The sequence below is a fragment of the Coenobita brevimanus genome, chromosome 32 (assembly GCF_032717465.1).
Source record: "Coenobita brevimanus isolate Jiangsu-jjx chromosome 32, ASM3271746v2, whole genome shotgun sequence".
NCBI classification, from domain to species: domain Eukaryota; kingdom Metazoa; phylum Arthropoda; class Malacostraca; order Decapoda; family Coenobitidae; genus Coenobita; species Coenobita brevimanus.
This window is the reverse complement of record NC_136985.1, coordinates 3,301,861-3,446,039: the sequence shown is the minus strand read 5'-3', so window position 1 is coordinate 3,446,039 and position 144,179 is coordinate 3,301,861. Positions and strand designations below refer to the sequence as shown.

At 44.9% G+C, this 144,179-nt stretch overlaps 1 long non-coding RNA gene, 1 other non-coding gene and 1 pseudogene across 2 annotated transcripts; 1 reads left to right on the top strand and 2 right to left on the bottom strand.

Moving 5' to 3' along the window:
* Positions 1-39,437: 39,437 nt before the first annotated feature.
* LOC145395611 (uncharacterized) lies at positions 39,438-127,603 on the bottom strand. Its single transcript, XR_013896642.1, has 3 exons — positions 127,477-127,603; positions 94,738-94,838; positions 39,438-39,607 (listed from the first exon to the last, which is right to left on the bottom strand). It is a non-coding gene; the product is annotated as an uncharacterized LOC145395611 (long non-coding RNA).
* LOC145395680 (5S ribosomal RNA) lies at positions 42,683-42,801 on the top strand. Its single transcript, XR_013896654.1, has one exon. It is a non-coding gene; the product is annotated as a 5S ribosomal RNA (ribosomal RNA).
* Positions 47,425-47,549, bottom strand: LOC145395692 (5S ribosomal RNA; annotated as a pseudogene).
* Positions 127,604-144,179: the final 16,576 nt, after the last annotated feature.

Sequence of the window (144,179 nt, the reverse complement as noted above, 5' to 3'; positions counted from 1 at the left end):
GCCAAGTTAAAGTGAAAGGCGTGTATGTTTGTGTAGGAGGAACAAGAGACAAGGAGGTATTCTGTAGCCTGTTTTCTTTGTGCTTCCTACAAGACACAATAATAGTTATGACGGGGCATTGATGACAAGTTTTTGAGTCAGCACACACTTACGGCCTCTCATTATACAAGGTGGTCCATATATTACGCCACCCAGTTCTTGTGTGTTGCGGGCACGGCTCAGTGAACATTACCAGTCTCTAACCTGCATCGTTTTCTACTTCCCACAACCCTCTTCAGGCTTAGCTTTATAATATAGGCTTCAATTTAGCTCCATTGATTGCATGGTGGAGAATTCCCATAACCTTTTTTATGCTTAGCTGTATATCATTGTATTATATAATCTTTTATGTACACTGATCACACAGCTGATTAGTAATTTGGTGAAGCAATCATAATGTCTTAGCTCATCACAAAAGCCGTCCCCACAACACACAAGACTGCAGAGCGCAATATACTTATCTATATTAAGTCAAAGCCAAAGTTGAAAAGGTAAGGAAACAAGACAGAAAATTTAAATTTTCATTATTAATACTTCAGTATAGAATACATTAATAGAGACAGCAATATAAAATATGCATTCAAAAGTAGCATTTGCCCACAGAAGATCCTGGAGGGGAGCGACCCGACTTGCAAGGCAGATCACACCACCACCACCACCACCACCAGGCATCTCAGAGTAGGGGAAGACACCACACCACGGCCAGGCTTCTCACGGCAGGGGAGACCAAACTTCAGCAGGGTATGACCAGTGTGGCAAGGAAGCAGCGTCAAGGCAGCAGACTCCAGCACGACCTGTGGACCAGATGTGTATTAGTTCAAATCAGTGTTAGCTTTAGTTATTTAATCTTACATTGCAGAAACTTCATCTTGGCACTATTCCTTGTAGCACCTTTTTCTTAAGATTATTTCTACGTATGTTATTAGTGTATCTTAATGTGTAATATGCAAAACAGGCAAGAAAGAGGTGCTAGGGAGTCTCAGACAATGGGAATATGTACCTTATATCCACACTAAACCAAATGAATAAGTCTAACATTTAGGGACCCAAGGCTAGAAGAGCTTAGTTATAGTAATGTATTTTATATCAGGAAAGAGGTAAATTATGCTAATTTTCACTCAGTTCACGTTTCTGAAGCCTATGTGAGCCTCAGTTGTTAGGTACAGGTCTGAGTCTATTAATTACTTAGTGAAAAAGTGAGCCATAATTTAACATGTAATTAAGTCATTACATTCAGATGTACTAGTAATTGTAACCAATAAAATTTATGTTACGAGTTTTGAGTATGTTATTGACCCCCATGTACGACAAAATGGTGTCTTTGAATACCTGACTTTCTGGATTTATCGAAAAAAGGTCAGATTGGCTAGATTTTACGAAAACACGGAAAGTTTTAGATTTATCAGTAATAATCAAAAGGACTAACTGTACTTAAGTCAAGACAAAGTTGGACTGATAGAATATACGGGGCACAACTGTTGGGTCTCGGAAAAATAAAACACCCCAAAATAAATCCTGGGACACTGTATAATACCGTAAGAACACTACCTGCCTCGATAGAGAGGAGCCAGACCAGAGTGACAGGCCAAGTAATCTGGTCTTCGTAAGACAAAGAACTAAGCTGCCAGGCCAGCTGTTTCACTGTCATAACCTCTGAACCGACATGTCATCGCCACCTTTACCCACCCACACACACACACACACACACACACAGCTGCATCGTTAGCTATGGTCGACACTGCTTCGGATATCATGTGTCGTATGATGATGATGATGAGGGGAGACCCAAATATTTTTTGTTACCCCTAAAATTTCCGATCTAACCGTTTTCTATGATTAATAAAGGGGGTAACTAGGGTAAACTTATTGTTTTTAAAAGCCTCTCATCAGGTTCCTACGCTACTGAGGGTGCAATGAATGTTACTCTGTGGTGTATTCCATTTATTAGATTGCAATAAAATCAATTACACACTCGTAGACTTCGTTTTAATCACCCCTTGTTGCTGTTGCTCCTACTGTTCTTGTGGTAGTAGGTTGGTCTGTACGTGATCCCAGTGGACTGTAGGCTGACTTTTCCCTTTCCTGAAGTCCACCGTCCTCCTGTAGGGAGATAGGGGGCGTTTAGGGGTGGTTATGTGACCTGGCAGCTGCACCGCCTGTTGTGGTGTGCTGGGGTGTGTTGTGATGCATGTATTGTGTGTGTGGTGATATGGTGTGCTGTGCTGGGACAAAAACTACCCATCAAATAAACATAAATAGTAAAAAATACGACAATTATTGATCAAACCTGCCGTTGTACGTCTGGCAAACCAATCTTTCAGGCACTTGATCGTACAGCATACATAACGCAAAAACTTTACCAAATTATCAAAATCCCTCTGAAAACATTAATTTATCGCTAGTGTATTACCTTATAGTGGAAAATCTGGTGGAATTACAAGCAAATTAAGGAGAATAGACTGGAAAATCCTCCGAGTTGGGGTCAGAGTGGAGTCGGGGCGAGTGTGGCCGCGAGAAAGACATCAGTTGCAGCCAGACCTCCGTGGTGTGAGGTCTGGCGTGCTGCTCTACTCTGCCAAATTCACTGGCTCAATCTGTTTCGCTGTGTCTCTGTCTCTATCTCAATCGCTGTCTATCTCCATATCTATCTCTGTCTCTCATACACGCACACAAACACAGTTTTACACCATACCATCGTCATTTACACCATTGACATAATTATATACTGTATCATTCTTTAACATATGCACCTCCCAACCTCTCTCTCTCTCTCTCTCTCTCTCTCTCTCTCTCTCTCCCACACACACACACACACACACACACACAGCACAAAAACAACATACACTATACCTCCATCCGTTGAGTGAGATGGTATGCATGACGAGAACAAGGCCCTCCAAACAGGCTACTTCTCCCCCACTGGATGTGTTCCTAGAGCGCATACCTCCCTGGGTGATGAGAGTGGTGGTGTTGCTGGTTGTGTTGTGGTTCAGGCCCTGGTGCTGTTGGGGATAAAGATCATGTTGTGAAATTCCATCGACACAGTATAAACATAACACATCTATACCATGACTTCACACACACACACACACACACACACACACACACAACCCCCACACACTCACCAAGCACCCACAAACACCCTCACTGTAAGACCACTTTCACTCACTCTACTTAATAAAATAACCTGATGTTGACTAGAGTAGGAGCTGTCCCGACCATGACAGGGTTAATGGTACCAGTATTAACACTATCAGGCTCCTAGAAAATAGTCTAAGTTAGTTAGATATTTTATACAAGCATTCCTATTGTGATGGGCCTTCTTTCCTTTATTCTAAGACAGTACTATCTCCCTGAAAATGTTTCAAACTAATCTATATATTAAAATCACACCTTATGACAGTACCGGAAGAAATATGCTCTAGAAGTATGCTCTAGAAGTATGCCCTAGAAATATGCTCTTATGGCCTGCTTTTATACAGAGTTAGGAATGGAGATCAAGAGAGTAAAACAGTACCAAGATAACGATCCAAATATGAGGCTTCGAAGAATAAGGTGAAACGAAGCTTATTAACTTTATCTGTTTAACTTAGTACCAGTAATTTTGTAGGGCATATTCAACGGCAAATAATATAGAAAGAAGAATCATGAGTTTGGGAATTAACATACGTATGGAAAAGTGTACAAGATGGAGTTCGACTCGTAACACTGGTTTCAAGGCAAATATATGATCCCATTATTTAACCTAGGATATGATTTGCACGAGATCTAAGTCAGCTGTATTAATTCTACGAAAAAATATAGGAATATAGCACTAGAAGTAGTAATAATAGCATAAACTGACCTTAAAATGGCGGAAAACAAGCGGTGGTGGTGGGGAGGCGGGTGTGGTTCTGGTGGCGATGCGGTGAACTAACCAAGCTGATGACGTTATGGCGGCGACCACTGCCTCTCATTTGAACCCCAGACGCCCTACAGGACGGATCTCCTGGCTCCACCTGCCAAGCTGATGACTTTGGCGATTTTTCCTCTCCATTTCAGGTCTGTTAAGGGAATTTAAAACTGTATTATTTCAAGCGTGACTTATTTTCCAAGTTTTTGGTGGCTTTCGGCGGAAAAGAAGCTCTAATTTAATTTATTTTTTTAAAGAAATAGCCAAATATTTTTAAGAATTTTACCGGTCTTTGCGATATGTCTGCCAGTGAGGTAAAGGAAGCCGACAGACTGTATTTTCAACTTAGTGAAATATCAATGCTGCCAACACCAAGACTGTCCTCATTACTGCCTGCTGTCTACCTAATTCATTTTTAGTATACATAGTTTTACAGTAATAATTTTTCCTACTCTGCCACAAACAGTAAGACTGGCAATAGGCCACGTATGTTGGTGCCTGATCGTGACTAAATCCTCCAGTTAACCCCAGTGAACCGATGACGAATTATCCGATTTTATTCCTCGCATCTGAGGATATTTTACCTCAATTTTACGAGTTAGACATTTTTTCGAACTGGAGGGGTTGGACACAGCCTTCATTAACACTTAAACTGAGACATCCCTTAAGCTGATAGTTTACTGGACTGGAAGGGTTTATTAAAGAGTCAATTTCTGCCACTGATATGCTTCCCTTTAAGACAGTGTATTTTGCCTATTATTCCCGCTATTTCCAAACTCTTTAAATCAGCTTAGAGAATTTGGTCTAATGGGGTCTGATACAGCCTTAACCCCTTCATTATTACAAGTCCTATGTTCAATTAAATCGTCTGAAGCCAGCATGCTCCAAACAAAAAAGATTGTCATAGAACTGAAGAGGTTAAAACTGATTTCGGATTTTTTGTCGTTTATTACTGTCGGGGTATTTTCACTTTTTTTTCTTTCACTTGGGGTAGGATTTACCCCTGTTTCGAATGATTTAGATTAATTTCCACCACAAGTGATGCCTAACCCCTATTGGGGGTTGAAGTCAAATACGAAATAAAATCCTTGAAATCGACCGAGATAAGGTTTTCTTTTCATTTTTTTTCACTAGGGGCAGAATTTACCCATATTTCGAATGGTTTTGAGGCTAATTCTCGCCTATTTCTTTCTTTATTAAATTAACCTAACCTGACCTAACGTAATCAAACTTAACCCCTAACCTAAGACACATTCGTGAAGGATATGTCATAGAGAAGACCCCCTCCCTCTTCTAATTTGAGGAGTTTGTCATAGGAAAGGCTGGAATACCCGACGGGCATGACTGTAATAATTGGCAATAATACCCTGATTTTTGGGTCGTTTTTATATCAGTTCTCTCATTAATCTGGTCCACAATATCGCTCTTTTACTTCCTTTGTCACCAAGCTCAGTGGCAGAAATAGAAAATGCTATGGCTAAATAAGTCTTAGTATGATAAATGACATATTCGTATTTCGCCTCAATCTTCGTCTCCACAAATTAGCTAAACTCTGCATAATTTCCCAGGCTCTACTTCGCTCGCTGGCACGATGTTCAGCGGCAGTGAGGAGTGAATGTCAAGCAAGAATTAACACCTTCACTACGAGAGATGCATGTATGAACCATGAAGTTACCCGTCCTGCAGCCCACCATCCTTTTGGTACTATCAGTGCCACCACGTGGTGTCCCTCTCCTGCACCAAAATGGATGGATGGAGGCTGCTTTTAATCCCTTCTGTTGGACACCCTACTTGATCTGAAGAAATCCGTCAGAGGCAGCCAGAATACAATTATACAGGCGTCATCGTACTGAAGGATCAACACAGCAGCTTCAGCAACAGGTATATGCAATAATTTTGTAAATTGCTATTATATTTTCTTATAATTTTGTGATAATCGTTGTTGCAAGTGATCATTTATAATTATATGAACAAACGAGTAAACTCTTGAATGCACTACTTAATCCTTTACATGCACTTATTAATAATCTCTTGTAATAATATGCCCTAACCTTTTATACTTATATGGTTTAATCTTTTTCCCCACAGGTTGCCTCGCTGGTGTGTAGTGATGGTAGGGTGGAGGGCAGGCTGCGGTGGGGGTGGGGGGTAGCCAGGAGCAGGGAGGGTCATGGGGCAAGCTTAGGTGGGTTAGGCAGCAGAGTTATGGTCATCTAGGTTGGCTTTATAGGCTAGGTGAAGTTAGGAGTGAGGTCTTAGGTTATCTGTTTAGCTTACTTGGTTGGTGTTGGTTGTATGGTTGTCCGGCCGGTCATGTATGTGGTTGTCGACGTTGTTGAGACACGACAGGTTGTCGGAGCGGCGATACATAACACCGAAGGAGCGACAGCATCTGCAGCAGCATCGTCGTCGTCGTGGTCGTCGTCAGCAGCAGCAGCAACTTCAGCAACAAGACAGGTAACTGGATATTCCTGAAACATAATTGAAATTAGCCAAAGGTAACACATACCAAAATATTTTCAATAATGACTGAATATCTGGAGAATAAAGACCTGGACACCTAATATACATGTCAGATATGGTGCATTCCTCAACAAGTGTGGCTTTACTGGGCTAGTTATAAGACAGCACTTAAAGCAGATTAGGTTTTGATAATTAAGTGGTTCTGTTATGACAGGCGAGCACAGAGGAGCGGAGATGCAGCGTGGACCACCCAGCTTCCCTGGACCTGATGTGCTGAGCGATCAAGGACAGATGAGGGGGCGAGGACCGACAAGGAAGCAAGAGGGTGGACGAGGACGCGAGAGGACGGATGAGGGTGGGCGAGAACACGAGAGGACGGATGAGGGTGGGCGAGAACGCGAGAGGACGGATGAGGGTGGGCGAGAACGCGAGAGGACGGATGAGGGTGGGCGAGAACGCGAGGACGAAGAGGGAAGCAAGGACGAAACCAAGCCCAGGCATTACTTCAACAGGATGCTGGTAAGTAAGCTGTTGGCAACCCTTTCATTTTTGGTCCTATTCTCGTCAGCTCAGCAGTTTATAGAGTTTACCCTAACCTGACATTCAGACTCAGTATGGTCGGTTGATGGCTAAGTGTGCCCAAACCGGAGATTCTGTTTTATAATCAATACTCATTCCTGTTTTTTAACTTAGAATTTGTTGGAGGGACACAAGTCAAGAGTAACAGCAGTGGAAATGAGTTGTTTAAAAGGAGCCTGTGGAGTCACATGGAGAGACAGGCTGACAAATGAGGAAGTGAAGGAGCGTTGTGGTGTGGATGCGGATGTGATAGGAAACGTTAGGAGGAACACACTGAGGTGGCTTGGCCATGTGGAGAGGATGGAGGGTGAGAGACTGACGAGGATAATGTATGTGAGTGAAGTGGAGGGGGGGGGGAGGGAGAGGAGAGCCAGGGATGAGATGGAGGGATGGAGTGGAGAGGTATATGAGAGAGGGAGGTGAGTTGGGAGCAGGGCAGTGAAATGGCGGGGGACAGGGCGACGTGGAGGCGATATGTTTGTGGCCACCCCGTACGGGATTGAGGCGTCTGGCAATAGACAAATAGATAGAATTTGATGCAACCAGGACATACAGATCAAGTTGCGGGAGTGGCCCAGTTCTGTCGGGTGAAAACAGACTATACTAACTCTACTTACCATGTTACTTTTAGATAAGGAACATTATATTCTGATAAATTACCTAGGCATGCTATGTATATATATAAGACAAAGTATAGGGAACTGTTAAGGTGCAATGATCATGCAAAATCGTTAAGAGGCATAAAAAACTCTAAGCTCACGAGAACGTCCCTGTATGCTGTCACTGAAATATACTGAAATAATACAAATGATAGAGAATTATAACTGATAATTGTTGCTGTCACCATGTTAATCTTCCACAGTGATGCTGACGACGACCTACGACGTCGGAGAAAGGGGGGACCTCGGCGACGGGGGATGTGTGTCGGCGTGGTGGCTTGTGTCGGTGTGGTGGCTTGTGTCGGTGTGGTGGCTTGTGTCGGTGTGGTGGTTTGTGTCGGCGTGGTGGCTTGTGTCGGTGTGGTGGCTTGTGTCGGCATAGTGGCTTGTGTCGGCGTGGTGGCTTGTGTCGGCGTGGTGGGGTCGTTGTTTCGGAGTGAGACTTATGGCCTCGTCGTCAGGTCGTTGTGTCGGCGTCGGCGTAGGACTTGCAGCGTGTGGGAAACTTCGGCAAATACGTCGACAGCAGCTGCAGTGGTAAGAAATCACATTGTATTCAGTCTTGAGCTTCAGTTTAATAAGACTGCTTGTTTATACTTTCAACTTGAGGTACCAAACACTAGGCAAACCAGGGCGAAAATTAGTGAAGAAAAAAATACGAGCAACTACCATAAATTAGCATAAATTCACTTTTATAGAGACAAGTTTTCAAAAGTTATGTTTGCAAATGCGTAAGCTAAAGATCACATGTACAATCTTTGCATAAAACTAAGGACATTGCATAAAAACATAAAGGCACTCCCATGAAGTAATGACTTATTTTACAGAAATAAAGTAACTTACGGGAAGAAATGATGTGGCAATGTTAATGTCCCACAGGGACGGAGGCGGCGCACCTACGACGTCGGAGTGGGCGTGGTCTATGGCGTGTGCGTAAGCTTCGTATGCTGCAATGGTATGATTTGATGTTCTTTACTAAATTAACTTCTGACCTGGGAATATCTTAAAATATCTGCATGTGTAACTAAAACATCCATGTGCATGCAGACACCTTAAGAGAACTGCTGCTGAGAGTACGTTCATCTTGCAGGGGGTGAGGAGCTGCCGAGACAGAGCTGTGATGTCGCCAGAATTAGACGAGAGCGGGAGATGAAGGGTCAGCGTGGGGAACTGTGTAAGCTGTAAATGGTAAGATGTGTTTTAGTGTTATCTGACTCTAGTTACATGTCTTTGTCAGTTAAATATCTGCACGACAGTGAAAATAAACAGACATGTAGAAAAAATAACTTGGATGTCTGTTACAAATACGATCATCTTTCAGGCGGATGTTGAGGATCGGTGCCGGAGTACAGACCTGAGACGCTGGCGGCAGGTGCACTGGTGGTGGAAGTGCTGGAGTATGTGGAAGTGTCACCAGGACGTTGTCATGGCCTATCAGAGCCTGTGGGGGCGTCGTCGGGGCCTGTGGAATCTGTGGTACTGCTGGCAGCTGCAATGATGAACATGTTTGTTGACAGAGGTAATCTTGTTGGCATAATGGACTTGGTGCCTCTTCCCAAGTGATTTACTTGTCACTTTAATACTTTTATGTGCAAAATAGATATACTTACAGCATAAATGAAGTTGTTAGTGTCATTAAGTTCTTTGCAACAATAACCTTAAGGTATCATTAATGTCATAAGAGGTGTTAATGAAAGACCAACAAGATTACCGCTCAGATTCCATGTCCAGTCATAGATGGCGAATAATTATGGGAAAAAATAGTTTATGTAGTAGATGAAATAACTCTGAAAGAGCTATTCGGACTAGATCTGTCTATTTACCGACACTGGTATTACAGGGAGGGACGTGTGAGCAGAAGTGCACTTACCGAGGTGGCCAGAACAGCAAAGAAGGTACTACGAGAGGAAGCCAGAGGACGAGATGAGGAAAGAATACAAGAAATCATGCCTATGACACAAGAGGTCAGAGATAAAATGAGAGGATAACTGAACCGGGATGCCAGAGCAGTGTTGGCATTTCATCATGCCAGGTACAGTTTAGTTATGGCTTTTGGTACAGGTATGGCATATGATTGATTATACTGTTTAATATAACGATTATACCGTTGCATACGTTGATCAGCAATTTAGTTTCGTCTCCAAAATGCTTACATGTCTCGGCCTTGAAATTTTTCTGAGTTAAATAAGAAATAGTTTCAGTACAGTTATTAAAGAACTGGAAGTCCTCGCCATAAAGAGCATTTTCAACGTTCTTGGTCGTTAAATTGCAGTTATTTAGGAAGATTTTGCTTCAGTCAAATTTCTACTGCTACCTTTAAACTAAATTGCTAGTTTCTTGAATTTGTAGTTTTTAATGTATTAGAAAAATGTTGGAATCCAGCTGACATAATGAATGGCTGCATCTGACATGCTTATTTTATGGAGACGATACATTAATTTTGGTTTGGCTCAAAATTGAATCCCCGTCTTGACTGATAAGTTGTAGCATAATTAACACAGAACTTTGTGCCAATTACGAAAAAGTGCTATGGATGTGTAACACCGTAGTACTTTCGTAGTCTGTCTGTGAGCTACGTAATATGGCCGCAAAAAAAAAAAAAAAAAAATTCTCCCAAATTGACGAATGAACTGTGGAAATAAATAAGATACCTACTTGGCAGGTGGAGTGAAGGCTGGGATGCTGGAGAGAAGCCGATGGTGGAGGGACACTGGTGATGCTGACCGTGGGAAAGACTATGCTGCCCGGGACCGTGCGAGGGATGATGCTGAACGTGACCGTGGGAGGGACCTCAACAAAGAACCTCTTCTGAAGGGAAGATTAGGTAAGTACTTCGCAAAACACCACGTACGATGAGACAGTATAACAAGGGCAAAATATCTAGTACAGTAAGTGACAAAGCCAAAATAATGTAAACATATTTGACGATAAAATAAATATGGATATTTTCAACAAAGAGACAGTCAGAAATAACGAATACACTGTTGTAAGTCCTACTAATTTTATATGGCATTTACAGGAGGGAAATCATCCAGCTTGTACCACCTCAACATAATGCTCGGTGCCATTGATACCTCGTCTTGAATTTACCCCTGCGAGGATGCGCTGCCCACCCAGAAGTATCCTCATCTTCCTTATCTGGTAATGTACGAGGACTTGGAACCTCACAATATTTTAGTTGACTTTACACCAATCAGTCGTTAGTCAGGATATAGTAAATTTAGTTCGACTCGGTTTACCTCCAAACACTCGGCCTTCAGTTAATAATATCTAGGCTTTGGTCACCCCTTAGTCGTCGTCAGTTCTGTCATGGGGTCGTATCATTTTAAAAGAGCACCAAGGTGTTGACATGATCCATTTTATTTACTTCTTGAAATTTAATGAATCCCTGGCTTTTCTGTATCATAGCTGACTACATTATATTGTGGAATGCAGGCTGATCACTTAAAATAAAGGTGTTTCATAAATAAGTGTACATCATTATGGACTTGCTTACACATTTGTGCTTTTTTTTAATAAATCAAATCGTTTGCCTCTCCTGTCAGTTGGTTAGCTAAGTCCTACCTCATCACTGGCCCTTTATAAATTAAAGTCGACGTCCCGTCCTTCGTATTTACTCAACCATTTTCATGCTTTGTTAGACCCCCAGTCAAACACTCACAGGCCCAGTCACTGATTTCGCCTCTTGGTACCTTTAACCAACTGACTCACTGATCAGCAGTTGTCTCAGTTAGTCAGTCTACATTCTAGTCGATCACATTCACTCTAGTCAGTCCACACACTTTATCACTCCACCCATATGATTCAGCCCAAATCCCTCACTACAAACCCATACTGATTCACTCCACATCCTCCAGTACTCGAAATCCTTACTGTCTGTCAGCATACAGCTTTAATCAGTCCACAACCCTACTGACCGTCAGTCCACAGCCCTACTGACCCAGTCAGTCCACAGCCCCACTGACCCAGTCAGTCCACAGCCCCGCTGACCCAGTCAGTCCACAGCCCCGCTGACCCAGTCAGTCCACAGCCCCGCTGACCCAGTCAGTCCACAGCCCCGCTGACCCAGTCAGTCCACAGCCCCGCTGACCCAGTCAGTCCACAGCCCCGCTGACCCAGTCAGTCCACAGCCCCGCTGACCCAGTCAGTCCACAGCCCCGCTGACCCAGTCAGTCCACAGCCCCGCTGACCCAGTCAGTCCACAGCCCTACTGACCCGTGTGTCCACACCCTATGTTAGTCCTCATCATCAGTCAGTCATTGGTAGTAGGTCAGTTCAATCAATAAACACGCCAGTGACTCACACCCACAATCAGTCAGTCGTCCTACACCCATGGACAGTCCCCACCTTCAAAAACTCAGGTAGTCCACACCCACTATCACCACAAACCCTTACTGATTCAGTCCACAGCCTCCATCACTACATATCTTTACTGATTCAGTCCACAGCCTCCATCACTACATATCTTTACTGATTCAGTCCACAGCCTCCATCACAACATATCTTTACTGATTAACTTCACAGCCTCCGTCACTACATACCTTTACTGATTCAGTCCACAGACACTATCACCACAAACCCTTACTGATTCACTCCTCAACCTGCATCACTACATGCCTTTACTGATTCAGTCCACAGCCTGCATCACTACATGCTTTTACTGATTCAGTCCACAGCCTGCATCACTACATACCTTTACTGATTCAGTCCACAGCCTTGTAAAACCCTATCAGTCCACAGCCTAGTAAGCCCATCAGCCCACAGCCTTGTAAACTCCTGTCAGTCCACAGCCTTGTAAACCCCTGTCAGTCCACAGCCTTGTAAACTCCTGTCAGTCCACAGCCTTGTAAACCCCGTCAGTCCAGTCTTATGATCCATCAGTCCAACCCCTTAGCCAATCAGACTCCCCAATTATATTTCACTGTCAGATCGTCAGTCTATGCCCAGTGTCAATCAGTCCACACCCTGTCACTCAGTCCACACCCTGTCACTCAGTCCACACCCTGTCACTCAGTCCACACCCTGTCAATCAGTCCACACCATCAATCAGTCCACACCCTGTCACTCAGTCCACACCCTGTCGCAGTCCACACCCTGTCGCAGTCCACACACCGTCACTCAGTCCACACCCTGTCGCAGTCCACACCCTGTCGCAGTCCACACCTTGTCACTCATTTCATACCCAGCCACAGTCCACACCCTGTCAGTCCACACCCTGTCAGTCCACACCCCGTCAGTCCACACCCTGTTGCAGTCCACACCCTGTTGCAGTCCACACCCTGTCGCAGTCCACACCTTGTCACTCAGTCCACACCTTGTCACTCAGTCCACACCTTGTCACTCAGTCCACACCATGTCACTCAGTTCATACCGTCACAGTCCACACCATAGCAACATCAGTCAGGCAGCATCAGTCAGGCAGCACCAGTCAGGCAGCACCAGTCAGGCAGCACCAGTCAGGCAGCATCAGTCAGGCAGCATCAGTCAGGCTACATCAGTCAGGCTACATCAGTCAGGCTACATCAGTCAGTCTACATCAGTCAGTCTACATCAGTCAGTCCACATCAGTCAGCATCACCAGTCAACATTAGTCATTTTAATCCTTCAGTCAGCCAATCCAGTCAGTCCACAGTCCAATCCAGTTAGTCCACAGTCCAGTCTACTTAGTCCATATTGCTGTCTACTCAGTCCACAGTCCAGTCTACTCAGTCCACAGTCCAGTCTACTCAGTCCACAGTCCAATCCACTCTGTCCACAGTCCAGTCGAGTCAGTCCACAGTCCAGTCGAGTCAGTCCACAGTCCAATCGAGTCAGTCCACAGCCACAGTCTAGTCCAGTCCACATTCACAGTCCAGCTAGCCAGTCGGTTCACAGTTCAGTCCAGTGAGTCCACACCCACAGTCCCTTCCAGCCCACACCCTCAGTCCAGTCCAGCTAGTCAGTCCAGTCCAGCCAGTCAGTCCACACCCACATTCCGGTCTAGTCCAGTCCAGTGCAGTCAGTCCACACCCCCAATCCAGTCCAGTCAGTCATTTCAAACCCCCAGTCCAGTCCAGTCCAGTCAGTCCACACCCCCAGTCCAGTCCAGCCCAGCCAGTCAGTCAGTCCACATCTCTAGTCCAGTCCAGTCAGTCCACATCTCTAGTCCAGTCCAGTCAGTCCACACCCCCAGTCCAGTCCAGTCAGTCCACACCCCCAGTCCAGTCCAGCCCAGCCAGTCAGTCAGTCCACATCTCTAGTCCAGTCCAGTCAGTCCACACCCCCAGTCCAGTCCAGTCCAGTCCAGTCAGTCAGTCCACACCCCTAGTCCAGTCCAGTCAGTCCACACCCCCAGTCCAGTCCAGTAAGTCAGTCCACATCCACAGTCCACTCCAATTCAGTCTGCATAATCCACACCCACAAGTCAGTCCAGTTCAGTCCACATTCTCAGTCCACTCCCGTCCAGTTCAGTTAATCCAGACCCATCGTCCAGTCGCTGAGTTAATCAGTTAATCCACACCCTCATTCCATACAGTCAGTCCACACCCAAAGTCAGTCAGTCCACACATTTAGCTGATTCAGATAGTCCACATCCTCAGCCTCCATCTGCTGTCGGTATTCGTTTTACCAGTTAGTCAGTCAGTACCTTTGTCAGTACAGGCCTAGTACTTGTATACATTAACTGACTGTCACTATATTTACTGATTCAGTTGGTCCAGTTAAGCTTTACGCCCACGGAGAGACAACTCCGTGAAATGTTTGATTATTTAAACCATGTATTGAATTGTTATTTTCAGCTTCCTACTCTCCACCTGCCACCTACCACCTGCCACCTGCCACCCACCCACCTGCCACCTGCCACCCACCCACCTGCCACCTGCCACCCACCCACCTGCCACCTGCCACCCACCCACCTGCCACCCACCTGCCACCTGCCACCCACCTGCCACCTGCCACCCACCTGCCACCTGCCACCCACCTGCCACCTGCCACCCACCTGCCACCTTCCACCTCCCATCCACCTGCAACCTCCCACCACCCACCTGCCAGCTACCAGCCACTCACCTTCCACCCACCTCCCACCCACCTCCCACCTACCACCAGCCTGACTACCACCAGCCTGACTACCACCAACTCTTCCACCAACTCTTCCACCATCCACCTGCCACTCACCACCCACCTGCCACTCACCACCTGCCACTCACCACCACCCACCTGCCACCACCACCTACCACCCACCTGCCACCTGCCACCACCACCTACCACCCACCTGCCACCTGCCACCACCACCTACCACCCACCTGCCACCACCACCTACCACCCACCTGCCACCTGCCACCACCACCTACCATCCACCTGCCACCCACCTGCCACCTGCCACCACCACCTACCATCCACCTGCCACCACCACGTACAGCCCACCTGCCACCACCACCTACAGCCCATCTGCCACCACCACCTACAGCCCACCTGCCACCTGCCACCCATCACCCACCTGCCACCCATCACCCACCTGCCACCCATCACCCACCTGCCACCCATCACCCACCTGACACCCATCACCCACCTGACACCCATCACCCACCTGACACCCATCACCCACCACGCACCACCCACCTACCACCCACCTACCACCACCTGCAACCTGCCACTCACCACAACCTACCACCTACCACCCACCTGCCACCTGCCACCACCACCTACAGCCCACCTGCCACTACCCACCACCCACCTACCACTACCTGCCACTCACCACCACCTGCAACCTGCCACTCACCACCACCTACAACCTGCCACTCACCACCACCTACAACCTGCCACTCACCACCACGCACCACCACCTACCACGCACCACCACCTACCACGCACCACCACCTACCACGCACCACCACCTACCACCCACCACCACCTACCACGCACCACCACCTACCACCCACCACCACCACCTACCACCCACCACCACCTACCTGCCACCCACCACCACCTACCTGCCACCCACCACCACCTACCTGCCACCCACCACCACCTACCTGCCACCCACCACCACCTACCTGCCACCCACCACCACCTACCTGCCACCCACCACCACGTACCTGCCACCCACCACCACCTACCACCCACCACCACGTACCTGCCACCCACCACCACGTACCTGCCACCCACCACCACGTACCTGCCACTTACCACCACGTACCTGCCACCTACCACCACGTACCTGCCACCTACCACCACGTACCTGCCACCTACCACCCACCACCACGTACCTGCCACCTGCCACTCACCACCACGCACCACCACCTGCCACCCACCTGCCACCCACCTGCCACCCACCTGCCACCCACCACCCACCCACCCACTAACTACCACCCACCCACTACCTACCTACCACCCACCCACCCACTACCTACCTACCTACCACCCACCCACTACCTACCTACCTACCACCCACCCACTACCTACCTACCTACCACCCACCCACTACCTACCTACCTACCACCCACCCACTACCTACCTACCTACCACCCACCCACTACCTACCTACCTACCTACCACCCACCCACTACCTACCTACCTACCTACCACCCACCCACTACCTACCTACCTACCTACCACCCACCCACTACCTACCTACCTACCTACCACCCACCCACTACCTACCTACCTACCTACCACCCACCCACTACCTACCTACCACCCACCCACTACCTACCTACCTACCTACCACCCACTACCTACCTACCTACCACCCACCCACCCACTACCTACCTACCTACCACCCACCCACTACCTCCCTACCTCCCACCCACCCCCTACCTCCCACCCACTTACCACCACCCACCCACTACCTACCACCCACCCACTACCTACCACCCACCCACTACCTACCACCCACCCACTACCTACCACCCACCCACTACCTACCACCCACCCACTACCTACCTACCTACCACCCACCCACCCACTACCTACCTACCTACCTACCACCCACCCACTACCTACCTACCACCCACCCACCCACTACCTACCTACCTACCACCCACCCACCCACTACCTACCACCACCCACCCACCCACTACCTACCACCACCCACCCACCCACTACCTACCACCACCCACCCACCCACTACCTACCTACCTACCAACCACCCACTACCTACCTACCAACCACCCACAACCAACCACCCACCCACTACCTACCCACCCACTACCTACCTACCTACCACCCACCCACTACCTACCTACCTACCACCCACCCACTACCTACCTACCTACCACCCACCCACTACCTACCTACCTACCTACCACCCACTACCTACCTACCTACCACCCACCCACTACCTACCTACCACCCACCCACTACCTACCTGCCACCCAACCGCCACCCACCCATTAACTACCTACCACCCACCCACTACCTACCTGCCACCCACCCGCCACCCACCCACTACCTACCACCCACCCACTACCTACCACCCACCCACTACCTACCACCCACCCACTACCTACCACCCACCCACTACCTACCATCCACCCACTACCTACCACCCACCCACTACCTACCACCCACCCACTACCTACCACCCACCCACTACCTACCACCCACCCACTACCTACCACCCACCCACTACCTACCACCCACCCACTACCTACCACCCACCCACTACCTACCACCCACCTGCCACCCACTACCTACCACCCACCCACTACCTACCACCCACCCACTACCTACCACCCACCTGCCACCCACTACCTACCACCCACCCACTACCTACCACCTACCCGCCACCCACCCACTACCTACCACCTACCCGCCACCCACCCACTACCTACCACCTACCCGCCACCCACCCACTACCTACCACCTACCCGCCACCCACCCACTACCTACCACCCACCCACTACCTACCACCCACCTGCCACCCACCCACTACCTACCACCCACCCACTACCTACCACCCACCCACCCACTGCCACCCACCCACTACCTACCACCCACCTGCCACCCACCCACTACCTACCACCCACCTGCCACCCACCCACTACCTACCACCCACCTGCCACCCACCCACTACCTACCACCCACCCACTACCTACCACCCACCCACTACCTACCACCCACCCACTACCTACCACCCACCCACTACCTACCACCCACCCACTACCTACCACCCACCCACAACCAACCACCCACCCACAACCAACCACCAATCTGCCACCCACCCTCCACCCACCCACTACCTACCACCCACCCACTACCTACCACCCACCTGCCACCCACCCGCCACCCACCCACTACCTACCACCCACCCACTACCTACCACCCACCCACTACCTACCACCCACCTGCCACCCACTACCTACCACCCACCTGCCACCCACTACCTACCACCCACCTGCCACCCACTACCCACCTGCCACCTACCACCCACCACCTACCACCCACCACCTACCTGCCACCCACCACCTACCTGCCACCCACCACCTACCTGCCACCCACCACCTACCTGCCACCCACCACCTACCTGCCACCCACCACCCACTACCTACCTGCCACCCACCACCCACTACCTACCTGCCACCCACCACCCACTACCTACCTGCCACACACCACCCACTACCTACCTGCCACCCACCACCCACTACCTACCTGCCACCCACCACCCACTACCTACCTGCCACCCACCACCCACTACCTACCTGCCACCCACCACCCACTACCTACCTGCCACCCACCACCCACTACCTACCTGCCACCCACCACCCACTACCTACCTGCCACCCACCACCCACTACCTACCTGCCACCCACCACCCACTACCTACCTGCCACCCACCACCCACTACCTACCTGCCACCCACCACCCACTACCTACCTGCCACCCACCACCCACTACCTACCTGCCACCCACCACCCACTACCTACCTGCCACCCACCACCCACTACCTACCTGCCACCCACCACCCACTACCTACCTGCCACCCACCACCCACTACCTACCTGCCACCCACCACCCACTACCTACCTGCCATCCACCACCCACTACCTACCTGCCATCCACCACCCACTACCTACCTGCCATCCACCACCCACTACCTACCTGCCATCCACCACCCACCACCCACAACCTGCCATCCACCACCCACCACCCACAACCTGCCATCCACCACCCACCACCCACCTGCCATCCACCACCCACAACCTGCCACCACCCACCACCCACAAACTGCCACCACCCACCACCCACAACCTGCCACCACCCACCACCCACAACCCACTACCACCCACCCACCCACCACCCACAACCTGCCACCACCCACCACCCACAACCTGCCACCACCCACCACCAACAACCTGCCACCACCCACAACCTGCCACCACCCACAACCTGCCACCACCCACAACCTGCCACCACCCACTACCACCCACAACCTGCCACCACCCACAACCTGCCACCACCCACCCGCCACCCACCCGCCACCCACCTGCCACCCACCCGCCACCCACCCACCTGCCACCCACCCACCTGCCACCCACCTGCCACCCACCCACCCGCCACCCACCCACCTGCCACCCACCCACCTGCCACCCACCCACCTGCCACCCACTACCACCCACCCACCTGCCACCCACCTGCCACCGACCCCCCTGCCACCCCCCCACCTGCCACCCACTACCACCCACCCACCCGCCACCCACCCACCCGCCACCCACCTGCCACCCACTACCACCCACCCACCCGCCACCCACCCACCTGCCACCCACCCACCTGCCACCCACCCGCCACCCACCTGCCACCCACTACCACCCACCCACCTGCCACCCACTACCACCCACCCACCTGCCACCCACTACCACCCACCCACCTGCCACCCACTACCACCCACCCACTACCACCCACCCACCTGCCGCCTGCCACCCACCTGCCGCCTGCCACCCACCTGCCGCCTGCCACCCACCTGCCGCCTGCCACCCACCTGCCGCCTGCCACCCACCTGCCACTACCCAACCACCTGCCACTACCCAACCACCTGCCACTACCCAACCACCTGCCACTATCCAACCACCTGCCACTATCCAACCACCTGCCACTATCCAACCACCCACATGTAACTTAACCACCACCCACCTGCCACCCACCTGCCACCCACCTGCCACCACCCATCTGCCACCTGCCACCCACCTGCCACCACCCATCTGCCACCTGCCACCACCCGCCTGCCACCACCCACCTGCCACCACCCACCTGCCACCACCCACCTGCCACCACCCAACTACACATGTAACTTAACCACCTGCCACATGCCAACTACCACCCACCTGCCACCTGCCACCTACCACCCACCTGCCACCTACCACCCACCTGCCACCTACCACCCACCTGCCACCTACCACCCACCTGCCACCTACCACCCACCTGCCACCTACCACCTACCACCTACCTGCCACCTACCACCTACCTGCCACCTACCACCTACCTGCCACCTGTCGTTCACTTGTCGCCCACCTGCCGCCCACCTGCCACCCATCTGCCGCCCACCTGCCACCCACCTGCCACCCACCTGCCACCTGCCACCCACCTGCCACCTGCCACCCACTTGCCACCTGCCACCCACTTGCAACTTAACACCTGCCACCAGCCACCCACCTGCCACCAACCACCCACCTGCCACTCACGTGCCACTTTACACTTGCCACCCTCATGCCACCTGCCACTCACGTGCCACTTTACACCTGCCACCCTCATGCCACCTGCCACTTTACACCTGCCACCCTCATGCCACCTGCCACCCTCATGCCACCTGCCACCCTCATGCCACCTGCCACCCTCATGCCACCTGCCACTCACGTGCCACTTTACACCTGCCACCCTCATGCCACCTGCCACTTTACACCTGCCACCCTTATGCCACCTGCCACTTAACACCTGCCACCCTCATGCCACCTGCCACTTAACACCTGCCACCCTCATGCCACCTGACACTTTACACCTGCCACCCTCACGACACCTGACACTTTACACCTGCCACCCTCATGCCACCTGCCACCCTCATGCCACCTGCCACCCACCTACAACCCGCCACCCACCACCTGCCACCCACCTACCCACCAGAGCCTTCCTGATCGCTGACAACTCTACTGATGAAGCCAGCTCAAAATAAAACCACCTTTTGTTTAATAAAATCTGGAAATCTATTATCATACCTCAATTACCTCTGTATTTATACCTGAATACTATTTGATGTGGGGTTGGTGTGGATGTTGTGGGGTTGGGATGGTTATATAAGGTAGGGTTGGTTGAAAGGGCTTTCTACTGAAGGAAGAATTGGATGTTGTGGAGAGTTGGGATGGATATCGTGGGGTTGGGATGGATATCGTGGGGTTGGGATGGGTTGAATATCGTGGGGTTGGATTGGGTTAGCTTGGGTGGGGTTGGATGTCGTGGGTTGGATGTCGTGGGTTGGATGTCGTGGGTTGGATGTCGTGGGTTGGATGTCGTGGGTTGGATGTCGTGGGTTGGGTTAGCTTGGGTTGGGTTGGATGTCGTGGGTTTGGCCTGGGTTGGGTGTCGTGGGGTTGGGTTGGGATGGATATCGTGGGGTTGGGTTGGGTTGGATGTCGTGGGGTTGGGTTGGGATGGATATCGTGGGGTTGGGTTGGGTTGGATGTCGTGGGGTTGGGTTGGGTTGGATGTCGTGGGGTTGGGTTGGGATGGATATCGTGGGGTTGGGCTGGGTTGGATGTCGTGGGGTTGGGTTGGGTTGGATGTCGTGGGGTTGGGTTGGGCTGGGTTGGATGTCGTGGGGTTGATTTGGGTTGGGTTCGATGTCGTGGGGTTGGGTTGGGTTGAATATCGTGGGGATGGGTTGGGTTGAATATCGTGGGGATGGGATGGACTGGATTGGATACAGTGGATGGGTTGGACTGTGTATTATTGAGTACTGGAATGGATATGCTCCATGCCCTATTCCCCTTCTCCCTCTTTCGTCTAGCTGCTGGCTCCTTCCCTACTCCACCACCCCTTGCACCTCCCTCTCCTTTTCCCCATCCTCCCTCCCCTCCCTCTCCTTTTCCCCATCCTCCCTCCCCTCCCCTCCCCTCCCCTCACCCCACCCCACCCCACCCCAACCCTCACCTCATGCACTCCCCCCAACCCTCACCTCACCCACTCCCCCCTCACCCCACCACCCCCCTCACCCCACCACCCCCCTCACCCCACCCCAACCCTCACCTCACCCACTCCCCCCTCACCCCACCCCAACCCTCACCTCATGCACTCCCCCCAACCCTCACCTCACCCACTCCCCCCTCACCCCACCACCCCCCTCACCCCACCACCCCCCTCACCCCACCACCCCCCTCACCCCACCACCCCCCTCACCTCACCCCAACCCTCACCTCACCCACTCCCCCCTCACCCCACCCCAACCCTCACCTCACCCACTCCCCCCTCACCCCACCCCAACCCTCACCTCACCCACTCCCCCCTCACCCCACCCCAACCCTCACCTCACCCACTCCCCCCTCACCCCACCCCAACCCTCACCTCACCCACTCCCCCCTCACCCCACCCCAACCCTCACCTCACCCCACCACAACCCTCCTCACCCCACCCCAACCCTCACCTCACCCCACCCCAACCCTCACCTCACCCCACCCACTCCCCCCTCACCCCACCACCCCCCTCACCCCACCACACCCCTCACCCACTCCCCCCTCACCCACTCCCCCCTCACCCACTCCCCCCTCACCCCACCACCTCCCCCACCCCTCAAACCCCCTCACCCCATCACTCCTCCCTCTCACCCCACCACCCTCTCACCCCACCCCCCTCTCACCCCACCCCACCCACCCTCACCACACCCCAGGGCCCTCTCTAGGACTATTATAACTGATTCTTTTCTTTTACTCTGAACATTTCCCACAGTTTTAATACTTTCTTCTTGAATATTAAACCCCAGTTGGCTTCAGTACAGGTGGAGGAACCAGACACTGATGAAAACATTATAACTAAAAACAAACTCTGTACCTGTGCAGTGTGATCTCCTCAGACTTTCTCCCGCAGGTGTGGTCGCGTGGGAAGACAGCAGCCAGACCGACATTCCAGAGGCCATATTTCTCGCCACTCCATCCACATCTCCACTCCTCGCCTGTCTTAGCCACTCCATCGACGACACCACCACTACTCGCCTCTTCGCCATTCGGCCGATCAGAATTCGCCACCCTGCCCAGAGAGATGCCCATTTAAGTCCTGGATTATAAGACTTTGAAGAACTTTGGCCAGATTATATATGACATGGGTACAATAAAACTGGACCTCCACACACTGCCTCTCTTCGCCTTTCACCTGATGAGAAACCTGTCCAGGCCAGAAAGATCCTTGGTCTTGGAGGAAACACTGCATCGGATAAATGACACTTGGAAATAATGAACCTACTAATTAGGACTACGGTTGCTGACGCTTTTTATCCTATAGAGGAAAACACCTTGTAAAGATTGCCGGAATAAAGGACTGGGCTGGTGGTGTTAAATACCTACTTAGGCTGACAACAAACAACAATATGTATGAACTGGAGAGTTAGGATCCAGAGACAAAGCTTAATTCCACTGATGTTTTACTTTGAAAATTTAATCTGAATAAGACACTTAACCATGTACAAATACTGTAACTGACCAGCTTATCTATACACATGCAGTAAATAATAGTAATTTTATTCAAGCCATTAGAGGAGATCCAGATACTTTACCTATTATCCCTGGACCTTACCTACCATATGGTTACTAAATAGGGGTGAATAGGACCAAAGGATAGTGAACCAGTACCCAGTGAGTCACATCTCCCTTCATTACCTACCGGTATGCCATTCAAGCCTTCATATATATAACTTAGCATTACCTATGGCAGTCAAGCCTTCATACTTTTAACTAAGCACTACCTATGGCATTCAAGCCTTCATATTAACTTACCATCACCTATGGCATTCAAGCCTTCATACTTTTAACTAAGTACTACCTATGGCATTCAAGCCTTCATACTTAGCACTACCTATGGCCCCAAGCATTCATATTAACTTAGCACTACTTATTGTATTCAAGCCATCATATTAACTTAGCACTACCTATGGCATTCAAGCCTTCATACTTTAACTTGGCTGCTTTGAGAACTGATAGTCTTTAGATATGGCTTAATGAACTCTGATAAAGGTGCAGTATACCTACTTCAGTACCTCATTTGGACTTTGACGAAGGGGTAAACCTGACTGCACAATAGACTTAGAACTTTCACTGACAGGATGGCAAGAAGGCTTTGATAACAGCACTAGTGAAGGGATACATAGGAGTATCTGGATCTACTCTGAAATAGGACATGGGTAAAGAACACCATTACCTACACCGGATACAATAGCTGGTCAGACTTGCATGCAGTGTGTCTGCAGTACACTCATTGCAGGTTTCCTTATCAAGATACCTTAAGTACACATGGGAAAAAACCTGAATGGAGAACACTAAGGTAAGAAGTACTATGAAAACTACCAACCAGCGAGATGACCTGGAGGGCCAGTGTACAGGAGCTTCAGCACCAGAGTATATATAAAACAGTCTGGCAGTAACATGAATAAACTGCAGGCACCAGAGGAAATAACTCTGGAGGATTATAAACAGCCGAAATAAGGCTATTACTGCTAGTCAAGGCAGTGCTAATTGCACTAAGTAATGAAGCTAGCCAGTCTTGTACAAATACTGTAGTTACCCATCAATAAACCATAGCTGACCAAAGGACTGGTTTTGCTGTACCTGGGGGAGGGGGTCTGCACAAAGTCCGAAATAAGGGTTTTGCATCCGTAGATTTTACATAATAGCCCTAAACTATTCTAAATTGAAATAGGGTTTTTACATCCGTAGAGTTTTTACACAACTGTCAAATTCTAAGTTGAAGTAAGGGTTTTTCATCCGTAGATTTTATACCAAACTCCATAAAAATATTCTAAGTTGAGATAGGGGTTTTACATCCGTAGAGTTTTTAGTTGAAACAGGGGGGGGTTTACATCCGTAGAGTTTTTTAAGCTTTAGTAGTAGTTTTACCCCCCCTCTTTTGGTCACAGTTTCTAAGTTGAAGTAGGGCTTTTATATCCTTAGACTTTATACCCACTTCTCTGGTGGGTATAAAGTCTAAGTCCGAAGTAAGGGTTTTGGTGCCCTTTAGACTTATACCAGATCCAGTCACTCGAAAAATCCTAAGTCCAAATTGGAGTGCTTTTTGGACTTAGGATTTTTCGAGATGGTGGAACTGGTATAAACTCCAAGTTGAATTGTGGGTTTTTATACCCAAGAGTTTATACCAGCAAGTTAACTTGTGCTGGAGTCTACTGTGTACTCTGTTCCATGTCTTTGGCAACTAGAGTATAGCATTGTATGCATTCTTTGCATACTTTACTTTTTCTATGATATTGTATTTTAGTCATTTGTAATATCATAAAGGGCAAAGTAAAGTTGATATACAGCTGATTCTTTTATTATCTTTAGTGTTTTACAGGAGTTTACAATTACAATACATTTACAAAGTATACAAGTAGCAATGGCAGCAGCTGTTAGGTTACTCTGGCAGAAGATTTTATATATCAAAGTATCTCAAAGTATATCACAAAAGCATTGGACTAAAGCAAATGTTTCAAGTATTATCAAAGTATATCAGTTAAATACGGGCAAGATACCTTTACCAATTAATATTATGTAGTAGGTCCTATGTCTATCTCCAACTCGCTCCCTCGCTCCTACTCGCCCCTCTACCCTCTCTCCATCACGCTCACTCTAGAACGACAGAAAAAGAAAAAGCGCATAAAAAAGTAAAGGTGGGGAAGAGAAAGAAGCACTAAAGCAGACAGACTCTAACAGACAGACACACTATCCCAGCACGTTCGGCTGCGCTGAGGACAGGCAGACAGGACAGACGGAGAGGAAGATAGAAGTGGAAGGAAGTCCCCCCTTTCCCGCCTCCCCCCACCCCACCTCCCTCCCCAGACCCACCTACCTGCCACACCCAGCCTAGTATGCTGGGAACTACACAAACACACACACACACACGCAAAAAAAAAAAAAAAAAAACGCACACACAATCACACCCTAAAGGAAAATACAAAGAAAAATACAACCTGTCACCTGTCCTGTCCTGCGTTCTGATCTCCCTGCAGGCTCTCTGGTCTCCCCTGGTCTCTCGGTCGGCCTCCCCTGGTCTCTTGGCCGTCTCGTCTCTCCCTCGCAGCCGTCTCTGCAACGCCTGGGGAAATACAGGAACATCAAAGGTGCCTAAGGAATGCAATGCCTACCAGAGTAACGCTATACAGGTGCCGCCACAGCTGCTGCTACCCTCCCTACCACATCATCTATAAGAACAAGCTACAACACACACTGCACCAGTTCCTCTGCAGGGCTTGCCATGTTCTCGAGCAGCTATCTCGTCGTCTACAGCTGCCATTTCTTCCGTAGTTGCCATCCCTTCTTCTGAGGTTGCCATGTTTTCTGAGGTTGTCATGTCGTCTTCTGAGGTTGCCATGTCATCTTCTGAGGTTGCAACCTTGTCTTCTGGGGCTGCAGCTTCGCCTTCTCCTTCGCCTGTAGTTGCCATCTCGCTGGCCAGGGTTGACATCTCGTCCTCCGGCGTTTCCATCGTATTCTGTGGAGCAAATATCAAGTAGGCCAAAGTACGCACTATATGCTACTGTTGAGCCTATGTCCCGTATTCTGCGTGACATAGGAAGCTTCGTAGCGCATTTCCCTAAGAGATTTATTTTCCACAACACCAACATTATATTCCAAACTTACGTCAATGTCTTCTAACCCCAACTTGTCATCCAATTCCTTCCCATTCCACACATCCTTCTTTAAGTTCTTCACAGCCATACTGTACCATCACCACACCCACACTACCACCACCACCACCACAACACTCCACCACAACCACAACAACAACACTCCATCACAACCACACTCCATCATCATACAACCACCAGCATAACTATCACCACTACCACAACCACGTACTACCACCACCATCACAACCACACACCACCACCACCAACACAACCACCACCACCACCATCACAACCACCACCACCACCACCACCATCACAACCACGCACCACCACCACCAACACAACCACCACCACCACCATCACAACCACCACCACCACCACCATCACAACCACCACCACCACCACCATCACAACCACCACCACCATCTCAACCACCACACAGCTATCAGTGCTCTCGTGCAAAATTTGTCTGCGTGAGAGAGAGAGAGAGAGAGAGAGAGAGAGCAAGAGAGAGATTTGTGCGTGTGTGTGTGTGTGTTTTTCTATTTGTGTGTGTCTCTATTCCTGTATGTGTGTGTGTGTGTGTGTGTTTCTATTCGTGTGTGTGTGTGTGTGTGTGTGTGTGTGTGTGTGTGTGTGTGTGTGTGTGTGTGTTTCTATTTGTGTATGTGTGTGTGTGTGTGTGTGTGTGTGTGTGTGTGTGTGTGTGTGTGTGTGTGTGTGTGTGTGAAAATCACTATTTTAAACAATAAACAAAATGCATGACTAAGTGTACGATGTGAGAAAAGCTCAGAAAAAAATATTTCAGATTTCAAAAAAGTTTAAAAATGGTTCAAATACCTTTTACTAGTGAAGAAAGCTATTATTTCCCACTCCTGTCGTCTGTCGTGTCGGTGTAAATATCCTTTGCTTGCCTGGCCGTGTAAATATCCTCTGCCTGCTTGGTCGTGCGAAAATCCTCTTCTTTCTTCGTGTCAATGGAAAAATTCAACCTGAGAGGTGGAGAGCAGAGGTGTGAGGGTAGGGGAGGTTTGACTGGTAGCAGGGAGATGGGAGGGGGGGTAGAGGGAAGAGGTGAGGGGGTAGAGGGAAGAGGGGAGGAGGGTAGAGGGAAGAGGGGAGGGGGGTTGAGGGAAGAGGTGAGGGGGTAGGGAAGAGGTGAGGGGGGTAGAGGGAAGAGGTGAGGGGGGTAGAGGGAAGAGGTGAGGGGGTAGAGGGAAATGGTGAGGGGGTAGAAGGAAGAGGTGAAGGGGTAGTGAAGAGGTGAGGGGGTAGGGAAGAGGTGAGGGGGGTAGAGGGAAGAGGTGAGGGGGGTAGAGGGAAGAGGTGAGGGGGTAGAGGGAAGAGGTGAGGGGGTAAATGGAAGACGTAACGGGGTAGGGAAAAGGTAAGGGGGTAGGGAAAAAGGGAGGGGGGTTGAGGGAAGAGGGAAGGGGGGTTGAGGGAAGAGGGAAGGGGGGTAGAGGGAAGAGGGAAGGGGGGTAGAGGGAAGAGGGAAGGGGGGTAGAGGAAAGAGGTGAGGGGGTAGAGGGAAAAGGTAAGGGTGTAGGGAAGAGGTGAGGAGGTAGAGGGAAGAGGTGAGGGGGTAGGGAAGAGGGGAGGGGATAGAGGGAAGAGGGGAGGGGGTAGAGGGGAGGGGGTAGAGGGAAGAGGGGAGGGAGTAGGGAAGAGGGGAGGGGGTAGGGAAGAGGGGAGGGGGTAGGGAAGAGGTGAGGGGGTAGGGAAGGGGGGAGGGGGATAGAGGGAAGAGGTGAGGGGGTAGAGGGAAGAGGTGAGGGGGTAGAGGGAAGAGGGGAGGTGGGTAGAGGGAAGAGGTGAGGAGGGTTGAAGGAAGAGGTGAGGGGGTAGGGAAGGGGGGAGGGGGGTAGAGGGAAGAGGTGAGGGGGTAGGGAAGAGGTGAGGGAGTAGAGAAGAAGTGAGGTGGTAGAGGGGGTAGGGAAGAGGTGAGGGAGTAGAGAAGAGGGGACGGGGGTTGAAGGAAGAGGTGAGGGGATAAGGAAGAGGTGAGGGGATAGGGAAGATGTGAGGGGGTAGGGAAGGGGTACTGGAGTAGAGGCCATAGAGAAGGTGGGAGTTTAGAGATGGTGTGTACAATTAGCCACTGCTACGACACCAAAACACAAAAATCTTCCTCTGGAAATATATCAGTGTGGTTGTTTGTAAATGTTGGCAAATTCAACAATGGTATTTAACATATTTTCCATCGGCTGTTTAATTAGCAAGGAGTGTTTGGGACTTTTCATAAACCTCAGGGCACCTTTGAAATAAACATCTATTAACCAGGATTATTGTATCTCTCTTGCCGGACGGGTGTGTGAATAATGAACTCATTTCTTAGTAGGGATTGTCACCGAAAATATAGTTTCTTTAGACCCAAGAGCACCAGCATTGTCAACAGCTCGTGTCATAGTGGAATTGCTGTACCGTGTAAATATGTAGTTATAATAGGTCCACATCCACGTCATCCAATAGAGTACACGCATTATTTCTTTTAACTAATTTGCTCGGGGGGAGGGGGTACAATCTTCACCCCCCTCCCCCGGTAGTTCACACAACGCACGACGTCAGAACGCATGCCCTGATCAAGGAAGGGTGTAAATCACTATCTTTATGCAAATATGTGAACGGTAGTCAGGAGAGCCAACCTGAAAGCCATTATGGTCAAAGCCCCATCCTGTCACCGACCATGACTACCAAAATTTCAGTCAGTTATCGAGAAGATGAATAAATCGGATAATGTCGGGACAAATGGTCATGTTAGTGCTAACCTATTCAGCCAGGGAACGTCGTTCATTTTATTCTTGCAACAGCCTGATGATTTTATTCAGCTTAGGGTACACTTTTCAAACTGAAGGAGTCAGATACAGTACAAGTAAAATCTTTAGTACAGGAGGCTGCTCGTAAGGTGAATAAAATGGCTTGATAAGAATAAAAATAAGAATGATATCACTCTGGTTCAGGGGAATAAACGAATCTCTGCCTAACCAAGGTTTACGTAGTCAACACATTTCGCACAGAAATGACAATGATTAGATGGATGTGATGTGCCTCCTTGAATGCGAGGCCTGGGAGTGTGTATGTGGGGGGGGGGGTAGGTTTACTATTGACGAATTAAGAGGAGGGATGGGACAAAAGTGTATTGTTGTGATGAGGAGGGATTGATTGAGATGGTTAGGACATGTGGAGAGGATGGAGGATGACAACTGGGTGAGGAGAGAGCGATGTGAAAGTTGGAGGCAGGGCTGCGAGAGGCAGACTGGAAAAGGCCTGCGACGAGGTCATAGTGTGTGACTTCAGGGATAAGGGAGTGAATAGGGAGGCTGCAAAAGATTGTGCAGTGTGGAGAGCCGCCATTATGTGACCAAGGCCGGCGAGGCATGCAAGCATGTTAGATCCTTTATAAAAGATACGATACGAACGATTCGATACAGGTGAGGTTCAGGGATCACCATTTTATATAATTTATCTCCTGCCACTTTTGCCTTCCATCTCTACAGTATCCCCGGCCATCCTATCGCGTTGACGAATAGGGGAATTTGGAGGAGGAACACGAACAACAACAGTCTACCCTCCTCCTCCCTGCCTGACTTACCTCATGCCCCGCCCCCCCCCCGCTCTATCTTACCTCATGCATCCCCCCCCCTTCTCTCTCTCTCTCTCTCTCTCTCTTTCCTATCCGTCTGTATCTCCACACTCCGACACGTCATCTAAATATGACCCACCACCTGTTTAGCGTGTGTGTGCGTGTGTGTGTGTGTGTGTGTGTGTGTGTGTGTGTGTGTGTGTGTGTGTGTGTGTGTGTGTGTGTGTGTGTGTGTGTGTGTGTGTGTGTGTGTGTGTGTGTGTGCGTGCGCGCGCGTGTGTGCATTAAAATATCCGAGCATCACTGAGTCCATTCATCAGTGTGTGTGTGTGTGTGTGTGTGTGTGTGTGTGTGTGTGTGTGTGTGTGTGTGTGTGTGTGTGTGTGTGTGTGTGTGTGTGTGTGTGTGTGTGTGTGTATCAGTATGTGCGTGAAGCTGTGTGTGTGCATCATTGTGTGCGTGTATCTGTGCTCGTATCTGAGTGTGCGTGTATCAGTGCCTGTGTGTATCAGTGCCTGTGTGTATCAGTGCCTGTGTGTATCAGTGTGTGCATATATTAGTGTACGTGCATGCTCTGATCAGTGCTTGTATCAGTGTTTGCATGAATGAATACGTGCATGCATTAGTGTGTGCCTGCTCCGTGTGCGCGTGTATAGTGCGTACATGCCGCAGCGTGTGCGTACATCGGTGTGTGTGTGCATCAGTGTGTACGTGCTAAGTGTGTACGTAGTCAAATTGTGTGTGTTCAGAGTGTACTTAGTCAAATTATGCGTTTTCAGTGTGTAAGTGTTCAGTGTGTGCATGTTTATTGTGTGTGTGTGTGTGTGTGTGTGTGTGTGTGTGTGTGTGTGTGTGTGTGTGTGTGTGTGTGTGTGTTCAGTGCGCGCGTATTCAGTGTGTGCGTATTCAATGTGTACGTGGTAGTGTGCGTTCTCAGTGTGTGCGTACTTGTGTGCGTGCTCTGTGTGCGTATTTACTGTGCGAATACCAGTGTGTAACTCAAACTGTACGCATGTTTTTTAGAGTGAAAGTATGAAAAAATTAAATGATGATGATGATGACTGAGGCGTCTGGCAGTGTATAGTAGCAGTAGATTGATGATGATGATGATGAGGAGGAGGAGGAGGAGGAGGAGGATTTTTTCTAGTTCTTTTTAATCCGGAAACTTTTATGTTATCAAGGAGGATTCTGTACTCTACTCCTTTCACCTTAACTTGGCCCAAATTTTCGTCCATTTGCAGCTTTTCACGTGTCTCAGTTGTGTCTTTGAAACAGCACTTTTTCGTGACTAGCATAATATTCTATTGTTACAACTCAGCATTCGAGATAGAGAGATTGCAATTAGGCCAAGTTAGAGTAAAATGAGCATAGTGAAGGGGATGGGATGGAGGGATGGAGTAGAGAGGTATACGAGAGAGAGGGTGTAAGACGGGGGAAGGGCAGCGAAATGGCAGTGTACAGAGCGACATAGAGGCGATTTGTTTGTGGCCACCCCTTACGGGTTTAAGGCGTCTGGCTATAGATAACTAGACAATTAGGGCTATAGATATAGGTGACGATACACGACTATTAAAATTACATCAATTTCCCTTATTCTCTACAATTTCTTTGGCCTACAACGCTTCCTGGCTGACCGTAAGACATCCCCGTGTCCTAATTTAGTCACCTTAATGGTACAAACAGCAAAACCCAACACTTGCAGCAAGAGGAGAAGCCTACACACCATCACTACCCCCTAACCAGGAAAACGACGTCTATTGCCCTCATCTGTTGAATCTATTTGACCTATGACACTTCCAGGTTGGTGGCAAGATACCTCTGTGTCCTATCTGAATCATATTAATGGCAAAAACAGCGAAATTTAACCCCAAAACAGTAAAATTTAACACTTACATCAGGAGACGGAGCCAACGCAGCCTCACCCTCTTATCGTCCGAGTACCACTGACTGACCAACGGAATGCCATGCTTGTTCAGCCCAGAAACTTGTGTGAAACTTTACCCAACTACTTTTACAACCACTAGAGGGCACGGAGGCCCTCTCATCTTCAGGGTATCTCTAGTATTTTATTCTAGCTAATACAAGAGGCTATTATGCACCTGTGAGCTATTTATAAGTGTCTAAGAGCGTTAATGCTATAAATATTAACCCTCCAATGATCGTGACAACTCTAGTATTTTTCTTTTATTAGACTCCAGACGATTTTATTCAGCTGGGAATGTGTCTTAGGAGCCTGAGTGCATAAGAGAAAACCGTCGTAGAGGAGGCATCAGGGACCGTAGCAAACAAAGTCAGAAATTATACTTAGATGTTTACCATACTCTATTCACTTTCACTTTGCCTAATATTGCCATCTCCTCACCTTAAATGCTGAGCTGTAAGGATACATTAACACTAGAATATAGAACAATACTCTTTTTTCCCTAAATGGACCTAAAATTACCATCTCTCCATCTTGAATGCTGAGTTGTAACAATAGATGAACACCAAAACATGATGCTGGTCACGAAGAAGTGCTATGTAAAGGATGTAGTGACATACCATTGTCATTTCCTGGCACTGGGCTACGTGAAATGAGTAAAATGACCTACACAAGGATGGAAATCTGGCCCGTGTTAGAGGAAGAACGGTATAGTCACGAAAAGGTGTTATGGAATGGATATTGAACTTCACTTTAACTTGGCCTAAAATTGCCATCTCTCCATCTTGAATGCTGAGCTGTAACAGGAGCCTGGCATTAGAATATGATGCTAGTCACGAAAAAGTGCTATTGAAGATATGTAGAGCCGTGTTATCGTCTCCTTCTGCCTGTAATTATGCTATGAGAAATAAGCAGCAAATATAAGATCTCAGCCATGTTAAGTCTGATAAGCTATACATACAGCTTAATGGAAAGCTCTGATAAAAATTACAGCTATAAACTCATTCTGCAACTCCCTAGCACCTCTTCCTTAGCTATTTATTTTGCTTATTACACCTTCCTCTCCTACTGTGCATAAAATCTGCATAAAAAACGTACAAAAGGATGTTAATCAGCCTTGTCCAAAAATATATCGCTAAGGAAGTCTTTGGTTGACTAGTGGGAGGTGCCTGTGTGTTACCATGGCAACCTCTCACACCACCAGTTACATACACACATTTTCCCACCAGCAAGTTCCATTAGAGAGTTGTGTGTGTGTGTGTGTGTGTGTGTGTGTGTGTGTGTGTGTGTGTGCATCAGTACTGAGGCTGGGCAGTTACAGCTAACTGAAGAACGTGGGCAAGTAGGTAGGCAAGAATAAACGTAAGTAGGTAGGTAAGTAGGTAGATAAGGAGGTAGGCAAAGTAGGTAGGTATTTAGATAGGCAGCTAGGTGGGTAGGCTGATTGGTAGGTAGGTAGACAGAGAAATAGGTGGGTAGGTAAGTAGGTTGGTAGGTAGGTAAGTAGGTTGGTAGGTAGGTAGGCAGGTCGGTAGGTAGGCAAGAATAAAGTTAAGTAGGTAGATAGGTCAGTAGGTAGGTAAGAAGGTAGGAAGGTAGGTAAGAAGATAAATAGGTAGGTAGGCTGGTAGGTAAGTAGATACGAAGGTAGGTAGGTAGGTAGATATGTAGGTAGGACGGTAGGTAGGCCATTAGTATGTATATATGGAGATACCTAATAGACAACAGACAGACAGACGGGATGGATGAAAGGAAGGAGGGAAGGAAGGAAGGAAGGAATGAAGGTAGGAGGGAAGGAAGGAAGGAAGGAAAGAAAGAATGAATGAATGAATGAAGGAAGGAAGGAAGGAAGAAAGGAAGGAAGGAAGGAAGAAAAGAAGGAAGGAAGGAAGGAAGGAAGAAAGGAATGAATGAAGGAAGGAGGGAAGGAGGGAAAGAAGGAAGAAAGGAAGGAAGGAAGGAAGGAAGAAGGAAGGAAGGAAGGAAGGAAGGAAAGAAGGAAGGAAGGAAGGAAGGAAGCAGGAAGTAAGGAGGAAGAGAAAATGACAGGGGGGGAGGAGGGGGGGTGGAGGGAGTGGCTGGGGACGAGAGTCAAGGAGACGGGCTGGGGACGCGCCAGACGAGAGAATATGATACATCAGGCGCGTCCCCAGCCCGTCTCTTCTGGCCTCTCGTCCCCAGCCACTGTGTTTGTCTGTCTTTCCCTGTCTCTGTCTCTTTCTGTCTGTCTGTCTGCCTGTCTCTCAGTCTGTCTCTGTCTCTCTTCCTGTCTCTATGTCTGTCCTATGTCTGCCTCTCTGTCTGCCTCTCTGTCTGTCTGTCTGCCTCTCTGTCTGTCTGTCTGTCTGTCTGTCTGTCTGTCTCTCTCTCTCTCTCTCTCTCTCTCTCTCTCTCTCTCTCTCTCTCTCTCTCTCTCTCTCTCTCTCGTTTTATCTGTCTGTCTCTATGTCTGTCTGTCTGTCTGTCTGTCTGTCTGTCTGTCTCTCTCTCTCTCTCTCTCTCTCTCTCTCTCTCTCTCTCTCTCTCTCTCTCTCTGTTTCCCTCAGTCTCTGTCTCTCTGTCTCTGCCTGTCTGTCTGTCTGTCTGTCTCTCTCGGTCTGTCTGTCTGTCTGTCTGTCTGTCTGTCTGTCTCTGTCTGTCTGTCTGTCTCTCTCTCTCTCTCTCTCTCTCTCTCTCTCTGTCTTTCCATCAGTCTCTGTCTCTCCCTGTCTGTCTGTCTGTCTGTCTGTCTGTCTCTCTCTCTCTCTCTCTCTCTCTCTCTCTCTCTCTCTCTCTCTCTCTCTCTCTCTCTCTCTCTCTCTCTCATCAGTGCCACCACGTGAAGGCGTCAATAGTGTTTGTGGTAAAAGTATACGAACATCCCGCTAAGGTTCAGGAGAAAAGTCTACGGATAAAGCGACCCAAGTTTCACTACCGAAATTTTGCTCCAAGGATTGTGTCGGACTCGGGGAAGGGGGTACTGGGCTGTTTATTAGGTGTATTAGGTGTATGTATGGAGTGTATCTGGCGTGTGTTTGGTGTGTGTGTTTGGGAGGTGTATGGAGTGTATCTGGGTTGTGTTTGGGGGGTATGTTTAGAGTGTCTATGGAGTGTATCTGGGATGTATGGAGTACATCCCATATAACCCTCAAATACACCCCCAAACACCTCAAGCACATCCCAAACACATTGCAAACACATCTGAAACACACCCAAAATACACCCCCAAAACACTCAAAATATACCCCAAACACACCCCAAACACACCCCAAACAGAACCCACACAACCCCCCAAACACACCACAAACAGAACCCACACAATCCACCCAAACACACCCCAAACAGAGCCCAAAAAACACCCCCAAAACACATCCCAAACAAAACCCACAACACACCCAAACACACCAAAAACAGAACCCACATAACCCCCGAATCATACCCCAAACTGAACCCACACAACCCCAGAAACAAACCCCAAACAGAACCCACACAACCCCCAAACACACCAAACAGAACCCACACAACCCGCAAACACACCCCAAAAAGAACCCACACAACCCCCCAAACACACCCCAAACAGAACCCACACAATCTCCCCCCACACAAAATAAACAGAACCCACACAACCCTCCAAAAGACACCCCAAACAGAACCCAAACAACCCCCCCAAACACACCCCAAACAGAACCCACACAACCCCCCAAAAGACACCCCAAACAGAACCCAAACAACCCCCCCAAACACACCCCAAACAGAACCCACACAACCCCCCAAACACACCCCAAACAGAACCCACACAACCCTCCAAACACACCCCAAACTGAGCCCACACAAACCCATAACACAAGCAGGGTCTTCTGTGTCGTACTCCATTGCATGTGACTTTGGAAGCTTCGTGGCGACGTGGCTGTGTGTGGGACGGGGGTGTATTGGCGTGGCTGGGTGTGTGGACATGTGGCTGTGTGTGAGTGCTAGACTGGCTACGTTAGTGTGTGTGTATAGATAGATAGATAGATAGATAGATCTATAGATCGATAGATAGACAGATAGATAGATAGATAGAAAGATATAGATATAGATATGTGTGTGTGTGTGTGTGTGTGTGTGTGTGTGTGTGTGTGTGTGTGTGTGTGTGTGTGTGTTTTCATGAAGCCTATCTTCGTGTATGGATGTATGTATGTATGACTATGTATGTACCGTATGTATATCGCTTTATCTACATATATAAAAACTGATGATTGTCTGAGTACATACGATATGTATGTAAAAATGCCTTCGTTTGATTGTGTACGAGAAATACACTTACGTCAGATTTCGTCGGAGAAATACGTCAGTTTGCGTCGGAATAATAAACTTACGTCAGATTTCGTCGGAAAAATACACTTACGTCAGATTGTGTCGGAAAAACACTCTTACGTCAGATTGCGTCAGAATAATACCTTCGTCAGATTGCGTCGGAAAAATTCCTACGTCAGACTGTGTCGGAAAAATACACTTACGTCAGATTTCGTCGGAGAAATAAGTCAGTTTGCGTCGGAATAATACACTTACGTCAGATTGCGTAGGAAAAATAAACTTTCGTCAGACTGTGTAGAAAAAATAAACTTACGTCAGATTGCCCTATTCCAGTCGGGGACTGCATATTATACTTAAGCTTTTGTGGCTGTTTCTCTTCTCTCTCTCTCTCACTCTCTTTCCCAAAAAATAAAATACGGAATGCAGGATACATCGCCAGAGAACAGGCGTAATGAAGCCTTTCAGTAGAGGTCATGTGGGCAATACGCATGGTGTTAGCTTGGCTGGTGCAGGGAGTCTGTGTTACCATGGCAACCCCCCCACCTCACCACACCATCGCAGACATACACACATTTCCCTTCACTAGGTCCCATAACAGAATTAGTGTGGGTGGGTGGGTGGGTGGGTGGATGTGTTGTGTGTGTGGGTGGGTGGGTGGGTGGATGAGAGGGTGGGTGGATGTGTTGTGTGTGTGGGTGGGTGGGTGGGTGGATGAGAGGGTGGGTGGATGTGTTGTGTGTGTTGGGGGGTGGGGAGATGGGGAATGTATGGATTGATGTGGTTGCCGTGTGTGTGTGTGTGTGTGTGTGTGTGTGTGTGTGTGTGTGTGTGTGTGTGTGTGTGTGTGTGTGTGTGTGTGTGTGTGTGTGTGTGTGTTAGCTCACAACTTGTCAAAGGACCTCGATCATACATAAAAAGATATGCTATTAAAGTTAGGGCACAAATATATTGTAATGTACTATGAAGTCAGCTACTCTCATCAATACGCCACGCTTCTTCCCGCCTCTCCTGCCTCCTTAACCTTCGTCTATCTGTCTTCTATATGCCTGTCTCACTGTCTGCCTGTCCCTCTGTTGTAAGCGACAATTACCTCTCATCCTTCCACAACGTCCTATATTATCATACCATCATGCAGTATACAAATTTTCTCATCTTAACTTGGCCCAGATTTTCCTCATTTTGCCGCTTAATTCACATGGGTCATTGTCAGAAAAGGACAACGCTGCGGCTACCTTTCCACAGCCCTTTCTTATGACTTACATATTCTTGCATTATTCTATTGCTACATCTCAACATTCAGATTGGAGAGATGGAAATTTGGGCCAAGTTAGAGTAAAACGAGTACAGAAGTAGTAAAAGCCAAATGGCATACCTTTTGAAGGTGTAGCGGGAAACAAGGTGAGATCACAGGCAGGAGGACAATGGTGGGAAAATCCAACAAAATCTAACCACCAGCTTATGAAGTGACGCCAACAACACTCGAGCCTCACAATCGGTTCAAACGCCAGACCACTTTATCACTAAACACCTGTGATGTTAGAGTATGGTAACAGAAAATTAAATAATCGTGTAGCCGTGATGTACTGATGCACTCTCTCCACGGAGTCTACCTCTGACCTACTGTTTATTGCATGTTCGCCACAGTGCTTCGAAACTGATAAGTCTCTGTCTCGGACATGATGGGTGACCGAATCTTTATCCTTGTAGCTCTGACCTTTTACTGAATGCTATAAATATCGAATTACTTCATCCTAACCTAATTCAAAGAATAATGATAGAGATGATCTGCTTAAATGACTTCCCCGCGCACCTTTTGTGACGCCACAGACTAAGTTGGGGTGGTCTTTCTGTTCAGAGAAAAGCAGTGAAATGGATGGGTAACTGCGAAAAATTAGTCACTGTCCTCCGACTCTTCCTGTTTGGCTTCCAACAACAACGTTCCCCAGATTGTAAGGGCTTGTTCGGAATGGCTTATTCAAAATCTAAATAAAAAAATAGGATAATCTGCTGATTTTTTCTGATAATCTTGCTAACAGACAGGCAGGCAGACAAAGGCAGACAGATAGGCAGGCAGACAGGGAGACAGACTGATAGACAGATATATAAACCTGGCCAAACACATAGCTTCATCGGGCCTTCTCCGTTGGCTGTAATTGTAGAAAAAACGATTATTTTTTCTGGTCGTTTTTCTCATAACACATTTTGTTTTCAGCCATACTCGTACCAGATCAAGTCAGTTAACAATGATATGCGTATTTGGGGATTAATAAAGCTTTAGTTTCATTTTCTATATGAGAGAAAAAGGCAGTGAAAACATCGATAGTGCCCCCAACAGTCTGATACCACAGCTTTCTCCCGTTCTCCTCTGCCTGGATTTTTTCCCTTTAACCATTTTTTCCCCGAATGGAGAGTTGTGGCAGACTCCTGTATTCCATAAACTAACATTTTATTCATTGTACGTACAGTGTTCTTAAACGTGAGCTGATTTTGTCCTATTGTGCGAAAACATTGCACTTCATTGGCCACGAGCCTTTAGGTAAGGAGATTTTGGAGTGATGTAGGTGCTGGGATCCCTCTGTATCTTGACTGCTTTTGGGCTGGGAATTTATTATTATTATTTTCACCATCATCATCATCATTAGTAGTAGTAGTAGTAGTAGTAGTAGTACAATTATTAGTTTGAGGGATCAGCATTCCAGTTTTAATTGACGAATACAGTGGAATCTTCAGGCTAGCGCTGTCCGGTACAGTTACGGCATCTGGGCAGTGTCTCACTTGATCAATTTCTTTCAATGCAATAGACGACATTTTGAGCATTATTTCAGCTCTCGATATCAATGCAGTTCAGAGCTTTCAAAGGTTTCCAACCAGATTTTCATATAGTAACTTGTCTTAAGGGTACCACTGAGCCTTCATGACTAACACAGATAGTGGAGTACCAACATATCCAGTACTCCAATGTTAGGGAGGCCATGTGGGGTGCTGTTGGTCATGTCTGAGTTCGCTGGCTTTTCTTTGGTTTGTCCTGAAATTCTGGTGTCCTTAGTTAACCCAATATGTACTCAGAGCATTTTCACAGGATCCTTATCTAATTATACTTGTTATTTACGGCTAATATTTCAGCCTGTTAATATCAAAAGAGGGTAATTACACAAGTAAATAGTTATTTATTTGATGACACGCTCGGGTTAGGAGAGAAACTCAGACATAATTGTATTTCACATTTATTTGTATCAACATCTACACATATTAGCTACGGAAAGATAATGCTAGGTCGTTTCGAAGACTGGTGAGTAAAGAGGGACTGGCGGGGATGTGTGGTGGTGTGGGGTGGGATATGGTGACACACTGCAGTAAAAAATCACATAGCTCTCTGTTGGCTGCTCCTGTTACTGATCGCTCGTCATCCCTGCGAATGGATTAATATTAGTTAACCTTCACTGCCACAGATCTTTAGTATGTTAAATAAAATCGTCTTGAGGTATTAAGAATAAAATTTAAAATGTGGTCGAGGAATCATTGGGTTAATAATCGTCCTCCTGGGCCACAGATTTTAAGCCTGGTAGATGGCGCCTCCAGTAGCATAGCACTGAGAACAGAGAAGTGCAAATATCTCGAAAACGGTGCATTTTAGAGCAAAACTGAGCGACGGTGACGGCCATCTAATCAACCTACCCCATTTTTTACTGCTCTATCCCGTGAGCTAGATCTCATCACCATACCTTCACAGGGAAATGGGTAAAAATGGGTCACTTTTTAAATGTGGCATTTTGGAGGAAACCAAAAGAGGTATTTAGCCCAAAGTGAGACGGGTAATAGATGTGGATTTTATCTGAAAATGGTACCTAAGATTTTCCTTGTAAACACTGGGGTTCGATAGGTATAATATATAGAAAAAAAAAAAAAAGAAGCGAGAAATAGTCTACTGGTGATTCATGCCCCGTATCAGACATTTTCTTCCATCTAACCTCGTTTCTTTATGGATTTTAACTCGAAAAAAGAAATAGGAAATTTTGTGATTAAGGCACACCCCTTGTAGGTAAATAGGTAATTAGGTCCATTTGGTGAAAAGGCATTTTAAAGGAAAAAAAATGAGATATTTGTCCCAGAGTGAAACCTTCAATAAATCTGGGTCTGATTTACTACGAATAACCTGGAGTGGGATGGGTAGAATAGGGTGACAAACAACTCCTATCCATGGGTATCACAAGATTTCCTATATCGGTTTTCTAGTGAAAATCCATGAAGAAACGCGGTCAGATGGAGGAAACTGCCTGAAAAGAGGAGTGAAACTCCCGTCGATTTTTTTCTCCCTATTATACCTATCGAACCCCAGTATTTAAAGGAAATATCTTGGATACCATTCTCAAATAAAACCCACATCTATTACCCGTTTCATTTTGGGCAAAATACCTCGTTTGGTTTTCTTTGAAATGCCACATATAAAAAAGTGACCCATTTTTACCCATTTCCCCTTAAAGGTATCGTGATGAGACCCAGCTCAAGGGATAGAGTAGTAAAAAATGGGGTAGATTGATTAAACGGCCGCAGATGTCGCTCAGTTTTGCTATAAAATGCACTGTTGTCGAGATATTTGCACTTTTGTGTTTTCAATGCCAGGCTCGTCATCCTGGGCCACAGATTTTAAGCCTGGTAGATGGTGCCTCCAGTATCTTACTTGCACTACAGCAGCAACCACTGCCTCCCACACTGCCAACCCATTCTTCCTTGTGTGCCAACCTCTTCCCCTACCAGTGTCATCATTCTGCTCTACCAGTGCCAACCTCTTCCTGTGCCAGTGCCAGTGCCAACCTCTTACTGTGGCAGTGCCAGTGCCAACTTCTTCCTGTTCCAGTGCCAGTGCCAATTTCTTCCTGTTCCAGTGCCAGTGCCAACTTCTTCCTGTTCCAATGCCAGTGCCAACCTCTTCCTGTGCCAGTGCCAGTGCCAACCTCTTCCCTGTCCAGTGTCAACTCCATCCTCCTCCATTGCAGCGTGTGTGTGTGTGTGTGTGTGTGTGTGTAGTAACGAAAAACGGATGTAGTTTGCAAGCTGTTGTTTGTCAGTCCTATTCTACCTATCCCACCCCCAGGTTGCACGTAGTAAATGAGACCCCGATCTATTGGACGTTTCACCCTGGGGCATAAATCTTAACCCTGCTGGAGTGGTGGGCTCAGGTGCTGCATGACGTCACTAGACCTTGGGGTAGGGCAGGGTGGGGTACTGTAGGATAGGGTAAGGTAGGGTAGTTTAGGGTAGGGTAGGGTAGGGTATGGCTGGGTAGGGAAGGGTAGGGTAGTGTAGGACAGGGTAGGGTAGGGTAGGGAAGGGTAGGGTATGGTTGGGTAGGGTAGTGTAGGGTAGAGTAGTGTAGGACAGGGTACGGTAGGTTAGGGTAGGGTAGGGTAGGGTATGGCTGGGTAGGGAAGGGTAGGGTAGTGTAGGACAGGGTAGGGTAGGGTAGGGAAGGGTAGGGTATGGTTGGGTAGGGTAGTGTAGGGTAGGGTAGTGTAGGACAGGGTACGGTAGGGTAGGGTAGGTTAGGGTAAGGTAGGGTAGGGTAGGTTAGGGTAAGGTAGGGTAGTGTAGGGTAGGGTAGGGTAGGGTAGGGTAGGGTAGGGTAGGGTAGTGTAGGGTAGGGTAGGGTAGGGTAGGGTAGTGTAGGGTAGGGTAGGGTAGGGTAGTGTAGGGTAGGGTAGGGTAGGGGTAATCAGTAAACGTAGATTGGTTTTGGTCTGGTAGATTTAGGTAAGTTTACAGATAGATAAATTGATAGATAGACGTGAATATTTTAATTATGAACTCTGATACACACAGATCTTTTGGCGTCTCTCTCTCTCTCTCTCTCTCTAGCCAGTCGCCTTAATCCCATAAGTGGTGGCCACAAACAAATCACCTCCATGTAGCCCTGTCCCCGGCCATTTCGCTGCCCTCCCCCCAGCTTACACCCCCTTCTCTCATATGCCTCTCTACTTCACCCCTCCATCTCATCCTCGGTCTTCCCCGTCCTCTCACCTCCACCACCTCACCCACATCACTCTCCTAGTTAATCTCATATTCATTTGGTAAGGTTAATTGGTTTGTGTGTGTGTGTGTGTGTGTGTGTGTGTGTGTGTGTGTGTGTGTGTGTGTGTGTGTGTGTGTGTGTATGTGTGTGTGAGAGAGAGAGAGAGAGAGAGAGAGAGAGAGAAATTATGTATACGTGAGTATAGAGAAGGAGACTGTGTGTATGTGTGGGTGTGTGTGTGTGTGTTTGGGGTGGGGAGTGGGGGGGTGTGGTTTCATGTGGTTGCAGTGTGTGTGTGTGTGTGTGTGTGTGTGTGTGTGTGTGAGTGTCTGCGTGTGTGTGCGTGGGTATGTGGGCGTGCAAATGACAGACCTTGCAATTGCAGCATGTTTATATACATCAATGGGAGTCACAGTGACAAAACGTTCGGACGTATATACACATCAACAGGAGTCAGCAGGTTAACTCAATCATACCATTAACTGGTATACCACGTTGAGTACACCGCTTCCCGTCCGATCAGCGAAGTTAAGCAACGTTGGGTCTGGTTAGTACTTGGATGGGTGACCGCCTGGGAACACCAGATGCTGTTGGCATAACGTTCTCCCTACGTGTCAAGTGGGGTTGGTGGAGGATTAGTGCCCCTCCCTGTAAAACAATTAACTCTAAGCCCTTGGCCACCCTGTTTGGGATACATGGTGTCTGGCAATGGATGAATGAATGAACTGGTATTTCTTTCCTATCCACTGTGTATAAATTTAAGTCTGAGTTTTCCAAAAATGTCACTTTTCTTCTATATCTAAAACTTCTTTCTAACTCATCTTTCATTATTAAATTCACTGGTGAACCAGAATCCAAAAATAATGAAATCTCTTCCTCCTCACATAATGCAAAGACCAAAATGCTTTCATTTCCAAAGAGACTTACTATGTTCACTATTTGTTTATTTGGGTGTTTGGGTGCTCCTCATGAGGCAACACTGGATTAGATGATGAATGAATGAATATATAAATTTAAGTTAAAATTATGTTGCTACGATGTTACTATGTTCCTACAATTATGTTCATTTTTAACAAATACCATCTATTTGTATCAATATTTAACTTTTTGACAAATTAATAAATGGTCATGTAACATACTCCTGTACACTGTGGAGATTGTAATGCAAAGATAGATCGTGAGCACGACAGTTTGGCATAACTGTTATATAGGCACTAATATGTCATAACACAATTTGTAATAGTTATAGACATGTCATGGCACAATATGTAATGTGTTGTGTTCAGAAAAAGAAGAACAATAAGTACCTAGTTCCAAAATCCAGCACATAGCTGGATCATTGGCTACAAGTTGTGTATGGTGGGTGTGCTGGGAGCACAGACGTGGCCTGCTGAAAGTAATGGGTCAATGGAAAGTATATCATATTACAGATGGGGTTACTGAAGTATGGAATGGAATTAGATGTCGGAAAGAAGTCCAACAGAGGTAAGGAAGGGCATGATATTATGGAAGGAAAAATAGTGATTCTCAGAGGAAGTCTGCAATAAGGGGGGGACGTTGGAGGTGAGACAAGAAAGGAAAAGAAATTCATCACAGTAGTTCGTAAAGAAGACAATCAAGGAAAATATGGTATGGAGAGGATGGTATTGCAATGAGAACAGAGGTGAGAGCAGTCACAAGACATCAAATAAGAGTGGGTAAGTCTAGCATGATCAATTATCAGACAAGCTAAAGGAGTCTCCCACCTCCTATTATGGTGGCAAAGGGTCAACCAGGGAGAAATAAATGGTTGAACAACAGAGTTTATTATTAGCTCCATCCTTCTTACCTTCCATCCTCTTCTGTCTTATTTTCCTTCATTATTTCTCCATCCTTCTGCCTACGAGTGACTTTACATTCCCTCTTCTATCTTTCTTTCATTCTTTCCTCTTCCTTCTGCCTGTGGTTGACTCTACATTGAGTGACAAGCCAAATGGTTTCCTGTACACCAGGAAACCATTTACTACACTGGGTGGTAACCATACAACCAAATTTAGGCGCCTGGTGGTTTAGTGGGTAATTATGGCACTCCACTCGGATTGAAGCAGTGCAGGTTTATATCCAAGGGGTTGTTGGGGTTGATTGCTCATGTAATGCCACTCAGGGATGAGTGAGACTGATCACTCTCATCTTAAATGTCAGGACTAACTTGCCTAGCCCCGAAATCCTACGCTCCTCTTGGGGCAACATAGGATTTGATGTTGATGATGAAGATAGATTCCCAACAAGACTGCCACCGGTGTTGAAGGAAGGAAGATAGGGCAGGAAGAAAATCAGACTGGAATGAGGAATGAAAAAGAGGCATCTCTTGCAACAGCCGTGTGAGCCATCTGATCAGCAAGTTCATTGCTCACGCTGCCCACATGTCCTGAGGCCCAAAAGAAATGGACTATTTTACGACGAGAAGAGATACAGAACAACCATTCCAAGATACAAAGGACTAAATGGTGACAAGCAGAAATAAAAGGTGTCAAGAAAGAGAAATGCGAACCCAACACCAGCAGGAGTTTTTGAACCATCAGTGTATATAGGGACTACAGAAGAATGGCAGGAGAGATGGTCGGAGAACTGGGAACGGAGAATGAATAAAGAAGAATTGGACCTGGAATAAGGGAAAATGGAAGGACAAACCTGGGGTCGTGGAAGTAGCCAAGGGGAAAAAGACATGTGCGGAAAGAAAAAACATTATAACAGTAAGGGTGGAGTGCGAGAGGGGAGTACAAGCTCGAACTGCAAAAGATGGCTTGATCCTAGGATGTGAGGAAAATGTGTCTAAGTCAGGACTGGAAGGAAGTAGAGAAGGGGTATTAGGAAAACAAAGCAACTTAGCATAGTTACAAAGAGAAAGCAAAGCATGACAGCAGAAAAGTGAAGGAATTCTTGTTTCAGCACAGTGACTCAACTGGGGAAGATTTAAAAGCGCCAAGAGCCAGACACAAACCGTGATGATGCACAGAATCAAGTTGTTGGAGGAAGGTGTCTGAAGCGGAAGAATAAACTTAGCAACCGTAATCAAGTTTGGAGAGATTGAGAACAATATGGAGGCGAGCGAGAGTGGTTCAATCTGCACCCCATGACACATGAAACAAAGTTTGTAAGAGACAGAGGTGTTGCAAGGCTGAAATTCTGAAGGTGGCATTATGATCCTTCCAAGTAAGACAAAAGTCAAAAAGGACCAAGAAAAGAAGCAGAGGTTTTGTACAGGAGAGGAAAGCCATAGAGAAAACGAGGCAGTTGAGAAATAAGACGAGAGTGAGTAAAAGTAATAGCATGAGACTTAAGAGAAGAGAACCAGAAACCACGTGAAGTAGCCCATTCTGAGGCAGCGGAAAGTGCACGTTGAATAAGAGCACCATGGGCAGAGATATAAGAGTTTGATGCATCCATTGCAAAGTCACCTACATATAAAGAAGAGCAAACACCAACTGGGAGACAAGAAACAATCCCATTAATAGCCAATAAAAAGGGAATAGTGCTATGAACGCTGCCTTGCTGAACACCTTCATATTGTGGGAATGGATCCAAATAAGTGTGCTGAACACAGACCCTGAAGAAATGAGCTGAAAGAAAATTCTTTAACAAAAACAAAATTCTTTAAAAAAAACACCACGGTTACCATCAATACTGCGAGAACTGTGTGTAAAATATGGTAGCGCCAGGTTGTGTCATAAGCTTTCTCAAGGTCAAAGAACACTGCAACAACAGATTGCTGAGTGGCAAAGGCTAAGCAGATTTAAGACTCTAGATTTCGGAGGGGATTTAAGGTACCGCAAGCTTTTCGAAAACCAAACTGTTAAGATGACAAAAGCTGTTTGGATTCTAGAAGCCACATAAGACAGATTTATAACACACTTGAACAGTTTGCAGAGACAACTAGTAAGACCAATGGGGCAATAATATTGAGAAGCATTGTCTAGCTTTCCCAGCTTAAAAAATGGGAGAATGATGGCAGTACGAAAAGAGGGAGTAAAAACACCATCAGTCCGGATACAATTATAAACAGCTAATAATAAAGCCAGGGCCTGGGGGGGGGGGGGAGGTGACGGAGCATATTATAGTCAAGCCGTCAGGACAATTGCAAGTATTCTTACAAAGGCGAAGAGGGTAAGACAATAAATGTCCATGGAGCATGAAAGGTGCATTATACAATGGACAAGACAACAGCCGGAAGACAACAGGCATAAATTCACAAGGGCATGGAATTCAGGCGAGAGATGAGAGCCACTACTAACATTACTAAAATGAAGACCTAAGCCATTAACAACTAGATAAACATCTCCAAATGGAGGACTGGGGAAGGCATGGGAAGATGCATACCAGCTATTTTGAGTATACATTTCCAGACGGAAGCAATGGGCAAAATGGCAGTAAGAATGGAAACGTATAATCTCCAGCTATGGCATTTAGCCCATTTAACAGTCTTACAAAGAAAAGCAAGGGCCTTTTTAAACAATAGAAACGCACTCTGTTCATCCAGGGTGTTGCATTTACGTAGGTATGATTTCCAACGTGTGCATTAAACATGGAGTGCCACAGTACAATCAGAATCCCACCAAGGAACACATTTAGAAGTAAAAGGACGGAACAACTAGGAATCGCAGTCAAAGCTGCAGAACTAAAACACTAAAAAAGGTGAGCATATATAAAACAACAGAAAAAGAATGGGGTACAGAAGGAACCATTAAAGATGTAAAAGACGGCCAATCAGCCTTCAGGAAACACCACTGAGGATGTCTGAGTAAGGGACAATATGAAATACGGGTAAGTTTGATAGGAAAATGATCTCTATCTACAGCATCAGAAAGAACAGACCAATGAAAATCGAAAAAAAAAAAAAAAGGGAACAAAAGGTGATCCAGACCAGAGAAAGTACAAGGTCTAACACTGAAATGCACCAAAGCTCCCGTATTCAATAAAGACAAATCATTACTTAGAACAAAAGGCTCAAAGCAGCGGCCATTAGGATTAGTAACAGCATTCCCCCATAAAGCATGATGGCAGTTAAAATCCCCCAGCAAAAAAACTGCGGTGGGTAACTGGGACAGTAAAAGAGATTTCATTCATTCATTGCCAGACGCCATGTATCCCAAACGGGGTGACCAAGGGCTTCGAGTTAATTGTTTTACAGGGAGGGTCACTTATCCTCCACCAACCCCACTTGACACGTAGGGAGAACGTTATGCCAACAGCATCTGGTGTTCCCAGGCGGTCACCCATCCAAGTTTGTACTAACCAGACCCAACGTTGCTTAACTTCGCTGATCGGACGGGAAGCGGTGTACTCAACGGCAGGAAAATCAATAGGCTGGGAGGAACAGAAATAAACGGAAACCACCATAATTCAACATCCAGGAAAAACACGAATAAAAAGACATGGAACAATGATATGAAGAGATAGATTTTCAAGAGGAACTCTGTAGTGGACCAAGATAGCTGAAACAGGAAGAGACGCAGGAGAAAACAAGAAACAATAGTCAGGTATAGGTACTGGAGGGGAAAACAGAGGGGGTTCTTGTAAACAGACTAAGGAAGGACAGTGAACTGAAAGTAGATAACGAAGGTCATTACGGTGGGTGGTAAAACTTCGAAGGTTCCACTGTAAAACAGACATACTAAGGTTTACAATACCAAATAAAAGTAAAACCAAAGAGACGTAAAAAACCTATGAATGATTACAAAAGATAAAATGATAACAATAATAATATAATAATAACTATATTTGGCCTCAAACACAATACTGTACAATATATTCAGACATACCAACGTAATACATATAACAAGGCTGAGCCCATGAAATGTTTTCATTTTTTTATGGGCTCCTTGATACTACATTTAGGAAATTTAGCAACAGTGTTCTGTATATTATTTAGATTTCACAGAATTACTGAGCCTTACATAGTGGGCATTGATAAGCTAGTCCTGACAGTAAAAAATGTTTGCATTTCCGCTTAAATGTCAAAAGGTTATCAGCTACCTTAATGTCTTCCAGCAACCTATTCCACAGAATACTTCCAGAGTAAGTTATGAATCTTTTACTGAGGTTAGTATTTGTTTTGTGGGGTCTAAGAAGGTATTTATTCCTAGTGTTGTGACTGTGTATATTGTCAGTTTTATAAAAATGTTCATTCTGTACATTACCAAGTTTAAGTGCCTCAATGTAATAAACTTCATGAAGCTTTAAAATGTGTAACTCTTTAAAATGTGTAAAGGAGTTGTGTGATCTAAAAATCCTACTTTGGATATAATTCTGATGGCTTTCTTTTGTAGTAAGAAAATTGGTTGTAAGTTTATTTTTATGGCTGAACTCCATATAGCATTACAATATTGCAAATACGGATAAATCAAACTATTATAGGCTACAGACACAGTAATGCTCCTTTGGGAAGTAGATATTTATTTTGTATATAATGTCGACAGATTTTGATTATTTTCTTTTATGTACTTGATATGTTCTGATCATCAACATAAACTCCTAGAAATTTTGTAGAATTACATCTTTGAATTTTTTCATTACCTAACATAATATTGGTGTCATTTTCAATATATTTGTTACCAGCATATATAATGTAATGTGTCTTATATTAAGAGACAGTATATTTATTAATAACCACTGTCATATTTTCAAGAGTTTGTCATCAATACAATCAGTGAGTATTTTTAAGTTTGAATCTGAACAGTAAATATTTGCATCATCCACAAATAATACAAACTCGAGCAGTGTAGAACCATTTACCATATCATTAATATATATAGAAAACAGTACTGGGCCAAGATTCGAACCTTGTGGTACACCTACTGAATTACCTTCCAAATTTGACTTCACTCTGCTGAATTCCATATATTGTAGACGATTTGACAAATGACTTTCAAACCATTTATATGCAGTATCCTTGACCCCATAAAAGAAGAGTTTATTCATTAAAATTATATGATCAATTGTATCAAATACTTTTCTTAGATCTAGAAACACCCCAATAGTGAACTGACCTCTATCAGCAGACTGGACAACATCTATCTATCTATCTATAGCCCGACGCCCTAATCCCGCAAAGGGTGGCCGCAGACAAAACGCCTCCAAGTCACTCTGTCACCCACCATTTGACTCCCCTCCCCCCAACTCACCCCCCCCTCCCTCATATACCTCTCAACTCCATCCCTCCACCTCATCCTCGGTCTACCCCTCCCTCTCCCTCCCTCCACCTCACCTACATACACCCTCTTAGTCAGTCTTTCATTCTCCATTCTCTCCACATGTCCAAACCACCTCAGTGTATTTCTCCTAATCTTTTCAACCACATCCACATCTACCCCACAACGTTCCTTCACTTCTTCATTCGTCAACCTGTCCCTCCACGTCACTCCACATGCTCCTCTCAAGTAACTCATTTCCACTGCTCTCACTCTTGACTTGTTCCCCTCTTGCAATGTCCACGCCTCGCTTCCATACGTCAGGGTAGGGATCACAATACCATCATGCAGTGACTTCTTAACTTCCATACTCACCTCCCTATTTCTCATCACTGCTTTCAGTGTACCAACAACCTTTCTTCCCTGCTGTACCCTTTCACGTACTTCATCCCCCAAAGTTCCATCCTTACTCATCACACTACCCAAGTACTTGAATGCACTCACATTCTCCATATCCTCACCATCCAACCTCACTGCACACTCTGCGACTTCATTCCTCTCAAACACCATAACTTTACTTTTGTTTATATTAACTTTCAGTTTCCTCCTCCTACACACTGTCCCAAATTCATTCACCAAACCTTGCAACTCCCATTCATCTTCACTCAACAATACTGTATCATCAGCAAACAGCAACACCGGAAGCTTCCAAATCTCACCCTCATTCATTAGGGCCACCCCCACATCCACTGCCCTACCTTGTACCTCCTTTACAACCCCATCCATATATATATTAAACAGCCATGGAGACATTACACACCCCTGTTTCAGTCCCACATTGAGATCAAAGAACTCACTCAGCTCACCATCCACTCGCACCATAACCCTAGCTCCCTCGTACATACTCTTCACAGCACTCAACAATTTCCCCTCCACTCCATATATTCTTAATGCCTTCCACATACCTTGCCTATCTATTCTGTCATAAGCTTTCTCCAAGTCCATGAAGGCAGCATACACTTTCCTTCCCTTCTCTAGATACTCCTCCACTAAACATCTTAGAACAAATATCTGATCTACACACCCTTTTCCCTTCCTAAATCCCCCTTGTTCTTCTCCAACTAGCTCCTCTGTCATATGCCTAACCCTATCAATGAGTATTCTACCATATATTTTACCAGTCACACTAAGAAGGCAAATACCCCTATGGTTACCACATACTTCTCTCTCCCCTTTTCCTTTGTACAGAGGAACAATTATACCTGATTTCCAGTCCTCTGGAACCCTTCCCTCTTCCCAAGCCAATCTACTCAACTTACATATCCACTCCACAACAATCTCACCCCCATACCTAAGCATTTCACCACACACTCCATCAATTCCTGGGGCCTTTCCCAGCTTAATCTTCTTCATCGCTTCCACTACTTCCGACCTACTGATCTCTTCCTCCCTCCTCTCATCTCTTCTTCTCCCAGCCATTCCCCAACCACTTATACTCACACTGCTCTCACTCTCAACATTCAACAAATCCTCAAAGTGCTCCTTCCATCTCCTCAATTTCTCTCTCTTCTCCACCAACAATCTATTATTCCTATCTTTCACTCCCCTACTATTTCCCCTTTCACACTGCCTTACTTTCTTTACCTCCTTCCAAAACAATTTCTTACTCTCCCTCCATTTCACACTCAGATTCCTCCCAAACTCTTCATCCACTTTCTTCTTACTCTCCTTCACCAGTCTCTTAACCTCCCTTCTCCTGCTCACATATACCTCTCTCTTCTCTCTCTCATCTTCTCCCCTACCTCTACTCGCCAACCATTCACCATATGCCTTCTTCTTTTGTTCCACAGCTTGTTTCACCTCATCATTCCACCATGCTGTCCCTTGCACACCCTTGCATCTCCTCCTCACTCCACAAACCGCCTCACACGCTGCGCTTATCTCTTCCGTGAATATCTTACATACTTCTTCCACCCCTTCCATCTGCTCTAGCTCATACCTTCCCAATCTTTCTTCCACTATGCTCTTATACTCTGTCCTTTTCTCACTATCTTGCAATTTCTCCACTCTTCTCACAGGAGCTGCTTCCTCCTGTCTTCCCCTTCGTCTCCTCAACCACTTTCTTTGCAGCTCTACCTTGGCCATCACTAAGTGATGGTCCGAGACTTCGTTCCCCCACCCTCTCCACACCCTTGCATCCAACACTTGTCTTCTCATTCGCTCATCCACACACACGTAGTCTATCATTGCCTTTCATTCAACAAGTTCACCATCCATCCTCCTCATTACTCTCCATGTATACCGGTGGATCATCTTATGACGAAAGTAGGTGTTGGCTATTGCCAACCCCTTACCAGCACAGATGTCCACCAAACCACTACCATTCCCATCTACTTCAGCTGGCACACCCCACTGACCAACCACTCCATCCACTCGTACATTCCCAACTTTGCCATTCATGTCTCCAATCAACAGCACTCTCTCGCTCCTTTCAAACTTGTCCATACATGCTTCTACTCTCGCCCAAAACTCATCTTTTACTCTTGCCACTCGATCCTCTGTTGGAGCATACACACATACAATCGCCCATGCTTGTATACCTACTTTCATCCTCACCCATACAATCCTTGCACCCACTGTTCCATACTCTCTTATATTCTCCTTCCACTTCTTGCTTATCATCAGACATACTCCCTCTCTTGCCCTCTCATTCTCACTGACTCCCGCACATATACCTATACCGTATTCCCATTCTCTCATCCTTTCACCTCCATTTAGTTTCAGTCAATCCACATATATCCACTTTTGCATCCTCAAGCACCTGGACAATCTCTCTCTATTTCACTTCATCATTCACTCCTCTCACATTCCACGTTCCTACCCTCAGAATGTCCTTTGTCCGTTCCTTAGTCGTCAACGTATGGCAAGGCATCCTTTCAAAACCCATACTGCTCATCCATCAAGATGCTAAGTTCTTTCAAGAAGGCTAACAAATGGTCATAAATTAGTCACTCTATAATTTTACCAAATGTAGGTAGGATGGAAATAGGATGATAATTTGAGACCTTGAGAGGATCACCACCTTTGAAGATCTGTAATAATGTTAGCTAATTTTAAACCAGTAGCAAAAATACCCTTTCTTAATTACAGATAAATGAGTTTTGGTCCTAATATATGTAATATTTTATTAGTGATTTTATATGAATTGTCATATCCTGGACTGGTAATTTTTGTCATCAAGTCTTTATTATTTCATTAGTTGAGACGGGTGACAAATTAAAACATTGATATTGGCCTCTTAAATATTGCAAAGGGGAACTAGCACAGGCTGGTAAATCATTTGCTAGGTTTCTTCCTACTGAAGAAAAATATCTATAAATCTGTCTATCTACTGCCAGACGCCTTTATCCCATACAGGGTGGCCACAAACAAATTGCCTCCACGTCGCCCTGTCCCCCGCCATTTCATTTCCTGCTCCCAGCTCACACCCCCCTCCATCATATACCTCTCCACTCCATCCCTCCATCTCATCCTTAGTCTCCACCTCACTCACATACAGTACATTCTCCTGGTCACTCTCTCACTCTCCACATGGCCAAACCACCTCAATGTGTTTCTCCTAACGCTTCCTATCACATCCACACCACAACGCTCCTTCACATCTTCGTCTGTCTGTCTCTCCATGTGACTCCACATGCTCCTCTCAAATAACTCAGGACCACACCTCTCACTCTTGACTTTCATCCCTCCAACAAGGTCCAAGCTTTGCTTCCATAGAGTTGGTATCACAATACTGTCATGCAGTAATTTTTTCACTTCCATGCTCATTTCTCTGTTCATTATCACTGCTTTCAAGGAACCTGCAACCTTTCTTCCCTGCTGCACCCATTCAAGCACTTCACCCTCCAAACTTCGATCCTTACTCATGGGGGAGGCGGTGGCTCAATCGGTAGAGAGGTGGCCTGCATTCCTACCGGACCCAGGTTCAAATCCCCACTGGGGCAGGGAACAGTTTAAGGATTTGAATTTCATTAAATCAGGCTTTACTGATCTACCAGAAGACCCGCCGACATGTCGTAAAAATACCCCCGCTAATACCAATACACCAGTCCTGTATGAGACAGCCCTAGCATGTATTCAATATGGACGGTGGATGTTAGCGCCGAAGTGGTGACATTGAGAGGTGTGCAGTACATAGGAGGACTATTGGGCCATGATAGCAGGCTGTGAAGCCTATGCCCAGAGTCAGAATTAAAAAAAAAATAAAAATAAAAAAAATACCAAGTACTTAAACGTACTCATATTTTCCATTTCCTTCCCATCCAACCTCACTGTACATTCACTGACTTCACTTCTCTCGAAGACCATAACTTTACTCTTCTCTACATTCACCTTTAGATTCAGTTTCTTACAAACTCTCCCAAACTCATCCCCCATGCCTTGCAGCTCCCCTTCATCTTCACTTAATAACATACTATCATCTGCAAACAACAGTACAGGGAGTTTCCAAACATCGCCCCCTCTCATTAGGGCCACTCAAACATCCACTGCCCTACCTTGTATCTCTTTTATAACCTCATCCACATTCTGATTGAACAACCATGGAGACATGACACATCCCTGTTTCAACCCAACCTTAAAATAGAAAAATTAACTCAGCTCACTATCCACACGCACTGCAGCCTTAGCACCCTCATTCATACTCTTCACAGCATTCAACAACTTCCCATCTACTCCATATATTCTTAATACTTTCCACAATCCTTGTCTATCCATCCTGTCATATGCTTTTTCCAAATCCATGAAGGCTGCATACAACTTCTTTCCCTTCTCTAGAAACTTATCCACTAGGGATCTAAGAATGAATATCTGATATACACAACCACTTCCCTTCCTAAAACCTCTCTGTTCTCCAACTAATTCCTCTGTTATTTCCCTAACTCTGTCAATAAGTATCCTACCATACACTTTTCCTATTACACTAAGAAGACAAATGCCCCTATGATTACCACACACTTTTTTTCCCCCTTTTTCCTTTGTACAAGGGAATAATTATACCTGACTTCCAATCCTCCGGGATTCTACCTTCCTCCCAGGCCAATCTGCACATCTTCCACATCCATTCTACTACTATCTCTCCCCCATGCTTCAGCATTTCACCACACACTCCATCAATTCCTGGGGCTTTCCCCAATTTCACTTTCTTCATTGCTTCCACAACTTCTATCCTACTGACTTCTTCCTGTCTTCTCACCTCCCTCCTTCTCCCAGCCATTCCCCAGCCACTTATACTCGCATTACTTCCATCCTCTATGTTCAACAATTCCTTAAAGTGTTCTCTCCATCTGCTCACTTTTTCTCCCTTCTCCACTAGTAATCTACCATTTTTATCTTTCACTCCCCTGCTAACCTCACTTCCACCCTGTCTTACTCTTTTCACCTCTTTCCAGAACATTTTCTTACAGTCCCTCCATTTTGCACTCAAATTCCTTCCAAATTCCTCATCCACGCTCTTCTTACTCTCTCTTACTAATCTTTTCACCTCTCTCTTTCTTTCTGCATATAACTCTCTCTTTCGCCTCTCAACTTCTTCCACGCCCCTATTTCTCATCCATTCATTGTATGCTTTCTTCTTTTGTGCCACAGCCTGTCTCACCTCTTCAGTCCACCACGCTGTTCCTTGCACCCCCCCTCCGTCTTCTCTTCCTCTCTCACACCACATCACATGCTGCACATATTTCTTCTGTACTGTAAATATCCTGTCATGATGTGGCAGGGGTAAACCAGCTCTGCTGTCGGGCCCTGCTGCGGATGTCACTGATTGCATTGCGCATTTGACCCTTGTGCGGTGTGGTGCGGTGAGGATCTGTCCATTCTCCCCTTTGGGGCTAAGATGTGAATGAATGTGTTTGAATGGATGAGTAAATGGGGAGTGTGTCGTCCTGTCTCGGCTACCTCCCTTTCCTTGGGGGAAGCAGCCTAGGTATATAGATAGATAGACCTTCCATGTCCCCCATCTGCTCCAATTCATATTTGCCTAATCGTTCCTCCACTTCTCTCTTATACTCTGCTTTTTTCTCATCCTCTTGTAACCTTTCCACTCTCCTTGCAACTACTCCTTCCTCTCGTCTTTCCCTTCTCCTATTCCTCCATCTTACTTGGATCCTAATTCTGGCCACCACCAAGTAGTGGTCAGAAAGTCCACTCCCCCAGCCTCTATATGCTCTTACATCCATTACACATCTTCGCATCCTTTCATCCACACACACATAATCAATCATTCCCTTCCTTTCATTCAGTTCACCACCTACCCTTCTCAATACTCGCCATGTATACCTGTGGATCATCTTATGCCTGAAGAGGGTATTGGCTATCACCAACCCCCTCCCAGCACAAATGTCCACTAACGCACTCCCATTCTCATCTATCTCAGCAGGCACACCCCACTCACCAACTATTCCATCCACCTTCACATTCCCTACTTTACCATTCATATCACTGATCAAAAACACTCCTCATTCCTTCCAAACTTTTCCATGCACACTTCCACATTTGTCCAGAACTATTCTCTCACTCTGCTACCACGATCTTGCGTTGGCACATACACACACACAATCGCCCACATTTGTATTCCAACTTTCAACTTTACCCACACAATCCTTGACCCAACTGATCCATACTGTCTTATGCTCTTCTTCCATCTTTTTCTCACAACTATACATACTCCTTCCTTTGCCCTCTCATTCTCACCTACTACTGCACATATACCCCATCCATACTCCCATTCTCTCACACTTTCTCCTCTCCATTTTGTTTCAGTTATTCCACATACATCCACTTTCGCACCCTCAAGCACCTGGACATTCTCTCTCTTTTTCACCTCATCATTCGTTTCATGCTTCACAAAAAAGTCACGACTAAGGAGCAGCATGTGAGCGGATGGATTGGCATGGTGGCATCCAGGTTTTGTTTGTCTATGCCTAAGGCCTCTTCCCTCACACTGCCTCCCTCAAATGCCTCAGGACGTCCAAAGTCTTCATTGACTGTATGACCATGAGGAACAAAGTCATGAAGAACAATGCCCTGCCAATAAATAAAAGTTGATCAACATCACCTTCACATTTGAACGACTCTGACGTACTGTTTTTGGCAACTGAGACAACGTTCCATGCCATGGCAATGCCTGCCTTTTTATTTCCACAATGTAGCCCTACACGCGTGTTTCATCACCTCTTGTGACATTTTGTAGGGAGAAAAAGTTTTTCCCAATTTTAAATAACTTCACATAAAAAAGTTGCTCATCAAGATTCTTCATTGTTCAACCTGCAACAAACAGTCAAGTTCACTAAACACATGTTCACTCAGGTGCATGTACCTCGACTGACATAGTGTGCTGCTGCTAGTGTTAGACTAAAGCTTAAAGTCGCCAGTATACAGCACGCCTGTCGCTACCATGATACAACAGAATGTTGGAGCACTATTTAAAGTTTGGTTTCTTTTCAGACAGACCTCACAGAAGCTGCAGTTAATCCAAAAAAGCTTTTTTTTTTTTTTTTAATTGTAAAGGGGTTGTAAGAGAGAGGACTACTTTGCTGCCAAGCACAGGGCAAGAAAGGAGATGTACATGGCAAAATCTGAGTCTCAGAAACGTTTACTGGCTAACCTAATTCTCAAAGTAAGAATAAAGGTGGCAAATCAAATGAAGAAGGAAAACAGGGATAGCATAGGTGAGCAGTGTGTGGAGAAAGATGAACTGTAATGGTGGCCAGTTAGGATATTACACACGCCTGGAGAAAGCATCATAACTTGTTGCTGAATGAGACGTTTGACTGGAGCAGGGAATGTTTGGAGTTAGAGGATCGAGTGTTTGGCCGTTCATCTGCTACAGTGAGCAGGATAATGGGCATAATGCAGGTGGGGAAGGTGGCATGTGTCTGGGTTGACTGCTGAAATGTTGAAGGTTTCAGGAGATATAGGAGTGGGGTTAGTTACTGATACGATAAATATGAATATATATAAGCGTGTTGTCCCAGATCATTGGCTGAAGGGTCTAACTGTAAATGTGTACAAGGGAAGGGTGACACCCACGAAAGAGGAAATTACAGAGGCATAAAACTTTTGGACTAAATAATCAAGGTAATGGAGAGAGTCTTAGAAGGTATGATTAGGGAGTGAATATTGGTGAGAAGCAGCTTGAGTTTATGCCAGGCAAAGGGACCACTGAATTGCCATATTTATTGTTCGACAGCATTAGGAAAATATATAGGAAAGGAAAGGGATGGGGGCATCCATCATCCACTCACTCGATGTAGAGATGCCATATGATCTCTATACTGAGTGACAAGCCAAATGGTTTCCTGTACCCAGGAAACCATTTACTACGCTGGGTGGTAACCATATAACCAGAGTTTCTGGCAGGTTTAAGTATCCCCCCAGATTCTCCTATCCAAAATCACTTAATCATGGCAGTCATTTCAGAGGGCCTCTGAGGACCCAATACCTGCCCAGGGCCCAAAACCAAATGGACAGATTCGCATAGTCATTTGGAATGTGAGAGGTGTGAAAGAGGAGAGCATTTGCGTGGAAGTGGTGAATGTGTTCAAGAGTGTGAGATATACGTGATGGCATTGTGTGAAACGAAGATGAAAGGGTGTGAGGTGGAAGAGTGGGAGGGTGCGAAATATGCAGGATGGGGAATGAATGAGCGTGGAAGATGCAAGGAAGAGTTGTTTTGTTGATGAATGAGGTATGGCAGAGTGGAATGAGAGACTACAAATGTGTCAGCTCGAGGTGCATGTACGTCAAGTTCAAGTCTGAGAAGGTGAAAGTGGCAGTGACTGTAGCATATGCACCGTGTGTGAGGACAGGAATGAGAGACAGAAAGACAGGTTTTGAGATGAGCTAGATGACGGAGTGGGAGAAATGCCCAGGAGCTATAAAGTGATCGTAATGGGGGATATGAATGGAAGAGTAGGCACTGGTCCTGAGGATATGGAGTACCAGGAGAAAATGACAAAGGAAGCGACTAAATGATATGTGTCAGGAGAGGAGGTTGTGCATTTTTAACTTGTATTTAAAACACAAAGATGCACATAAATATACACGGTATAGAGGGAATGGGGACTGTGTCGAAAGAAGCCTGATTGATTACGTGCTCGTAGAGAGACCGATGATGGGAATGGCTGCTAATACGAGGGACGTGAGATGACAATGTGGAGGTCTGTCAGATCATATGGTGGTGGTATGCAAGATTAAGCTGAGAGGAGTGAGGTGGATCATGAGAGAGAGGAGCAGCCAGGGAGAAAGACGTAACCCCCCCCCATCCCAACGTTTTCTGGGCAGTGGTACGCCTCAGTCCCGACATTTTTGGGACCTTTTTCTTTTTGGCTCAAACATCCGCTTTTGGTGAGAAACATCAAAAATTCATAGAGAAATCGCTCACCTGAGGTTTAAAATACTCGATCCAGGTAGGAGTACCTCCTTACCTTACAGGGTTTTCTATCAGGCTGGCTGCAAAGAAAACGAGTTCTATGGAAGGATAATTATTCCACACCACTCATAAACGGTATTTATTTATTTATTTGGTACGAGTTTATATGTAGTATGAAAGTATATTGGTTTTCAAACGGTAATATAGGCATTATAAGCATTGTTTCACTCACTAACTCATCACCATTCCTGACCTTTTTTTGTCACATTACCTGATCATCATTTCTGACTGTTTCTTCCTCTAATGTTTGTCCTCCACATTGTCATCGATTGGGGAATCACTCTGGCCCTGAATTTCGTACTGTGGCATAACATGGCTTTACTGGCCAGGTCACTGATAACAGGTGAATTGCTGAGAAAAGGGCATGCAGGGGGGGGAGGAGGTCATGCTGGGTAAGGCATTGTCCCTGCCTGGCATCTTGTAGAGGAAGGTGTCCCGGGTATACGTGCCAAAAATCACTCGCGAAAATTGAAAATTGTGCAAATTAAATTGAAAATTGTGCAAATTAGGGACCTTGCAATGCTGCCACGTTAATTTACGTCTCAGAGATATGAGTGCACATCATGTGAGGACGTGAATTCACATCTCCGGGATGGGGCGGGTTAAAGTTGAGAAGCTGAAGATCAAAGAAATAGCACATGAATACAGGACCAAAGCAGATGAGGAGTTAGAATCTGTTAAATGGAATGAAATGGATCTGGACAGCCTGTGGACTGCATATGGGGATTGCTTAATTAGGAATGCTAAAGTGGTGTGTGGTGTGGCAAGAGTAACAACAAAAAGGAAAGGTACGGCTAGTGGGATGAAGAGGTTTAGAGAGCGGTGGAGGAAAAAAGGAAGAAGTGGCTAAAGTGGTTAAAAGACAGGGGTTCAGTTGAAATAAGAACTGAATATATTGAGAGGAAGAAGCACATAAAGAGACCATTGAAGAAGAAAAAGAAGGAGGTAAATGATTATCTAGGAAGAAAAATGAATGCGAACTACGCTGAAAATAGGAAGTTATTTTTGAGAGGTGCGGAAATGTAGAAGTGAAAGCAGAAAGAAATGCGATAGTGTGAAGGATGTAGGTGGTAGATTATTAACCCATGGGGATGAAGTAAGGACCAGATGGAAAGAATATATTGAAAGCCTGATGAATGGGAATAGAGAGAGCAAAGCAGCTGTAAACATGATTGATTTTGGGGATGTGCAGAGAAGGAATGTAGTGCCAGGAGACATGACACTCGCACAGGTGAAGAGTGCTGTGAAGCCGCTGAAAAATGGGAAAGCAGCTGGGATTGAGGTGTATGCAGAGATGCTTAAGTGTAGTGGACAGAGTGGAATGAAGTGCTTGTTGGAGATGTGTAAGAAGGCATGGATGAGTGAAACTGTGCCTGCAGAGTGGAAAAAGGCTGTGATTATGCCCCTGTACAAAAATAACGGTGAGCGAAGTGAGTGCAAGAATTATCATGGCATCAGTTTACAGAGTGTGATACGGAAGGTCTATGGAAGAATTATTACAGAGAAAGTAAGACAGATATCAGAAGTCCTAGTAAGTGATGAAGAGGGTGGCTTTAGGAGTGGCAGAGGATGTGTGGATCAAATATCTGCAGTGAGACAGATAGCAAAGAAGGCTTGTGAGAAGGACCATACGGTGTTTATGGCATTCATGGATCAGGAAAAAGCATATGAAAAAGTGGACAGAGAAGGCTTGTGGAAAGTTTTGCACATGTATGGTGTAGATGGTAAAATGCTAATGCTGTCACAAGTTTTTATGATGGTAGTGACACATGTGTAAGGTGTAAGGTACCTAAGTGAATGGTTCATGATCGGTGTCACTTTCAACAAGGTTCTGTGATGTCCCCATGGTTGTTCAATATATATATGGATGGGGTGATGAAAGAAGTAAAAACAGGAGTAATGGAGAGAGGGATGGCATTGGAAATGAATGGTGATAGATGGAAAATCTCAAATTTGTTGTACGCTGATGATGCAGTACTGCTTGCAAGTACCAGACATGAACTAGGTAGGCTAGTGCATAGTTTTGCTGATGCCTGTGAGTGCCATGCCTTGAGAGGAAATGTACAAAAGAGTAAAGTGATGGTTTTTGAGAGAGAAGGTGACTCCCAGTGCAATGTTACAGTGAATGGAGAGCGACTGGAATTGGTGAGAGAGTTCACATACCTGGGTACAGTTATAGAAATGAGAGGAAAACGTGCAAAAGAAGTTGAAAGTAGAGTGACACAAGAAAGAAAGGTAGCTGGTTCAATGAGGGCCTTGATAAAAAACAGAGGCCTAAGTGTTGCAGCTGCACAAGGCTTACATGAAGGAGTGTTAGAGCTAACTTTAACATATGGATGTGAGACTATGGCGTAGCAAGAAAATGAAAAATCAAGAGTACGAGCAGTGGAGATGGGACTGCTGAAGAATGTATGTGGAGTACAGAGGGTGGATATGATACGAAATAATGTGATCTGTGAAAGATGTGGAATGAGGAAGTTGGTGGACACCAGAATCGAAGAGAGAGAGTACCAACATGGTATGGTCGTGTGGAGAGAATGGATAACAACAGAGTAGTGAAAAAGGTATATCTGAGCGAATTTGAAAGAGGGAGGAGTCAAGATAGCCCAAGGAGAAGGTGGAGAGATATGATGGATGAGTGTGTGAGGAAGAGAGGTTTGGAAGTCGGTACGGCTAGGGAACTGACGAGATCGAGCTGGCTGGATGAATGTTGTGAGGAGAAGTGCATGATCAGGGATTTGGCACCCCTTATTAATATGGCAGCATCTGGATTGACTCAATTGGATACGTTTATGTAAAGCTACAGAATGTGGTGAATGTTTTTGGCTTATCTGATAGAACCAGGATTCCGGGGGCTTGAATGATGAGTGAATGGAAGCATGGCCCATTGGACTGGGCAAATTTGGGCTGTCTGGACATTGCTATTCCTCACCCTGCCCTAGGGTAGGAAAGGAGGTCCGGATGATGATGATGATGGAAAGGGATCTGTACTTTGTTTTTGATGTTTTCAAGGAGGCCGGTGACAGAGCCCGTAAGGAGGTCTTGAAGTGGGCAACGAGAAAGCTTGTGATCGAGGAGTGCCTGATTAGGGTGGTTATGGCTATGTATTTGGGTGTCTGCAACCAGGTGAGAGTGAACTAAGATTTCAGTGATGATTTTTCATGATGTTGGCATGCATCAGGGGTCGGTCTTGAGCCTCTTATTGTTTGTCATGGTGCTTGACGCTCTCTCACGTGAGTTCAGAAACTGACTCCAATAGGAGATGTAGTATGATGACGACTTGGTATTGACTGCAGAGAATGAAATGGAGGCAGAGGAAAGATTTAGGCAATGGAGAAATGGAATTGAGTGCAAACGTGTGAAACTGGATAAAACAAAAGTGATGATGCTTTGGGCTGGTGGCAGGACTGTCAAAGCAGAGAGAGTGTAGCCATGTGCAATTTGTCACAGGGGTGTGGGAAGTAACTCCCTGCATAGTGTTTGTGGCAAATGGAGGGATAAGAAATGTAGTGGTATTAGAGGTAGAATACAAAATAATGATAATTTTGTGTGTGCAGTGTACTGAGGAGAGGATGCGGAGATTGTCAGACATCAAAGGATTAATCTTGCTGGTGAGTCTCTTGAGTGTGTGGAGGAGTTTTGCTATTTGGGGGACATAATATGTAATGGAGGTGGGACTGCAGCCTGCTCTGTTGCTAGATTAAGAATTGATTAAAGGAAGTTCAGGGAGCTGTTGCCTCTCCTGACACTAAGAGCACTCTCCCTCCATGCTAAGGGATTTTGGTGCGCTGCATGCAATAAGAGTGTAATGGTGTAAGACCTGGGCAGCAAAGCAATAGGATATTTGAAGGCTCAAATATACAGAAACAACAATGATTAGATGGACATGTTCTGCATTCTTGAATGTAAGGCCTGGGGTGCTGGGACTATGAAGAGCTGAGGGGAAAGATGGAACGGCAATGTACTGGTGTTGTGATGAAGATTAGTGGACCGAGATGGTTCAGGCACATTGTGAGGATGGAGGATGACAGTTGTGTAAGGAAGGAGAGAATTATGAAAGTTGGAGATAAAGTTGCCAGCATCAATCCACAAAATACGTAGGATGAGGTCACAAAGAGAGACCTCAGGGATAAGGGACTGAATAGGGAGGCTGTTAGAGATCAAGCAGTGTAAAAAGCTGCCATCAGGTGACCAGGTCAACGCATGCAAGCATATTAGAGCCTTGATAAATGGTACAAGACAATCACACGCGCTTCTGGATTCTTGAATTTACCAGCAGGTGATTGGTTAGGGTACTTTTATAAGTAAGAGGTTTATAACATTCTTTACACTTGAAATTAACTCCTGAATGTATCAGTAAGTGCTGTTTGAGGTTATCTTTATGGCTAAACAATTTACTACATTCATTTCATTTGAACTTCTTCACTCCTGAATGTATTAATAAGTGCTTACTGAGACCCCGTTTATGCCTAAAATGCGTACCACAGAGAGCACACTTGAAATTCTTCACCCCTGAATGTATTAGTAAGTGCCTATTGAGGTCAGATTTGTGGATAAACAGTTTACCACAGTGATCACACTTGTTCTTCACTCCTGTATGTACTAGCAAGTGTTTATTGAGGCTATCTTTCTGGCTAAACAATTTCCCACAGTGATCACACTTGAAATTCTTTACTCCTGAATGGATTGGTAAGTGCTTATTGAGGTTACCTTTCTGGCTAAACAGTTTACCACAGTGACCACACTTGAAATTCTTCACTCCTGAATGTACCTGTAAATGCTTATTGAGGTTATTTTTGTGGCTAAACAGTTTACCACAATGTTCACACTTGAAATTCTTTATTCCTGAATGTATTCGTAAGTGATAATTGAGGTGAGATTTTTGGATATACAGTTTACCACAGTGATCACACTTGAAGTTCTTCACTCCTGTATGTACTAGCAAGTGTTTAATGAGGCTATCTTTCTGGCTAAACAATTTCCCACAGTGATCACACTTGAAATTCTTTACTCCTGAATGTATTAGTAAGTGCTTATTGAGGTTACCTTTCTGGCTAAACAGTTTACCACAGTGATCACACTTGAAATTCTTCACTCCTGAATGTATTTGTAAATGGTTATTGAGGCTATTTTTGTGGCTAAACAGTTTACCACATTGATCACACTTGAAATTCTTCACTCCTGAATGTATCAGTAAGTGCGCTTTAAGGTGGTGTTTACGCCTGAACAATTTACCACATTCATTACACTTGAACTCCTTTATCTCTGAGTGGACAAGTAGGTGTTGCTTGAGACGAGATTTTTGCCTAAATAATTTGCCACATTTATCACATTTGAACGGCTTCACTCCTGAATGAATCATCCGATGCTGAGTGAGACTGGATTTATAAGGAAACAGCTTATTGCATTCGTGACACTCAAAGCTTTTCTTTCCTGCATGAACATCCAAGTGCTGTGTGAGAGTAGCTTTGCGAGTAAACTGTTTACCACATTCACTGCACTTAAACTTTGTTCCTAAATGAATCATTAAATGCTTGTCAAGGTCATCTTTATAAGTAAATAATTTACCACATTTATCACACTTGAACTCCTTCACTCCTGCATGAATGAGTATGTGTCTGATGAGGTTACTTTTATGACTAAACTGTTTGCCACGTTCATTACTATTAAACATTTTAACATCGGAATGATTTTGTAGTAGGTGCTGTGAGAGATGGCTTTTACTGCCAAATGCTTTACCACATTTATCACACACAAACTTTTTCACACATGAATGACTTTGTAGGTGGTGGGTGAGGCAATATTTTCTCCCAAATATTGTACTACAATTATTACACTCATATTGCTCCTCTCCTGAATTAACTACAGTGTGCTGCTTAAATGTCGTCTTACAAGTAAACAGCTTACCACAATCTAAACACATGAATTTTTCAGCTTCAGCTGAGACGGTGACTGGGTCTTTGAAAAGCATATTTTCAATGATGGACATTTCCTCACCCATGTCACAATCTACCACCTCATCTGATTCTTCCTTCACCTCCAATATTTCCTCACCCACATCAAAGTTTAGCTCCTCCTCTGGTTCATCCTTCACCAACTCCAGCATTTCCTTACTTCCATCACATTTTACCTCCACATTTAGTTCTTCCTTCACTAAGTCTAATATTTCCTTACTTGAATCACATTCTATCTCCACATCTACTTCTTCCTTCACTAAGTCCAATATTTCCACATCCACATCACACTCTACCTCCACACCAGGTTCTTCCTTCACTAAGTCTAATATTTCCTTACTTGAATCACATTCTATTTCCACATCTATTTCTTCCTTCACTAAGTCCAATATTTCCACATCCACATCACACACTACCTCCACATCAGGTTCTTCCTTAACCACCTCCATTATTTCTTTACTCATATCACCCTCTACCTTCACATCTGGATGTACCATATTCATATTCATTACATCATCCATTGCACTCTAAGAATGCCTCACAAAGTTATTGTTACCTTCCTACTCTGCTCCAGCCTCACCATTTGCTACACTATTTGCCATCAATATGGTTACTGATCATATCAATATTATGCTAAACATAATCCCATTACTACTGAATAATAAATGTCAACATATAACCCATATAACTGCTAATGAAAAATACTTGTCAACACACAGGTCTATTATAACTGAACAATGTGCTAATACACAGATAAATACAACTGACTCATATTTATATACACAAGCTATTATCATCAAATTATTTAATTTCAATATAGCAACAAATTAGCATTTTTCCTCCATTTAACAACCATCTTGTACTTTCTACAAAAAATTAAATGATTCAAGCTTCACTCTTGCTGCAAACCAAATGATTCAGTACACTGAAGGACAGAAACACAGCTGTAGTTGTAGATCTATCTCATTCTGATCGAGCAGAACCATAGACTGAAGGCATGTGGCTGCCCCTCCAGGGCTGTCCCACACAGTGAACTGATGTTCCCTTGCAGCAGACAGTGCCTCGCTGTGGCAAGTACTACCCATAAATTGTTGGCTGAAGCACCACTTGTAGGACGTGCTCAGACAGCATAAGGTGTGACAGTCCTATGTTCACTACGCATTTATTACTCAGGCAGCTCCCTGATGACCATACTGTTGTGTCTGCTTCACTGATGTAACTTTAGCTGTGGATCTGGAATAAGAGCTGCCATTAGACCAGTAACTCTATGAACTTGATAACAACTTGACCTTGAGGTCAAGGCCAAGGCTTTCACAAAACCAAAAGTTCAGGGCCATGGCTGGCTTATTTCAACAGGCCTGAAGGGCACAGCCAAGGTCTTTTATGGGCAGCCTTGTGAGTCCTAAACCAATATATTTATCATTTTGTTTTGTTCATAAAGGCTCCAACATGCTTGCATACATCAACCTCAGTCACCTAATGGCGGCTCTACATGTTGCTCGATCTCTGGCAGCCTCCCTATTCAGGCCTTATCCCCGAGGTCACTCTCAACTATTTCCACCTAAATCTTGACTATAGAGTACTTGAAGATAGGATCATGTGCATTCCCCCCAGCCTGCCTGACAGTGTTGCATCACTCAGTCACCCAGTGGCCACCTAGGAGTGAAGGTATTGCCCTGTTTCTCCAAACTACCTCTCTTCCCCCACCACCTAACTGGGTGGGAAGCAAGCTCAATCATCCGAGTGTCATCACCTAGCGACACATCTGACAACAATTCCAACTGGGATGAGGTGGAAGTGAGGGCAAAAGAGGCTGAGACTGGAGCACGTGACTATGTTGCATTGGCATTTGTATGGCAGTGTGCATCCAAGTCTACCACACCTGCAAACACTTCTAAGTGTCAGAAGATATTGCAAAATATGTGTCAGTACCCTGGTTTAGTATGCACCCATACCTCAATTTCCAGTGGTATTGTGTACCTGAGTATGTAAGATATCAAAGGAATTTTCCTCATAAGATACTGAAGAAAAGCCAGTTGTGTTCCAGACTGAAACCCAAACACTCATATACCTTAATCAAGAGTGACTGACACAGAAACACAATACGTAATGTTATTATCCTTTATAAACAAAACTATTGCTAATCAAACATCACATGCAGGAAGGTACGGTGGGTGGGACATGCGTTGTGAGATGCTTCTGGGCAACTGAGAAGTGACAGGCAGGCAGCTAGCAGCACACAAGCAAGGGTGTGGGTGAGTGGGGGGAGGGGGAGGGAGACAAGCAGAAGTGGGAGTGGGCGGGGGGACTGCAGGGAGACAAGTTGGAGTGGGGGAGGGAGACAAGTGGGGGTGGGGGAAAGTGGGGGGATGGCGAGGGAGACAAGCAAGGGTGGAGGAGGGCAGGGGGACAGGGAAGGAGAAAAGAAAGCCAAACTGCCCTACTATCCCCCCCAACCTGTCTCACTCGCTATCAATGACTCAATCTCATTCACTGTCACTGACCCACTCTCACTGACTCATTCTCACTGGCTCACTCTCACATTTACTCTCTCACTCACTCACTGACTCTCTCAGTTACTCTCTCTCTCTCACTCATTCAATCTCACTGATTCAATCTCACTCACTCTCACTGACTCACTCTCTCACTCACTCACTCTCTTTCTTTCTCTCTCTCTCTCTTTCTCACACACACACACACACACATACAAAACCACTAGCTGACTCAGTGGTAAAGTTCTCGTCTAGCATTTGCTAAGACAGAGGTTCGCACCTTGCTCAGGATGCAATAAGTTTCACACTGAAGCGGATGGGTACTGTCCCCCTTGAGCAAGGGGATGGGTGTGTGCTTGTGTTAAAAGTCACAGCCTTGCACTTAGATCAGACTATATGAGCTCTCAACTCTCTTCTGGGGAGGGTAAAAAGCTGATGATAATGACCATCATGTGATCCTAACCAACCTGGTGAATTACACAGTGGTGGGCAGCGCAAACGAAGAAAGACCTTGCACAAGCGCAAAGCACAATCCACAGTTCACTACCTTGCGCAAGCGCAAATGCGCAATCTGACAAATATTTAGCTTGCGCAATATCGCAAAGCGGAAGCGCAAACCATTTGCATATATATTTTTGGGAATTACCGAAAAATATTGAGATATTTAAATAAAACAGCATACCTACTTACTTACTTTTATTTTTTATTATTATTTTCTATTATTTGTAATTTGCGCAAGTGCGCAATCTAATATTTAGCTTGTGCAATGTCGCAAAGCGCCAGCGCAAATCATTTGCATATACAGTGGAAGCTCGATTATCCAGGCTCGGATTATCCAGCTTTCGGTATATCCGGGCCGTGACCAAATGGTTCAGTGGTACAGTAATACACAGAATTATCCGTACGAATGCTCCGGTTTAAACAAGAAGCATCCAGTTGCTAGGGAGCGAGGCATGGGTAAACCAGAGAGAGTCTGCTCACTCTGCCCCCACCCACACCTCCTGCTCACAACTCGATCACAAGGGTGGTAGGATGGAGTTTGGTGAGGCAACTGATACTCCTGACCTAGCCTAACCTTGCTTAACTACTTAATAATTTAACCTAATTCAACCTAACCTGACCTAACCTGGGCTCCAGTTGGGAAATTGGGAAACTAAATCCACTTTTGTGTACAATGAGTTTCTTCCATTATGCCCGAAGCAATCGTAGGTATGGCTTAAAGAACGTGATAATAAAAGAGAAAACCTTTCAGCAAGAGAAGGTAATTTACTTCCCTCAAAATACAAAAACACAGAAAACAAACTGGAGGAATATGAAGTGAATTGGTGAAGTCTTTGGGCTGTATGCTTAGACAAAAAGTAATGGGTTTCCCAATTTTAGGAAACGAAATGGAACAAGAATGTCTGCTAATCATAAAAAAAAAAAAAAAAAAAAAAATTACTCATGTGTTCTTGTAAGTTAGCATTCAGTTCTGCATTCTTCGTTAGGTATCGCGCTTCCCAACACATTTCAGACCGACAGAGCATAGTTATTTCTTCCTCTTACATTTACTGTTCATTCTTTTGTTCGTTCTTAAGTGTACTGTATGTGTGAAAGTATTAACCCCTTAACCGCAGGTGTCACTTTCGTGACACTTGGGAGCAAGGGATCATACCGCGGGGCGACACTTCTGTGATTCTGTGTTATTTTGAATTCGCCCGGGCTCTGAAGTGGTGGCTTGTATCATCTATCAGTACTGCCAATGTCCAACACTAGTCAGCACTCCTAATCTCATCTGTACTCCCATCCATTGTTGACAATTTAGCCATTTCTCCCCGTTCTTGACTCCCCTCCCTACCTCCCCTCCATTACCCTATCCTCTCGCCTGCCTGGCCGTGCTACGCTAAGTAAATCTTCCCTAGAATTTTTCACTGATTTCATCCGTTGAAATAAGCCCTATGCCTTATTCTTATACCAAATAATATATACAAGAAAGAAATAAGGTAAGTGAGAGTGCCATACACCTAGAATTGGCTAATTATCACCTGACAACACCTCACGTGCACTCGTTCGCTAATTTTCGCTGTTTATTTCCCCTTGAAATATGCCATATAATCTATTTTCATAATAAAAATATATATAAGAGAGGAAGGGAGCAACCTAAGTGATATTTACATTCACCTGGAACTACCTAATTATTGCAGGCCACCACACAGTATTCTACGCTAAGTAAATCTTCCCTGGAATTTTCCACTGATTTCATCCATTGAAATAAGCCCTATGCCCTATTCTTATACCAAATATTATATACAAAAAAGAAATAAGGTAAGTGATAGTGCCATACACCTGGAATTGGCTAATTATCACCTGATAACACCTCATGTGCACTCGTTCGCTAATTTTCGCTGTTTATTTCCCCTTGAAATATGCCATATAATTTATTTTCATAATAAATATACGTATAAGGAGGGAAGGGAGAAGCCTAAGTGATATTTACATTCACCTGGAACTACCTAATTTATTATGTATTGTCTTGGCTTCCTGCCAATCATTTCATTGCTATATATTAGCAGGTCTCATAGGGCTGAAGTTGGTAGTATTGCACCTACCCTAGCCAGGCGGCAGGAGGCCACCACTATCAGTTCACTGTCGTCTTTGAAAGTGGGAGTATGTCTGATTTGCTCCTGCTAACTTCTGCCGCTTTATAGCCCCATGCAAAGGGCCCTGTGACCTTTACCCCCTACTAAACCTCGTGTGGAAAGAGGTAAAGGGCTGACAATTGATAGAGAGTGACTATGATCTTTTTATTGAGTAAAACCGTGCAAGTGGAATTGTAAATAAAGTGTAAATAATGTGTAAACAGCAAGAAAGCAATGAATGTAAATATAAGTGAAGTGGAAAATAGTTTTATAAGTTACTTCAAGTGACAGTGCATAACACAGTGTAATTAAAATAGAAATGTAAATACAGTAGAACCTCTTTAGTAATTAGTCCAGACCCCTTTAATCCGGATTTCTGTTAATTCGGACAAAATTTAAAAATAATAAGCTCCAAAAATATGTTGAAAGTAATTCTAAAGTCATTTTCAGTATCAGCGCGGAAAGCGATTGTCATTCGTTTAGTCTCGGATCATGCTAGGTCGCAACATGGGCGCCTGTTTAAACACACGCTAGCATTTGTTCCATCAACTAGTTCACCAACCATTTATATTTTTACGCTGTATTTCAAAAGTTAATCCTCCTTACCATGCCCCTTAATGCAAGTGTAGCTTCTGCAATGAATAAAGTGTTAAAAGGAGTTTGCTTACACAAAAATGGGTCAGAATATTCTGCAGTGTTTAGTGATTACTGTAGGTTATTTTTTGTACTTAAATGTGCTTTACTTGTACATCAAACATTAGCTTCTTGCCCATATGGGCATTATCAATATGCCAAAGATGACAATGTATTTTTTGCCTACATAAGTTTTATTTTTATTCCAAATATAACAGTTAATTAATTAATTTATTTTTTGCCTACACAGGCCTTAGTCACTTACTACAATTTAAAATGTAGGCTAGTTTCTTGTCATGGCCTTACCTGTAAATTATGCAATACAAAACTATCGTACATGATTGGTTTGGTTATTTTAGTATCCTTTCATCTTTTGCAGTTACGTAGGGTTGACATATGCCACATATGTTAATAATTAACAAACATACCATATGTAGATAGTTTTTGGTATGAACTAGAGATTACCCTGATGGTCCGGACAATCTGCTAATTCGGACAACCCTTCCTCCCATATAGTCCGAATGAGAGAGGTTCTACTGTAAATAAAGTAGAGAACGTAAATAGAAATGTAAACGAGTGGTATTATAAGAATACGAGTACATATACTACGAGTAATGAAAGTGAAAGTTTCACTCTAGCATGTATGAATACTATGAGTTATGAGAGTGAAGGTGAAAGTGACATTCACTCTCAATGCTAGTATACAGGACGTGAAAGTGAATGCTACATATTTTACTGAAAGAATTTGAATCCCTACAGTGACGATAAACTACTATTACTGAAGGAAACTTATGGATAAAGACTGTAGATATATATAAGTGTTATATAGTAACTGAAATATAAACTGTGAGTGTTTTTATGAATAATAAATGACAACACCAGCAGCGAACTAGCGCTAGTGGGAAGGTCATACGCCCTCGTAATTTTCATTGCTTTCACTGAGTTTTTTTTTTTTGGAATGTGGATTCCAAACTATTTGAGAATCATAGAATAGTGTTTCTAGTGATAATATCAGGCTGTGGTAATCATATTACGGGTTGTCGGGAAGTGTAAAGTGGAGACTTCGTTACCTAACTTCAGAGGTCTCCACAAGTCCTACGGTACTCGACGAAGGCTCAACAAACACCCCAGGAGAAAGCTGAAGGTATGTGCCATAAGCATATGTGATTTTAATATTCTAGGACTAATAACTGATTTTTGGTAAATATTTTTAGAGAGTCTGTCGGAGTGCGAATATGCCTGCGGGTGCCGCAAGAAAAAGCGAAACAAGCCCGCGGTTAAAGGGTTAAGGAAGTAGGAGTGGGAAGAGTCAGGCTAGGGGACTGATAATCCACTTATTATAATTCCTTCAGCCCAGCAATGTATTTTATAGGGTAGTTTATTCATGCTCACCATATGATTTTATTCAGTTCAGGAAACATGTACTGAGGATATTAATGTGGGCTGTATCAAATGCCCCAAGTCCGAAAAATATCGCCTGTGCTCAGTTAAAACGATTGCCAGGTTAAAGTCGTATGAAGTGGAAGAGGATTAATAACCTGCAGCTCCGCCAGCATCAACTGCCATAATGTTAAAGGTACTGTACTTTATGCTTAATTGAATATAACCAGCCCCCTTAGAAATGTCACATTCAGAAGAATACAGGGGGAAAAAATCAACCCATGACGTTTTAACCCCCCACCCCCACCCAGTTTCTAAGACCAATTTTGCATGGTCAAGGACGTGGCAACTGTGGCCTGGGAACTCCCCAATTCCATGAAATTTGCTTTCTTAACTCTGAGTGTCAGAGTCGGTCGGACTACGTTCATTTATCAGCAGGCAGTCACAGGAGTCACATCATTCCAGAACCATGGCAGGTGTAATGAAGAGACACTGCTACATTATCGCATTTAAATTAGAAGTGGTGCGATATGCTAAAGAGCATGGGAATCGAGCAGCAGAAAGGAAATATGGACCCCCACCTACTGAAAAAAAGGTTCAAATGTGGAGAAAGCAAGAACAACAACTCAGGGAGCAAACAAACAAAAATACAACCTCCATAAAGTACCTCCAAAATGGCCAGATTTGGAGGAAAACTTGAGGAGGTGGATACTGGACCTTCGAGATATGGGTACAGCAGTGTCGACAAAAATGATACTCATAGAAGCAAGATGACTGGCAGCAGAAAGGGGATTGCATGAATTTAAAGAAACTCCGTCATGGCGTATGCGTATCATGAAACGAAATGGGCTAAGCCTGAGAACAAGAACAAACCTGGCTCAGAAAATGCCAGCTGAATATGAGGAGAAAATATTACATTTCCATAAAATTGTAATAAACGCAAGAAAACAGAAAAACTACGAACTTTGTCAGATTGGGAATATGTAGTTCCTCTGACTTTTGATGTTCCATCAAATAAAAGTGAAAGTGTGAAAGGTGCGAAATCAGTGACTGTTAAAACGACTGGGCATGAAAAAACTCATTACATGGCAGTTTTATCATGCTGCGCTGATGGAACTAAACTACCGCCAATGTTAATTTTCAAGCGGAAAACCTTGCCAGAAGAAAAACTATCTATCTATCTATCTATCGCCAGACGCCATAATCCCGTAAGGGGTGGCCATTTGACTTTGAGTTATTTGTTTTACGGGGAGGGGCACTAACCCTCCACCAACCCACTTGCTGACATGTAGGGAGCACGTAGGGTTTGGTTATATGGTTACCACCCAGCGTTGTAAATGGTTTACTGGCTTACAGGAAACCATTTGGCTTGTCACTCAATGTAAAGCCACCTGTAAAGGAAAGAAAAGCAATAAGAAGTGACAGGAAAGATGGGAGAAATAGGACAAGAGGAGGGCAGGCACAGAAAAAGAATGATAAAGGCTAAGGAAGAAATAGGCAGCACTACATCAAGTGAGTGGATGAGAGTCGCCACCACCTGCCCATTGGAATTCATGTTATTGCACAACAGAAGGGATGGATGGACGAAGAAGGAGTTAAGGTGTGGTTCGGCAAAGTGTGGTCAAAGCGTCCTGGTGGCCTCCTGCGGAAAAAATGCTCTGCTAGTGTGGGACCAGTTCAGCGCACACAGGACAGAAAACACCAAATGACTAGCAAAGAAGTTAAACACAGACCTGGCTGTAATTCCTGGTTGCCTTACTGCACAGTTACAACCTCTAGACGTCAGCATCAACAAGCCATTTAAAAATAACATGCGGGAGGCATGGAATACATGGATGGCAGAGGGGAACCATGAAGAGACACCAACTGGAAGGATGAAACGTCCATCAATATCTCAAGTGTGTGAATGAGTGCTGAAGTCGTGGCAGGACATTAAAACTGATGTCATTGTCAAATCTTTCAAAAAATGTGGTATAAGCAATTCAATGGATGGTACTGAGGACCATTTACTATATGAAATTGACAGTGAAACAGACACTGATGATGACCGTGGTGATGACACTTCCAGTGATGCTTCAGGACTTGGGAAAAGTAGTGATGAATTCTCAGGATTTGAAGATGAGAGAAATTTTCACCATGTCAGTAATATGAAGTGAATATAGATTTTAGGTGATCATGATGACAAATGCAACCATGGTAAATTTAGGATCAGTAGTGCTGTACACCTGTAGTCTTGCACTGATGCTGTTTGGATGAATAAATTGTTTGAGATGTTTCATGCCCTTAAGTGATGATATTTATACTGTGATAAAAAACAGGGAAGTGAGCATGGAAGTGAAAAAGTTACTACATGACAGTATTGTGATACCAACTCTAACGTATGGAAGTGAAGCTTGGACGTTGTTGGAAGCACACAAGTCAAGAGTGAGAGCAGTGGAAATGAGTTATTTAAGAGGAGCCTGTGGAGTCACATGGAGAGACAGGCTGACAAATGAGGATATAAAGGAGCGTTGTGGTGTTCATGTGGATGTGATAGGAAGCATTATGAGGAACACACTGAGGTGGTTTGGCCATGTGGAGAGGATGGAGGGTGAAAGACTGACGAAGAGAGTGTATGTGAGTGAGGTGGAGGGGGGAAGAGGGAGGGGAAGGCCGAGGATGAGATGGAGGGATGGGGTGGAGAGGTATATGAGAGAGGGGGTGTGAGTTGGGAGCAGGGCAGTGAAATGGCGGGGGACAGGGCGACTTGGAGGCAATTTGTTTGTGGCCACCCCAAACGGGAATGAGGCGTCTGGCAATAGATAGATAGATAGACAACCAAATACATTTTGATGTTTTTGGCATATAATAAAGCCACTGGGTACTCCAAAACTGACTGATGTAAATGTTTCAGACACGAGCGAATGTTGCGTGTGGTGTATACATGTGTGCGTGTGTGTGTGTGTACCTTAGCGACTAGGAGGCAGCAGTGTTAAGACCAAAAATGGATGTTTTCACAGTACTTGAATGTATTGAGATGGATGTCTGTTTTTAGCAAATTCTGATAAGAGAATTATGCATTTTTAACTGTTGAAGCTGCAAGGCAAACATAGCTGACAGTAAGGAAGTGATACTGAGAGGAGGGAGTAGAGACTGCTGTCTAGCGACTGGGAGGCAGCAGTGTTACTAAGGTGTAACAATGGATTTCACCATACTCGGTATGTTTTGAAATGAATGTCTGTTTATAGTAAATTATGATCAGTGAAGCATGCATTTTTAATTGTTGATGCTGCAAAAGCAAACATAGCTGACAGTGAGGGAGTGATACTGAGAGAAGAGGATAGAGAGAGCTGTCTATCCTGTTCCCAAACTGCCTTGCTATATTGAACTTTGGTTGTAAAACATTGTAATTGTATTGTTTAATGTGTATTTACAAGTGCTACATTTTTATATTATTTGTGGAGGTATTTACAGGTTAGTGACAGTGCATAATTGATGATGGTGGTAGTCTGATATGATGCTTAAGTCAAGGCAATGTGAGGAAATTCCACAACAGAGGTGTGGAGTATGACGGGGTTCTTTTAGGATAAATGAACTGATGTGAACATTCATTGTACTTTATTTTTGTATTCTGTTTGTGTTGTCTGTAATTTTAATCAACATACAAGCACTTGATCTGGAGATAAATAAAGTGTATTTCTACTTTCAATGGCCTTTATGTTTTCGTCAGTGAATGAAAGAACAGTTTATTGAGTTCATTTGTGGTTTTAAATTCATAAGAATCTAAAAATAGTGTTTATTTACTGATACATATTTATTATATTTTGAAGATGAACATTCTCAGATTATTATATGAAAGAAATCGGACACCTCACAAACATAAACAAAGTTGAGATGGCCTCGTGGTTTGAAGTTACGTTTTGTTAAGAAGGGGTTTTGTTTTCTTTTCTCTTTTCCTGTATCATTCTTTGTACATAAAAGAAGAAACTAAAGGATGATGAGCAGCATTGAATAGATTCTGAAAGGTGAGTGTGTATCTAAGTGATAGTGGCTCATATCAGTCACGTTTTGTCAAGAAGGGGTTTTGTTTTCTTTTCCTGTACCATTCTTTGTACATAAAAAAAAGAAACCAAAGGCTGATAATCAATAATGAATAGATTCTGAAAGGTGAGTGTGTATCTGTGTGGTAATGGCTCATATCAAGAAACCTTACTGAAGTCTTGGTTGGGGCAAACTTTTTTTTCACAGAACTGCCCTGCCAGAATTAGGGTGCGTCTTTCACAATGCTGCATCTTACATGCCGCGAAATACGGTAATTCCTCGGAAATACTGAACCCCTCGTATATAGCGACCCATCCCTCCCCCCAATTAGTTCGTTATATCGAGGGTTCACTGTATTAGAATTTTTATGAAAATATGCATCAGACCGATTCTCATTTTTTCGGGTCCATTGGTGTTAAGCCTCCACCAGTCTGTGAAAGGCTGGTATTTGGATACACAGTAGAATGGCTCATAAAAGTACACAAACATTTTTTTTTTTAAATCCCAGGTGTGTTATTTATCTCAGCAACATTGGATTTTTCAAGAATACTCCCCCAGTATCCCTGCTTGTCGTAAAAGGCGACTAAAAGGGTTGGCGGAGGATTAGTGCCCCTCCCCGGAAAACAACTAACTAAAAAAACAAACAAGAAGCCTCGGACAAGGACTGACCAAACGATGACGACCCAGGACCAGACAAAGGACTTGGTAATGAGTACATGGAATGTAAGAGGAGCGAATGATGAGGTGAAAGAGAGAGAGATTGTCCAGGTGCTTGAGGGTGCGAAAGTGGATGTATGTGGAATAACTGAAACAAAATGGAGAGGAGAAAGTGTGGGAGAATGGGAGTATGGATGGGGTATATGTGCAGGAGTAGGTGAGAATGAGAGGGCAAAGGAAGGAGTACGTATAGTTGTGAGTAAAAGATGGAAGTGGAGCATAAGACAGTATGGATCAGTTGGGTCAAGGATTGTGTGGGTAAAGTTGAAAGTTGGAATACAAATGTGGGCGATTGTGTGTGTGCATGCACCAACGCAAGATCGTGCTAGAAGAGTGAGAGAAGAGTTCTGGACAAATGTGGAAGTGTGCATGGAAAAGTTTGGAAGGAATGAGAGAGTGTTTTTGATTGGTGATATGAATGGAAAAGTGGGGAATGTGAAGGTGGATGGAATAGTTGGTGAGTGGGGTGTGCCTGCTGCGATAGATGAGAATGGCAGTGCGTTAGTGGACATTTGTGCTGGGAGGGGGTTGGTGATAGCCAATACCCTCTTCAGGCATAAAATGATCCACAGGTATACATGGCGCGTGATGAGAAGGGTGGGTGGTGAACTGAATGAAAGGAAGGCAATGATTGATTATGTGTGTGTGGATGAAAGGATGCGAAGATGTGTAAAGGATGCAAGAGTGTATAGAGGTTGGGGGAGTGGACTTTCTGACCACTACTTGGTGGTGGCCAGAATTAGAATGCAAGTAAGATGGAGGAATAGAAGAAGGGAAAGACGAGAGGAAGGAGTAGTTGCAAGGAGAGTGGAAAGGTTACAAGAGGATGAGAAAAAGGCAGAGTATAAGAGAGAAGTGGAGGAACGATTGGGCAAATATGAATTGGAGCAGATGGGAGACGTGGAAGGTGTGTGTAAGATATTTACAGAAGAAATATGTGCAGCATGTGATGTGGTGTGTGGAAGGAAGAGAAGACGGAGGGGGGTGCAAGGAACAGCGTGGTGGACTGAAGAGGTGAAACAGGCTGTGGCACAAAAGAAGAAAGCATACAATGAATGGATGAGAAATAGGGGCGTGGAAGAAGTTGAGAGGCGGAAGAGAAAGTTATATGTGGAAAGAAAGAGAGAGGTGAAAAGATTAGTAAGAGAGAGTAAGAAGAGAGTGGATGAGGAATTTGGAAGGAATTTGAGTGTAAAGTGGAGGGACTGTAAGAAAATGTTCTGGAGAGAAGTGAAAAGAGTAAGACAGGGTGGAAGTGAAGTTAGCAGGGGAGTGAAAGACAAAAATGGTAGATTACTAGTGGAGAAGGGAGAAAAAGTGAACAGTTGGAGAGAACACTTTAAGGAATTGTTGGACGTAGAGGATGGAAGTAATGCGAGTATAAGTGGCTTGGGAATGGCTGGGAGAAAGAGGGAGGTGAGAAGACAGGAAGAAATCAGTAGGATAGAAGTTGTGGAAGCAATGAAGAAAGTTAAATCAGGGAAAGCCCCAGGAATTGATGGAGTGTGTGGTGAAATGCTGAAGCATGGGGGAGAGATAGTAGTAGAATGGATGTGGAAGATGTGCAGATTGGCCTGGGAGGAAGGTAGAGTCCCGGAGGATTGGAAGTCAGGTATAATTATTCCCTTGTACAAAGGAAAAGGGGAAAAAGAAGTGTGTGGTAATCATAGGGGCATTTCTTAGTATAATAGGAAAAGTGTATGGTAGGATACTTATACACAGAGTTAGAGAAAGAACAGAGAAATTAGTTGGAGAAGAACAGGGAGGCTTTAGGAAGGGAAGAGGTTGTGTAGATCAGATATTCATTCTTAGATCTTTAGTGGAAAAGTTTCTAGAGAAGGGAAAGAAGTTGTATGCGGCTTTCATGGATTTGGAGAAAGCATATGACAGGGTGGATAGACAAGGATTGTGGAAAGTGTTAAGAATATATGGAGTAGATGGAAAGTTGTTGAATGCTGTGAAGAGTATGTACGATGGTGCGAAGGCTGCGGTGCGTGTGGATGGTGAACTAAGTGAATTTTTCTCTTTGAAAGTTGGTTTGAAACAGGGATGTGTCATGTCTCCATGGTTGTTCAATCTGTACATGGATGGGGTAATAAAAGAGGTACAAGGTAGGCTAGTGGATGTTGGAGTGGCCCTGGTGAGAGAGGATAGTGTTTGGAAACTCCCTGTACTGTTGTTTGCAGATGATACTCTGTTGTTGAGTGAAGACGAAGGGGAACTGCAAGGCTTGGTGGATGAGTTTGAGAGAGTGTGTAAGAAACAGAATCTAAAGGTGAATGTAGGGAAGAGTAAAGTGATGGTCTTTGAGAGAGGTGAAGTTAGTGAATGTACAGCGAGGTTGGATGGTGAGGAATTGGAAAATGTGAGTACGTATAAGTTCTTGGGTAGTGTGATGAGTAAGGATGGAGGTTTGGAGGGTGAAGTGCATGAAAGGGTACAGCAGGGAAGAAAGGTTGCTGGTTCTTTGAAAGCAGTGATAAGAAACAGGGAAGTGAGCATGGAAGTGAAAAAGTTACTACATGACAGTATTGTGATACCAACTCTAACGTACGGAAGTGAAGCTTGGACATTGTTGGAAGGACACAAGTCAAGAGTGTGAGCAGTGGAAATGAGTTATTTAAGAGGAGCCTGTGGAGTCACGTGGAGAGACAGGCTGACGAATAAGGATATAAAGGAGCGTTGTGGTGTGGATGTGGATTTGATAGGAAGCGTTATGAGGAACACACTGAGGTGGTTTGGCCATGTGGAGAGGATGGAGGGTGAAAGACTGACGAAGAGAGTGTATGTGAGTGAGGTGGAGGGGGAAAGAGGGAGGGGGAGGCCGAGGATGAGATGGAGGGATGGGGTGGAGAGGTATATGAGAGAGGGGGGTGTGAGTTGGGAGCAGGGCAGTGAAATGGCGGTGGACAGGGCGACTTGGAGGCGATTTGTTTGTGGCCACCCCAAACGGGATTGAGGCGTCTGGCAATAGATAGAATAGACATTGGATTGGGTATCTATTATTGAAACATTAATGACAATATGCTACACAGTATCATTCTTTTACTTTATTACTTTTGGGACCATCTGTTGGGGAGCTCCAGGCTCCCGAAGAATGTTCTAGTAACTTGTTCGGCACATCTCGAATGCTGTTCCCAATAGAGGCCTTGGATGGCTGGTTGGGGGTGACTGTGAATACGAAAACGTGTATTCAAAGGTAATCAAGTTGTTGGGGACTGCACTGGGGATGACTGTGAAAACGTCCCTTAGTCACACTCTTGTTGGCCTATTGCAGTCAACCTCTCTCTCTCTCTCTCTCTCTCAAGCTGGTTGACTGATTCATTTCATTCCTTATTAGCTCGGGGTATTTATCACTTGAGTGCAGCATAATCATCTCCCTCTTTCCTGTACGTTCCCCTTCACTCTCTCTTCACTCCCAACTCCCTTGTCATCTTCTCCCCATTCATCCCCCCTTCCTGCCCTCTCTCCCACCATGTATGTTGTATCAGAGGGAAATATTTAATTGGAACAGGAAGCTTACATTGGTATAACTAGCCTACAAGAATAAAACAAAGAAAGCCAATGAGAACAGTGTCAACCTAGATCATGGCTCTGATCAAATACACTAAGTAATTCTGTTACTGTGCTTGTTTTTCCACAGACTAATGTTTCAAATGCATTACAAGTGTTCCTCATCACATTACCTGCCAACCCTTTACAGCTTTACTAGTGCGTCCCTCTTTCATGCTGTCTCCACTCCCATGCTTTGATCCCATCATGACTACCATTTCCTACCCCATTATACACTACTCCACCCTAATTCCCAACCCCACTCACACACATTTCCTCATCACTATTTTCCTACACTGTATTTTCTTTTCCCAACCCACTACAGGGTAAGAAGTGGTTGAAGGAAGTTCAGGAAGCTGTTGCCTCTCTTGACATCGAGAGGGCTCTCCCTCCATCCTAATGTATCTTTGTACAGTCACCCTAAGAAGTGACGGCAGTGAATCCAGAAGTTATCAGTCAGCAATGATGCACATACTCATTATATCTTTACAAGGTGAAACCTATTATGGAAAACTGTTACAGAAAACAATAAGTAAACATCAAAATACCAGTATACAGGTAGGTCCTGTTACACAACCACTCGATATACGAGAAACCGATGATACAACTTGGGTTAATTAGGGACTATATTCGATTTACAATCTTGACAATCCAATTACAAGACATTTAGTCTGGGGTTAAGTGTGAGGATTCTAACTCAGTCATCCCAGCAAATGCGGTCACCGCCTTTTTCTCTCAACCTCATAGAGAAATAGAGGGACTGCTCAGCTGCAGCGTTGCCAGACGTGTGATAATTATCGCAAAATGCGAAATTTTGGCACACTAGCGATATGCAACAGTATGCATGCGATATGGCGATAACTTTCATAATTTCATATTCAGAAAAATAAATTGGGGATTGCAAAATAAACAAGTCTACTGTAAGACTAGTACAACAGGATCTAGTAACTCTTACAATAACCAGTATTATTATCTGGTAGGTACCTAAAAGTTAAACAAATCCAATATCGTTAATTAATCACTCTACATATATATGTATTAATTCCATAGTAATTACCAATTTATGTGAAGCAATGCCTTAGTTTATGAGTGCAATAATTTTGATCAAAAAGCAATAATTTTAATGTGCCAGGTATATGGGTTTGGGAATCTGGCAACGCTGCTCAGCTGACGATCGCCAGGCCAGCTTCCCACCTCCAACACATTACCACCTACAGATGAGTGTTATGCATGTTTTATATGTTTAATTAATGTGCAGTCATGTTATTTGCATACTATTTGCTCTTTCATGTTGCTTTCTTTACAGTAATATAGATATGTTTGTTGCATTTGGTATTGTATATTGTAACTTGAAAACTTACCTTTGATGGGGTCCTTGAACCCACCCAATGTTTTACCATTAGTTACGTGTTTCACTATACAAAAATTGATTATACGACTATGTCAAATGGAACCTAGCTGCTCGTATCTTTGAAGACCTCCCTGTACTTCAAAATTGTGCAAAGCAGTGTGTTTCTTACGATAATAGGAAATCCTAAAAGGAACAAAGATTTAAAGTTTTCATAACAAGTATGGTCACAGGCAATAATTTTTAGTAGCATTACACTGAAAAGATGAGAGATTCAATAAAGAAATAAAATCAGCCATTATTGTTTATAAAATAATTTTGCTTACAATACTTGGGAATAATTTAACCCCTAGGCACCGGCCATGGGTTTACCTATCCATGTCCCAGAACCAAGTTCTTTTCAGGAAAATCAGTTTTCCCCCCAATATTTTTTTTTCATTACAAATCAATCACAAATGACAAAAAACACATAAAAAGCACATACTTATTCTCTGTTGGCAATTTGGAGGTGGTGGTGTGGTGTGAGGAAGCCAGTGTGTGGCAGCTGGGCTGAGCATGTTCAAGGTTGCAGTGGTGTGTTGGCGGTATTGGTGAAGGGAAGAGGGATGATTACCTCGTGACAAAATAAGTGTTGAGTGTGTATTTGTTTCTCTCACTATTTCACAATGCCGGATGAACACAATATTACAACTAAAATAGCAAAAAACACAAGAAAGTAACTAATAACGATTGGCTTATTTTATGTTTTCTATGATACTTATTTTCTAAGAAAATTATGTCTATTTATTTATTCACTATTTACACATTATTTCACTGTTTTTAGTAACTCTTGACAGTATGATACTCTCTAAAGTCTGGCTGTGGTCAGTACAAGTGTACTCAAGCACCCATACACTCTCCCCCACACCCCTCAGGGCCCCCTAGTAGCCCTCCCCACTACCCCACCCCACCCCACCCTGCCCGACCCCTACCCCAACCCTGAACCAGTATCAGCTGGTTCCAGGTCACACTTTCCCTGCAATGGCCTCCCACCACCCTCCACCACAGCGCTGCTCACTGCTGAACTGCCCTCCCCTGGCCAGCCAGCATTAACCCACACACCAGCCGTGCCAGCACAATACTCTGAGTCCATATGACGTGCTGCTAAGTTCAAACATGCCCACGAAAAATTAAAACGTCATATGACGTGGACCGTAGGCCTCTACCAACACATCATATGATGTGGACCGGCGCCTAGGGGTTAAAGTACAGTATTTCTGTTTCTGTTTTCTCCATGGTTGGCGACAAAGAGAGAAAACTGCGTAAGTAAGTAGGACTATTTTAAATGGTTTGATCAACTAGCACGAAAGAAGACTACTTCTGCTCAAAGACATGCAGTTATTACTCTGCATCTGGCCAGTTTTCCATTAAGAAAAATCTCTGAAAGAATTAATATACGCCAGTGAATGATACATAGAGAACCTCAGAAATCTGCTGATAGTCGGAGCTCCTTGAAGAATATCAGCTTGTCATAACCCAGTATCCTCAGTGCAAAACAAAAGTACCGTAAAGCACCGTAACTTCGGACAGCGCCCAAACTTCAGACATTTTGCGAACATATGTAATAATTGAAGTTTATTGGAAGAGAGGGTGATATATGCAAAAAATAATGACATGGGTAGGTAGGATAATCTTTAAAGATTATTATGTATAAGTCCTATTAAACTAGCTTGAATATGTGTGGGTGAAAAAAATTTATGGATCAAATGGAAAAAAAAAAATCGACATTTTTTTAACCCTGCAAAACTTTGTTCACACAGAACAAACAGTTTCAATTGTAAGAACGTGATCAGTTCGATTATATGTCGAAAAGTGTTGTAAGTACTGGGCAGTAAACTATTTTAAAATATATACATGCATAATCTTGCTATGACTGTTTTAATGAATATCTCTGTATTTTTCAGAAAAAATTCCAAAATTTGGACAGACAAATTACTGGAAAAATACAGATTATAGGTGTGTGTGTGTTTTACAAGCACAAGCCTATTAGGAAAGTGTGTGTGTGTGTGTGTGTGTGTGTGTTTTACAAGCACAGGCCTCTCAGGGGAATGTGTGTGTGTGTGTGTGTGTGTTTTTACCTAATTGTATCTTTACAGGAATGAGTCAAGCCTGTACTGTCCCGTGTCTTAAACCATATTTATCGTACATATCCTTAAATTTATGAATTATTTTGGCAAACACTATTTCATTCGGTAGTGCATTCCATTGATCAATTGCTCTATTTGGGAAACTAAATTTCCTTAAGTCTTTATCACCTCTTTTTATGCAATTTTTTGCATAGTCCTCTTGCTGATGCTTCCCCATACGTTACGTAATCATTTATGTCTATTTTCTCCTTCCCTGATATGCATTTATATAGCATAATCATGTCACCTCTTTTCCTTCTCTCCTGTAGTGTTGGTAGATTCAGTTTATTTAGTCTTTCTTCGTAGCTTAGGTCCCTTAAGCTTGGTATCCATCTTGTAGCAGCCCTTTGAACTTTTTCAATCTTGTCTATGTGTTTTTTGAGATGAGGACTCCAGACTACTGATGCATACTCCAGGGTTGGTCTGATGAATGAAGTTATTTTCTTTCTTAGCATGTCTTCATTTATGTATGTAAATGTTATTCTCATATTGGCAAGCAGTGTATACATGTTCCGTACCTTCTCACTGATGTGGTCAGCCGCAGATAGTCTGTTACTGACAATCACACCTAGGTCCTTCTCTCTTTCTGATGTACGTAGGGTTTTATTTCCTAATGTATAATCCCAATCAGGTCTTTCTCCTCTTTTGCCAAACTTGATTACATGACACTTGTCCACACTGAATTCCATTTGCCATGTACTACTCCATTCACGAAGTTGTTTAATTCTTCTTGTAGCTCTTTACAAGAGTCTGTGTTAGTAAATCTCCTTTGTATTTTTGCATCATCTGCAAACATATTTAGATAGCTTTCATTTCCAGTGTTACTGTCTATATCATTTATATACATCAAAAACATGATTGGTGCCAGCACTGAGCCCTGTGGTACTCCACTAGTCACTTCTTTCCATGATGAGTAATTTCCCCTTAGTACTGTTCTCATTTTTCTTTTCATGAGAAAATCTTGCATCCAACAATACAGTTTGCCTCGAATTCCTCCTTGATGGTACAGTTTCCATAAAAGTCTTTGGTGTGGTACTGTCAAATGCTTTCTTGAAATCTAAATAGATACTGTCCACCCATCCTTCTCTTTCCTGTAATGTGTCTGTTACTCTGTCATAGTAGCTCAACAGATTAGTAACACATGATTTTCCTTTTCTGAAACCAAACTGTCTTTCTGATATCATATTGTGTTCTTCTCGATGATTTACCCAAGCTTTTCTTATAAGCTTTTCTAATACCTTGCTTACAACACTGGTTAGTGATACTGGTCGGTAGTTAAGTGGATTTAGTCTATTCCCTTTCTTGAATAAGGGAACAACGTTTGCTTTCTTCCAAATATCAGGTGGTTTACCTTGACTCAAGGATTTCTTGAAAATTAAAAATAATGGTTTACTTAACTCCTTTGCACATTCTCGTAGCACCCAACATGAAATTTCATCAGGATCATTTGCTTTTCCTCTGTCTAATTTACTTAACTCCTCCTGTATTTCTTTTTCTGATATTTGTATATCGGCAGTATGTGTGGGCATGCATGTTCCACATCATCCCTCTCAAAAATTTTTTCCTCTGTAAAAACTGATTAGAAATTCTTGTTTAGTGCTTCACAAATATCTTTCTCTTGTGTATAGGAGATTCCCTTGTCCGTATTGGATCGTATTATATCTTTTACTTTGGTTTTGCTTCTGATGTAGCTGTAAAATAGCTTCGGTTGATCACTACTTTTATTTATGATATCCTCCTCAAACTGTTTTTGGGCTTCCCTCCTTATTCTTGTATAATCGTTTCTTGCCTGTTTGTAATTATTATATGCCCTTTCACTGTTGTGTCTTCTGTATCTATTCCACAACAAATCTCTTCTTTCTTTTGATTTTTTACATTCTGTATTGAACCATTTCTTTATTTTCTTATCTGCTTCTTTGTGCTGTGGGATGTACTTCTGGACTCTTATTTCATAAAGTTCACAGAATTTTTCATATATAGCATTTAAATCTTGTCCTCTAAGCTCCTTTTCCCAAGCAGTTTCTAAGATGTACTTCTTTAGGTCATGATACTTTCTCTTTTTATAGTTTAGGCTCTTTTTGTAACTTTCATTGCTGTTATCTATGTCATATGCAATCCTGAAATTGCAAATTAGTACTGCATGGTCGCTTTTGCCGAATAGAGGGTGATATACTAAAATGTCAATATCGTTTTCTTGCCTAGTAAATATGAGATCTAGCATTGTGTGTGTGTGTGTGTGTGTGTGTGTGTATAAGACCAAAGTGTGTAGCTCATTAATAAATTCCTTGGTGCCTTCATAGCATGTGCCTGTGTGTGCGTGTGTCTGTTGATTTGTGTGCGTTAGTGGGTGTGTGGGTGTCATTAGAACCAGTAAGAAGTGTTTAACATTATATTATGTTATTTAAGTATGCATTTGTTTAGTCAATGAGGTAGCTACTTGATAATTAAGTGAAGTTTTGTTTAGGAAAACGAGATCAGTTCCCCTTACAGTTCGGAATATATGCAAAGCATTTTTATATAATTTTTTCATCTGAAAAAGTTTCTGAAGAGTTCTTAGGTATATTTATGGCCAGAATACCTCACTACAATGTGATATGATGCATCTTAATGTGATCTCAAATTATGAGCTCAAAAAAGAAGATATTTTTGGATATTTCTCTTTATATATGTATAACTTGGGCCATGAATGCCCAATATTTTTTTTGACATTTTTTAAAAACTTCTAAAGTGTCTGAAGTTTGGCCAGTGTGTCCAGAGACAGGTGCTATTAACCATTCTCATGTTTAAAGGGCAAATACCTGGATGTCCGAAGTTTGGAAGAGCTGTCTGAAGTTAGGGAATTTGTTTCAAACTTCGGATACTTGAAAATGAAAAAAACACACAAGTTTAGCGTGGCTAATTTTTTTTATTATATGGATTCAGTAGGTACTGTCTCTGGCTACCACATGACACCAACAAGGCCAAATTGCACCATTTTACACAGAGTTATTCATTAACCCCTAAGGTACGCAATTCTCCAGCCTCGACTGCCCCCCAGGACGCAAAAACAGGCCAATTTTTTGACTTCCTCAAAGTGTAAAAGTTTTATGCCCGGTTTATAGAGCTTGAATTTACACACCTGAAAACGCAAACCCCACCCTCCTAGACCCAATAGTTACCGAGCTATGGCTGGTCAAAGTTTATAATAGTTACCCATCGCGGCCCCGGCGAAAGAAAATACGCTGCTCACACCTGTTTTCTTCGCAACAATACATACAAAAATCACCGAAATCAATTTTTTTTGGTGTGTATAGATGTTATAAACCATTGTAATGTCCTTAGAAAATAAAATAGTGACAAACCCCCCAAATAAATATGATAAATAAAAATTATCCTTCCCTCCTCTCCTCTCCTCATACCTCCAATCCCCTCCCTCCCCTTCCCTTCCCTTCCCTTCCCTTCCCCTCCTCTTCCCTTGCCTAACCTCCCCTCCCCTTTCCCCTCCCCCCTTCCCTCCCCGCCGAGCTGTCAAATCTAGCAAGGGAAATTGGTCATGAACCCCCCAATAAAAATATGATAAATAGTAAAAATTATCCTCCCCTTCTCTCCCCTCCCCAAACCTCTAGTCCCCTCTCTCCCCTTCCCTTCCCTCCCCTCCTCTCTCCTCTCCTTCCCACCCCTCCCCTCGCCTAACCTCCCTTCCCCCCTCCCCTCCCCTCTGAGCTGTCAAATCTAGTTTTCGTTTCGTTTCGTTTCGTTTTGAAGGCTCTAACATGCTTCAATGCATCGACATAAAATAAAATGTCTTTTTCAAGTGGGTTTCGACTAAATACTGCTAAAATACTTGTGGTGTGCATATCTGTATGCAGACACCAATAAATTACAAGTAATGATTTAAAAACATGTGCCACAAAGCATAAAAAATACGCAATATATTCGAGGCCGGGGAGGTGCTAGGGGGTGCGGGTGGGGATGGGGGGGTGGGGGGAGCTGGTAAGGCCAGGAGGGGATGGAGGGATGGGAGGAGACCACCACAAGACACAAAGGAAGGGCCAAAGAGAAGTACAGGGACATGGAGGGAGGGTAGGGGGGAAATACCCTCCCCCAAGTTGACTGGGGAGGGGGATGTGAGGGGGGATCCACATGGGAGGGGGGGATGCATGAAGAGGGGGTGGGAGGGGTTGTGGTGGTGGTAAGAATGGTGGGAGGTACAGCAGTAACAAGGTAGTGGAGTAGAGTGACGTGGCGAGAGGGAGGTGGGGGGTACACCCCCCACCGCCTGGTTACAGGCCTGGGTCCCCCCTCTGGTGTGTCCAAAACCTAGTTCTGATTGGTTAGAAGCCATCTACATCACAGCTGGGGTGGAGCCAGCTGCTGCCAGTTTTTTGTGGATGCTGTACGATCGGTGTTGCTCGTCCTCTTAAGAAATTGCGGAAAAAGGCAGATCAATGAGATTAGCACTTCAGGGGTTAAAACACATAAAAAGTGTCCGAAGTTAGGACGTTTTACGGTAATAAACTGTAGAGGTTCATAACCATATTCACTGAGTTCAAAACTTCGAAATCAGCATTTTCAGATAACCAGGATGCAGCAGTTTATTTAACCCGCTGCGTGCCGGCTATTTTTAGCCCTCTGGGTCACCCCAGTGCCAGCAATTTTTTTTACTTTTTTTTTTTTTTTGGCTAAAATGATAGATTTTGATGTGGAAACAACGAATTTCACCATTGAAATGCTCACCGAGGCTCAAAAATGAGTTTTATTGAATCCTGCATACATGTGTATAGGTATAGCCGCTCTCTCACGCTCACCACGTACGTGAGAGAAAGCCGTTTTCTATGCAATGTTCAGTACACTTTTCTGATCACTTATTGCTTCGGCATCTATCACAATTTGCATGTCTTTCTTGCTGTGAAGGCATTATCTTACACTTGAAGATAGGTACAACCTGACTTAATTACCTACAGTCCTGGCACTTTCAAGAAGATATTTACAACTTGACTTCACTATATAGTCCTTACACTTACAAGAAAATATTTACAACTTACATTTACATAAAAATATTTACAAAACGCCTTCACTATGTACAGCACTGGGTGAGGCACATACGCAGAGTGAGGCAGAGCGAGCGTGAGGGGGGAAGCGAGTGAGTGTATGGCCTTGACAGCCTGGGGGATGGTAGAGGAACAGTTACCTTACATGCCTGCCAACTATTACCCGCAAATCTCGAAAAATGCGGTCACAGTGAAGTTTTTAATTTTAGACCATTTTAAAACGGCACTGGCACTGGCCGCAGCATTATGTCAGACCGGCTTAAAACGGTACTGGCACGCGGCTAGTTAAATTGAAAACGTTACAGATTAAAATATAGAGCAATAAATATGTGCTTTTGTAATGCAAGAGTTTATACTCGTAAATTCATGTTTTTGTCCTCTTTATTGCCTAATGTAAGAGAAAAGGGTAAAATTTGCCATACCTTCTTACAACTGTACAGACGTTTGCATCACTGGGAATCTATCTATCTATCTATTGCCAGATGCCATAACCCCATAACTGGGAATAAAGTGCCTAATTATAATTACTGTAATCGAGGAAGACATGGAGTAATGGTAGAATGGTCTTGCTGCTACCGCACGTAGGGTATTAGCCTACTTGTATTACTATGAACAATTTAATTGTTGTGGCATTCTTATTGTTGCTATATCATCACCATAGCATTTGAAAATAAGGTAGTGTATTGCAGTCACAAGAATTTTCCTTAACTGGTCTTCGAAACTAGAGCATTTGAATTTGAAATTCTGGGAGGCAAATACATCAGGAACATGGAGTCATACTACGTGCCACGTACAGAGTAGCCTAATACATTACATAGTCATTCAAATCGGGAAACATATCTAAGTGTTAACTTCTATGTATATCACTGCCTCGTGTTATTCATTTTACATAATTTTTTGTGTGATATAGTATATACTTTATTTGATATGATGTGATGAAGGCACAGAATTTTTCTGTTGTATTCACTGTGTTCATTGAACACACAGCTGTGCAGAGTGACCGAACCAATCTGAAACTCTGCCATCACTTCTTGGGGCGACTGTATATGGCAGGTGTTAGGAGTGTAATGCTGTATGAGACATGAGCACTTAAGGAAGAGGATATTCATTGGCTCCAACACAGAAGAATGACAATGATTAGATGGATGTGTAGTGCATCCTAGAGTGCAAGGTGTGTGTGGGGGGGGGGCTAGGATTACAACTGAAGAGTTGAGAGGAAGAATGGGACTGGGAAGTATTGGTGTTGTGACGAGGAGGGATTGACATAATTTGGGCATGATGAGAGAATGTAGGATGACAATTGGGTGCAGAAGGTGAAAAAGTGTGAACATCGAGGATAGGGTTGCAACAGGCAGACCTAAAAAGACCTGGGACATGGTCACACAATGTGACCTCAGGGATAAGTGAATGAACAGGGAGGCGGCCAGAAATTGAGCAGCATGGACACCTACCATTAGGTGACCAAGGCTAATGCATGCAGGCACAGTGGAGCCCTTATAGATGATATGAACACTCTTTGTTTTCCCAAAACTCACTAAGAACATTAGTATCATGCATATGTACATACAGAAAAATAATGTTTGTATTCTTGGCACCAGTACTTTATGACAGCTGTTGACTGGTGTGATCAGCCTTTGACATGAGCCCTACCTGAGGTGGCTTTGATCTCTTTCTTGGACCATGCCTCTCCCCTCCCTCTTTCCTCAGAGAAAGAGAGAGAGAGAGAGTGTGTGTGTGTGTGTGTGTGTGTGTGTGTGTGTGTGTGTGTGTGTGTGTGTGTGTATGTTCTTACCTAATTGTTCTTACGTAATTGTATCTTTAAAGGAATGAGTTAAGCTCATACTGTCCCATGCATTAAACCATTTTTACCACACATATCCTTAAATTTGAGAATAGTTTTGGCACACACCACTTCATTAGGTAGTGGATTCCACTAATCAATTGCCCTATTTGGGAAAATGAACTTCCTTACATCTTTATCGCTCTCTTTTTACGTAGTTGTTTTCTGCGTTTGCAGTGTCCACTTGCTGATGCAGTATTAACCCGCGCCGTCCCGAGGACGTACTTCCACGTCCTCATGTTTTGTCACAGCTAATCCCGAGGACGTACTTCAACGTCCTGCAATTGCAAGGTTCATAATTTCCACAATTTTCAATTTTCACGAGTCATTTTTGGTACGTATACACGGGACACCTTCCTCAACAAGATGCCAGGCAGAGACAATGCCTTACCCAGCATGACCTCCTCCCCCCCCCTGCATGCCCTTTTCTCAGCAATTCACCTGTTATCAGTGACCTGGCCAGTATAGCCATGTCATGCCACGGTACGAAATTCAGGGCCAGAGTGATTCCCCAATCAATGACAATGTGGAGGACAAACTTTACATAGCATTAGAGGAAGAAACAGTTAGAAATGATGATCAGGTAATGTGGCAAAAAATGGTCAGGTATTAGTGAGTGAAACAATGCTTATAATGCCTATAATACTGCTTGAAAACCAATATACTCTTGTACTACATATAAATTCGTAACAGTAAATAAATAAATACCGTTTATGAGTGGTGTGAAATAGTTATCCTCCCATAGAACTCGTTTTCTTTGGTGCCAGCCTGATAGAAAACCCAGTAAGGTAAGGAGGCTCTCCTACCTGTAATGAGTATTTTAAACCTCAGGTGAGCGATTTCTCTATGAATTTTCGATGTTTCTCACCAAAAGCGAAAGTTTTAACAAAAAAAAAAAAGGGTCGAAAAATGGTCGGGATTGGGGGGTACCAGTGGTCAAAAAGTGGTCGGGACGGGGCGGGTTAAACTGAACTGGCATGGCAGTACTAGGGAAACGTTCCTTGGTGTTTGCCATCTTCCCGCGCCCGGGCGGGTAACAATACTGGACACAGCACGCTAGTACTAAAGAAGAACTCCTCGGATTTGGCCCAATTTGAGCGGCTGATTCGTCCTAGCCCAACAAATCCATACTACAGTAATGAATTATTTAATTTTTTTGCCGACTGTACTGGACGAGAATAGTACTGGACAAACGCGTACTGGACGCAAGGATTCTGTATCTATAAACACTGGTCAGTGATACTGGTTGGCAGTTGAGTGGATTTTGTCCATTCTCTTTCTTGAACAGGGGAGCAATGTTTGTTTTCTTCCAAATATCAGGCAGTTTACATTGACCTAAGGATTCCTTGAATATTAAATATAATGGTCTGCATAACTCTTCTGCACATTCATGTAGCACCCAACCTGAAATTCCATCAGGACCATTTGTTTTTCCTTTGTCTGTTTTACATATCTCTTCCTGCACTTCTTTTTCTGATATTTGTATATCTGGTAACACATGTAGGCATGCATGTTCCATATCATCTCTCTCGAAATTTCTTTCTTTTGTAAGAACTGATTGGAAGTTCTTATTTAGTGCTTCACAAATATAATTTTCTTGTGTATAGATGATCCCCTTATCCGTAATGGACTGCATTTTATCTTTAACTTTGATTTTGCTTTGGATGTAGCTGTAAAAAAACATAGGTTAATCACTACTTTTATTTATAATGTCCTCAAACTGTCTCTGAACCTCCCTCCTTATCTTTGTATAATCATTTCTTGCCTGTGTATACTTATGTCCCCTCTCACTACTGTGTCTTCTGTATCTATTCCACAGCAAGTATCTTATTTCTTTTGACTGTTTACATTCTGTATTAACCATTTCTTTATTTCTATTTCTGTTGCTTTGTGCTGTGGGATGTAATTTTGGACTCCTATTTCATAAAGGTCACAGAATTTTCTATATATAACATTTAAATCTTGTCCTCTAAGTTCTATTTCCCAATCTGTTTCTAAAAAGTACTGCTTCAGGTCATGATAGTTGCCCTTTTTGTAATTTAGACTCTTTTTGTAACTCTCACTGCTGGTAACGTCATACACAATCCTGAAGTTACAGTTTAATACTGCATGGTCGCTTTTGCCAAATGGGGGGGGTGATACTTTGTATTGTCAATTTTTTTTCTTGCCTGGTAAATATAAGATCTAGTACTGATGGATCATCAAGTCCTCTTTTTTTTTTTGGTGTTTTCCTTTACGTGCTGTGTTAGGAAAAATTCCTGCACAAGATGTAGGAGCATTTGATTGCAACAGCTTTCATGGCTTTTTACATCTAGAGTATTCCAGTTTATATTTGAATTAAAGTCTCCAGTTAATATAATGCTTTCAAATTTCTCTTCTATTCTATGTAATAATGTTCTTTAACATCGAATTGTAATTTCTGCCAGGTCTTCATATTCGCCTCCTTCCCAGGTGTTTCTTTTGGGTGGCATGTATAAATTTGCCACAATTAATTTCCATTCAGATGTGTTAATTTCCAAAGCAATCAGTTCTACTTGTGAGGGTACATCTAGTTTTATTTCTCTGACTTGTACATTTTCTTTGTTAAGATTATAATTCCTCCTCCCTTTCTTAAACTTCTGTCTCTTCTCCATACACTGTGTTCCTCTAAATTTAGTGTATTGTTGGATATCTTTGGGGTTAATTTTATTTTAGTCAGGCAAATAATGTGTGGTTCCTTTTCTTTGCTGTAGTATTTTCTCTCTAATAATTTAGACACCATTCCATCTACATTTGAGTACATCAACCTAACCATCTTGTTTACATACATGCCATAACTTGCGTCTCCTACCTTCTTCCTTTCTGTTCCCTGTTGGTTATGTACCACTTTCGTACCTGAAATCCAATTACTTGGTAAAAAAAAAAAAAAGTACTCTTCCTCTGATCTTTCCTCGTTCTTTGTTTCTGCCTCCTCCCTTTTCTCTTTTAGTATTCCCAATTCCTCTTGAGTTAGGCATCTTTTTATCAATACTTTATTAAATTCCTCTTTTTCCATGAGTTTGCATTATTTTAGTAATGCCTCTACAGTGTTCACAATCTGGAAATTTACTTTCTGAGGCCTTGACTTATTTCTCTCATATTTACCTAACCTTTTATGGACCTCTATGTCTTTATTACTGATTTCCTCTAATACTTCCTTCAATATGCTCATTACATTTGCCATCTGCTTGTGTGTGTGTGTGTGTGTGTGTGTGTGTGTGTGTGTGTGTGTGTGTGTGTGTGTGTGTGTGTGTGTGTGTGTGTACACTTAATCTACATCTGGAGCCATCACATGTATTTAGCCTTGGAAATATCATGAGACCTTTAAACCAGTCACTTGGATTTAAGGTTGAGGATAGAGCAAGTTTTGGAGGCCGAGGCCTTGAAAATGTGACCTTCAGGCTGAGGCCACGAGGCTGAGGACAGGCCTCAGTTCCAGTCCTGTAATCCAAACTGCAGGGGACTGAGGGTCTTTCGGACTATTGTTTTTTTTGGACTATTGGGGAGGTCCTTTGAAAACATTAGAAATATGTACATGATCATTAAATAAACACTTAAAATGATATGGGTTACTGTTTTACTCATAAGAAATGCATAGAAGTGTAGATGAATAGTTGTATGCTGGTACATCCATGTCCAAGAGCAAGTCCAGCCCAGATAAATCCTTAGATAAAGCTCAGAATCTATCTATCTATCTATATACCTAGGCTGCTTCCCCCAAGGAAAGGGAGGTAGCCGAGACAGGACGACACACTCTCCATTTACTCATCCATTCAAACACACTCATTCGCATCTTAGCCCCACAGGGGAGAACGGACAGATCCTCACCGCACCACACCGCACAAGGGTCAACTGCGCAATGCAATCAGTGACATCCGCAGCAGGGCCGACAGCAGAATATTTTGAAAAAAGACCAGAAATATTCAAAACTTTCACTATGACAAATTAGGAGCACTGGGATTTTCGGATTATTGGTGGCCGGATTAGAGGACTTTTACTGTATTTTTTTCTTTTGTCTTGGAGGGAAGAATCTGTGGGCTTCTTGCCTTTGGCTCCTTCTTCTTCAGAGAGAGAGAGAGAGAGAGAGAGAGAGAGAGAAAAAGACTTACAGCTGGGGTCCTCATAGTCCACATCAGGTGTTCTGGTTCACTGACTGCTGGTTGTCTTGTACAGCAGACATGCACTCTCCAGTTGCTCTCTCACCACTCACCTGAAACACACAATTAACTCAGTATTTTGCCTGGTGGACAGATACTGTACCAACAGCTGATACCAGGTGGGAGGTTGTGAAAAATTATTATTATTATTATTATTATTATTACTATTATTATTATATTTAACCATCTTACAGCAAAAACCTCCATGTAAATAACTTAATACATGACCCTGACCATATGTGTATAGAACGATTACTAATGCTGTAACTGATATGATTTGACAAACTGATATATTGCCAAGATTTACATTTTTCCAATACCGAACCATACTGATATTTATTGTCGATATCAGGATATTAGATATGGATGTCAGATAAACTAAAATAACTTTTATTAAATAGTTCAGTAACTGTCTTCTCTAATTCTGTGTGAAACAATGTTGTTACCTTGACACTATTTTGCAGTTTAATAGTCTTACTGAAACCCATTAAAGATTCATAATAATAAGTGGGTGAGTGGGAAAGAAAAGAATCCATCCATCCATCATCCAATCCTACGTTGCCCCATGAGGAGCGTAGGAGCCCAGGGCTAGGCAGTTGGTCCTGACATTTAAGATGAGAGTGACCAGCCTCACCCATCCCTGAGTGGCATTACGTGAGCAATAAACCCCAACCACCCCTTGGATATAAACCTTCATCAGCTCAACCTGATTGGAGCACAATAATTACCCATTAAAAACCACCAGGTGCCAAAATTTGGTTATATGGTTACCACCCAGCATAGTAAATGGTTTCCTGATGTACAGGAAACCATTTGGCTTGTCACTCAGTGTACTGTAGAGTCACCCACGGGCAGAAGGAAGAGGTAAGAATGAAGGAATGAAAGACAGAAGAGGGAGTGTAAAGTTACCCATAGGCAGATGGACGAGGAAAGAATGAAGGAAAGAAAGACAGAAGAAGATGGAAGGAAAGATGGATGGAGGAGAGGACAGGGCAGACACCCGAGAGCAGCACTACATTGAGTGAGTGGATGGTGAGTGCCCCCACCTACCACAAAAGAAAGAAAAAAAAAGAATTGAAGGCCGAAAGCAGTGAGTTGAGAGTGTAGTATGTAAGTGGTAGCCATGTAGGTTTATGTACATAAATACTGTACACACTGTCAAAATATGCACAAACTGCCTGCACCCATTACTTATTACAGTACATCCCCACAGTACACGAATTCCGAGTACGCAATCCCTCTTGTACGTGAGGACCTTTTTTTTATTTTTATTTTAGTGTATTTTTTATTATCATGCAAACTGAACTCCTTGTAAGCGAGACAGGCAGCGAAGAGAGGCCCAAATCTGGGGTTACCCGAAGTACGCGACATTGCCCCCCCAAGAAGTGATAACGGTTGCCTACACTCCGCCCACCTTGTGCAGCGAGTGGACAAGGCAGACGCAGAGCAGGAGACAGCAGCAGAAAAGGCAGCAACACCAGTGATGGAGAGTGAAGATTTGACCATGATGGAGATCAGCAGGGTACTGTGTGCCCTTGATAAATTCAAGGAAGAATTCAAGGGCATTGAACACTCTCAGTTGCGAGTGGAGGAGGTGATGTCTTCACTGGACAGAACCTTCCGCTACTACACTGACAAGCACAACCAGGAAATAAACAGATGGAAGCAAACACTCATCACACGTTTCCTTTGGCTTGAACAAAGTGAGGAATCACTTCCTTCATCAGAAAAGTCATATCCTGAGGAGGATCAAGAGGCTGATTTGATGTCTGAGGTGTCAGAAACAGACACTGAAGGGTTTATGAACGAAATGAGTGCATTAGGTAGTGAAAGTGTCGAAAGTGCTGGTGACGAAAGTTGTGAGGAAGATGGTGTGTCAGGTGGTGTGGTGGGTGATGCAGGAGATGCACACTAGGTGCCTCATCCTGCCTCGGATCCTCTTCTTACCTTCATCACGCCTGTTGTCCTCTTGGGTAAACGTGAGCAGCCATATTCTTGCTGGTTTAGTTAAGCCATATCCTTGTTGATTTACCTTGTAAAGCCATAATCTTGCTGGTTTACTTTATCTTAGGTAATATGTCTTAGATAGTTTCCCTGTATAGTACAACACTTAGGTCTGAAAGGCATCTCAAGGGTTGCCCATGAAGGGGGGTGCCGCCCATATGTAATTTTTCCCATAAGTTTATGTATTCACAGTATGCAAATTCCTAGCATGCGACATCCTATGCCGCCCATAAACTTGCATGCTGTGGGGATGTACTTTATATTGTTTATTTAGTCATAATATTTAGTCACTCATCTTACTGCATATGATAAGAGAGAAGGCAGTGATGGGGACAATTCGAGGACATTAGCTCAGAGAAGAGGGGACAAACAGCATTTGGCAACTTCGTTTTAGCTCGGCTTACACATTGAAACAGTCCTTTAGTTGATGGGAAAGCATTACATTCAGATGTTGCCTATGCTTCTTTATTATTATGCTATACCAGCATGTACATGAGGTTTGCAATTGGGTATTTGTATAACTGAAGGACAGATAGGTACATAGACTGATGTACCATAGCTATAAACAAAAGAAAGATGGTAAATCAAAGAGCATGAACATCTTCTGATGATGTGTATGTATGGGCGATCATGTGTAAGCTATTAGTGTTTGTGCGCGTAAATGATGCCCAGATTCGAGCGTCACTTTAGAACAAATATTTAGCATAGTGGAAGACACTGTGACCTACAATTGTTGCTCACTTCCACCACAGAACCTTCAATGCTAAATTTTTCAAAGTAAATATGACATAATTAACTGAAGACTCTTATAATCTAGAAATGTATAACTTTGTGTGTGTGTGTGTGTGTGTGTGTGTGTGTGTGTGTGTGTGTGTGTGTGTGTGTAATGTGAGCTTTACAGCACACTATACTACCTATTTATGTGGATGCCATACGCTGGACTGGCAAGTGGTTTTACTCATGGTATATATGAGGAACAGTCCTTGATTACTGGAGTGTTCAATCCAATCGCTGGGATTAAAGTTATTGTATTTTTCACTATACACTAAGTCTAGGCTGGCCTGGCCTAAACTGGCTTGTGTTCAAAATACTGTGTATGTTTAAATATACATTTTTCAATTTATGGCTAATGACCAGCCAGCGAAGATTTTAAGTACGGCACTTTCAAGTACAAATGCAGTATTTTATTACTTGGGTAATGACCAGAGGCTTACAATCATGTGTTTCATATATTGTTAATTACCAACATCTGACTTACGTTTACAACTTAAATGTTGTGTACAGTAATCCTTGTAAGACCTGGATGCCAAAGTCCTGGGCACCCCAAGTCCCAGACAATTTGGGCTCAGGTTCTCAGACACTAAACATGGCCAAAAAATGCAAAAATTACAAGAAAAAAAAAAAAAGCCAACAGGTTTTCATCCCCACTTGAAATTTCCTGTGCGGTGACAAACAGCTGTGTTTTGGCACATAGTTCTTCTGACGTCCGCTACAGCTCCCCTGCATCCTCCCCATTTCCTGCCTACCTACCGTCGTGACTGCATGCTCGTTGTTATGGTTCTCACGTACTCACTTTTATCGTGGTGCCCTACCCGCTGCAGGCCCTGCTGTTCCTCTATTGCCTCTTACTCGTGTCTGTCACGATGGCCCCGCCACCTGCCAAGAGGAAACGAGTAGTTCTAACTTGAGAAGAAGAGGGAGATATTGGAAAAGGTGGAAGTGGGATGGCTGACTTCCCAAATCGTCCGTGAATTCAACCTGGCCCGCTCTACCTTGTTCGGTATCAAGAAATCCTGGGAAAAACTCATCCAGTACATGGCACACTTCGCATCGAAGACCAAACGCAAAATGCAGAGGAAGATTATGTACTCTCCCAGGTTTGCAGAAGTCGACTGCTCCAAGCTGATTTGGTATCATCAACAACATGCTGCTGGTGTGCTGGTGACTGGCACGGAGCTGAAGGCTGTCGCAGAGATGTTCGCAAGATTACATGACTCCCCAGATGACACGACATCCGAAAGATGTCTCTTCACCTTAAAACGACAACATGGTCCTACTAACCGTGAGGACCATGGTGAACCTTTGGACGCCAACGAGGAAGAAGAGGAGTTTCAGCAGAAGGTGTAGGGCTTGATCGACAGGGAGGGCCTCACTCTCAGTTGTCTACAATGCTGATGAAACTGGTCTGTTCTATCGCTCACTGTCCACAAACACCCTAGCAGAGGAGACAGATAAGCGTGTACCTGGACACAAGCTCTCTACGCAACGGATATCTGCTTTGTGTCGTGCCAATGCTAACAGCATGCACCGGCTCAAGCCCGTTATTGTTGGGCATGCAAAGCAGCCTCAGCGATATCACGGGTTGATGGATGTCCTTCCTGTCGTTTGGTACCATTCTGTGAAGGCATGGTTCACAGCCAAGATCTTCAAATATTTTTCACCAGCACTTCGTCAAGGAGGTCATCCATTATGAGACGAACATACTGGGAATCCCACGTGACCAGGTAAAGGCTCTCCTTTTAGACAATGCACCAGTGCATCCAGCTGACAAGGAGTTGGTGGCTGAGAATGGCTGCATTAGGTGCTTGCTCATGAAATCTAATACGACTGCTCTCATCCAACCAATGAACCGAGAAGTGATCATGGCAACGAAGAGGCTGTACCGTCGAAGTTCCTGGATGAGGTGATGGCTGTTCTCGAGGAGGAGGATGACCACAGGGAGGGACAGGACATGCAGGGCCAGCGGACTGTGGAAAAGCTTCACACCTACAACCTCAGGTCAGCCATCTAAAACTGGGCCAGTGCAGGAAGAAAAGTCTCTGTCAAGATTCTGGAAAGTGGTTGGTCCTGTCTGCTTCTGGGAGCCGACGTGGTGCACGACTTTTTAGGTTTTGACATGGATGACTTCCATGCACGTCTTCATGCAGCTGGTGATGAGGTGGATGTGGTTGAAGTGCGTGAGTGGTTGGATGATGATGAGAGTGATACTGGGTATCAGATCATGTCTGATATCAAGATTGTACCTTCTATTGCATGTACATGTACCCAGCTGGAAGATTCCGACAATGACAGCATCAATGACACACACTCCTCACAGCGCGCCACTACTTCACCCATCCCCAAGCTGAGTGCACTCCAGGAGCACGTCGACTTCGTTCTTGACTACCTGGAACACACGGACTGCGACAGGGAGATGGGGCCGCTGGGACTTGTGTAGGATGTGTGCGCTTTTAGGGAGTGCATCATCAATCGCCAGAATTGCTATTCCTTATGTCAATCAACCATTGACACCTTTTTCAGGCCCATGACCCCTGCTGTGCCCAGCCCTGGCTCCACACCACTGCCTAACCATGACCTGCCTTCTACCTTTGAGCTGCAGCCCAGCACATTGGCCACAGTGGAGTCTCCACTGGAAATGAGTTTGCAACTATCTTCAGGGTTGTCTGCAGTGTGTAGCCCATCACCACATCACAGCGACAAGCCCCAAGGCCACCTACAACATCCACTCTTTGGCTCTGACAGTGAGTAAACAGCAATAACTCACCACTAGACCACATGGGAATTTACAGTGTTGTGCAGTGTCAAGAACAGAATGTGCAGTGTTAAGAAATTAGAATTCAAAGTGCAAAGGATCGAGTGCAGAGTGAAACACTGGCATGTTGAAACTGGCGTGGCAGAAGTAAGAAAAGAATGTGTGGTGTTAAGAAATTATAATTCAAAGTGCAAAGGATTAAGTGCAAAGTGCAACACTGGCGTGTTTCAAGTGCAGCGCAGGTAAGAACAAAATGTGCAGTGTTAAGAAATTATAATTCAGAATGCAAAGGATTAAGTGCAGCGCAACAATGGATTGCTGTACATGCTTCAAGTGCACCTTCACCACTGTCAGAACCATAGACGAGGCAGATTAATCTTCGCGACGACCACAGACGTGTCGTAAGTACCCTGTACGCAGCTAAACATTTTCCATACTCACTTCTAATTTCTCATTCTCTAGTTTCACTCCATTTATTTCATGGTTTCTGTGTGCACAGGGACCTAAATAGGTGCTCTGCATGTTTGGTAGGGAGTTACTTAGGTGCTTTAAAAGTTAATTAGGGTTGGGGTCCATAAGTACCTGTCCAGGGGTATTTTTCTCAAGTCCCGGACAAAACCAAAACATGGACAAGTCTTTGGCTCTATTACGTCGGATCGTGGAGAGATTACTGTATTTACAATTTGTCTAATGACTGAGTATTGTGTACATTTAGGGAAGCACAAAATAGTACAACTAATTAGAAGAACCTTTGATCACCTGGATACTGCAATATTTAAGACCCTGTACACAGCCCTAGTGAGACCAGTCTTGGAGTATGCCAATCAAATCTGGTGCCCACACTTGGTAGAGGACACTGAAGCAGTAGAGAATGTGCAACATAGGGCCAACAAGATCAACACAAATCTGAACTTCAGGAAGTACTCATTCTCAGAGTGATTGACAACTGGAACAGCCTGCCAGAATGAGTAATAGGGGCCAAGACAGTAAAAAAATTACAGGCAAATCTAGACAGATTTTGGAAAGACCAAGAACAGAGATTTTCTTACAAGGCACAAATATTCACCACGCGAAGCCACTGTCCAAGTAGAGATGAGGCTAATGAGATGGAGTCACAGGTTTAACAGCCTCTTCCAGATCATCACCTAGGTGAATCCATGTGTTATGGTATGTGCTTTATGTTTCCTATTATTTGGCCAGTAGCAAGGATGTTACTTATGAGTATTATCGGGTAATGTGTCTTCATAATCCATCCATCCATTGCCAGACGCCATGTATCCCAAATGGGGTGGCCAAGGGCTTAGAGTTAATTGTTTTACAGAGAGGGGCACTAATCCTCCACCAACCCCACTTGACACGTAGGGATGCCAATAGCATCTGGTGTTCCCAGGCAGTCACCCATCCAAGTACTAACCAGACCCAACGTCTTCATAATAATTTAAAATATAAAGGTACAGTACAATTTACAGCTTTAAAATAAAAATCAAATAAAAAAGCCAAAGGAATTGTCATACAGTAATCCCTATAAGACCTGGATGCCCAAGTCCCGGACACCCCAATTCCTGGACATTTTGGGCCCTGGCCTTCGGAACCCCAAAAAAATAAATAAATAAATAAATAAAAAAATCCAATATTTTTAAAACCGTATTTTGAACCTGGTGCGCGGTGCCTACCAGCTGTGTTTTGCTGCGTAGTTCTGCTGATGTCCTGTAGGGTGACGCTGCCTCCTCCCCATTTTCTGCCTACCCATCGTCGTGAGTCCACGCTCGTCACCATGGCTGCCCATGTGCTCGCTTTTGTGGTGGTGCCCTATCTGCTGCAGGCCCTGTTGTTCCTCTGCTGCCTCTTACTCGTGTGTGATGATGGCCCCGCCGCCTGAGAAAAGGAAATGAGTGGTTCTGATACTGGAGAAGAAGAGGGAGATATTGTACAAGGTGGATGCGGGATGGTCGATGTCCCTCGTCCTCCGAGAATTCAACCTGGCCCGCTCTATCTTGTTTAATATCAAGAATTTGCGGGACAAACTCACCCAGTAAGTGGCTGACTTTGCATCAAAGACCAAATGCATAGGAAGATTACATACCCTCCCAGGTTTGCAGAAATTGACCGCTCCATGCTGATTTAGTATTGTCAACAATGTGCTGCTGGTGTGCTGGTACATGGCAGGGAGCTGAAGGCTGCTGCCGAGAAGTTCGCAAGGTTACAATACACCCCAGACTTCAAGGCATCCGAAGGATGGCTCTTTGCTTTCAAGTTACGGCATAGACTTACCAACCGTAAGACCCATGGCAAAGCTTTGGACGCCAACGAGGAGGGGGCAGAAGAGTTTCGGCAAAAGGTGAAGGGCTTGATTGACAGGGAGGGCCTCACTCTCAGTCAAATCTACGACACTCATGAAACTGGTCTATTGAACCGCTCGCTACCAACGAACACCCTGGCAGAGGAGACAGAGAAGCATGGACGCAAGCTCTCCAAGCAGCGAAGATCTGCTTTGTGGTGTGCCAATGCTAACAGCATTCACTGGCTCAAGCCCGTTATTGTCGGCCGTGCAAAGTAGCCTCAGTGCCTTCGTGGGGTAATGGATGTCCTTCCTGTCCTGTGGTTCAATTCTGTGAAGGCTTGGTTCAAAGCCAAGATCTTCAAAGACTGGCTTCACCAGCACTTCGTCAAGGAGGTCATCCATTATCAGAGGAACACACTGGGAATCCCATGCAACCAGGGAAAGGCTCTCCTTCTCTTGGGCAATGCATCAGCACATCCATCTGACAAGGAGTTGGTGGCTGAGAATGGCTGCATTAGGTGCTTGTTTTTGCCACCTAGTGTGACTGCTCTCATCCAACCAATGGACCAAGACGTGATCGTGGCAACGAAGAGGATGTACCGTCGGAAGCTCCTGGAAGAGGTGATGGCTCTTCTCGAGGATAAGGACAAGAACAGGGAGGGACGCGACACGTAAGGCCAGCAGACTGTGGAAAACCTTCGCCACTACAACCTCAAGTCAGCCATCTATAACTGGGCCAGTGCATGGAGAAAAGTCTCTGTCAAGACTCTGAAAAGTGGTTTGTCTCGTCTGTTTGTCAGAGCCGATGTGGTGCATGACTTTCTAGGTTTTGATGTGGATGACTTTCATGCGCGTCTTCGTGTGCATGGCGATGAGGCAGATGTGGAAGAAGTGCGTGAGTGTTGGATGAAGACAAGGACGATCCAGGGTATCAGATCATGTCTGATATCAAGATCATATCTTCTGTTGCAGGTACAAGTACCCAGCTTGAAGAATCCAACGAGGACAGCGAGGATGATGAGGGCTCCTCTCAGCATGCATACTCCAGCCACTGAGCGCACTCCAGGAGCATGTCGAGTTTGTTCTAGACTACCTTGAACACCCAGACTGCGACAGGGAGATGGGGCCCTTGGGACTTGTGAAGGAAGTGTGTGCTTTTAGACAGAGCATCATCACTCATCAGAATCGCAATTCCTTACGTCAATCAACCATTGACAGTTTCCTCATGCCCATGACCCCTGCCATGCCCAGCCCTGGCTCCACACCACTGCCTCACCAAGACAGGCCTTCCACCTCTGAGCCACAGCCCAGCACATAGGCCACGGTGGAGTCGTCACTGGACATGACAGTGCGGCTCTCTTTGGCGTCATCTGCAGTGTATAGTCTATCACCATGTCCAAGTGATGCACCCCTCAGCCGCCTGCAACACCTACTCTCAGACTCTGACTTTGAATAAACAGGAAAAACCCGCCACTAGACCACAAGAGAATTGAGGCGCCCCCTGCTGAAGTGATGCAAGTGACACAAACAAAAAGTCGAGAAAACAGCGTCTGAAAGTTGGCGGGCTGGCTCACTCCCACTTGTCCTTGCCTCACTTCACCTCTAGAGTGGAAGTGAATCAAGGAGCAAATCGGTGGCGCTAACCTCATTTCCAACTCTCATACGCTATTTTCTCAGGTTATGATTAATCTACTGATAATACATGACCCCTTGAAGAACATAACGCTTTTGTACCTTATATTTTAGGTACCTCCATACAATCTCACTCAACATACAAACATTTGTCAGAGTTGCATGGATAAAAAAAATGGCATCCTTTACCTATTAATAATCCTGTTGTTTTAAACTGTCTGAATAAGTTGCTGATGAAGACTGAAGACCTACCCAAGCCACTGTGAGACAATGACCCAGACATTAAATATTATTGAATGTAATTGTGCTTTGCCATATTACCGTACTACTTCGTCACTTAATATGTTCTCGATGTCGATACTTAATTTCCTCTTCATAATACAGTGAATATTATTTTCTTGTAAATTAGAATGAAATGGGTAATGTAGGACTCAAAAGGACTTTTCAAAATAATATTATTCTTTCATGTAGCCAAGTACACACAACGTGCTTTTTACTATAAAAAAAAAAAAACTTTTCTTTCATAATATTATTCTTATTATTCTTTCTTAACACTAACTTAACACTAAGGCTTTCTCTTGGGTACTTCACTTAATCATAGCTGTAGAACCCCCTTTGGCACAAGGGGTCAATGCTGAATAATATTTTCTTGTAAAAAAAAAAAAAAAAGTAGGTAATGTAACACTCGTAAGGACTTCTCAAAATAATATTTTTCTTTTATGTAAACACGTACACACAACTTGTTTGTTACCAAAAAAAAAAAAAAAAAAAAAAAAAAAAAAAGACTTTCCTTTCATATTAATACAGTGAGTCCTTGATATACGAAAGGGATAGGGACCAAAAAAAAAAACTTTCGTAAATCGAAATTTCATATATTGGAATGATTTTCCCCATTGAAATATACATACAGTATAAATGGGGGGAAGTGTCCCAGGACCCCATCAGACCCCCACCTAAATTTCACCCCCCCTATTAAGAAGTAAGCAATACCTGTATACAGTTGTAGAGAAGGAGGTGGCCATATTCTTGTACATCTCCTTTTTCTTTATCACAGTTCCAATGGTGGAAACAGCAAGGCCTAAAAGACACCCAATCTCCGAGACTCCCTGCTCTTCCAATTTCCTTTTCAGAATTAGAGTACAGTGCTGCTGCTTCTTTACAGCGGGCCCCCCCAATGCTGGAGATGATGCAGGGTGCTTGGGAGGCATGGCGAAACAATACTAAAAGGTGAAGGGCTGCAAAAATATCCTCACATACAGCGAGGCTGTGAGGAGAGGAGGGACGTGGACTCAACTGAGAAGTGCGTGAAAATTTGTTTACAAGAGAGGGGTTAGTTCGTTTTCTCTCAGCAAGCGAATGCAGCGCTATGCACTGCGCCTATTTTGAATTTTTCATACAGTATTCCATTAACCCCTTCATAGTTGCCGGCCTTGAGCAACACTTCACTGTTTCAGTGTGAATGACGTTGAGTTAGGACATTATAAAAAACTGCGAACAATTACGGGAAGGGAACGAAGGTCACTGGTGTGTGTACATGACCCTACTCTACCATCCCATCAGTCTGGCGCTCTCTTCACTCCATGCCGATGTTTACATGCTTATGTTACATGCGCCCTAATATTGAGTAAGTTTCTTTCAACAAGAGAACATAATTTACCACCCTCAAAATAGTCAGAAAAATATAGAAGACAAACTAGAGGAATATGAACTTAATTAGGCTGTATGCTTACACGAAAGATCATGGGTTTTACAATTTTAAGAGACGATATGGAACAAACATGTTTGCTAATCAGAGAAAAATTACTTTCATCCCACATGTTCTTGTAGGTTAGCATTCAGTTCCACGTTCTTCGTTTGGTATCACTCTTCCCAATATATCTCGGACCGACTGAGCACAGTTATTTCTGCTCCTCAGAGTTAGAGTACATTTACTGCTCATTCTTTTGTTTGTTCTTATGTGTATGAGTGAGAGAGGACTGATACAAATTATAATGTATTCCATTATCGCTTTCATAGCTGCTGGCCCTGAACAATGCCTTACTGTACTGGTGTCAGTGACATTGAGTTAGGGTGAGCTAAAAAAAAAAAAAAAATGCAAGCAAGTATGGGAAAGGAATGAGGGTCACTGGTGTGTTTACACAACCCTACTCTACCACCTCAAGCATTCTGGCATTCGCAGTTCATTTCGTCCCAGATGTATTCAGCTGATGTACACATGCTGATGTAACACTCATCTTAATTTTATTAATTCTTAAACGAATCATAGCAAATCGCAGGATAGGTTTAGGAGAAACAATTAAAAAAAAAAAAAGAAAGCCAGGTGTGACAGATGAGTCTTTTCACATATGAAAGAAAAAGAAATTGATTTAAGAAAAAACGGTCCCAAGGTCAACCACAGGAGCACGCAAATATCTGAACCCACAGCCATTGAGGGGGCTAAACATATGTTTTACTTTAAGCAGTAAAAGCACCTTACCAAATCAGTTCTTCCTGATAGTCTGTTATATTTTTCAGACTATTTCTGGGTTGGTAAATACAGTAAATGTTTCTTATTAAATCTGTTTCCCCATCATTTTTAGCTGTTCTGGTGTGACAACTCGTTTATTTCGTTAACATAATGGCGGCAAGGACTGTTCTTCTCTAAGTGTTTAACCCCTTAACCGCAGGTGTCACTTTCGTGATGCTTGGGAGCAAGAGATCATACCACGGGGCATCACTTTTGTGATTCTGTGTTATTTTGAATTCGCCCAGGCTTTCAAGTGGTGGCTTGTATCATCTATCAGTACTGCCAATGTCCAACACTAGTCAGCACTCCTAATCTCATCTGTACTCCCATCCATTGTTGACAATTTAGCCACTTCTCCCTGTTCTTGACTCCCCTCCCTACCCCCCCTCCATTACCCTCTCCTCTCGCCTGCCCGGCAGTACTGGGCTAACTAAATCTTCCCCGGAATTTTCCACTGATTTCATCCATTGAAATAAGCCCTATGCCCTATTCTTATACCAATATATACCAAAAAGAAATAAGGTAAGTGATATTGCCATACACCTGGAATTGGCTAATTATCAACTGACAACACCTCACGTGCACTCGTTCGCTAATTTTCGCTTTATTTCCCCTTGAAATATGTCGTATAATCTATTCTCGTAATGAAAATATATATGAGAAAAGAAGGGAGCAGCCTAAGTGATATTTACATTCACCTGCAACTACCTAATTTATTATGTATTGTCTAGATTTCCTGCCAATCATTTCATAGCGTATATATTAGCAGCTGTCACCACGCTGAGATTGGCAGCATTGCACTCCCCCTAGATCACGAGCCCACCACACTGTATTCAGTTTACTGTCGTCTTTCAAGGTGAAACTACGTCGGATTCGCTCCTGTCCAATTCCGCCGCTTTTTAGCCCCATGCAAAGGGCCCTGTGACCTCTACCCCTACCTAAACCTCGTGTGGAAAGGGGTACAGGGCTAAGTGACTGCTGTGGAATGTGAACTGGCTAATTTATCAATGAAAATGATGTACAATGACTACAATGTTTCTGGTGACTAAAACAGTGCAAGTGGAAATGTAAATAATGTGTAAACAGCAAGTGAAAGCAATGAATGTAAATATAAGTGAACAGTGGAAAATAGTTTTATAAGTTACTGCAAGTGACAGTGCATAACACAGTGTAAATAAAATAGAAGCGTAAATAATGTAAATAAAACAGAGAATGTAAACAGAAATGTAAATGAGTATAATATATGAATACGAATATATATACTAGGAGTAATGACAGTGAAAGTTTCATTCTAGCATGTATGAATACTATGAGTTATGAAAGTGGAAGTGAAAGTGACAGATTCGCTCTCAACGCTAGTATACAGGACGAGAAAGTGAATGCTACGTATTTTACTGAAAGAGAAATTGAATGCCTACAGTGACAATAAACTACTATTACTGAAGGAAACTTATGGATAAAGTCTATCTATCTATCTATTGCCAGACGCCATAATCCCGTAAGGGGTGGCCATTTGACTCTGAGCTGTTTGTTTTATGGGGAGGGGCACTAACCCTCCACCAACCCACTTGTTGACACGTAGGGAGCACGTATGGTTTGGTTATATAGTTACCACCCAGCGTTGTAAATGGTTTCTTGGCTTACAAGAAACCATTTGGCTTGTCTCTCAATGTAAAGCCACCTGTAAAGGAAAGAAAAGCAATAAGAAGTGACAGGAAAGATGGGAGAAATAGGAAGAGAGGAGGACAGGCACAGAAAAAGAATGATAAAGGCTAAGGAAGGAGTAGGCAGCACTATGTCAAGTGAGTGGATGATGGTCGCCACCACCAACCACAATTAAGGATAAAGACTGCAGATATATACAAGTGTTATATAGTAATAGAAATATAAAATGTGAGGGTTTTTATGAATAATAAATGACAGAACACCAGCGGCGAACAAGCGCAAGTGGGAAGGTCATACGCACTCGTAATTTTCATTGCTTTCACAGTGTTTTTTTTTTTTTTTTTTTTTTTGAGTATGGATTCCAAACTACAGGTATTTGAAAATCATAGAATACTGTTTCTAGTGATAATATCAGGCTGTGGTAATCATATTACGGGTTGTCGGGAAGTGTATAGTGGAGACTTCGTTACCCAACTTCAGAGGTCTCCACAAGTCCTACGGTACTCGACGAAGGCTCAGCAAACATCCAAGGAGAAAGCTGAAGGTATGTGCCATATGCATATGTAATTTTAATATTCTAGGACTAATAACTGATTTTTGGCAAATATTTTTAGAGAGTCTGTCGGAGCGCGATTAACCCCACAAGACACACAAGTTGAGCCAAAACAAGCCCACGGTTAAGGGGTTAACTAAACCTGGCCTAACCGAGCTTATCTGTACCTAATAATTTAAACCTAACCTAACCTCCAGTTGGGAAACTGGGAAACGATATCTACCTTTGAGCACTCTGAGTTTCTTCCACTGTGTTGGAAACGATCGAGTTTTAGTATTTCAAGGACCCACTGTATTACTTTCTTTCATAACACTAGCTTAACACAACGAACCGTACAAGTCAGAAAACCACACACAAAAAAGAAAGAAAGAAAGAAAAAGGTAAACTGGTTGATACAAGGCGGGAGCTATGATTGACGGCCCTGCTACACTCCCACTGGCTGGCGGGCACCATGATGTTAGTGTGCTGATTGGTTGGGCACCTCTCCCGGGCTCTTGCCTTACTACAGATTGGAAAGTAAAATCGTGCAGCATTTCCTCCAAAAATTTGTGGTTTTGTGTAGGATTATGGACCTTATGACCACACCACTTCCCTGAATCACTTTGGGAAACTTACCTCACATAGAGATATTATCGTGCTACTCAATGCAAGTGAAAACTAAATTTTGACCGAGGTGTCACCTGCATCACTTCAGCAAGGGGTGCCTCAATTTACAGTGAAGTGCAGTGCTAAGAAATTAGAATTCAGAGTGCAATGGATTAAGTGCAAAGTGCTACTGTAAAATGGTGAGTTTCAAGTGCATAGCAAGTAAGAAAAGAATGTGCAATGTTGAATGTGCAATGTTAAGAAATTAGAATTCTCAATGCAAAGGCTTTAGTGCAGAGTGCAACACTGGTGAGTTTCAAGTGCAGCGCAAGTAAGAAACGATTTTACAGTGTTAAGACAGAATTCAGAGTGCAAAGGACTAAGTACAGTGTAACACTTGATTACTATTGGTGCTTCAGGTGCATATTCATACTGTCAGAGCCTGAGAGGAGGTGGGTTATTCTTCGCGATGACCATGGACATGTTGTAAATACCCTGGACACTGCTAAATATTTTCCATACTCACCTCTAAATCCTCATTCTCTGGTTCCTTTTCATTTATTTCATGCTTTTTGTCCAATATTTGTGTGAACAGAGTCTTATATAGGTGCTATGCATGTCTGGTAGGGAGTTATGTAGGTGGTTTTCTAGGTTAGGCTGGGTTAGGGTCCATAAGTACCTGTCCAGGAGGCATTTTCCCAAGTCCAAGACAAACCCAAGTTACAGACATGCCTTTGGCTCTATTACATTAGGTCTTGAAGGGATTACTGTATTTCAATACAAATTAAAATATAGATGATTTTTCAAATACTATCATTTTTTCATGTTCACTAGACAAAATTAGGATTTGCAAGTAACAATGGAATTTAGCACTAAATCTCCTAACTCAAAAAAAAAGGCAACAGTAATTGTATATCTTGTTCAATTACAGTATAAACATTTTATTGAAAATTAATTTAAAAAAAAAAAAAAAAAAAAGCTATCTGTCCTGACAGCTCTTGTACCATCGAAAGTAAACATCAGTCCTAGGTCATACCATTCATGGGACACTCCCATTGTGTATGTGTGTACCGCCTGACTCACAAATTCATGCCAGTCCTCAACAGCTCCTTGATAGGACTGCTGTCTAGATATTTGTGTCAAGCTTCACTTGGAATTGGAAAATGTGAGTACGTTTAAGTACTTGGGTAGTGTGATGAGTAAGGATGGAGGTTTGGAGGGTGAAGTGCTTGAAAGGGTACAGCAGGGAAGAAAGGTTGCTGGTTCTTTGAAAGCAGTGATAAGAAACAGGGAAGTGAGCATGGAAGTGAAAAAGTTACTACATGACAGTATTGTGATACCAACTCTAACGTACGGAAGTGAAGCTTGGACGTTGTTGGAAGGACACAAGTCAAGAGTGAGAGCCGTGGAAATGAGTTATTTAAGAGGGGCCTGTGGAGTCACATGGAGAGACAGGCTGACGAATGAGGATATAAAGAAGCGTTGTGGTGTTGACGTGGATGTGATAGGAAGCGTTATGAGGAACACACTGAGGTGGTTTGGCCATGTGGAGAGGATGGAGGGTGAAAGACTGACGAAGAGAGTGTATGTGAGTGAGGTGGAGGGGGAAAGAGGGAGGGGGAGGCCGAGGATGAGATGGAGAGATGGGGTGGAGAGGTATATGAGAGAGGGGGGTGTGAGTTGGGAGCAGGGGAGTGAAATGGCGGGGGACAGGGCGACTTGGAGGCGATTTGTTTGTGGCCACCCCAAACGGGATTGAGGCGTCTGGCAATAGATAGATAGATAGAATCACTCCAACCACAGTGATATACAGTAAAATCCCTGCATCTGGTATCCAAACAAATGGAATACTCAGAAAAATGTGAAAATTCAAGGGCTGGTGAATGTGTCAGTAAGTTATAACTGTACGCCAATTTGAATGGACCGCCAAACCGCCGTTTTATTGTGTCACGCAAGGGTGGGTGAAGTCGGACAAAACGAGGTGAAGGCATTTCTGGCTAATGTAAGTACAGTAATCACTCTAATATCCGGACCCCCAATAACCGAACATCCCCACTAACCGAACCTTATCGTCCTGGGATCAAACATTCCCAAAATGGTCCGAAAATCCAAAAAAAAATTTTAAAAAATCGATTTTTTGCCGTCCGTAATTTGAACTTGCCGCACGCGCAGCGTGAGAGCATTGTTTTGGTTCGTCATTCCTCCGACGTCCGATAGAGCGCCGCTGCATCCTCCCAACTTCCCGCCTATCTCTCACCGCGACTGGACCTACGCTCTTCGCCATGGCTGCCCACGTGCTCGCTTTTGTGGTGGTGCCGTACTTGCTGCAAGGCCTCCTGCTGCTCTCTGCCCTCCTCTTAGTGTGTGTGATGATGGCCCCGCCTCCTGAGAAAAGGAAAAGAGTGGTGTTGACTCTGGAGAAGAAACGGGAGATATTGGAGAAAGTTGATGCGGGTTGGTCTTCTTCACGCATTCTCCGCGAGTTCAACCTGGCCCGGTCGACTTTGTTCGATATCAAGCGTTCCCGAGACAAGCTCATGCAGTACACGGCTGACTTCTCGTCGAGAAGCAAACGCAACGTGGAAAGGAAGGTTATGTTTACCCCCAAGTATGCAGAAATCGACCGCTCCACGTTGATTTGGTATCGACAGCAACGTGCAGCTGGTGTGATGGTACGTGGAACGGAGCTGAAGGCTGCTGCTGAGAAGTTTGCAAGGCTTCACGACGCCCTAGACTTCAAGGCATCCGAGGGTTGGCTCTTCGCGTTCAAGTTGCGACATGGCCTTACTAACCGTAAAGCACATGGTGAAGCATTGGACGCTAACGAGGATGGAGTTGACGAGTTTCGGCACAAGGTGAAAGGCTTGATCGACAGGGAGGGCCTCACTCTCGGTCAAGTCTATAACACTGACGAAACTGGCCTATTCTATCGCTCGGTGCCAACGAACACTCTAGCCGATGAGACGGAGAAGCGTGTACCTGGCCACAAGCTTTCTAAGGAATGGATATCTGCTTTGTGTTGTGCCAATGCTAACGGCATGCACCGGCTTAAGCCCGTTATTGTTGGCCGTGCAAAGCAGCCTCGGTGCCTTCGTGGGGTGATGGATGTCCTTCCTGTCGTATGGTACCATTCTTTGAAAGCATGGTTCACAGCTGTGATTTTCAAAGACTGGTTTCACCGTCACTTCGTCAAGGAGGTCATCCAGTACCAGACGAAGACACTGGGAATTCCTCGTGACCAGGTAAAGGCTCTCCTTCTCCTCGACAATGCACGTGCCCACCCGTGCGACAAGGACTTGGTTGCTGAGAATGGCCATATTAGGTGCATGTTTCTGCCACCTAATACGACTGCTCTCATTCAACCCATGGACCAAGGAGTGATCGTGGCAACAAAGCGCCTGTACCGTCGGAAGTTCCTGGACGAGGTGATGGTTGTTCTCGAGGACGAGGATGAGCGCAGGGAAGGACGTGACACTCGAGGCAAGCGGACTTTGGAAAACCTTCGCTGCTACAACATCAAGTCTGCGCTGTACAACTGGGCTAGTGCATGGAAGGAAGTCCCTGTGAAAACTCTTGAAAATGGTTGGCCTCGTCTGCTTCTCGGAACAGATGTGGAGTACGATTTCCTAGGGTTTGACGTGGATGACTTCCATGCACGGCTACGTACGCACGGCGACGATGTTGATGTGGACGATGTTCGTGAGTGGTTGGACGACGACGAGGGCGATCCTGGGTATCAGACGTTGTCTGATATCGAGATCGCATCTTCGGTTGCTGGTGTCAGTCCCGAACCTGAAGATTCCGACGACGAAGGCGATGATGATGTGGACTCCTCTCAGCAGGACACTACTCCAGCCATCCCCAAGCTGAGCACACTCCGGGAACATCTAGAGTTCGTCCTAGACTACCTGGAACACCCGGACTGCGACAGGGAGATGGGGCCCTTGGGACTCGTGGAGGAAGTGCGTGCTTTCCGGCAGCGCATCATCAATCGCCAGAATCGTCGGTCCTTGCGTCAGTTAACGATTGACAGTTTTTTCAGGCCCGTGACCCCCGCTGTGCCAAGCCCTGGTTCCACTCCGTTGCCTCCCCAAGACAGGCCCTCATGCTCCAAGCCACAGCCCAGCACATCAGCTACAGTGGAGTCACCGCTCGATGTGAGTTTGCGGCTATCTTCAGAGTCTTCTGTAGTCGGTACGCCATCACCACGACCCACCGATGCACCCCTTGGTCGCCTGCCAGTGATACTCTCGGACTCTGACAGTGAATAAACAGCAAGAACTTCTCCACTAGACCACACGGGAATTTTGAGTGTTGTGCAGTGAAAAAAACCGTGTGTTGTGTTAAGGTTTTCGAAATGAGAGAAAAGACTCAGTAGAAAAGAAATTTAACGTAACTAACCTTCTTTGTTTTGGCTTTGGAAAATAAAAAAAACTTGGGAAAAGTTAACTAATGTGCAACACTAAATTTTAATGGAACATTATTTGGACTAAAGTGAACACTGTGAAGAGAACGGACTTCTGTGTGTTATTGACTAAGTTCAGTGCAAGACTTCAAGAAGAGTGTACTGCAAGTGCTTCAGGAAATCGTTCTTACTGTCAGAGTCCGAGAGGAGGCGGTTATTCATCGAGGTGGCCAGGGACTTGCTGTAAGTAGCCAGAATGTTTCATATTGTACTTTTTTCCGTACTATACTTACCAGAATGTGTCATACTGTACTTTTTTCCATACTATACTTACCTCATGCATGTGCAGTAGGAATGTGTTTTTCAGAGTTAGGTTCGGTTAGAGTCCATAAGTACCAGAATGTTTATTAATGTATGAACATACTTCTAAACCCTCATTTTATGTTTCTTTTGCATTTATTTCAGTCATTTATGTGCCTTATTGGTGTGATTTGGGTGTTAAATAGGTGCTATGCATGTCCGGAGGGAGTTGTACAGGTGTTTCTCTGAGTTAAGGTCCATAAGTACAAGTCCATAAGCTGGGGCCCAATATCCGGACGAAACCAATATCCGAACCTACCGATGGCTCTATTGATCCGGATATTGGAGGGGTTACTGTACCTAGTAAATCCTCTTAACCACCCCTCCTCTCCCCCTCTTTCCCCTGCTTGAATTCAGTCATCCTCCACACCCTCCACAAATCACCAGTCTGCTTTTTACCACCAGACAGTAAACAAGCGCTCTTGCTGTTGTGTTGCTCTGATGGAGGGTAATTTCTACACTCCAAAATGCCTAAAGAGCAAACTAAATGTAAGCGTGTCATGCTTACCTTGAAACAGAAGCTGGACATATGCAACAGACTTGAAAAAAGCAAACATTATAAAACACTGATGACTGAATATAATGTAGGAATGATATCAAGACCCAAGCATCCAAGCTCAATGAATTTTCCATGAAAAGCGAAACAAGTACCGTATTTCGCGGCATGTAAGACGCACTTTTTTGTCTCAAAGTTACCTTAAAATATCCTCATGCGTCCTGCACACTAGACTAAGGCAGGTTAGCTTGGCTCCATTGCGAAGAAACTCTTATAAAGATGATCATCTCACTGCTTGGCAAAACTTTATAAAGATGATCATCTCACTGCTTGGCAACCACAAGTGTTTTCTACAGTATACAGACTTGATTTTATTTTTAAAAATTATATACACTAGTGTATATATGCAGCAGATTTTAGAAACATGCGAGATCAGAAACACACAAAACATCGTGGGCTTGTTTACAGTTCAACTGGCTAACACTGTGAAGATATTTAGCGGTTTAGCAATTTAGCAGTTTAGCATCCGCCCTAATCCAGCAAGCTAACATACATGATCACTGGTGAACTGTCTGGTAACCTTCTGAAAGGCAATCATGGCCCCTTTGCTTGCCATTCATTCACTAACTAGCAAACCAATCATACTGGAGAGATGCTGGCTAGTGAAACTGCCACGTCATCAAAACAGACTTTCGTTAAGTATGGAAATTCAGTAACATTAATTGGGTCGGTTTCTTTTGTGACATTTTGTGAGTGTATATATGCACCAGATATTAAAACACGCAAGTTCAAAAACACACAAAGCATTCACGGTTTATTTTCAGCTCAACTGGCCAATACCGTCTAGGGGTTTTAGCTGTTTAGCAACTTAGCAGTTTAGCGTCTAGCGTACACCCTACTCCAGCCAGATAACATGCTCGTGGTGAACTGTCTGCTAACCTTTTGAAAGGCAATCATGACCACTTTGCTTGCTATCCACTTACTAACTAGCAAAGCAGTCATACTGGGGAGATGCTAGCTAGCGAAACTGCCATCAAAATTGCTTTTTGTTGCATATGGAAATTCAATCACTCTTATTGGGTTGGCTTCTCTTAGTGACATTTTGTTTCATGCATGACAAGAGTATCACAGAAGTGAACAATCTTATTATATCAATAGTGAAAAACAGGAAAAACAGTTGTAACATTAAACAGCACTGCCTGAAGTTACAGCTTCACCTTTTCAGCCAAGTGCAGCACTTTAGCAATGTCTATGTGACTCAGGGCACACCCAATTACAGTATTTTGTTGTGAAAATAGGATAAAATTGACTGAGTAGCATAACTGATACAATATCTGAAATAGCAGTGTCTGATGGGCATTCATATCAGCGTCCGCCATTTCTGCTGTATTCTTAGTAGACGAAGCGATCAGAATGATTGACAACATTCACTCTGCATCTCTGCTGCCTAAGCAAAGCTTTCATGATCAGCGATGGAGATCATTTAGGCCATTTAACGTCCAAATTGCTTAGGTTAGGTTATGTTCTGTTGTAAAGTCGTTTGCCATTTTGGACGTTACGGCCGAAATGACCAGAATCCTAAGGGTGTGGGTGAGAGTGTGGTGTAGGTGTAGTTAAGGAAGTAGGAGTGGGAAGAGTCAGGCTAGAGGACTGATAATCCGCTTATTACAATCCCTTCAGCCCAGTAACGTATTTTATAGGGTAGTTTATTCATGCTCACCATATGATTTTATTCAGTTCAGGAAACATGTACTGAGGATATTAATGTGGGCTGTATCAAATGCCCCAAGTCCGAAAAATATCGCCTGTGCTCAGTTAAAACGATTGCCAGGTTAAAGTCGTATGAAGTGGAAGAAGATTACGGTAATAACCTACAGCTCTGCCAGCATCAACTGCCATAATGTTAAAGTTATTGTATTTTATGCTTAATCAAATATAACCATCCCCCTCTGAAATGTCACATTCAGAAGAATACGTTTTCGTTTTCGTTTTCGTTTTTAAAGGCTCCAACATGCTTGCATGTGTCGGCCTTGGTCACCTAATGGCAGCTCTCCACGCTGCACGATCCACTGCAGCCTCCCTGTTCAGTCCCTTAACCCTAAGGTCACACTTAATGACCTCGTCCCATGTCTTTCTCGTTCTACCCCTCATAACCCCACCTCCAATATTAACACTTCTCACCTTCCTCACCCAATTATCATCCCCCATCCTCTCCACATGTCCAAACCACCTCAATCTACCTCTCCTCATCACAACACCAATACACTCCAGTCCCATCCTACCTCTCAACTCTTCCATTGTAAACCCAGCCCCTCCAGGCCTTGGACGCAGGGACGCACTGCACATCCACCTAATCATTGTCATTTCTGTACGTCTGAGCCGGTGAATGTCTTCCTCCTTCACTGACCAGGTCTCACTGCCATACAGCATTACACTCCTAACACATGCTGCATACAAAGACCCCTTAGCACGTAGGGAGAGCCCTCTCAATGTCAGGAGAGGCAAGAGCTCCCTGAACTTCTTCCAACCACTTCTCACCCTAGCCACAGAGCTAGCTCCAGCCCCACCTCCAGCACACAACATGTCTCCCAAATAACAAAACTCTTCCACACACTCAAGAGATTCACCAGCAAGTTCAATCCTTTCACGTCTGACGATCTCCACCTGCTCACCCCGGCACGCCGTACACATAAAATCAGCATTATCTCGCAGTCTACCTCTGATACCACTACATCTCTTATGCACCCATTTATCACACACACCGCACAAGATGGAATTACTTCCCACGCCCTTGTGGCAAACTGCACATGTCCACTCTTCTTCGTCTTTGACAGTACCGCCACCAACCCTAGATATCATCACTTTTGTTTTATCTGCATTTACCCTTAAACCCTTTTGCCCCATACCATCTCTCCACTTCCTAAACCTTTCCTCCGCCTCCCTTTCATTCTCTGAAATCAACACCAAATCACCAGCATACAACAACTCCCACGGGAGTCCGTTTCTAAAGTCACGTGAAAGGGCTTCAAGTACCATGATAAACAACATGGGACTCAAGACTGACCCCTGATGCACATCAACATTCACGGAAAACTCATCACTCAAATCTCCATTCACTCTCACCTAGGTGTGAGCACCCACATACATGGCCATAACCACCCTACCCAGCCACTCCTCCAAGCCAAGCTTTCTCATTGCCCACTTCACCACCTTTCTAGGGACTCTGTCAAAGGCCTTTTCCAAATCAACAAAAACAAAATAAAGATCCCTTCTCCTACCAATATATTTTTCCTGAAGCTGTTGAACAATGAATATGGCATCAGTGGTCCCCCTACCTGGCATAAACCCAAACAGCATCTCATCAATATTCACTCTTTCTCTAATCATACCTTCTAAAACTCTCTCCATTACCTTCATTATCTGATCTAAAAGCTTTATACCTCTATAATTTCCTCTTTCCAGGGCATCACCCTTCCCTTTATACACATTTACAATTACACTCTTCAGCCAATCATCTGGGACAACACACTCATAAATAATCCTATTTATCAGGTCAGTGACTAAACTCATCCCTATATCGCCTGAGGCCTTCAACATTTCGGCAGTCAACCCAGACACACCTGCTGCCTTCCCCACCCTCATCCTGCCTATTGCCTCACTCACAGTAGCAGTATCATTCAAAGGCCAAGGGCCAGACACTGGATCTGCTGGCTCCAAACCTTCCCTGTCCCAGTCAAACTCCTCATCATTCAACAACCGGTTATAATGCTCTCTCCATGCATCTTTAATATCCTCACTGTTCACCACTACCCTTCCTTCATCATTCTTCACACACTGCTCACCTATGATATCCCGATTATCTCTCTTCACCTGACCTGCCACCCTAAATATATTTTTCCTTTCCCCATGATTTAAGTTATCAAGTAATTGTCTCTGTGACTCAGACTTTGCCCTGTATACCTCTCTCCTAGCCCTACGTTTGGCAGCCAAATATTCCTCTTTGCTACCACCCTTCTTCCATTCCCGGAAAAGCCTTCTTTTCTCCTTAATTGCAGCTTCTACACCCTCATCCCACCACCAAGTTACTTTATGTCTTGGTGGTCCTCTTGTCCAGCCACATGTTACATCAGTAACTCTCAAGAAATTGTTCTTGAGGGCTCTGTACTGTTCATTAACGCCTCTGTCTACAGCTCCCTGTTCAGCCACCACTCTCCTCAACTCGCTATACAAGGCATCCCTTACTACTTGGTTTTTCAGCTTCCATATTTTCCTCCTAGGTCCATAAGTCCTCTTTTCCATCACTTGTTCTTTAAGCACCATATCACAAATTAATAATTTGTGCTGCTGCACACACTCCTCACTTCCTATAACTTTAACATCCCTCACTAACCTCCTATCGGCCCTCCTAACCAGAAAATAATCTATCTGACTGCTATTTCCCCCAGACTCATACGTAATTAAACTACTGTCTCTTTTCCTAAAATATGTGTTGCACACAATCATGTCCGTTGCATCCCCAAACTCGAGTATCCTTTCCCCTTCTGCATTCCTTAGACCATACGCACATCCCCCATGCACTCCTTCATAACCTTGTGCTGCTTCACCTACATGACCATTTAAGTCCCCTCCCAAGATCACTATCTCATCATCCCGCATACCACCCACTACACGTATTAAATCATCCCAAAATCTATCTTTCTCTGATTCATCCAATCCTGCCTGTGGAGCATATGCCGATATAATCACAGCTATCTTTCTTCCCAACAGAATTTTCACTACCAATATCCTATCGTGGAAAGGACTGTCCTAACCTAACAGTTAAATAAACCTAACCTAATCTAGCTTAACTGTACCTAATAATTTAACCTAACTCAACCTAACCTAATCCCCAGTTGGGATATGGGAAACAAAATCCACCTTTGTGTATGATCACGTTTCCTCCATTACGCTGGAAACAATCATAGGTACGGCTTAAGGATAGTGATGATAATAACCGGGGAAACTTTTCAGCAGGAAAATGTCAGGTATTATTTTACAAGTTGCAATACGCAGTTCAGTAATACTGTACTACCACCATAAACACATAGTATAATACCTAAGAATACTAATGAACCCCCATAACCCCATTCAGATACTGATATTTACAGAGATACTGAATATAATAGAAAGTACCGGTACCCAAAATACCATACCTTGGATTATGACTCTGCCAGTCCATGCAAAAAATGCATGCATTTGTACGTGTGTATCTCATTCCATCGACTGCACATGCATCTGCTGGGTCTGTTTCACTCAATCATAGGCATACTTTATGTCACATGACAGTATTCTACCAGTCAATTTGATGCACAGTCTTTGATTCCTTATGAGTGGAAAATTCAAATCCTTCTCGCTATGGCTTCTGACGAAGTAAGACGTGATCTTTGCACCGCATGTAATATTGATTATTTACGTGTTATTAAGAAATTTCCACTCGGAACCAAAGGAAGCCATTGAGTTATTGAAAAAACACGATGTATTTTTTTTCTGCTAGTTTTTGATGAGATTTGAGTGATTTTGACCTTCGTTTTTGTTGGAAATGCTTCATTCTGCCTCTTTTCCAATCACGAACATTGACTGGATGACGAGGTGAAATGAAACATTTTCGACAGAAAACGAAGGCAAAAATCAATCATATTGCATCAAAAACCACAAGAAAAATACACTGCACAACCTGGACCATCGTATCTCTTGGGTAAGCATTCCGCTGTAGCACGTTAGGTTAGGTTAGGTGTGGTTAGTCAGATTAGGTTTGGTTAGTGTAGATCTGTTTGGTTAGGTTAACCAGTTGTGCAGTTTATTTTTCTCGTGATTTTTCAAGCGATTGGAGTGATTATTGTCTTCGTTTTCTGTCAGTTAGGTTAGGTTAGGTTAGGTCTGGTGGTTTTTGATGTGATCTGAGATATTTTTACCTTTGGTTTTTATCGGGTAGGTTAGGTTAGGTCTGTTTAGCTAGGTTAGGTTAAGTTAGGTCTGTTTGGCTAGGTTAGGTTAGGTTAGGTCTGTTTGGCTAAATTAGGTTAGGTTACATTAGGTCTGTTTGGTTAGGTTAACCAGTTCTGCAGTACCCGGTACCAGTATATTTTTGTGGTGGTTTTTGATGAGGTGATTCTGTTCCTTCGTTTTCTGTCAAAAATGCTTCATTTCACCTCCTCATCCAGTCAAAGTTCACGATTGGAAAAGAGACAAAATGAAGCATTTCCGACAAAAATGAAGGTCAAAATCACTCAAATCTCATTTTAAAAATACAAGAAAAATATACTGCACAACTGGAGGGTTTATTGGCAACTTGTAAAAATTTACCACCTAACCTAACCTCCAGTTGGGAAATAGAAAGTGAAATCCATCTTTGAGTACCGTACGTTAAGTAAGTTTCCTCCATTACGCTGGAAACAATCATACGTATGGCTTAAGGATCGTGATGTTAATAACAGGCGAAATTTTGCAGCAGGAAAATGTTATTTACAACCCATGTATGGCAGAAATATCTAGAAAACTGTAGGAATATGAACTGATATAGTTAGGTCTTTATGCTACTTAAACATTTACCACACAGAAAATATCCTACCAACACTTCATTCCCTTATTTTAATCCAAACAGCACCTTAATGACTGCGAGCTGTTGCTGTTGGACACACGTGTCCAACTAGCCAGGTTTCGGGACAATTCGCCATCAAGTCAATTCACCGTCATAACAATAACAAGACAATTCGCCGTCAGGACGATTCCCCGTCATTTATTTACATACCAGTTTATTTAGCAAGTACACTAGTCTTGTAATGGGGTGCTTTCAAAGCTAGGGTTCCAATAGATGTCACCACCAGTGAGACAGACACATCCCCACGCCATTTAAAAAGCATATTTTTCTCTCTTAAATATCTACAGAACAATATATTGGATATTGTCATTTGAGATGAATATATACTTGTACCTCTTCAGAGTCATTTTAAAATATACGCAGGATGTTGTAGTACCAATGAAAATAAATGAAGACAGCTATGGGTGACGCTAAAATGTAATTCAAAGTCGACTACAGCGAGGTAGAAACACGTTAATTATTGGCTAAAAGTGCAACTTATAAATGATATCCAATGCCTACGCTATTGAATGAACATAGACTTTGATAGATCCCCATGAAAATTAGTTATTAAAGTATTAATTATTCAAAAACAAGTATATTTATAGAATGACGGGTCCTGACGAGGAATCGTCCTTGTTTTGACGGCGAATTGTCTCGGAACCGACTAACTACACAACAATGCCAGTGAACAGCAACAAATGATGCTATCTTTGCACTCGCCCCAACACCATACTCACATACATCTGACCAACCACACACCAATGCCAGTCAACAGTAACAAATGATGCTATCTTTGCACTCGACCCAACACTATACTCACATACATCTGACCAACCACACACCAATGCCAGTCAACAGTAACAAATGATGCTATCTTTGCACTCGCCCCAACACTATACTCACATACATCTGACCAACCACACACCAATGACAGTCAACAGTAACAAATGATGCTATCTTTGCACTCGCCCCAACACTATACTCACATACATCTGACCAACCACACACCATTGCCAGTCAACAGTAACAAATGATGCTATCTTTGCACTCGCCCCAACACTATACTCACATACATCTGACCAACCACACACCAATGCCAGTCAACAGTAACAAATGATGCTATCTTTGCACTCGCCCCAACACTATACTCACATACATCTGACCAACCACACACCAATGCCAGTCAACAGTAACAAATGATGCTATCTTTGCACTCGCCCCAACACTATACTCACATACATCTGACCAACCACACACCAATGACAGTCAACAGTAACAAATGATGCTATCTTTGCACTCGCCCCAACACTATACTCACATACATCTGACCAACCACACACCAATGACAGTCAACAGTAACAAATGATGCTATCTTTGCACTCGCCCCAACACTATACTCACATACATCTGACCAACCACACATACTACCAGATATACAAATAGCAGAAAAAGTAATACAGGAGGAGTTAAGTAGATTAGACAGAGGAAAAGCAAGTGGTCCTGATGAAATTTCATGTTGGGTGTTACAAGAATGTGCAAAGGAGTTAAGCAAACCATTATTTTTAATTTTCAAGAAATCTTTGAGTCAAGGGAAACTACCTGATATTTGGAAAAAAGCAAATATAGTCCCCTTATTCAAGAAAGGAAATAGACAAAATCCTCTCAACTACCGACCAGTATCACTGACCAGTGTTGTAAGCAAGGTATTAGAAAAACTTATAAGAAAAGCTTGGGTAAATCATCTAGAAAAACACAGTATGATAACAGAAAGACAGTTTGGTTTCAGAAAAGGAAAATCCTGTGTTACTAATCTGTTGAGCTACTATGACAGAGTAACAAACACAATACAGGAAAGGGAAGGATGGGTGGACAGTATCTATTTAGATTTCAAGAAAGCTTTTGACACAGTACCACACCAAAGACTTTTATGGAAGCTGTACCATCAAGGAGGAATTCGAGGCAAACTGTTTTGTTGGATGCAAGACTTTCTCAGAAAAAGAGAAATGAGGACAGTACTAAGAGGAAACTACTCATCATGGAAAGAAGTGACTAGTGGAGTACCACAGGGTTCGGTGCTGGCACCAATCATGTTTCTAGTGTACATAAATGATATAAACATTAACACTGGAAATGAGAGCTATCTGAATATGTTTGCAGATGATGCAAAAATACAAAGGAGAATTACTAGCACAGACTCTTGTAGGGAGCTACAAGAAGAATTAAATAAACTTCATGAATGGAGTAGTACATGGCAAATGGAATTCAATGTGGACAAGTGTCATGTAATCAAGTTTGGTAAAAGTGGAAAAAGACCTGATTGGGATTATAAGTTAGGAAATAAAACCCTATACACATCAGAAAGAGAGAAAGACTTAGGTGTGATTATCAATAACAGACTATCTCCGGCTGACCACATCAGCGAGAAGGTACGGAACATGTATACACTGCTTGCAAATATGAGAATAGCATTCACATACATAAATGAAGACATGCTAAAAAGGATAATAACATCATTCATTAGACCAACCCTGGAATATGCATCAGTAGTCTGGAGTCCTCATCTCAAAAAGCATATAGACAAGATTGAAAAAGTTCAAAGGGCCGCTACAAGATGGATACCAAGCTTAAGGGACCTAAGCTATGAAGAAAGACTAAATAAACTGAATCTACCAACACTACAGGAGAGAAGGAAAAGAGGTGACATGATAATGCTATATAAGTGCATATCAGGAAAGGAGAAAATAGACATAAATGATTACTTAACATATGGAGAAGCATCAGCAAGAGGACACTGCAAAAAACTGCATAAGAAGAGAGGTGATAAAGACGTAAGGAAATTCAGTTTCCCAAACAGAGCAATTGATCAATGGAATGCACTACCGAATGAAATAGTGTGTGCCAAAACAATTCACAAATTTAAGGATATGTACGATAAATATGGTTTAAGACACGGGACAGTACGAGCTTGACTCATTCCTGTAAAGATACAATTAGGTAAGAACACCAATGCCAGTCAACAGTAACAAATGATGCTATCTTTGCACTCGACCCAACACTATACTCACATACATCTGACCAACCACACACCAATGACAGTCAACAGTAACAAATGATGCTATCTTTGCACTCGCCCCAACACTATACTCACATACATCTGACCAACCACACACCAATGCCAGTCAACAGTAACAAATGATGCTATCTTTGCACTCGCCCCAACACTATACTCACATACATCTGACCAACCACACACCAATGCCAGTCAACAGTAACAAATGATGCTATCTTTGCACTCGCCCCAACACTATACTCACATACATCTGACCAACCACACACCAATGACAGTCAACAGTAACAAATGATGCTATCTTTGCACTCGCCCCAACACTATACTCACATACATCTGACCAACCACACACCAATGCCAGTCAACAGTAACAAATGATGCTATCTTTGCACTCGCCCCAACACTATACTCACATACATCTGACCAACCACACACCAATGACAGTCAACAGTAACAAATGATGCTATCTTTGCACTCGCCCCAACACTATACTCACATACATCTGACCAACCACACACCAATGCCAGTCAACAGTAACAAATGATGCTATCTTTGCACTCGCCCCAACACTATACTCACATACATCTGACCAACCACACACCAATGCCAGTCAACAGTAACAAATGATGCTATCTTTGCACTCGCCCCAACACTATACTCACATACATCTGACCAACCACACACCAATGCCAGTCAACAGTAACAAATGATGCTATCTTTGCACTCGCCCCAACACTATACTCACATACATCTGACCAACCACACACCAATGCCAGTCAACAGTAACAAATGATGCTATCTTTGCACTCGCCCCAACACTATACTCACATACATCTGACCAACCACACACCAATGCCAGTCAACAGTAACAAATGATGCTATCTTTGCACTCGCCCCAACACTATACTCACATACATCTGACCAACCACACACCAATGCCAGTCAACAGTAACAAATGATGCTATCTTTGCACTCGACCCAACACTATACTCACATACATCTGACCAACCACACACCAATGACAGTCAACAGTAACAAATGATGCTATCTTTGCACTCGCCCCAACACTATACTCACATACATCTGACCAACCACACACCAATGCCAGTCAACAGTAACAAATGATGCTATCTTTGCACTCGCCCCAACACTATACTCACATACATCTGACCAACCACACACCAATGCCAGTCAACAGTAACAAATGATGCTATCTTTGCACTCGCCCCAACACTATACTCACATACATCTGACCAACCACACACCAATGACAGTCAACAGTAACAAATGATGCTATCTTTGCACTCGCCCCAACACTATACTCACATACATCTGACCAACCACACACCAATGCCAGTCAACAGTAACAAATGATGCTATCTTTGCACTCGCCCCAACACTATACTCACATACATCTGACCAACCACACACCAATGACAGTCAACAGTAACAAATGATGCTATCTTTGCACTCGCCCCAACACTATACTCACATACATCTGACCAACCACACACCAATGCCAGTCAACAGTAACAAATGATGCTATCTTTGCACTCGCCCCAACACTATACTCACATACATCTGACCAACCACACACCAATGCCAGTCAACAGTAACAAATGATGCTATCTTTGCACTCGCCCCAACACTATACTCACATACATCTGACCAACCACACACCAATGCCAGTCAACAGTAACAAATGATGCTATCTTTGCACTCGCCCCAACACTATACTCACATACATCTGACCAACCACACACCAATGCCAGTCAACAGTAACAAATGATGCTATCTTTGCACTCGCCCCAACACTATACTCACATACATCTGACCAACCACACACCAATGCCAGTCAACAGTAACAAATGATGCTATCTTTGCACTCGCCCCAACACTATACTCACATACATCTGACCAACCACACACCAATGCCAGTCAACAGTAACAAATGATGCTATCTTTGCACTCGACCCAACACTATACTCACATACATCTGACCAACCACACACCAATGCCAGTCAACAGTAACAAATGATGCTATCTTTGCACTCGCCCCAACACTATACTCACATACATCTGACCAACCACACACCAATGCCAGTCAACAGTAACAAATGATGCTATCTTTGCACTCGCCCCAACACTATACTCACATACATCTGACCAACCACACACCAATGCCAGTCAACAGTTACAAATGATGCTATCTTTGCACTCGCCCCAACACTATACTCACATACATCTGACCAACCACACACCAATGCCAGTCAACAGTAACAAATGATGCTATCTTTGCACTCTGCACATAACTTTACTCACATACATCTGACCAACCACACACCAATGCCAGTCAACAGTAACAAATGATGCTATCTTTGCACTCGCCCCAACACTATACTCACATACATCTGACCAACCACACACCAATGCCAGTCAACAGTAACAAATGATGCTATCTTTGCACTCGCCCCAACACTATACTCACATACATCTGACCAACCACACACCAATGCCAGTCAACAGTAACAAATGATGCTATCTTTGCACTGCGCCCAACACTATACTCACATACATCTGACCAACCACACACCAATGCCAGTCAACAGTAACAAATGATGCTATCTTTGCACTCGCCCCAACACTATACTCACATACATCTGACCAACCACACACCAATGCCAGTCAACAGTAACAAATGATGCTATCTTTGCACTCGCCCCAACACTATACTCACATACATCTGACCAACCACACACCAATGCCAGTCAACAGTAACAAATGATGCTATCTTTGCACTCGCCCCAACACTATACTCACATACATCTGACCAACCACACACCAATGCCAGTCAACAGTAACAAATGATGCTATCTTTGCACTCGCCCCAACACTATACTCACATACATCTGACCAACCACACACCAATGCCAGTCAACAGTAACAAATGATGCTATCTTTGCACTCGCCCCAACACTATACTCACATACATCTGGTGAAGGTCTGTAGCTTCATAAACGCCCTCACAAAAACACCAAAAATACCTTCAAAATAATCTGTATATTCATGTATTTCAAAAGAATTGGATTATTGCCCAGAACATTGCTTCCGTGGCGTAGGTCCGTTAAGACAAATCAGTAAACAATGCTGGCTTATCTCTATATTTGTAGCATATATGTCGCCATCTTGTTACGACAGCCTGACGATTTTACAATTACTGTAATATACCCCAAATTCCAAAACGATATACTTTAATGAATTAATGCTAAATATCCAATGAACAGTATAGAATAATGGAGAATCAAGAAGTCATCGGGAATAAGTTGGTCAATAGTAAGTAGCGTGGAAAGATGGCGACAAATAGCATTAGGTAAACACTGGCTGTCAGCTGATTGCCAATAATGGTATGAAGATGACGTTATCAATAAGGGTTTTGTGACCATATTTCCCAGATAATTCTCTTCATGATACAGACTTCATTGCCCTTAGCAGCAAGACCGTGGAGAGTTCTGCTTTCTCACATCCAGCCAGCGTTGCCAGATTCCTAAGCTCATTTTTTCGTACAAGGCATATGTTAAAATTGTCGTTTTTTAATCAAAATTATCGTACACATTGAATTAAAGCCTTTTCCCCCAGATTTATTCAGTCTGTCCACATTACTCATATACGCACATAAATAATGCACATCACTTAATGTCCAAATCACAATGTAGGCTAATGACCTACGCTTAGCCAGCAACTTAAGGCAGAGGCTAATCCATACTGAGTAACTACAGTTGCACACTGGTTATAAGTATTCATTTTATGCAAATTAGCCTTTCTTTCACATACAGTACATGAAATGAATAAATAATAACATATATTAGGCCTGCCGAAACACTCGAAAGCATAGCCCCACGAAGAAAGAAAGAAGAAAAAAAAACAGTGGACTCGAGAACAAGTCTCCGAAAGGGAAACAAACTTCAGAAAATGACAAGGGAAGATGAGTGCACAGTGAGGTAATGGAGAAGGCCAGAAGTCATTAGAAGCTAATTGTTATGCTGGGTGTTTTTAGCTCGGCTTCCCGTGCTAAGCACACCTATGATGTAGCCGGGTTCCCTTTCTAGACGGGAGCTTAGACACTATAGGAGAGGACCAGGGCATAAAAACACAAGGCAACAACCTTACATGTATATTGAAAAATTCGATGCTATGGAACAGGCAGACTAAAATGCAGTATAGTCTCACGGAGGACAGCCCAACACCCTCAGAAGGAGTCTACGGAGGGGCAAATAGAGCGCGACCTGACTCCAGACGACAGGGACATAAGTCCGCCCATGCTGTGCGCCATCATGACCCGTAGCTTGCCCACCGCCACCATAGCAGGAAAGCGAGACTACCTGCGGACCCTCCAAAGAAACGTCGTCTGTGGTACTTTGGAGATGCGGATTGGGAGGCCCTCAGGCAGTACTTCTTTGATTTTCCCTGGAATGATTATTCCTTCCATGGCCGGGAGCCATCTGGGTGTGCCTTGTGCATTACGGAGGTTATTCTCTCGGGCATGGAAGCTAAAATACCCACCGCCGCCGAACCACCCACCCCGCCACCCCCCACCCCACCACCGAGCCGCTACCACACCACCACCCCAGGAGGACACAACAGTGGGGCTAGTGACCCAGAACAAGAGGGTCACCGGGACACTACTGTCCCAAGTCCCTCTTCCCCGCAACTACCCCAACACCAGGTAAGTGGAAAGAGGCAACGACCCTGCGAGCAGGACAGCCGTCACCAGAATCGGGGTGGGACTGAACAAGATTCAGTCCCAGGTGACACCACGTTCAAGGCCACTGTATGTGACGGGGAAGGAGCGGCCACTGTATGCCCTTCAGTTATCTCCCCAAGGACAGGAAGACCCAAGGCTACGGCCAAAGTACGTACCAGGGTAAGGGGACCCTCGGCCACGGCCTCAGTACGTACTGGAGAGGGCGCAGCCTCTGTGCGCCACTCTCCTGTCTTTCTCTCCTACGGGAGCAACACCGCATTGACGGCCACTGTACGTGACAGGGAAGGAGCGGCCACTGTACGCCCTTCAGTTGCTTCTCAAAGGGCAGGCAGGCTTATGGCTATGGCCGAAGTACACACCAGGGTAAGCAGACCCTTGGCTACGGCCTCAGTGTGTACTGGAGAGGGCGCAGCCTATGTGCACCCCTCTCCTGCTTTTCCCTCCTACGGGAGCAACACCACGTCGACGGCCACTGTACGTGACAGGGAAGGAGTGGCCACTGTACGCCCTTCAATTGCTTCTCTAAGGGCAGACAAGCTCCCGGCTACAGCCAAAGTACGTACCAGGGTAGACAGACCCTCGGCTATGGTCTCAGTACGTACTGGAGAGGGCGTGGCCTCTGTGCACCCCTCTCCTGCTTTTCCCTCCTACGGGAGCAACACCGCATCGACGGCCACTGTACGTAACGGGGAAGGACCGGCCACTGTATGCCCTTCAGTTGCTTCTCATAGGGCGGGTAGGCTCACGGCTACGGCCACGGTACGTACCAGGGTAAGCAGACCCAAGGCTACGGCCTCAGTACGTACTGGAGAGGGCACAGACTCTGTGTACCCTTCTCCTGCCTTTTCCTCCTTCGGGAGCAGCACCGCCAGCATGGCCACTGTAAGTGTGGGGGAAGGAGCGGCCACTGTACGCCCTTCAGCTGCGTGCCCTAGGAGTCACAAAACCGCGCTCACGGCCACTGTACATGACGGGGAAGGAGCGGCCACTGTACGCCCTTCATTCGTGGCTCTGAAGGCCCTCCCAATGCAGGAAGTCCCTTGCGCGGCCGACCCTTTCCCTCTCGGCTGCATGGGATGTCCTTTGTCACCATCCGGGAGTGTTGCCCTGGAGGTGTTGCCAGAGTGGTGGCGTGGCCCGATCCGGGTCCTACCGCCTACCCCTGGGAGATCCCTGCTCCTGCCGGACACCCGACGGAGACAGTGCTGCAGCTCACCCCTGTCGGCGCCTCCCCCTACAGGCGACCGCAGTCCTAGGACCCCCAGGCCCGACCAGCAGCCTCCAGGTGAAGGCAACCCAGGCTCTCTCTCCCCACGGAGCCAGAGGCGACAGGCCTGCCTCCTACAGCTGTTTGGTCCCAGTCCCGAGGGCCACCTCTCAGGTCAAGGCCCCCAGACCGGAGGGCCTCCCTGCACCCCACCAATGAGGTTCCAGTACGAGGGCCTCCTCCCAGGTCAAGGCTCCCAGACAGGCGGGCCTCCCTGTACTCCACTGACGACCAGGACCCGGGCAGTGACTCCTCTGCGGGCAATGTATGGCCCTCTGCAGGAAGGCTCCCCCTAGGGCCTCCCGCTCACGCCCGGACACCATAGTGAATTATACCCAGGAAACACGGGTAAATAGTGACGTTAACGCCCCTTGTGTCATGAACAGTCAAGACGGGAAGATAACAGTGAATAGTGACAAAGTGAGGGCCAGAATAATACCAGTGAAAGTTACCACTAACTTACTAAAGCCCGATACCCGGCAGAATAGAAAATAGCCCAAGTCCCAGATAAGAGAACTTATAGTAATTGTGAACCAGGACTAGAGTGCGCTGAAGAATCAAAAGTCTGTGAATAAGTGCCGTCGCGACTAAGTGACTCTACCAAGTGTCGCAATCTGCACCCTGTCTAGTTATAGTAGCATTCACCCCACTAACTCTTGGCCCTGTTCATCTCCAGTGCATCAGACTAAATTTATATAATGCTAATTCTGCCTAAAGACGAAATAAGGGTATTGCGAAATTATAACTAACAACATAAGTGTACATGCAGAATACTGTGTCTCAAGTGTAACTGTAAATCTTGGTGTTAAAGGCTAACTCTGTGTCCCTGTCTACTGTATATCCAATACCTCTCTGTTATACTGTAACGGTGTAGGAATTAAGACAATAGATGTGTTAAGGTATACTGCCTGGTTTTTATGTCCTGTTCCTTTGTGGGTGCTTTACTTCCGGTCCGGAAAGAGGACCCCGCTCAGTCGCTGGTGTTCTTAGAACGAGAAGTCGGCCTAAAAACACCCAGCATAACAGAAGCATACATTCCTTTCTCACATCCTTTGACTAATGCACGAAAGCCTTGGTTTAATCACACTTGTTCCAATGCTGTCCACAACAAGGAGAGGGCCTATTAAAGGTACCGGAGCCAACCCACCCCTGAATCACATCTTTCATACGTAAGGTGACCAGAGTCCCGCTTTTAGGCGGGACAGTCCCGCTCTTTGGACATCCGTCCCGCTTTTTTAATTGTGACTAGAATGTCCCACTTTTTTTTGCAAATTATCTTAACTGTCCCTCTTTTAGAAACTTACTATTGCATTAGATATAACATAACCTTGTTTAATGAAATTAGGATGAATTAGAAAAATTATGCATAATCCTAACCACATGAAATACCGATTAATATAAAATCTGTAATGCTCACTAGCTGGTAACTTTGGTCGACCCATTCACTGTGCTGTACGGTATGTCCGGAGTTCGTAGGAGACGTTAGTGTTTGATTAGCAGTCTCAGTTTGAGGTGTGCGTGTGCGTCCCGCTTTTAGCTCCAATAAATCTGGTCACCTTATTTATACGTTTCTGCCTAGAATCGTGCTAAGTCTGTTCTTTGCTCTGTTAAAAATAATTTTATCCGTACTAAATGCTCTCAACTCTCTGACTCGAATTCTTCCCGCTCCTTCTGGCACCTTGCCAAAAACCTTTCTAATAACTTTACCTCATCATCCTTCCCTCCTCTTTTCTACTCTGATGGTTCTGTAGCTATTTCTTCTACAGATAAAGTAGATCTCTTCGCTCAGACTTTCTCCTCCAATTCCACCTTAGGTGATGCCGGTGCTGTTCCTCTATCACTTCCACCCTCTGACTTCCTCATGGCTGACATTAAAATTTCTTCAGCTGATGTATTTTCTGCCATCACAAGCATCAATACTAATAAGGTATATGGGCCTGATGGAGTCCCTCCTATGTTTCTCAAGAACTGTGCTTCTGTGCTTACATCCTGCCTAGGCAAACTCTTTTCCCTCTATCTGTCAACTTGTACGTTTCCTTTTTGCTGGAAGTTTGCTCTCATTCAGCCATTCCCAAAGAAGGGTGACCATTCCCAATCCTCTAACTATCGTCCAATTGCTTTAACATCCTGTATCTCAAAAGTTTTCGAGTCTGTTCTTAATAGAAAAATTTTAAAGCATCTTCCCTATCATAACCTTCTTTCTGATCGTCAGTATGGGTTCCGTCTGGGACGCTCCATTGGCGATCATCTCACCTACCTTTCAGACTCCTGTCATCCTCTTTTCGGGACTTTGGCAAAAGCTTTGCCATTGCACTTGACATCTCAAAGGCTTTCGATCGAGTCTGGCATAAATCTTTAATTTCCAAACTGCCCTCCTACGGTTTCTATCCTTCTATCTGTGCCTTCATCTCTAGCTTCCTTTCTGGTCGTTCTATAGTCGCTGTTGTAGACGGCCATCGTTCTTCTCCTAGATCTATTAACAGTGGTGTTCCTCAGGACTCTGTCCTATCACCAACTCTCTTCCTTTTTGTTCATGAATGACCTTCTAAGCTGTACATCTAACCCTATCACCTCATTCGTTGATGACTCCGCCCTTCACTTTTCCATTTGGTTCCCGCAACGTCCATCTCAGCAGTTACTTCAACAAACAAGGGATGAGGCTATGACACACCTAATGTCTGACTTGGCTCGTATCTCTAACTGGGGTAAAAATAATCAAGTTGTTTTTAATGCATCAAAGACTCAGTTTTTGCACCTATCAACCTGACAAAATCTTCCACAGGTATACCCACTAATGTTTAATAATATTCAACTTAATCCTGCATCATCCTTGAACATGCTTGGGGTTTCATTTACTCGGGACTTATCTTGGAAAGATCATATTACATCTCTTGTAAAATCTGCTTCCAAGAGATTGGGTGTGCTAATCCGACTCTGTTCCTTCTTTACCCCTGCACAACTGTTGACTCTATACAGGGGTTTGATCCGCCCCTATGTGGAGTACAACTCTCATGTGTGGGAAGGCTCCCCACATACAGCTCTTCTCAATAGGGTGGAGTCAAAGGCTTTGCGCCTCATTAACTCTCCTCCTCTTACTGACTCCCTTCAACCTCTGTCTCTTCACCGCACTGTTGTATCTTTATCTCTTTTCTATCACTACTTCAATGGTCACTGTTCCTCTGAACTGTCTGCATGCATTCCTCCACTTCTACAATGGGCGCGTAGCACCCTTCTAGCAGCAAACTCTCATCCCTTTTCTGTCCAACTCTCCAATGCAAGAGTTAACCATTACTCCCAGTCCTTCATTTATGCAACAGGTCAACTCTGGAACTGTCTCCCTATGTCTGTATTTCCTACTTCCTATGCTCTCCAGTCTTTCAAACGCAGTGTGTCCAGGCATCTCGAAATGATCAGATCTTGAATTTGGCTTTCTCTTGCATTTTGTTTTTCTCTTGGAAGGAACAGTTTTGTGGGCTCGTTGCCTTTGGTTCCTTCATTCTCACATAAAAAAAAAAAAAAATCCGGGCAAGCTGACCACCGACAACCACAGGGTGGGGCTATTACTTTAGCTCCAGTCAGCACCCCTCAGACGGCCTGCAGCTGCTCTGGAGGTAATAAGGTGATTGCCGGTAGCTGCTCCTGCCTTCGTCAGGAGATGACTGGTAGCCGCTCCAATGGTGCCCTTAAAGAGAGTGCCTGTAGCCGCTCGACTCTCCTACAGGAGATGGCCAGTAGCCACTCTGGAGGTAGTAAGGGGATGGCCGGTAGCCGCTACTGCCTTCATCAGGAGACAGCCGGTAGCTGCTCCAAAGGTGCCCTCGAGTCGGCCTGTAGCCGCTCCCTTCCCCAAGCCACGGCCAGTAGCCGGACTTTTGCGATGGCCGGTAACCGTGCCCCTAGAAGGCCATGGCCAGTAGCCTGGCCCTACGGCAGGAGATGGCTGGTAGCTGCACCAAAGTTTCTGTACCCCCCTCGGTCGAAGGAAGTAGAAGTCAGGATTAGAGAGAGGGCACGAGAACGGACAACAGCAAGTTGCAGTTTGGAACTGAGCTTCGAGGCGAATTATGAGAAACCTAGTGACACTGGATTCGAAAAATTCCCATGCTATTCACCTGCAAAACATTATGCGTTCGTATCATACATAGCATACATTATAACATAGACTACTATGTTATCATGGTTTCTTGTGAAACTGGTCCAGACACGACCCATCTGTTTCGGATCCCCTTCATACAAATAAAGCACCAAACCAGTTGTAAAAAATGGGACTGGTCATTATCATCGCAGTGATAATTTTTGTGAATGCTATTCCTGGATTGTCTATAGCTATAATATAGAATGATTGTGAATTTAATGCTGATTCCCACAGTAGTTGTGCGGATGGTTATAAATTTTAAAACTATTATATGTGGACGATGGGCAGCGAAGAGCATTCACGAATAATTTACTGTAACAAGACGAAGCTTGATGCAAATAACACTAAATATTATGAGAAAACGAAGATACAGCTGCGGTATCCTGCTTCGCCTCGTTATCCAGGCCTTTACTGTTGCTTCACCTCATACGTGCATTATTTTCCTTCAGTCTCTGCCTCTTCTGTTACTCTTACTTCCCATTTCCTCGTACTGCGAGTCGTCATAGTCCTTAGAGAGTTTCTAGTCGTCCAGTTCTATAACCCCTACTGTATTACACTATTCGCCACATCATCACTCCCACACAACGTTAGCACAAGACTGCTGAATCTGTTACTACCATTATTGGCACTGCCACTACTAATCCCCCTTTTCCCACTGACTGTGTCTAATTTCCCACACAATACTACTACTACTACTTCTATTACTAATCCACTATAAACCTGTATATTATTACATATGATTGTCCTTATGTCTGTGTATTTGCTAAACACATTGTCCCTGTCCCACCGTTAACTAATAGTCGGTACAATACCTCCAGAACGATCATCGCTCTCCACGGGTTAACGACACGATAGACAAACAAGTTAGACTGCCAACAGTGAAAACAGTGCCACGGCCCTAGTGAACAGAACTTCACTAGATACATAAAACCTAGACTTCCCCCAAGTGACAGTATTTGCCCCCACTGCCCTAGGACTCCTGATTATAGTCTATCTATCTATCTATCTATAGCCCGACGCCCTAATCCTGCAAAGGGTGGCCACAGACAAAACGCCTCCAAGTCGCTCTGTCACCCACCATTTGACTACCCTCCCCCCAACTCACCCCCCCCTCCCTCATATACCTCTCAACTCCATCCCTCCACCTCAACCTCGGTCTACCTTTCCCCCTCCCTCCCTCCACCTCACCTACATACACCCTCTTAGTCAGTCTGTCATTCTCCATTCTCTTCACATGTCCAAGCCACCTCAGTGTATTTCTCCTAATCTTCTCAACCACATCCACATCTACCCCACAACGTTCCTTCACTTCTTCATTCGTCAACCTGTCCCTCCACGTCACTCCACATGCTCCTTTCAAGTAACTCATTTCCACTGCTCTCACTCTTGACTTGTTCCCCTCTTGCAAGGTCTACGCCTCGCTTCCATACGTCAGGGTAGGGATCACAATACTATCATGCAGTGACTTCTTAACTTCCATACTCACCTCCCTATTAAACAGGGAGGTGAGTATGGAAGTTCTCATCACTGCTTTCAGTGTACCAACAACCTTCCTTCCCTGCTGTACCCTTTCACGCACTTCATCCCCCAAAGTTCCATCCTTACTCATCACACTACCCAAGTACTTGAATGCACTCACATTCTCCATATCCTCACAATCCAACCTCACAGCACACTCTGTGACTTCATTCCTCTCAAACACCATAACTTTACTTTTGTTTACATTAACTTTCAGATTTCTCCTCCTGCACACTGTCCCAAATTCATTCACCAAACCTTGCAACTCCCATTCATCTTCACTCAACAGTACTGTATCATCAGCAAACAGCAACACCGGAAGCTTCCCAATCTCACCCTCATTCATTAGAGCCACCCCCACATCCACTGCCCTACCCTGCACCTCCTTTACAACCCCGTCCATGTATATATTAAACAGCCATGGAGACATCACACACCCCTGTTTCAGTCCCACACTGAGATCAAAGAACTCACTCAGCTCACCATCCACTCGCACCGTAGCCCTAGCTCCCTCGTACATACTCTTCACAGCACTCAACAATTTCCCCTCCACCCCATATATTCTTAATACCTTCCACATACCTTGCCTAGCTATTCTGTCATAAGCTTTCTCCAAGTCCATGAAGGCAGCATACACTTTCCTTCCCTTCTCTAGATACTTCTCCACTAAACATCTTAGAACAAATATCTGATCTACACACCCTTTTCCCTTCCTAAATCCCCCTTGTTCTTCTCCAACTAGCTCCTCTGTCATATGCCTAAACCTATCAATGAGTATTCTACCATATATTTTACCAGTCACACTAAGAAGGCAAATACCCCTATGGTTACCACATACTTCTCTCTCCCCTTTTCCTTTGTATAAAGGAACAATTATACCTGATTTCCAGTCCTCTGGAACCCTTCCCACTTCCCAAGCCAATCTACACAACTTCTATATCCACTCCACAACAATCTCACCCCCATACCTAAGCATTTCACCACACACTCCATCAATTCCTGGGGCCTTTCCCAACTTAATCTTCTTCATCGCTTCCACTACTTCCGCCCTACTGATCTCTTCCTCCCTCCTCTCATCTCTTCTTCTCCCAGCCATTCCCCAACCACTTATACTCGCACTGCTCTCACTCTCTACATTCAACAAATTCTCAAAGTGCCCCTTCCATCTCCTCAATTTCTCTCTCTTCTCCACCAACGATCTATTATTCCTATCTTTCACTCCCCTACTATTTCCCCTTTCACACTGCCTTACTTTCTTTACCTCCTTCCAAAACAATTTCTTACTCTCCCTCCATTTCACACTCAGATTCCTCCCAAACTCTTCATCTACTTTCTTCTTACTCTCCTTCACCAGTCTCTGAACCTCCCTTCTCCTGCTCATATATACCTCTCTCTTCTCTCTCATCTTCTCCCCTACCTCTACTCGCTAACCATTCATTATATGCCTTCTTCTTTTGTTCCACAGCTCGTTTCACCTCATCATTCCACCATGCTGTCCCTGATTATAGTGCTATTCACTTTACCCGATCTTGTCCCAAATAGTATCCTGCGTGATACTAGTACCCACAATCTAGGCCTAAGGTTTATAATTGTTCAGTAAAATTACTCCTGTGACATATACCCGTTCCACTTGTAGAATTTAGCAATACACGTGTAAGGTTGTTGCCTTGAGTTTTCGTGTCCTGCGTCTCTCTTATTTGTCTAAGCTCCAGACTAGAAAGGGAACCCAGCTACACACTAGGCGTTAGAGGGACGGGAAGCCGACCCTAAAACACCTACCATTACACTGGTGGACAGCGGTGGTTCTTGACCCGGGCATACGCGAGAGGTAATCAGGAAATACCTGTAAAATGGCAACCAAACCCCATGTGCAATTGCCTAAACCGACCCCGAACAGTATGATGTTCACACATACCTGGCAATTATTAAACCTTTGCTAGACATCGAGTTCAAAGATGACAAGCAAAAAATTGCAGTTACACTCCCACTACTGGGCAAAGCGGCATCCAATATTGCACCCAAAATCGTCCCGGGGCTCACCTGGCAGAATTTCACGAAACTCGTGATTCAGGCCATCACCCCATCACTAGGTAAAGTGGTGGCGCTATCCCAATTGGATAGCCTAACTTTTGATGGCAATTTAGATGACACTCTAATCCAGGCCAGATGCCTGGTCACTGCTGCCTACCCGGAGGCAGATGATGAAACCCAGGAACAACACACCTTTAATACTCTCCTTAAAGAGCTCCCCAGCATTGTCAAGGAGCACTTTACAATCCATGACCCTGTTGGAGACATGGCTAAGGATATCCAACTGATACACCACCTCCTGACCTCCCGCCATACACCCCAGCAAATCAACGTGGTGAAAAAGTTCCCCACGAACATCCCAGCTCCTCCAGTCAAACCACATCTGCCTATGCCCCACACCAGCCCCACCCCAGCACCCAGCCTGCCTAGGGCACACCCCACCCACCAGCACCCCAGTCACAAGCAGAACCCCAACCTCATTCTGGTGAATCCCTGGGAGTTCTCTGCTTGCAGCTCCAGGTGCCCACTACATGATATCAGGGACCAATTGAAAGCTGCCAGGTGAAAGACCACCACCCCAGGCCGATGTAAAGTCTCCTCCTTGGACAATGAGGAGCCGGAGGACGAACCCCCACCCACGGAAGATACCGAACCCGCGGAGCAGGAGCTGGAGGAAGAAGAAGGAGGACCTCGGCAGTTGGATTTTTAGGACCGCCCCTGCACCTTCCCACGGTGGCCGGGGCCACTTCCCCAAAAAACCGCCCCCCAGTTTACCACAACATGAAGCTGAACGGGGTGAAAGCCAGACTTCTGGTCGACACAGGAGCGGCCAGATCCTGCCTGTATAGCCACTATTTCTCCCATCATAAGTCGACCTTCAGCCCGCTATTCCCGACAGCTAATCACTTTGTGGACGCAGGGGATGGCCCCCTGCCGATCCGTGGGGAAACACGGGCCCTGCGTGTTGACACCCACCAACCAGCATTGACACACCACAAGTTCATTGTGTTCAACTCTTCCTGCCGCAGTTACAGTGGATATCTGGGGCTGGACCTGCTACAGAAATTAGGAGCCACCATTGATTGCCACAATAGACAGCTCCAGTTCCAGAAATCACCCGACCCCCCCTCCCCCTCGGGCCGTTTGCACCTGCACACCACAGCCTCGGCTGGAAGACTCCATACCCCCCTACCCCCCTCCCTCATTCCCCACCACCATTTCCTCTGCTGTCACAATTTCCCCCCACCATGAAGCCTGAGTGCCCCTCAACCGGCCCTCGGGTACATCCGTCCTGTTCTCCCCACACCTGCCACCCGGAACCCTCTCGGCCTGCCTCCTGCCCCCAACCTTCCTTCCTCCTCATCACACGGCAGTCCGAATTGCCAACCTTGCCCCCTCGCCCGTCACCCTCCCTAAAGAGCTCATAATCGGAGAGATGGAGGAAGCCGAGCCCTGTGCTCCCTCTCACTCCACCTTCCCCGCCCCTGTGCCCCCCAATCCCAACCATCTCTCCACCCACCAATGAGACATCCTTCGCCGCCTCCCCCTGGATTTCCAGGACCTTTTAGCGACGGGACCCGCCGATATTGGACATACCACCTACCTGGCTCACGAAATCCACACGACAGGCCCATCGATCCGGCAGCCATCCTGGCGGAAGAATCCCAAACAGTTGGAAGAGGAAGACCGCCAGGTTCAAGAGATGACTGAGGCTGGAGTTGTCTCCCCCTCCACCAGTCCCTGTCCCTCCCCCATCGTCCTCGTGAAGAAGAAGGATGGCATGATGTGGTTCTGCATAGATTACCGCTGGCTTAATGACATAACCACCAAGGATGCTACTCCACTCCCGCGCATAGACATCTCCCTAGATTCCCTGTACAACGCCTTCTGGTTCTCCACCCTCGACCTCCAGTCGGGGTATTCACAGGTCCTGGTGCAACCGGAAGACAGAGGCAAGACTGCTTTCTCGACCAGCAACTAGAAACATTATGAATATAAAGTTCTATCCTTCGGCCTCTGTAACACCACCACCACTTCTCAAGACTAATGGAATCTGGCCTCAGCGGCCTCACATAGGAGATCTGTCTAGCCTACTAACAACGTCATTGTCTTTAGCAAGACCTGGGCCAACCACCTTCAGCGCCATCACTGGGTCTTCACCCACATCTGAGAAGCAGGCCTCAAACTCCGGCCTTCCAAGTGCGTCCTGGCCGCCAGAACCGTCTCACTCCTGGGACATGTCATCTCCAAGGCTGGCATATCTCCTGACCCAGTCAAGCTCCACGCCATCGCGAACATACCCCTGTCACAAGACGTTCGCGGAATTCGGACCTTCCTCAGCCTGACGTCCTATTACCAACGTTTCGTGAAGGGGTTGCTCACATCACTAAGCCACTCCACGACCTGACCTGGAAGAGAGAACCGTTCATCTGGATGGACGAGAGACGAGCCGCCTTCCAACTACTTAAGGATAAACTCGTTTCCGCCCCGGTTGTGGCCTTTCCCGCTTATGCCCTCTCATTCTGACTCTACGCCGATGTCTCCTTGATTGTGATTGGCACTGTGCTGGCCCAAGCCCAACAGGGCCGCGAGCACATCATTGCCTGCATCAGTCGTACCGTCAACCAAGCGGAAAAAAATTATGCCACCACGAAGAGGGAGTGCCTAGGCATCATTTCTGGGCATACCTATCAGGGACCCAAGTTACCATCATTACTGATCATCAGTCCCTCCAATGGCTGCGGCAGTCTGACACCCACAACACCCAGCTCTTCAGATGGCATGAGACACTGGAGGAATTCAACTATTAAATCTCGTACTGCCCTGGCAAACTCCACACCAACGTGGATGCTCTCTCCTGACTCCCCATCAATGCCGTCCAGCCGGAGCCAGATCTTCTCCAACAGTGGCTTCGTCAGGAACGACCCCCCTGGATCCCCCAGCATCTCTTCAAAAAGCTATATCGCCAGGGCGACCACCTGCTCACTCCGTCCAGGCATATCATCCCAGCCCCTGACAACGCCCTTGACGCCCTCTGGCATCTGCATACCAACAATGGAATTCACCTGGGCACAAAAAATCTCCTGCAGGTCTTTAACAACACCTATGGGGCACCCCATCCCTCCACCCTAGCCAAGGAGATTATCCAATCTTGCTGAGCGTGTGCCTTGGGTAAGGACATCACCCACACCGCTGGTCCATCAAAGCACATTACCACCCACAAACCTTGGCAGTTATTGGCGATCGATGTAGTGGGACCTCAACCCCCGAAAGCAGGCTATTGGCACGTTATCCCGTTCGTTGATATGTATTCAAAATTCGTCAGTCTTTTTTTTTTTTTTTTTTTTTTTTATGTGTCCGACTCTGGGCATAGGCTTCACAGCCTGCTATCAAGGCCCAGCAGTCCTCCTACATACCATACACCTCTACATGTCACCACTTCGGCGCTAACACCCACCGTCCATATTGAATACATGCTAGGGCTGTCTCATACAGGACTGGTGTATTGGTATTAGCGGGGGTATTTTTACGACATGTCGGCGGGTCTTCTGGTAGATCAGTAAAGCCTGATTTAAAGAAATTCAAATCCTTAAACTGTTCCCTGCGCCAGCCGGGATTCGAACCTGGGTCCGTAAGGACTGCAGGCCACCTCTCTACCGATTGAGCCACCGCCTCCCCCGAGCAAAAGAACACCATGCTGTCGCAGTGGCTGACACCCTGATTCGGCACGTTTTTCCATACTTTGGTATCCCACAGGCAATCCACTCTGATAACACACCAGAGTTCACCAGCAATGGGAGGAGCTAGCCCACATCTTCGGTTACAACATCTCTCACTCATCCTCTTACTGCCCCCAAGGAAACGCCATCTGCGAATGAAGCCATTGTACTTTAATGAAAATCAACTCCATACCCTGATAGAAGCCCAACGACTGGCCCGCCCATGTGAAAATCATGCAATGGGGCATAAACTCCTGCCCCCAAGAGGAAGGAATTTCACCATACGAGCGAGTGTTTGGGTAAACACCTCTTCTCCTACCTTTGCGACAACACTTACAGCCCCCCACCTCTTCTCCCACATCTGACCCCCTTCACCACCTCAAGCGGCAGCTATCCCACCTACAGAACAACCTGGACCTTCGCCCCGACACTGCCTCCAGCCCCTACAGACCAGGAGACACTGTCATGATGGTGCAGCTCCCCACCCCTCACAAGCTCGTGCCATGGTTCACAAGACCCCTTACCATCATTCGCATCCCTAACCCCTACCAAGTGACAGTTGAATATCACAGCACCCCTTGCACACTCAGAAACCGTCACGTATGCCCCTTTTATGCTCCCATGTCCCCCGCGCCTGCCCCATGCTCCGCCCCACCCGCTACCCCTGCTCTGCTCCCCTCTATCTCTTATGACTGCTACATCTCCCCCTCACCATCTCTATCTCCCTCCCCCTCCCCCGCCGCCTCCACCTCACTCCCTGCCATGCCGCCCCACACCTCACCTGAAGGTTCACCAACACCACCAAGTCCGGATCTTTCCCCCACCTCCTTGCCACCAACCACCCCATCCCCCACACCCAGCACCACGTGCCCCGCCCACATGCCGCACCTCCTCCAACCACCACACCCCTGCTCCAACCATCACCCCCCCCCGACCCCGAATCACCCCACCTGCCTCTCTCTCATGCCCCCTCGACCCCACCTGCCCCATCCCCCACACCAGGTCCCACCTGCGCCACCCATGCACCCACTACACCACCACCCACTAGGCCTACATCCACCCGATGCCCTGTGCCACCCCAACCCCTATCGCCTCCCATCTGTCCCCACACACCCCACGCACCTCACACACACACCGACACCACATACCCACATCACCGCCCACACCCACCCTAAAAACAACCATCACACGCTCCGGCCACCTCTCACGCCCAACCGCCAGATACACCAACATGCCCACACTACCCACCTCACCGCAAAATCACACTCCACTCCTTCCCTAAATCATCTCACATTCATGCTACACCAGGCCCAATTTCCAGCCACCTACACTCCCCAGAGACTTTGCGCCACATCACTCTGTCATAAAACCCCACACTCGATGTCCATCTCCAGCATTCAGCCCAGCCTTCCACAGGAGACAACACCTGCCACCATGAGGATTCACCGAGCCACATGGGCACCGCCCTTCAGATGTAAACACCGAATCCGTGGACCCCTCCACCTCCTATGACTCCTCCGCTCCTCCACCAACCCATCCACCCTCTTCATCATCTGTGATGCTCATCTAGTTGAAAATCCCGCCACCACAGCCTAGCACACCCTCCTCCAACACATGCAGCCAGTCTATCACACTTACGACATAAAAGTTTACAACCTCCAGTCACAGGGACGTGACTTTTTCCCAGAAGACGGTGGTAAAATGCAGTATAGTCCCACAGAGGACAGCACAGCACCCTCAGAAGGAGCGTACAGAGGGGCAAATAGAGCGCGACCTGACTCCGGGTGACAGGGACATAAGTCCGCCCAGGCCACGTGCCCCTGTGACCCAGAGCTCGCCCGCCAACACCATAGCAGGAAAATGAGACTACTTTCTGGGCTAGCTGACCACCGACAACCATGGGGTGGGGCTTGTACTCTAGCTTCAGTCAGCACCCTTGAGACGGCCGGTAGCCGTTCAACCCTCCTACAGGAGACAGCCTGCAGCCGCTCTGGAGGTAATAAGGAGACGGCTGGTAGCCACTCCCATCTTCGTCAGGAGACGGCCAGAAGCCACTCTGAAGGTGCCCTTAAAGAGACCGCCTGTAGCTGCTCGATCCTCCTACAGGAGACGGCCAGTAGCCACTCTGGAGGTAATAAGGAGATGGCCGGTAGCAGCTCCAAAGGTGCCCTAATGGAGACGGCCTGTAGCCGCTCGACCCTTCTGCAGGAGACTGCCGGTAGCTGCTCTGAAGGTGCCCTCGAGGCGGCCTGTAGCC